Source organism: Neoarius graeffei, chromosome 12, assembly GCF_027579695.1.
Source record: "Neoarius graeffei isolate fNeoGra1 chromosome 12, fNeoGra1.pri, whole genome shotgun sequence".
Classification (NCBI taxonomy): domain Eukaryota; kingdom Metazoa; phylum Chordata; class Actinopteri; order Siluriformes; family Ariidae; genus Neoarius; species Neoarius graeffei.
The window spans coordinates 75,029,787-75,160,469 of record NC_083580.1 but is presented as its reverse complement, the minus strand read 5'-3'; the positions used below and the strand labels follow the sequence as shown (position 1 = coordinate 75,160,469).

The following is a 130,683-nucleotide window of genomic DNA, read 5'->3' as shown; positions in this document are numbered from 1 at the left end:
ATCGCTGCGTTTTTTTTTTTGTTCACGGAGAAAGACGCGCGTTGGCCGTAAGTTTGTCTTGCAACCTGAAAAAAACGTAAGCGCCTGTAGAGTTTGTTTGACATGACAAAGAACCTCTGCGGCTCGAAAATCAGCACATCACACGCGCGCTCTCGTGCTTTTCACATGCGCGCTCTCGTGCGTTTCATGCACGCTCTCTGTGTGTTTCTTGTGTTTTTTGCATGTAGACCGGCCGTAGGAGTGCGTACTGTACGGCTGGTTGTGACCGAGGCTTTACATGAAACTAGCATTGTGTTAGTTGTGTCATCATTGTGCTATCTTTCTTTCTTACGGTGTGAGTAATTTTTCAACCACAAAACGTTAAAGTATACTTTAGGACTTATTTTTGTACTTCATAATTGTGTTGGGCATACTTTGCATGGAAGGAAAATTGATGTGGTGATCTTTGTTTACATGAAAGTAGTATCGTGCTAGCTCGTAGGGGGTAGGGCTTTCCTTAATGTCATGCAAATGAGCACCATTATGTGCCCGCCCTACACCCAGAGTAGCTGAGATCGAAAACTTTGAGGGCGATTTTCTCCCTTTTCTGTTTTAAGAAGTATACACTTTCAAAAGGCCACACATTCTTCAAATATTGTCAGATCTCCACATGGAAGGCATCATTGGAAAGCTTAGAAACTGTACTTTCTGAATCTGTCAATAACTCAAAATGCCCCCGGGCAGACATGTGTCCCTGGATTCTGTGATCTGCCACATATTCCAAATTATTATGATCACTTACCGTATTACACAACTCATATGCACCTTGGGATTCTTTGAGATTGGGCGACTTCAAAATTATTGGTACAACCACAGACACAGTTTAACAGAATAATTGAATTTATTATAACAAAGATAAAAATGAATAATAGCAGTTGGAATCATTATATACAAATATGATATGGTGTGTGTGTGTGTGTGTGTGTGTGTGTGTGTGTGTGTGTGTGTGTGTGTGAGGCCTTATGACCTAAACAAAAGGGTTAGCCTAGCTTGCTAACGAGACAAAAGAATTAGCCGTGTGTGGCTAGCTAAGGCCCAAGAATCCTACCTCGTGGAGTTAAGACAAAAGGTGTGCGTGTGTGAGTGTGGAGGAGGGCCGCCACGTGTTCCCTTGAGACAATACAATTAGCCCTGGATGCTAATGAGACAAAAGAATTAGCCGTAGGCTAATTCCACGAGCTTATTACATTACTAAATCCATTGAAATCTTGATGAGGTCAAGATATGTGTAATAATGAAATTAAAGTGTTAGAAAGGAATAGAGAGCATGCAAAGCCTATCTATTAAACAATTGAGAGGACAAAATTAGAGCAATAATTAATTCAACACCCTACGTGTTTACAGTGTACACAATTAAACCGTTCCTGAGTTTAAATTCACACTACTTAATGAAACAAATTCCTAAGACTAGTCTTTATGGCCAAAAAATGCCAGTCTTACTTCAGTATTTTGCTGATATGCAAAATTATAGAGACGTTCCAAAACTTCTGAGTGAACCGGAGCACGTGAGTCGCTTCCATGAAAGCAGAGGATTTCTTGGTCTGAACGCTTCATAGTTCGTGGGAAGGAAGTCTCTGATCAAGCAATGTGCACAGCGCTTTTAGTTAGAAGGAATCCGGTCGCTTCTAACTTTAAATTAAACTGCTTTGGACGGCAGTCGTACGTACTTATAATGAACAAATGAAAAGCTGGCTGTAACTCAACTGAGTTAAATCACGCAATTCTGGATTTTTACCGTGGCCAGTGGTAAACAAAGAAAACGCGCTAAATTCTGTTTCTTGCAAGAAAGACATCTTTTCTTGGGCTTTCTGGTGCAGGGTATCTCTTTGTGTCTGGACGGGTTGGAATCCATGACGAGAGAGAGAGAATGGCAGATTTCCGGGTCACTTATGGAGTCGTTGAGGAAATGACGTAGGTGATCCTGCCCAGTTGTGACGTAGGTCAACGCAGAAGTTGGTTGATGTGATCTGTAGTTCTTAAAAGGGACTGTGGTTGTACTTACACCATTATAACTCAAAAACAGTTGCTGACAGACAAACGCTTACTATTATGAGCATATAGGAACTCCCATATGACCTTTCATTTGGCACCATGATCTTTGACCTTGAGTGACCTTGAAAGGTCAAACTCAAGGTCACAGACTTTCATAGGGCTGTAATCTGAAAACAGTTGATGGTAGACAGATATTTACCATTAGCAACTTATAGGAAGTGCCATATGGGCTTTCATTTGGCACCATGACCTTTGACGACTTTGAAAATGTCAAACTCAAGGTCGTGGATTTTCATAGAACTACAACCTGACAGCTGATGATTGAGAAATATTACCATTATCAACATATAAGTGCTGCCAGACAAGGTTTGTTTTGCCTGGCAACACTTGTTTTACTTCTTTCTAGAAACAAATGCTTAAAATCAGAAAAATTGTCTGCCAATAAAACAAGTCTATATATTATATTTAAAACATGTAATCTCTAGAAATAGGTTTAATAATTATTTATTGCATTCAGTGGCGATCCTAGAGTGATTTACTCCCCGGGCGAAACCCCCTGCTGGCACCCCCCCCCGCCTTGTTTTTTTTCGGGGGGTTTTTTGGGGGGACCTTTTTTTTGGGGGGGGGGGACTGGGTTTTTTTTCGCATCCGCGCTCGTGCCGCCCCCCCCCCCCCCCCCCCCGCGTTGGGCTCTGTATTAGCCAACAGAATGTTAACAGCTTTACATGGTTGTTTAAACATTTCTCGTCGTGTGTTGTACGTCACGGACACGGCCCATTATAAATTTGCTGTTACCAGAATGGCAATGATCAAGTCGTAATGTATTACTTAAGACTCTGTGTAATGTCATAGTAGTGTAGTACTATGGTAGTAAAGTCTTTTTGATGACTAGTATAACGTTCCGCTGGCAGGATTGTGCATATTATGGGGCTATGACAAGTTAGGCACACACACACTCTGATGACGTCACCTGCACAACTTTGGTATTGGGCTTCCCCATCCAAAATGTTTTTTCGGGGGGTTTTTTTGGGGGACTTTTTTTGGGGGGACCGTTTTTTTTTTTCGTGCCCGCGCTCGTGCCGCCCCCCCCCCCCCCCCCCCCCGCGATGCCGCCCCGGGCGGCTGCCCAGTCGGACTGCCCCCAGGACCGCCCCTGATTGCATTTACTGTAATCTTCTAATAAAACATACTCAATACATTTAACTATATTCACTTGCTAAGATACGAGTTTATAGTCATCTCAAAAGGCAGTAATATTTTTATATTACACATATACAGGTAAATAAAAAATCTTTTCGAAATCTTATACAAATATGTTTATAGACGTCTATGACTTTATAAGATTTATAAAATAAACAAAATCGGCCTGTATTAATGTCCCTGCTGTACACTGATTTATATGTAAATATTAAAGTAGTTTTGACAAACTATGTGCCACGTTGTCACAGTATAAGTGCCTGAGACATCCGGAAGAACCAGTCACTGCTGAGATAACAGCGTCACCCTCATTCATCTGCTCAGCACAAAGTATCATCGAAGAAGCTGAGGATGACGTGTGTGATATGTTGAGCATGCCTGATGGAGTTTATTCCTTCACACTGCTGTGCTGTTAGCCCAACTGGGAAATGAGTCTAAACTGAACAAGGGTCTTCCCCAACTGTTGATTGCCAGAGTGACAGACAGGACTCCAATGATGTTCATGACGATCCCTGTTTTGGCCTGAAGAAGAAATATATTGTTCGTTCAATATGCAAACATTGATTGTAAAGATAATTTAAAGGAAAGTCTGAATATTCGTGTGAAAATGATTGGTCAGTTAATGATCCTCACCATGTCTGACACTTTCAGATAACCAAAAGAGAAAATGATGGCATTTGGAGGAGTCGCCACTGGAAGCATGAAGGCAAAGGAGGTACTGAGGGTGCAGGGAATCATGACATAAAGCGGGTTTATGCCTATGGACTGGGACTGGCAAAAATTAAATAAATAAAAAGAATCAAGGTACCGTATCTGAAATATACAGATGTAACAAATATACGTAGTTTTCTTGATGTTTCAATTAAGCGAAATTACTTGTCTTTGAAACCGGAGCACCCGGAGGAAACCCACGTGGACACGGGGAGAACATGCAAACTCCGCACAGAAAGGCCCTTGTCGGCCACGGGGCTCAAACCCGGACCTTCTTGCTGTGAGGCGACAGCGCTAACCACCACACCACCGTGCCACCCTCTGAATGAATATGAAGGAAGATATTGCAAAAAAACAATTTTGACCTTGTTGGTGGCGGCACGGTGGTGTAGTGGTTAGTGCTGTCACCTCACAGCAAGAAGGTCTGGGTTCGAGCCCCGTGGCCAGCGAGGGCCTTTCTGTGCGGAGTTTGCATGTTCTCCCCATGTCTGCATGGGTTTCCTCCGGGTGCTCCGGTTTCCCCCACAGTCCAAAGACATGCAGGTTAGGTTAACTGGTGACTCTAAATTGACCGTAGGTGTGAATGTGAGTGTGAATGGTTGTCTGTGTCTATGTGTCAGCCCTGTGATGACCTGGCGACTTGTCCAGGGTGTACCCCGCCTTTCGCCCGTAGTCAGCTGGGATAGGCTCCAGCTTGCCTGCGACCCTGTAGAACAGGATAAAGCGGCTAGAGATAATGAGATGAGATGAGACCTTGTTGGTGACCTTGACCAGATGACCCTCAAAATGTTGGAGGTTCTATTTGAGACCAATGCCCATCTATCCTGAAAATTTCATGAAGATTGGTCTAGCCATTTTCCCGTAATATCATTAACAAAACAAACAAACAAACAAACCCCACCGAAAACAATACCTCACCCCCTGGTGGACTCCGTCCCGGGTGAGGCAATAAGTCAACAACATCTCCATGTTAAGTTCATTGCGACATGATTTGTAATTTTTTTTTTCTCTACACAACAGCAGCAGCTCATTTCTCATTTGAATAAAAACAGGACGACATAACAGCACCACCTCAGACAATCAATCGAGATGCTCCCACACCTGACTTATGCTTAAAGGTTCTGACTGCAAAGTCAAATTCTGGGCAAAATACTCTATTTCTACTGCTGTTGGAGTTTCGAGATGTTTCGCTGCTGCACACACACCATGTATCTTATGTGTAAATGTTTTGCCAAGTTAAAAAGCATCCTGCATTTTACGATTCTGGAGATGTCTGAAGCAAGTGAGCAACAATCACTTGCTTGTGACCACCGTGGGGCGTGACTGTTTGACTTGCTTTTAACTAAAAACAAGTCAGCATGGACAAACATGGAGGACTTGGCTCTCCCACCAGCGGAAAAGAAAAGGAAAGTCTGCCTAGTGAGTACAACTGCAAGATACAGCAAGGTTAGAGTGAGGATACGTCATCTCTCTGGACAGATGACTAAATTATTGTAGCTAGTGCTTAGCTATCTTAGCCTGAGAATGTATGGGCTTGACTCCACAGGACTGCGTATGGACCTAATGTTATACACCTAATGTTTTGATCTTACAGAGAAAGAAACGAGAACACAAAAGCAGTCACAGAGAAAAGATATATGCGTCTTTTGTTTCACAGATCTATTCAACCACAAATTACATCCCTGCGAATCAAAACTCTCTGAGGTCGATGCAGAATCATGATGTTTTCCGCACGTCAGCATCTTGGTGCGATGCAGTTCCATAGTTATGCTAATTATTTAAAGCTGCTCGTGTTCGACTGTTTCCTGTTTCCGTTGGGCCGTACTGTTTACCTCAAGAGGGAGGAAAACAGTCCCAAAACGGAGAAAAGCGAACTTCAAAACAATCATCAAAATGATCACATCTCATCCGCATGATATTGTTCTTTCAGGACATAGGAAAATGCCATGCACAATAAAAAATTTGAACATTTCAGATGACTTTGCAGTTAGTCCCTTTAAGTATTACAGTAGCTTATGAAATTTTCCCCAGCACAGGTAATTGGGACTCAACAGCATAGTCATCCAGCGTACGGTCCAGCAAAATGTCCATCCCAACCACACAAAAGCCCTGAACCTAGCCCAAAAAAAATCCCCAATTGGATAAAGGAGATAATTTTTTCTTTTTTTCTCAGCCTTTCTGTGTGAAACAAGGTCACTGTAGTGTGTACACATTTCTGATGTATAGACATTATCCTCCTTTCCTCCATAATCCTCCCTTCCTGTTGGGGTTCACCCAGTCGGAAACGGTCAACTTACTTCTCGGGACCCCCGCCCTCGTGTCACCCAGACGTCTGGGGGGGTCAGTCGCCAAGAAAGACAGGAACCCCAATGTAGTTCACATCTTTATTCGCAAGTTCCTCCAATTGGACAAGAATACAGAGGGTTATTATATACGAGTGTTATCTGTGTGTAAATGACATCACTGTTTGATATCTGTGTGTGTGTGTACATGAATGTGTCTATTGGCCCTTTTCCACTACCCTTTTTCAGCTCACTTCAGCTCGCTTCAGCTCACTTCAGCCCGACACGGCTCGCGTTTCGACTACCTCAGAACAGCATGGCTCAGCTCGCTTCAGCCCTGCTTAGCACCCAAAACTCGCATGGTTTTGGAGTGGGGCTGAAGCGAGCCAAACCGAGCTGAGTGAGGCTGGGGGCATGAGCAGACACTCCCCTGTGCACTGATTGGTGAGGAGGAGTGTCCTCACATGCCCACACACGCCCCGCGAGCACGCTGGGATCTGTAAACACCGTAAACCCGGAAGAAGAAGAATTATGAATTGCGAGAATTTCTGAAGCCTTATGCGCCTCGCCTCATCTATACGCTCTTGCCAGTATCTGTTGGCGTTGTCGGTGACAACAAGCCACAGAACCAAGACCAGCAACACTAACGATTCCATGTCCTCCATGTTTATTGTTTACTATCCGGGTCGTGAGACTGCCGCTTAAAAGGTCACTGATGTCACTGTTTGCGCCGCTTAACGACATCACGTGACGTCCACCCACTTTCGCTAACTCCACCCAATGTGTCCACCCACTTCCAGCCAGCACGGTTCAGCGCGGTTGTAGTCGAAATGCAACTCCAATAGCCCCGCTCAGCTCAACTCAGCCCAACTCAGCACGGCACGGCTCAGCCCGACTCAGCCGCGTTTGTAGTGGAAACGCGGCATATGTGAGTGAGTGACATCATTTTGATATCTGTGTCTATGTGTGTGTGTGTGTGTGTGTGTGTGTGTGTGTGTGTGTGTGTGTGAGCAGGTCACATTTTAATTACATCACTGTTCTGATGGAATGTTCAGATGTATGTGTGTGTGTTTGACTTGCGTGCAAGTGAGCAGCTTGATCTTGGGGCAGATCAAATAATCTCCATCAGTGTGTGTAAATCATAACATAATGACATATTTCTGATGATATGACATGATAGCAAGGTACAAACAGATTTTAAAGGTCTTTGCTTACATACACCCCTTTTAAACACAGATATGTTATAAGAAAGTAAACAAAAAATAAGAACAAACCTAAACAAAGACAGTCATAAGCAAAACATCTCATATCAAGAATATGTTCTTAACATTAGAATCATAAAGTCTTAACAATCCTAAATTATATTCTGTAATTATAAAACTAACTTAAAACTATAAAACTAACTTAAATCATTGAATGCACCTAACAATTAAATCTAAATCACTGCCATAGTATATGCAATAGTCCAAAATAATAAAGGATCTTAAAAATATAAAGTCTTAACTCTTTGTGCAGCTGTGGTTGTGTGTGATATCAAAGGCTATTGTGAGTGTGTGTGATATCATCGCAGACCCTGTCGCCATCTAGACACATCTCTGATCAACAATACACATTTCATATCAAAATAAACAAAATGTTCCCAAACAATGTCCAGCCGAGACATAAGGTCATTTTAACTGAGCAAAAATAATCCTTAATTTTGTCACAAATAAATTACTGCCTTCTTGGTCAAGAATAATACTTATATAAACCTAACAATCCCCCCCTTTGATAATAGTATAACTATTATCAAATCCTAGGATCATATATGATCATTATCACCTCATGATCATATATGTGATGTCAAGGGCTAGGGGTTTCCCAAGACAATACAAGAGGATGGAGGCGTATGCAATGTCTCTATACATTTATTTTAAAGTCAATAAATAAGGAGTTTCACAGAATGAGCATAAAAGAAAACAAAAAGAGCAGCAGCAGCCTGGTGTAGCAAGAGTGCCAGAGAGACCGAGCTGACATCTGAGGCGCTTCTTATAGGAGCCGGCCACGCCTGTGCACCTGGTGTTGCTGATCAGCTGTAACGAGAACACCTCAAAAGCCAAGCCTGCTCAAAAAAAATGAACATGTTATGGTTTGGCCACTAGGGCCATCACAGTGATTACATCGAGAATTAATCTTGAGTTAATCTTTGCCCTTCTTGACGTATATTGGTGCTCAGAGGGCGGGCATGCCCGATCAGCCCTCGTCCCACCTCACCGGAGCTTAGAGAAACTCAAAACCTCTTAATTCGTCCCAAATACACGCTACTTCCTTCAGAGTAATTTGTTCTAAAACAGTGAGGGAAAATGAAATTAGATTAGAAGGCATATCGACCTATAGTGAGAACAGAGTCCTGTAAGAATACAGAGTTTCAGAGCATAGAGATGTGTAATAATAGTAGAAAACGGCATCAGATGAAAGACATAACACATTCGTGTGGTGTGCGCTTGTGCAGTCCAGTTAGCAAATTGCCAGATGTTGTCCAGCTCGAGCGGGTAACCCTGCTCCGAGCAATGAAGTGGTCCAGAAGGCTCAGGCGGGTAACCCTGCTCCGAGCAATGAAGTGGTCCAGAAGGCTCAGGCGGGTAACCCTGCCCCGAGCAGAGATGAAGCAGTCACGAAGGCTCGGGCGGGTAGCCCTGCCCCGAGCAACAATGAAGTCACGAAACCCGTGATGAGAACTGTCATGGTTGTAGTGAGGACGATTGGTCCCAAACGGAGCGCACGATCTCTTCCCCTCTTTGTTCACAACGTCTTGAGGATTCTCAGTCGAATCTGTGTAGAGCTCAGAAATAGAGAGACAGAGAGAGAGAAAACTGGCCAGAGAGAGACTAGATAGGGACACAGAGAAAACGTTAGTAGCAAACTTGTCATTGTAACACAACTTTGTTATGGAGCCTTCTTCAATCGCGTGGCATGTATCCACTGTGGAAAAAGATCAGTTAAAACAGCAGTAAAAGTAATGGCGACTATGTCTGCAGGCCCACCATATCTAGGTTTTCCCAATTGTCCAAATCGTTACTTTAAAAAGTCACACCAGCACTTGTCTCCCACGTGAAAGGAGTGTGTGGTGGAGATAATATTGTATTATTGACCTTGGTACAAAGTTTATGCAACTTATCTATAAGGGCTGCAGAATACTCATCCATATGCATTTTCAAGTCAGAGGTACCCGGAGCCGGAGTTCCCTTCTTCCAGAGGAGAGGGAAAGGTCTTCCAAAAATAATTTCTTGGTGTCACACAAATTTCAGCCAGAATGAATTATGGATTACAGAGCCAAACCTGTGTCCTGCATGACCTTAATTAATTTGTCTTTCAATGTTCGATTAGTACGTTCTACGATACCAGAGGATTGAGGAATGTGAAAACACCAGTTTAGTTTAGAGATACTTACAAAGGTTTTGTGTGACTTTTGAGGTGAAACGGGTACCTTTGTCTGAGTCTATGGCATTTGAAACCCCATAATTATAACAATAATTATTATTATTGATTTCTTATTATTTTATTGTTGTTTTTTTTATTGTTCTGCTTTTATTGTTTGTTTTTCTTTTTACTGTTCAGTGTCCTTGGGTACCTTGAAAGGCACTTATAAATAAAATGTATTAGTATTATTATTATAACTAGGTATTATTTCTTTTGCCAGAGTACGAGTAACTACCTTCGTGTTCTCTCGAGAACAGGGAAAAACTTCTACCCGTATTTTTTAGGATGTTACCTTGTTGACAGTTTCGGCGAACACTTCCGCCTTCTTCAAAACAGTCACCAGATGTCGATTGGTGACGTGCCTTATCAGCTGATGTACTCTATGGAGGCGTGAACATCCCGCCCAATTTGACAGGTAGTCCACGCCTCCTGCTGTCAGGTCGCTGCCCCAGGACTGTGCTCCAGGTGTGTGACAGTGCGTATGCTCCCTCATCCCGGTTCATGGTCCTTTGCGCCCGCTTGCGTATCTCCACTGCCTCCAAAATCCAACGCTGGTATTTATTCTCTTCAGCGCGAATGACTCTGGCCTCTTCCCAATTCATAATATGATTTTGCCGTTTGCAGTGATCTGAAATGGCTGATTTTAAGTTTTCTTGGTTTGCTTTTTCTTTTCCGGATCTTGTGAGTCTTTTTGTTGTTTCTTTTTCACATTCTAATTGGTGTTCTTTCCTGCGAGTGTGGAAGCATCTGCCCGTTTCACCAATATAGACTTTATTACATGAGCGGCAAGGGATTTCATATATGACGTTGCATTTATTGTCCAGTTGTATTTTGTCTTTGGGGTGAACTAGCAGCTGTCGGAGGTTCTTGTATGGTTTGACCGGGGTGTTGATGTGGTATTTCCTCATGGATCGTTGGATGCGTTCTGTAACTCCTTTTATGTATGGTAGTGTGACAAAGCCCCGGTTTGTTTTTTCTGTGTTTTTTCTTGTTTGTTTGTTTTTTTCCTTTTTTTGTGTCTGTAATTTCCATTTTCGAATTGCTCATGGTGGATATTGGCAGTTTTTCAATGCCTGTTGGATGTGTTATTCCTCCTCCTGTTAGGGTGACCACCTGTCCCGCATAGCGCGTGCGTGTACAGCATTTGAAGCCGAATTTATGCGTCCCGCAAATTCAGAACGTGTCCCGCATAATCGATGCTTGCTGAGGGGGATGTCGCTCTCCCCAGGCCACCCAGGCAGCCAAACGAATATTACTTGACATTTCAGCACACCGCCGTCGCCACTATAGACTGTAGAACAAAACCACACACACACCCCTCACAACTGACTGGTTGTTGTCAACTTTTTGTTGTTGCCATGACACCGCACTCACGTGCACAGACAGTGACGAGGGACGCAGGTGCAATGCATGCATTGCTTTCATATTAAAAAATGGAGAAAGGTACCGGGGAGATGGCAGGTGAGGCACCGCCACCTCCAGTTAAAAAGAGAAGGTGTATGTACAGGAAAGAGTGGGAAAATGAATATTTGTGGCTGAAAGGGGTTGAGGGGGATACCAAGAGGGCTTTTTGTGACCTTTGCAAAACATCTTTCTCAATCGGACATGCATGCATGGATCTTAGTTCCATGGCGGGGAATACGATGTGAAATGACACAGGCTCGCGGAGACTCACAAGAAACGTGTGCAACAGAAAGAAACGTCTAAATCTATGGATGCTTTCCTCCGACCTAAAAACGACTCTCTAGCTGACAAAGTGACTGCGGTTGTGAGTTAAGAGACTTTTTCTACTGTTTCTGTGGTGCTGAGCCACTACAATTCCTGTTAATCCACTGAAAACTAAATGGAGACTTGTCACTATTCCTGCTGTACTGATGCACTGCAAAGCCTCAGACTCAATATTATATTATGATTGATTTAAAGTGAATAAATTGTAATGGAAAATAAATAAAATTGAGTAGCTTCAGTAAATCATAAGTGGAAGTGTGTCTGTCAAGTCATTGAATGGTCAAAATATTATGAATGTTTATAAAAAAAAAACACATTTGGTGGCCTGTTCATGACCATACATCACCAATAACAGCAGAATAGGGTATTATTGATATACCATGTAAGGTAGTATGTGCTAGAAATGGGTAAACCACTAACTGTGAGTCTTCCAGCGGCCGGCGCGGCGCATTGGGGGCGGCGTCCCACATTGTCCCTCAAAAACATACCCCTTGTCCCCCCTTGGGCTTATGAGCAGGTGGTCACCCTACCTCCTGTCTGTCTTTCTCCTCCGTGATGTTCTGTGTTTGGTCATATAATGTTCTGATTACTGACATTTTGTGTGCGATGGGATGTTCAGATGTCCAGAGAAGATATTGGTTGGTATGTGTAGGTTTTCTGTATGTTGTAATTCTGATATTACCTTCTTCTGTGTGGTGTATTTTTAGGTCCAGAAACGCTATTGTTTTGTCCGTTTCCTCTTCTTGTGTGAATTTGATGTTGCCTGTCTTGTCTATGGAGTTTAGATGATCCGTGAGTTGTTGTGTGTGACCTGTTTTGGTTATTTCCAGAATGTCATCAACGTATCTTTTCCAGAAGATAGGTTTGCATTCGTCCGGTGCTGTTTCTATGGCTCGGGTTTCCAGATCCTCCATAAAAAAGTTGCATAGAGTGGCAGATAGCAGGTCCCCCATTGCAAATCCCTCTTTTTGTCTGTAAATTGTACCTCTGAATTGGAAATATGTGGAAGTGGAAATGAAATGTAATAGTTTTGTTATGTCCTGTGCTGCAAGTTTTGTACGTTTTTTCAGGGTTCTGTCTGCTTTTAACCGGTTTTCTACTATGTTGAGAGTGTTTGTGACCAGTGTTTTTGTAAAGAGGGATATGACGTCATGTGATATTGAAAAATGCAATAATAACAATGCTTGAAGAATAAAATAAAAAAGATATGTTCTTACAATCAAATACTTTTATTATATATATATAATTTATTTTTTTTTTAATTTTTGGGGTTTTGTTTTCGAGTAGAGTTTTTATTTCATTTTCGGTTGGTTGAGCAACACGCTCTGCCATTTTGTTGTTCTCTACTCACAGTATATAACCTAATAACCTAGTAGTAGAGTAGCCAATCAGAGTGCACAATTGCTCATATCCAGTGAATGCGGATAGAATAATTACAGTTGTCTAACAACCTTATAACTGCTTTTTTACAGTTCACACAGAGGCCCTGCTTGGAATAATAATCATCATCATCATCATCATCATCTACAGTATGAAAACAGATCTGAAGGTACTGTACATTCCCAATGAGGAAACAGAATTTACAAATTGAATTGATTAATTAAAAATGTCATTACCAACAAAATTAAGAGGCAAAACTTAAAGCTCAAGTTCTATACCTATTTCAAATTTTTCAAGAAAATTTTTTTCTCTCAATTCAAATTGAGAATGAAACCTGTTTGTATTATTTCTAGTCGTCATGCTGGAGCTATGATGCATGGAACATCTTGAAATATGAAATATAAAGCTGATTGAACCATCACTAACATTAACAGCACTGATACCCTTCAGTTCTGATCTTGCGATCATCTTAGGAACACATGAACATGACTTTGGTTCGGATCTCATAAAGAGTATGGGCTCGTGGCCTTTATCGAAACCCAGGTCCCCCCCGAGTTCATAGCTCCTCCACCAGGCTGTGCTGTAATCAAAAAAGGCACACTGGATTGGTTTGTAATTCTAGTTACTTCCAAAACAACATTTACTCTGTAATGTTATTGTTGTTTCTTTCCAAAACTGAACCAGCCACTTTATTAGGAACACCCATCCACAGGCATTTAGCAGACGCTCATATCAACAAGGGGGTACATGACACAGTACTCCTAGAGTAGAGAGAGGGTTAAAGATCTTGCTCAAGGACCCAACAGTGAAAGCTTGTCAGTGCTGGGGCTTGAACCCATGACCTTCAGATCAGTAACCTAGACCCTTAACTATCAAGGCATCAGTGCATGTTTGGTAGGATCAAATGAGAGGACAAACTCTTTACATTCCTACGCTGCCAAGAATAAAGCTGCAAAGAAAATTCAGATAGTTAGCCAGGCTACTCACTAAAGCTAGGAACGGCTGAATTCTGATGATGGAAAAAAACAAAGAAAATATCCCCTCAAATTTGGAATTCCGACTTGGAAATTTAGGAATGTCTCCCTAGCCCTAATTCGACGTGTCAACATGACCAACAGTAAGTAAATAAATAAATAAATATCACTTCACTACTTTCAATGAATTTATAGCAGTATTTATATTTAATGAACAGGTCACCATTTTAGGGCGGCATGGTGGTGTAGTGCTTAGCGCTGTCGCCTCACAGCAAGGTCTGGGTTCGAGCCCCGTGGCTGGCGAGGGCCTTTCTGTGCGGAGTTTGTGGGTTTCCTCCAGGTGCTCTGGTTTCCCCCAAAGACATGCAGGTTAGGTTAACTGGTGACTCTAAATTGACCATGAGTGTGAATGGTTGTCTATGTGTCAGCCCTGTGATGACCTGGTGACTTGTCCAGGGTGTACCTCGTCTTTTGCCCGTAGTCAGCTGGGATAGGCTCCAGCTTGCCTGTGACTCTGTAGAACAGAATAAAGTGGCTAGAGGAGATGAGATCTCATCTCATCTCATTATCTCTAGCTGCTTTATCCTTCTACAGGGTCACAGGCAAGCTGGAGCCTATCCCAGCTGACTATGGGTGAAAGGCGGGGTACACCCTGGACAAGTCGCCAGGTCATCACAGGGCTGACACATAGACACAGACAACCATTCACACTCACATTCACACCTACGGTCAATTTAGAGTCACCAGTTAACCTAACCTGCATGTCTTTGGACTGTGGAGGAAACCGGAGCACCCGGAGGAAACCCATGCGGACACGGGGAGAACATGCAAACTCCACACAGAAAGGCCCTCGCCGGCCCCGGGGCTCGAACCCAGGACCTTCTTGCTGTGAGGCGACAGCACTAACCACTACACCACCGTGCCGCCCATGAGATGAGACGAGGTCACCAGTTTGCTTTGAGAAAGTAAATGCATCAAACTCATGATCACAATTTTTTCTTTCAAATTTGTAGCTCTCAGAAATTATTCATCAGCTGATAAAAGATGCGTCACCAGTAACATCCGGTGACACTCTGAGGAAGACGACAGTCGTACGTCGAAACATGTCAGGTAAACAAACCTAAAAAAATTAGATGTCTGATAAAAAAGAAAAAACTAACAATATTCAATGCCGAGTTCAGACTTTCCACTGCCGAGTTAAGTCAAACACGGCATAATGCAAGAGCCTACATGGTTAGAAATAGTGGTATAGTAGGAGTCCATTTCTGTCCCCCATGGTACAATCTACACTAATATAATAGCCCCTTTGGGTTCATTATTGAACCTCAAAGTAAGCATGTGTACCTTTTTAGGGCTAAAAAGGTACATATATGTTCCAAAGCAGTATATAAAGGGTCCAAATAAGTACCTTAGACCAGGGGTTCTCAATCTTTTCTGCTTTGAGGTCCACCTATTCATACTTATCATGAGTCGAGGCCCATTAAAAAGATCCTGTCATAGTCCGGTCCAGTCCATTCATGCCTTAGATTGTGGGACTTCCACGCCGGCTCCAGGCTGGCTCCAGGAAACACTGCCTGTTTTCTGAGTCTGCTCTTGGGTCCTCACTTCACCTCAGCTCACCACTCCTAACAGATCCCCAATTATTTTGGCTCATCTATTCTATTAGAATCTAATAATCTATTGTAAAGTGGATTAATGGGATGCGACATCATTCCATGTTACAGATGGGAGCCTAGGAATTAAATACAATAAAAACAAACTTTTTAATTGTAGGTATTGCATTTAAAACTGTATGGATGTGCCAGAAGCCAACATAAAACCATGCATGCAGGTCATTCTCAGTCCAAAGGGATTAATGATCCAAAAGTGGAGTCTGGTCTATTAACACAAGAACTTATTGCCATGTTTGTGTCCAGCAAACAAACAAGTTATTAAAACCAAGAAGTACACTCAAAAGAAGTGGATATAGAAACCACTCAATGGGATTAGATCCTTACATGCTAACAAAGAAGGATTTTTCCTATGAATTAGAAAATGATCCATCCATTGAGTTCCCCGACATCTCAAACTACCTGGTGCTGCAGACATCATTTTACACGGACACACAGATGAAACCTGGAAGAGCATGGAGGAGAACAACTTTTTATATGTGGCTGGGTTAAAGATCTGGGGATCAGGACACTACAAGACAGACAGCAGTAGACAGATCTAAGTGCAGGAAAGTGTTTATTAGCAGGCATGATATTTACAAAAACAAAACAGAAAACAGAATAATTAAACAGCGTTATAAACATGGCTAGAAACAAATATGACACTGATAATGATAATGCTTCACAAAGCCTCTGTAAAAACAGTGTCTGCATCTGTGTGTGCTGATTGCACTCAAATTGGTATCAGGGGTTTCCAATAATGACTAGGTCCCAAACACGTGCACAATGCGCTCCGTGAGCGTGCGCAGCCGCTGAAGCTGCGCCAGGCTCAAGTGTGCAAAGGCGTGACAGTCAAGTGTTCACCTCCTGTGTGACCACAAGTTTTAGCTCACATGTACAGTATATCGCCATCAAAATGTCTCATTTTCATTGATAACCCATCGCAAAGCATCGCGAGCTGTAGTGTGACCGTAGTTTAATGTGGCGGATGTGACATCAGATGCAACCCAGCAATTGTACCCAACTCTGAGTAAAAAATTAACTTCAACTTGGAAAAATGGGTGGCACAGTGGTGTAGTGGTTAGCACTGTCACCTCACAGCAAGAAGGTTCTGGGTTCGAGCCCAGCGACCGATGGGGGCCTTTCTGTGTTTGCATGTTCTGTCTGTGTGGATTTCCTCCGGTTTCCCCCACAGTCCAAAGACATGTGGTCAGGTTAATATGAGGCAGCCTTGGGCTGAAGTGCCCTTGAGCAAGGCACCTAACCCCCAACTGCTCCCCGGGCACTGTAGCATGGCATGTAGTATGTGTGTGTGCTCATTGCTCACTTGTGTGAGTGCATGTGTTCACTGCTTCAGATGGGTTAAATGCAGAGGATGAATTTCACTGTGCTTGAGTGTGCATGTGACAAAATAAAGGTTTCTTCTTCAAAAAAAATAAATAAATAAAATTGCGGTCCACGGCCCAGTGGTTGAGAAACAGTCCCTTAGAGGTTCCTGCCCCAGTGACAAGCCGCTGTACCCCTAAAGGTACAATAATATACTTTATTTACTGAGCATGTAATTAATACAACAATGTACTATACTAATAACGTCCTCAAACGTTATAGAGCCGCCTCATTCATTTTGAACATCTACACTTGCCATTTTCTACAGTGCTGGACCACACTTCTCTATATTACTAAGGACTTTGTGTCTGCACTTGAGTACATTTTGAGCAAAGCATCTCCAAGGCTGACTAATGCATAACTTGTGGGTTTAACACACACACACACACACACACACACACACACACACACACACACACACACACACACATATCTCATGTGGCTAATCTCAGTGACTGAGTTTAAATATTGATAATGGACATCACAACTGATATAAAGACATTATTCCAAGGGAAATGGTATCCCCTTCCAGCCTGACTTAAAAAAATCAGACCCATTATGGAGCTTAATGCAAGATCTGGTCCCTCGGACTGTCTGGTCTCGAGTCTGATTTATATGATCTGTCCAGAGTCAAAGTTAAATTTTGAGAATACAAGCAGTTATTTAAAAAAATGTGACAGAGAAAAATTTGGTATATTTACACACCTACAATGATACCGCAACACTCCTCTGCTGAGAAGGATCGGGCGTCAGTTACTCAATCATCAATTCAAATTTAACATCACACTTTGGATTATTTTTCCACAGTTTGGAAGTTATATAATTCTAATGGTGGTTACATTAAACAATCAATCAAACAAACAAACAAACAAACAAACAAACAAACAAACAAACAAACAAACAAACAAACAAACCCAAAAGGACTTAAATAGTTAACATCATGTCTGGCAAAGGCACATTTTTGCCATCAGCCTTTTGTTTGGCTTATTGTAGTATTGCTTTTTATTTTCATTTTCCTAAAGAGGGTCTGACCCTTGAGCCAGAAAACAAGGTAGTATTTCTGCCCTCCCTGGATCTCAAAATATTTGCGAAGAAAGGTAACATTTTGGCACGGGATTGATTGCATTGTGCTCATCTGAGGAGGCCCGTGAGAATCTTGTTTAATGTGATCCCACCGGCGAGGATTAGCATCATCAGGAAAACAGTCAGTCCTCGGCGAACAACCAGCTGCTTGGTGGTCAGAATGTCACCCACAATGACCGTTACTCCAACCTTCGCAGCACTTTCTTCATCATTTTCTCCTTTAGCCTCTACATCAGTCTGGTTTCTTTCACTGGGTTGGGCTTCCTGTTGTATATCTGTGTCTGTAGGTATTGAAATGGTTTTAAAAATAAAAATAAAAAATTTCATCTGAGAATTTTATCAACGCACATTTGAGACAAAGGTACATTACATTACCTTGATCAGCACACTTATTTTCTAAAACGTAGGATTCAGTTTTGGCCTCGGCTGCCCGTATGCCTGCTCTTTTCTGGGCCTGAAAACCACCACACCACATGTAAGGAATATATAGTGTGTCGCGCCATGGGATTTTTGTACCAGATGCTCTGTTTACAGAATGCGTAGAAATGGCATTGAAAAGCGTACGATATTTTGCACCGTTTTCGCTGGCTGGTTCAGTAACCATCAACAAATTCTTTGTTTGCACGTGACATCATAGGCTTTGAAACAGAAGTGGGCCATGTTGGAGGATATACACAAACTCATGTGGCACATATTTACTAGAGAACATATGCCTGAGAGGTTGTTACGCTCAAGAATTCCTTTTGTTTCTTCACTATGCCGACTCTTTGTGATGTAACTGGATGCGGGCACAACTCTATTCGAGACAAGAGGTCTTAAGTTCTTTAGAATTCCAGCAATTATAAATAATCAAGGAGAAAACACAAGAGTGTTGTCCACGGACCGTAGATGTCAACGGCTGTCCAACATAAACTGGGCTGATCTGAGTGATGAGAAAGCAAAAACCACACGAGTCTGCAGTGAACATTTTTATCAATGGTTAGTGCTACGAACTAGTTATTAAAGGCCCTGTCACACTTATTCAGAATTAGCAGGAATCAAGCAGAACCAGACAGAATGAAAAATTTTTCAAAATTCGTGCCACATTCAGGCGGGAATTTCAAACTGACCAACATTCTTACAGCTTTGTAAGAATGCTGTTCGAATACTTAGAATGTACTTCGAATATCCCGGAATATATGAAGAATTTTCATTCTGATGGCATTCCGGCTCATTTGAGGCACATTCGGGACATTCTGGCATTTGAAGTGGCTTGCCATTTTGATTTTTCCCTCAAACGTGATCAGAATGTTTCAAATGCTGTTGGAATGCCATAAGAATATTTAGAATGCAGTCAGAATGCAGTTAGAATAGACTTCGAATGCCATTCGATATTTCTCCTCTTCGAATGCACCTCGAATGTTTTGAGTATGAGCAAAACATTCGGGCCGGCCACAAGAATGGGCCCAAATGTTTGGAATGCACTCAGAATACAGTCATAATTTTTAGAATGCACTTAGAATATCCCGGAATATACAAAGAATTTTCATTCCGACGGCATTCCGGCTTATTCCGCCTCTAGTGTGATTACCCTATAATGAAAAATCACAATATATAAGAAATATTGAATCATTTAATAGCCTGGTCGTGCAGAAACTTGCTGTGATCATCGAGTGCGTGAGTCGACAATCAAAGGCTTCTATGATTATTTCATTTTAAAAAGAGCTGTATATAATTTTTGATGACCCTATTTTTATTTAGCTTTTTCTTTCCATTCAGGAAACCAGCTGATCTCTACAATTTTACAGATCCAGACTGGGCTCCAACACAAAATATGGGCCATGACAAAATCAAAGATAGTACTAAAGCAGTAGCTAGAAATGCGAGACTTACAGAGCGCAGAAAGAAACGCAAAATTATTGAAGAATCTTCCCAAACAATCACAAAATCAATCAAATAAGACTCATGTCAATCCACTACGTCGAATACTGCAGCCTCCTTGCCCACTGAGGGTTCTTTTAGAACTATATATGTTCTATAGTGTGTTAGATCCCTCTCTTTTGAAGCAGTCAGAATGATTGTTTTTAAAATAGATTTGAGAAATGACTACAATCTTCTAAATGTAACTCTTAATGCTGTTTATAGACGCCATATTGTTTGATTGTATATCCTCCAACATGGCGGCGGTCAATAATGCAAGCAGTTTTGGTCATGTGGTTGCAAACAAAGTATACATGTAGATCTTCCTTCTGCCATAAAAAAAACCCCCGAATGACGTTTTGATTTGTCGTGAAAATGCGTCAATCATGTGAGCGCAGTTTTCGTGCAATATTCTCTTGGCAGCGCTAATAGTTCACTACGTGTTTTCTTGACCTTCCGAGAAGCATTTTGTACCCTGTTGCTCAACAAATCTGAGAAATTCACCAATAATCTACAGTCGAGATTGTCTCCAGATGGAGTCACAAGGTTCTGTATCATCTGGAGTTAGTGCCTGGAAAATGGACCATTTTAGGTTGTGTGCACATGATGTGATGTCAGATTTACTGTAACTTCCCTTGGTCCAGTTTCACTTTGGGTTGTATTTCCTGCATACGGGGGTGTGGTAGTGTAATGCAGCAGGTAGAACTCAAAATCCATAATGTGAGCATCTGGTATGAAAATCTGGTGGACTGACACAGACAGACAAGGCATCAGAACTTACCTCTTCAGTTGTATGTTTCCAGTCAAGTTTGAAGATCAGAATGAGGAAGAAAAGAGACTGCAAGAAGACACATACAAAGAACCCACACCACAGACCTGGCCAAAGAGTTTGATGTAAACAGAAATAATTACAACATACAGTAATGACTTGCTGATTATAAAGAGGTTTAGTTTTTGAATATTATTAGTCTCTTGAACATGATGTCATGGTTAATGCATCATTCCACTTCCTGTTTACCAACTATTCCCATGTTGAGTGCAAACATGAGCGACACTCCAATCGGGAGACCCACAAAATAGTAGCCCGCTAGAATACACCCAGCACCAAGCAGCTGCTTTCCTGCACCTCGGACAATCCCGCCCGTAATAGCCTACAGGCAGAAGAAGAAACATCACCAATGATTCCTTTTTTATCAGCAATGAGAAACCCAAAGATACAACAAGCTGGCATTTGCATTCATTAGAAAAAAAATAGATGCTTTCATACGTTCATTAATTCACACTATATAGGCAATTCTTCAGCAGAGAGGCCAAAATTATGAAATCATTAACATTGCTTTAAATTGTCAGCTCAGTGATATTGCTAAAGTATGGAATCCAAGGCAAAATGTATGAAAAACCAGATTTAACAAGAGTGCTCTGAGAGCACAATATCCCCTGCTGGCAACTATGCCATAACTCTGGCAAAATGTGACTGAACTGAACAAAATTGCAATATGCGTACTACCGACATATAACAAAGAATCCTGTCAAGTTTTGTGAAATTCCTCCAAAAAACTGAGAGAGGAGTTGATTTCAGAAGGTAAGTACCCTTCTGAAAGCACGTCTTCATCAAGCACACCTTGGTGAAATTGCCAAAGTACAAGTTTGTTAATAATCAAGGACATAACTCTGGTAAAATTTGCCCAAATTAAATGAAATTTCAATATGTGTATAACTGTCATATAACAAAGCCTTCTGCCAAGTTTGGTGAAATTCCTCCACAAACTGTGAGAGGAGTTGATGTCAGAAGAACGTACACCCTCATGAAATTGTCAGAGTACAAACTATTTAATCAAGGGTCAAAACCCTGGTAAAATTTTCACAAATGAAATTAAATCGCAATATGCGTATTAACGTCATATACCAAGGCCTTTTGCCAAGCTTCAAGAAATTCATCCAAAAATTGCGAGAGGAGTTGATGTCAGAAGGCGAGCACACCTTCATGAAATTGTGAAAGTACAAGGTTGTTAATCTACTCTGGAACTCTAGTAAAATGCGACCGAATTGAACAAAATAACAATATGCGTATTACCGACATATAACAATGCCTTTTGCCAAGTTTCATGAAATTCCTCCAGAAATATGTGAGAAGAGTTGATTTCAGAAGTGTTAACCTTTCCTGATGTTTTCCCAACCATAGTCAGGAGATCAGGGGAGAGGAATCTCAGTTTACTGGTGCGTTGGGTCTCCAGGGCCGGAGTAATGACCTACTCCGGGGTTAACTTCCCTCTAGATAAACTTATATAAACTTATATACAAAGCTTCACACGACGGCTTCTTTCCGGGGATTTATTGTGTGGAACTCGCAATACAACAACTGCTCCGGTTGCCGCGCTGACTGCATTTTTTTCCTCCTTTTTTTTATTTATCTTCTTTCTGCTACCCTACTCCAGCCCCGCCCACACCCGCGCACACAGCATCCCACTGGACATGCACTAGTTTATTTTACAACACTACCCCCACTCTGGATAGCAAGTACAACTAATTCTAATCCAGTATAACAGCATAACCAAACATCTCTTTACTTCATTTTTTTTTAAATACATGGAAACAAAAGCAAAATACCCCAATAGGGAGGCATAGTCCTTGCAGGTCATTCATAATAAGCAGGGCATTACAGTTACATGAGTGCTGGCCTACAGCAACAAGGTACAGTCCCTATACTACCTGAGCAACTGGAGTATAAGAGCAAGTGAACAGTAGACATAGTTAACAGTAAACAATAACTTTTTTTTTTAGTCATCTGCCCTGTGGAACCACAGCTTTCTATCTAATTTACCCAATCCCCAAACCTGACTGGGGATCTTTGCTGACGTCTCGGCTTTTGAGAGCGATGATCAGACAGCTGTGCAGCTGCCTCGGAGTCACCTCCAGCTGCATCCAGGACCTCCTCCTGGTCTGCGCTGGAGAACAGGCTGGCAAGGTCGGGGTCCACAGGATCTGCGGTCAGGGCTGGGGAAGGCACCTCCACTGGTGCCCATGCCTGGGCTTGCACCACGACCCAGGCGTTATCCAGTGGATAACAACTCCGATAGGGCTTCAGCTGGTCATGGTGACCCACTTTCACTTTGGTCTTTGGGCTCTTCTGTATGCAATACACCAGATCATCAAGCTGTCCCAAGACGAAGAAAGGTCCCTCATATGATGGAAGGAACTTCTTGATCTTGTTCTTGACTTTCCGTGTGCCCTTGATGAGGTACCACACAGCATCTCCAACACGATATTGTGTATGACAGCAATTTTTGTCATATTGTCTCTTTGCGCGCTCCACTGACTCCCCAAGTGTGTCCCTAGCAATCTGATGAGCTAGCTCCAGTCATTCACGGAGGCACTGGACATACTCGGGAGCAGTAGGAGCATCCTCTGAGTCAGGAGGAAGGCCAGTCACCAGGTCTGCTGGCTCACACACTTCCCAGCCAAACATCATGAAATTGGGAGTGAGGCCGGTTGCACTGTGCCTGGTTGATCTGTAGGCCATAACTGCATAGGGAATCATAAGGTCCCAATCCCAGTGGCAACGCTCAGCGGTCGTGGCCAGGATCTTCTGCAAGGTAGAATTGAAACGCTCGACCTGGCCATCCGACTGCGGTCGGAATGGGGTAGTATGTGTCTTCTCGACACTGAACAGAGCGCACATCTTCTGGAACACTTCAGATTCGAAATTTCTACCTTGGTCACTGTGTAAAGTATGTGGAGCACCAAAATGGCTCACCCACTCGGAGGCAAGCACTTCTGCCACCGTCTCTGCCTTTTCGTTGGGCAGAGGAAAAGCCTCCACCCACTTCGTGAAATAGTCGTGGATCACGAGCACATAGCAGTTTCTGCGCTCGGTCTCATTCAGCGGACCCATAATGTCTAGTGCTACCTGCTCCATCGGTGCTCCAACTCGGACAGTTCCCATAGGAGCCTGGGGTGTTTTATGGGGCCTTGCCTTGGATGCACAGCTGGTGCATGTCTGACACCATAGACTAACGTCTTCTCGCATTCGATACCAGTAGTATCGTGTCTGAAGCCATGACACCATGCGCTCCGTTCCAAAGTGCCCTCCAACGGGACCTTCGTGCATCTGTCCTAAGACATCCGAACAGAACACACGTGGTAATATCACTTGGGGATAAAACTGGGCACTATCCAGGCAGTAAAACCGCCTAAACAAAATGCCATCTCGGACAAAGAGGCGCTTCCACTGGCTCCAATAGGCCTTGGTGGCTGGACTATGGGATGAGATGGTGGTCCACAAAGGCCGCTCTCCACCAGCCTCTAGCCATGCCTTGACAGGTGAAATGTCTGGGTCAGCCACCTGTGCCTGTCGCAACTCTCGGGTAGACCAACCACTGAGTGGTGGGGAGTCATGAGATGGAGCATTTACCCCCACTGAACTTGCTCTTATCATGGTTAGATGTCCGCCCACCCCCACTGGAGTTTGCACTGTCAGACTTTGAATGGGGTCCAGATCGCACTGCACGGCCTGATGGCAGACCTTCTTCGGGTAAGGAGATGGCCCTGGCAGTTGACATGGGCATGACTGTTTACAAGGCTGTCGGGAAAGGCTGTCCGCATTAGCATGCAGCCGGCCAGGACGATGGACAATGTTGAAGTTATACTCGCTGAGTCTCTCGAGCCACCTGGCCAGCTGACCCTCAGGCTCCCTCATCTTTGTCAGCCAACGGAGACTGCTGTGGTCAGTGCGGACAGTGAATGACCATCCAAGTTGGTACTGTCGGAAATGCGATGTGAACTCAACCACCGCTAACAATTCTCGCTGGGTGGTGCAATAATTCTGCTCAGTTTTGGACAGTCGGCGACTCCCATAGGCCAGCACACATTCTCTGCCTAGCTGCACTTGAGAAAGTACAGCACCAATGCCAACATCACTTGCATCCGTGTCCAGTACCATATTCCCTTCATCTAATGGGTAGCCCAGGACTGGGGCGGTAGTCAGCAGGTGTTTGAGTTGGTTGAAAGCCTGTTGACATTCCACAGTCCACTGGAACTGAGCGTATTTCTTAGTTAAAGCGTGGAGGGGTCCAGCCACTGTTGCAAAATCCTTGACAAATCTTCGGTAGTACGATGCCAACCCGATGAACTGGCGAACTTCTTGAATCGAAGTGGGCGTAGGCCAATCCCATACCTTCTGTATTTTGGCAGGATCTGAAGCCACTCCTTCCTTGGAGACAACGTGCCCCAAGTAAGCTACCTGTCATCGGAAGAGGCAACATTTCACCGGCTTCAGTTTCAAGTTTGCTTGTTGTAGCCTGTCAAATACTTGACTGAGACAGTGTAACATCTCGGACACGTCTCGGCTTAGCACTATGATGTCATCTAAATATACAAGACACGTTTCCCACTGCATACCAGCTAACACCCGGTCCATTAAACGTTGGAACATTGCTGGGGCATTGCATAACCCGAATGGCATGACATTCCATTCAAACAATCCGTTTCTGGTGCAGAAAGTGGCAGCTCGGCGGGCTCGTGGTGTCAGCTCCACTTGCCAGTATCCAGACGTGAGGTCCAGCATGCTGAACCACTTGGCAGTGGAGAGGGTGTCCAACGTGTCCTGGATACTGGGCAGTGGGTAGGCATCCTTGATAGTGCAGTCATTCAGTGCCTGATAGTCAATGCAGAGGCGGTATGTTCCATCTTTGTTACAGACCATCACGATGGGCGAGGCCCAGCTGCTGTTGCTGCGACGGGCCACTCCAGCATCCAGGCCCTGCTCTATTTGCTGGTCAGCATCCCGTTGTTTCTCCCAGGCCATGTGACGCGGTTGCTGCTTCACGGTGGCACCTGGCCGGACCATGATGTCATGTTGCACAAGGGTGGTGCGGCCGAGGTCATTAGGCCCTGTGGAGAACACCGCTCCATACCTGCATAGAAGCTGGGTGAGCTGAAGCTGCTGCTCATGTTCAAGCTCAGCAGCGCTCTGCTGGTAAAGCTCTTGCAGGTGCTGGGGGACCTCATGGTGCTCTAGTGGTTCGGCCATATCCGTGGTGCTGCTGGGTGGCAGAGCTTGCGCAGGCTGGAGGACACCTGCAATAGTGCCTCTCTTGATGGTGACAGAAGTATTGCCAGGGTTAAATACACGGAGGGGCACACCTTTAAAGGGCTGGGCTTCAAGCAGCACGCGAGCAACTAGCACTTTGTGTCTCCCTACGAAACCCCTGGTAGGAGTTAGCATCACCTCCCCTTCCAGGCACCTTTTAACAGGGACTTTGCCTCTTATGACATACTCTGCCCCAGCCTCCACCACCACCGTCCGAGAAACCCTTACAGCCTGGATCTTTGGCTGGCTCACAGTGTTAAAATAAGGCACTTCCTCACCAAACAGGATGATGTGATTGGTGCCAAAGTCAAGCCGCGCTTGGGCTTGAGTGAGGAATGGGTGGCCTAGGAGTGCCTCTTCACCAGCAATATTGGCCACCAGGAAATTCATGCTCACCTGACGGTTGTTAATCTGGACAAGGAGCTGGACCTCCCCTATCACCGGAACATCACCCGGCCTGACCCCCAACAGCATCTTCACTGTAGATGGTTGAAGTACAGGCCTAACATCGGGGTGAATGGCGTTGTAACAGCGCAGGGGAAACACACTCCGCCGTGCTCCACTGTCCAGCACAGCACAGACGTCCAACTCATAAACCATCAGATGGATGCTCATTTCATGACCGTGGGTTTTGAAATGGAGGACGGTGGGCCTGGAGCTCTCGCGAGAGGTGTTCGGGTACTGATGAACTGTCCTGTTCGTTTTCCTGGGAGAGGGGCAATTTCTCTTCATGTGCCCAATACCTGAGCAGTTGTGGCAACGAATTTCCTCCCACTTAGTGTTTTTATATGTTTTTTGGGGGACTGTTTGTTGGAATTCAGGGCTAACAGGTTTGTTGTTGACCCCCGGGATGGTGGTGAGAATATCCATTTCCCCTCCTTCAGTCCTTTCCCTCACCATAGCTGCAGTGCGGGGTTTGCGTTCAGAAAGACCCCGTGCCCCTGAGTGCATAAGGGTGGTGACATGTGACGCTGCTTACTTGGTGGTTTCGTAACGGTGAGCAATGTCATAGGCTTGAGCTAAAGTCTGCGGTCGCTTTTCTAACAGCTTTTGTACAACTTCTGCATCTCCTATGGCATGAGTGAAAACTTCAATGCCTATTGCGTCTTGCTCTTTCTCAGTCCTATCACTGTATGCCACCAACACTTTACCATATATGTCATCCCTTAATGAATGGAGAGCTTCGCCTGACTTGCGAACACGTTGTCTTAGTTCGATGGCAATGGCAGCTGCATGCTCTGATGAAGAGCCATATGCATTTTCGACTTCCTCCACTAGGCAGCTATAGTCCCACTGAGTGGACCGGGGGTTCTTATGCACGATTGCCCCTGCTGCGCCAACCAGACAAAACTTCAACTGGACGGCTTTAGTCTTTTCAGTCCAATGATTCACCTTGGCACAGCTCTCAAACCGGTGCAGGAACTTTGTCCACAGCGTGGTGCCATCATACTGGCCAGGACGGAGGGTGGGGATTCTTTCCCTAGCATCGCTATCATCCTCACTCTCTGATGAGGGTTGGTAGCGTATGGAGCAGGGGCGGCAGCTATGTCTACGAAGTTGGCGTTGCTCGCATTTTGGGGAATGAGACATTAATTGCATAACTGTATTGCCATCTTGTGATAAGCATGCTTGATAAGAGTTTTTAGATGCTTTAAGATGGGCAGAGTGGGGCAATGGCTTTGACTGAGGGGCATGACTGAAAACAGGAGTGCTATGAATAAAACTCCCTGAGTGAACAGTGGCAAAGGAATTTGTGCTGGGGGTTGCAACAGTAGCTGTGGATGGCATTTCTACCTGCCCATAACTACCAATGTTATGTATGTGAGTGCAGGGTTGTTTGCATCGCACTTCAGCTTTATAGTCTCGCTCCACATCAGTCTTAAACGGATTAGTATCGGATAATTTCAGAGATTGGATGGGTATATAGCTCGTGGCACTTGCATGTAACATCCTCTCATCACATGAAAAAGGGTTATTTTGTGTCTTGCGACCATAATGTTTGTCTACATCCATTATTATTTCTCCTTCATTCGCCGTAGTCAGCGACATGGCAGGGTTAGAGTGGCCGGTTACGTTGCCGAGTTCGTGTTTACTTTTATTCAGGTGTATCTGACTGGGGGCTGCCATCTTGTTTTTGTTGTTAAGAAAAATAAATGCCACCTTACTATTTTGCCAATATCTCTGGTCCCATAGGTATAAATATGCTCACCGGTGTTGCATGTGTAATGGTCCTGCTGGGGTCGCCAGTGTTAACCTTTCCTGATGTTTTCCCAACCATAGTCAGGAGATCAGGGGAGAAGAATCTCAGTTTACTGGTGCGTTGGGTCTCCAGGCCTGGAGTAATGACCTACTCCGGGGTTAACTTCCCTCTAGATAAACTTATATAAACTTATATACAAAGCTTCACACGACGGCTTCTTTCCAAGGATTTATTGTGTGGAACTCGCAATACAACAACTGTTCCGGTTGCCACGCTGACTACATTTTTTTCCTCCTTTTTTTATTTATCTTCCTTCCGCTACCCTACTCCGCCCTGCCCACACCCGCGCACACAGCATCCCACTGGACATGCACTAGTTTATTTTACAACAGAAGGAAAACACACTCATGAAATTGTCAAAATATAATTTTGTTAATCAAGGGTTGTAACTCTGGTAAAATGCGACTGAATTGAACAAAATTACAATATACGTATTAGCGACATATAACAAAGAATCCTGCCAAGTTTCATGAAATTGCTCCAAAAACTGTGTTTCAGAAGGTGAGCACCCTTCCCGGGCTGGATGGACGGACGGACATCGCCACAACATAATTCCCCTTCAGGCCTTTCAGCCAGCAGGGGATAAAAATCATCACCATGCCAATTATAGCAATGTCGCTTCAGAGAAATCTTGGTTTGAATTTTAAGAAATGAAAGTTCATTTTTTTCTGATGTAATTCCATTACTGACTTTTCTTTCCTCATGAAATATTTTGTGTACAGAGTTAAACATGGCTAATTTTTCGATGCTTTTTTTTTAGGGTCAGAAGATACCCCATACAGTGTGAAATTTTTATTTAATTCCATTATCTTGTGTACTGCAACTAAAAACAAAACAAAAAGTTATCACATTTTGCTGTGAATGTAATACTGTTACTGAAGATTAGATTAGATTCACTTTATTCATCCCACATTGGGGAAATTCACGTGTTACAGTAGCAAGAAAAAGTCAAACAGATAACAAATAAAACTGAAATAAAAATTAGACAAACGAAGGATTAAATACAAAGGGCTATTTGCATTATCTATCGTCCCAAAAAACAACTAACACTCCGCAGTATTAAAATGACCTCCTTTACTGAATATTAACATTCAGCAAAATAAAACTGATTGATATTTAAGAATTATAAATAAATAAATAAATAAATAAATAAATGGTTATGTAAAACTTACTGTAGTGGCATCAAGCAGATGGAAAATGCCATAAAAAGCCATGATTTGTGAAACTTTTTGGACAATTTCTCTGCAAGGAAAAACAACAAAACATAGTAGATGAGTAAATGGAACCATGATACAAGGTTCTGATTCAGTCCAAATAGCTTAAAAAAAAAAAAGCCATTCTTTTTATGTCCAAACCGTGATCCATGATCATTTTTTTTTTTTTATCTCAGATTTAAGTGCAACAAGAAGAAACCACCATCAACTAGTCAGCTCAAATACACTTAAAATATATTTCAACCAGGATGAATGCCATTTCAGATACAGTGGTATGCAAAAGTTTGGGCACCCCTGGTCAAAATTGCTGTTACTGTGTACAGTTAAGCAAGTTGAAGATGAAATGATCTCCAAAAGGCATAAAGTTAAAGATCACTCATTCCCTTTATATTTTAAGCAAAAACAAATTTTTATTTTCATCTTTTACATTTTCAAAATGACAAAAAAGGAAAAGGGCCCAAAGCAAAAGTTTGGGCACCCTGCATGGTCAGTACTTAGTAACACCCCCTTTGGCAAGTATCACAGCTTGTAAACACTTTTTGTAGCCAGCTAATAATCTTTCAGTTCTTACCTGGGGGATTTTCACACATTCGTCCTTGTAAAAGGCTTCCAGTTCTACAAGTTTCTTGGGCTGTCTTGCATGCACTGCTCTTTTGAGATCTAGCCACAGATTTTCAATGATGTTTAGGTCAGGAGACTGTGAAGGCCAGGGCAAAACCTTCAGCTTGTGCCTCTTGAGGTATTCCACTGTAGATTTTGAGGTGTGTTTTGGATCATCGTCTTATTGTAGGACCCATCCTCTTTTTAACTTCGATTTTTTTTTACAGATGGTGTGATGTTTGCTTCCAGAATTTGCTGGTATTTATTCAAATCCATGCTTCCCTCGACCAATGAAATGTGCCCTGTGCCACTGGCTGCAACACAACCCCAAAGCATGATCAATCCACACCCATGCTTCAGAGTTGGAGAGGTGTTCTTTTCCTGGAATTTGGCACCCTTTTCCTCCAAACATACCTTTGCACATTGTAGCCAAAAATTTTTGTTTCCAAAATGCATCAGGCTTATTTAGATGTTCATTTGCAAACTTCAGACGCTGAATTTTGTGGCTAGGATGCAGGAAAGGTTTTCTTCTGATGACTCTTCCATGAAGGTCATATTTGTTCAGGCGTCGCTGCATAGTAGAACAGTGCACCACCACTCCAGGGTCTGCTAAATCTTTCTGAAGGTCTTTTGCAGTCAAACAGGGGTTTTTATTTGCCTTTCTAACAATCCAACGAGCAGTTCTTTCAGAAAGTTTTCTTCATCTTTCAGACCTCACCTTGGTCTCCACTGTTTCTGTTAACTGCCATTTCTTAATAACATTACGATCTGAGGAAACAGCTACCTGAAAACACTTTGCTACGTTCTTGTAGCCTTCTCCTGCCGTGTGAGCGTCAATTATTTTATTATTCAGAATGCAAGGGAGTTGCTTAGAGAAGCCCATGGCTGTTGATTTTAGGGACAAGTTTGAGAAGTCAGAGAATTTATACAGCTTTGAAATCTGCATCATCTGACCTTTCCTAACAAAGAATTTGAACAAGCTCAATAAGCTCATTAAGGTCTGGAATCTTGGTAAAAGTTACCTGAGAACTCAAATGTATTCACTCACTCACTATCCGGAAATTAGCGTCCGTGTATCCACTTCAGAGTGGGTCGGACATCGCATGGAGAACAGCAGCATGCCATCGAGCTCTGTCTTGGGTGTCGCTGGCAGACAGACCAGCAGCCTTCAGATCATTTTTCACGCATTCCTGCCAGGACTTCTGGGGCCTGCCAGGACGTTTACGCCCGGCAACTTCGAGGTGGCATGCGCGATTGATGATAGAGTTGCTACGCTGCACATGGCCAAACCAGCAAAGTCGCCGACGCCTGAGGGTAGACTCCAGGTCTGTCAGACCAAGCCTCCTTCTCAAGATAGATGTGCTCGATCTATCGTCAGGCTTGGTATGCAAAATCCAATGCAGCATGGCCCTCTCGTTTCTTTCTAATCTTCTGAGCTCACAACTTTTCAGGGGCCAACACTCGCTAGCATAAAGCATAGCACTCCTTACGCAGCTTTTGTACACTTTCCCACATGTTGATAGAGACAAACACCTGCATGTCAGGACTGGGAGGAGTTCTCTGAACTTGCCCCATGCACATCTAGTTCTTGTAATAGTAGCAGCCTCACAGCCACCACCCGATGTGATGGTGTCACCCAGATAGCAAAAGGAGTCAACGACTCCAAGCGTCTGACCATCAACAGTGACATGTTCGCATGGCCTGTTGTCAATTGGGCGGGCTGTTCCTAGACACCTTCTACATCTGAAGCATGGGTCAGCAGTGAGCCTTCCTTTGATGTCGCTACACCTTTTATGGATCCAATGAGAACAGCCTGTGCAGAAGATAGAGTTGCTACCCACGCCACTCCGGCAAACACCACACGGGAACTTTCCCAAGTCTTTTAGGGGGTTTAGATTGGGGCCAAGAAACATCACCTTTGTCTTGTCCACATTCACTCGCAGGCCCTTGGACTCGAGCCCTGCCTTCCAACGTTGGAATTTATTGAGCACATCCTCAAGAGATTCAGATATCAGAACCAGGTCGTCTGCATAGAGTAGCTCCCAGGGGCAGCCCGTACGGAAGTCTCTTGAAAGAGCCTCAAGGACGATGATGAACAGAAGAGGACTGAGGACAGAGCCTTGGTGAACTCCAACCCGAACATTAAACTCCTCGCTGTACGAGTTGTTAATACGTACTCTACTTCTGGCATGAGCATACATGGCCTGCACTGTTCCAACTAACCATTCAGGCAGTCCTAGCCGCCTCATGGCCCACCACAATACCTCACGGGGGACACGGTCGAATGTCTTCTCAAGATCCACAAAGATGAGGTAAAGCCTTCGGTCTCTCGCAAGATATTTCTCTTGTAGCTGACAAACGACGAAAACAGCATCAGTTGTACTTCTGCCACTCACAAAACCTAACTGCATTTCACTGATGTCAACAATGCCACGGCATATTTCCTCAATGACTCTTTCGATGACTTTAAGACAGTGTTCGGTGAGTTTAAGAACTCTATAACTACCTCTCTCTGCAGCATCACCTTTCCCCTTATACAAGTTGACAATATAGCTATCATCCCAGTCAGCTGGTATTTTCCTTTCTGCTATGATCGAGTTGGCAAGATTATTTAACACTTGGCATGTAACTTCAGAAAAAGATTTTAGCATTTCAGTGGCAATGCCAGAAGGTCCGGGGGCTTTGCCAGTTTTCATCTTTGTCAGGCTCTCAGCTATCATTACAGCTGTCACCTGTACTGGAGGTCCTGCAACAGGCTCAGCAGTTGGTAAATCCTCTACAGACCATGGAAATTCTATGTTAAGGAGACGCTCGTAGTGCTCCTTCCAGGCTTCCTTCTTAGCATCGTCATCTACTGCCAGACAGCCAAGGTCGTTTCTCACAGCACTTTCACCAACAATATCCCGATTCACTCTTCTCATTTGCTTAGCAATGCGGTAGATGTCCATCTCATTTTTCTCCACATTCTGAAACCTTTGATTCTCGGCACGTTTCTTAGCGTCAAAGACCACACGCCTAGCGTTACGCTTAGCTGCAAGATATTCCTCTTTACTGCCACCCTCTTTATGCCATCTTTTCCATAACCACCTCTTTTCGTCCACTGCAGAGCTCACTGTCTCGTCCCATCACCATGTTTCCTTTCTCCAGCCACTGGCTTTCTTGGTCGAACCACATAGAGTTTCCGCTACCTTCAACAGGCCACTTTTTAGGGCATGCCACGTTCCTTCCACTGACGGGGCCTCTGCAGATGAATTTAGTAATTCATGCAGCTCCTTCTCAACCTCCTCTTGATATTTCGCCTGGGTTTCAGGGTCACGAAGCTTCCAAACACGGAGCTTGGGTTTAAAGGTTGATCTTTTGCACTTAATTGGACTAACTGCCAAGTCACATAACAGAAGTCTGTGTTGTGGGGCACATTCCTCATTAGGTAGTATCTTTACATTAGTCACAAATCTGCGGTGACTATGCCTAGTCAAGATGTAATCCACCTGGGTAGAACACTCGCTAGACTTGTAGGTGACCAAATGAGTGCTTCTCTTCTTGAAAAGAGAGTTGCAGATAATAAGCTCATTAGCCACAGAGAACTCTAAGATCCTTTCACCTTCAAGATTGCGCTCCCCATAACCAAAACCACCATGTATCCCCTCGTACCCGGAGGATGAGGCCTCAATGTGACCGTTGAAGTCACCACAGATGAGGAGGGTTTTATTTGTGCCAATTTTGATGACTAAATTCTGAAGTTCGTCATAGAAGGAACAGCTTCGCACAGCCCAACTTGGGGAGCATAGATTGTAAATATTGATAAGATATTTGACCCCACAATGATCTTAATAAGACAGATTCTGTCAGAGATCCGGTTGATATCCAACACATGCTCAACCCACTTTTCAGCCAGGAGAATACCTACTCCTCCTGTACCCTTATCATTGCCGACCCAAAAGAATTTATATTTTGAGTCCTTGCCCGTAATCATTCGAGCTGATCCACCTCGCCACCTTGTCTCTTGCAGACAACATAAATCAATCTTCCTTCTCGAAACAGTCTCTACAACCTCACTTCCTCTACCTCTCATAGTGCCCACATTCAAAGTCGCAAGTCGAAATTTCTGACATTTCTTGCATTTCTTGCGTGGTCGCAGGATGTCGATCTGGTGTTGCCCACGCATAACACCCACCCTACCGTTCACGACACTCCTGGTACATCCAGGAGTCCCGTCTACTTCTAAACTACTACTGTGAACCTCCATGACTTGAATTGAAGCAAAATTTTTATGGCTGGATGCCCTTCCTACCACCAACCTGGATCTACAGCAACCAGGAACTGGGTTCTAAGGGTTATCTGGAAATTAGGTGTTATAGGAGATGAGTAGATGACATTAAACTCTAAAGGAACAGGAACAACTGGTTTTAAGGCGCCAGTGACCCGCCTTGCGCCCCTTCTCCTGTTGGTTTTAACAGTTCAGCCACGTGAAGGCCAGGAGCTGGACTTTGGTTGTCAGAGGCTATATTTTGTGCTAAGCCATTGGGGCATTTTATAGGCTGAGAAGGCAAAACCATGAGAACCACCCCAGCGATAACAACCTTAGAACCCATATTGGGGTGCCCAAACTTTCGCATGTTGTTCCTTTTCTTTTTTCACTCTGCAATTGTACAAAACAAAAATAATACACAAATCTTGCAGAAAATGCTGAAAAGAAATGTCTCGTCTTTATCTTTATGCCTTTTGGTGATCAGTTCATCTTCTGCTCACTTAACTATTCACAGTCACAGACATTTTCAGTAAGGGTGCCCAAACTTTTGCATGCCACGGTATTTGACCTTGATGATGTTTGGATCAACTCCTAAATTTAAAATCAGTTGATCTGTTAGTCACAATGATAATTCCATCTAAAGCCTAAAAACGTTCATCCACTCGTTCTTAAGATACAGAGGATATTGTGCGAAGATATGAAGTTATTCTCTGAGTGGTGAATGTATATCTCTCTCACGAGTGATATATTTTTCAACATGAGAAGATAAACTTCATATCTTCATACCACCATGTCATGTTCTTTATATTATATGGATACATCCACAAAAAAAAGTAAGTTAATCAATAGAATTTTGAACCGGTTCGCCATTTTGACAATGCATGTCTAGTCAGTGGAAAAACACTGGGAGTGACATCATTGGAGTGAAATATCGGGAAATATTCTCTCCACATTCACTGGATATAAGCAATCGCACGCTTTGATTGGCTCCTCTACTACTAGGATATCAGCTCATATACCGTGGGTAGAGAAAAACAAAATGATGGAGTGTGTTGCTGAACCAACCAAGGGCAAAATAAAATCTCTACTCGAAAACAGAACCCCCAAAAATAAAAAAGGCAACAAAATATGGGATAAAAGTACTTGATGGTAGTAACGTATCTTTTTTATTTTTCAAGAATTATCATCATCATTGCATTTTTTTTCACAAATTGCTCCTGTCATTTCACTGGTTTGTTTACATTCTAAGCGGAAATGATTTTGTCGGATGGTTTGTATAAAGTTTTTATTTATCAAATATGCAAAACATAAAAATAAAAATGCTCCGTTTCTCAAAATCCAGTGAATGTGGATAGAATAAAACAGTTATTCCACTCAATCTCGTGGAATATGGATTATAGCCAACTTGGTGCTACGTGCCTCGTCGGCCATCAGCTATCAGCTCATGTACGACTCGATTTCGTGGAATAACTGTTAAATATGTCACTCAGATCCGTGATGAATTTCGTCTGAAAAATGCAAGTTTTTCAACATGAGAAGATAAACTTCATATCTTCAAGCCAATGTGATTTTCTTTTTATTATATCGACACATTCACAGACAAAAAGTACCCAAATTTATCAAAACAAAATTTATCGTTGATTTCCTCATGAGTGACATCTAGAGATTTGTGTCATGGTTTGGGTTCTCCATGTCCCGGATGGAGCTTGTATGAAAAATATGAGTGGTGTATTTCCCACTAAAACACTCATGTCTGTGTAATATATCATGCTATGGAATCTCAAACAGACAGACAACTTGAAAACAAAGGCATGAACATCTACAAGCTTGTCAAAGCCAATAATACAATGTGTGTACTCATGGTCATTGTTTAAAAAAACAAAACAAAACAAAAAAACAGAGCAGCAGATACTTCAGTCTCCTTACAGTTCAGTGGTAAAGATGTAAGCAATGACGTCCTTGCTTCCAGTTAGTACAGCAGCAAGCAGAAGAGAGACTGAGACTACAAAACAAACAAACAAACAAACAAACAAACAAACAAAAAAGAGACATGGGTCCATACATGCATGACATGCAACCGCTGTGTGACAATGTGACATCACACTGACTGGCCATTTTATTAGGAACCCCTGTACACCTGAGGAATTTGAGGTGACTGTGAACACCAAAACTGGACCACGAGACATTTTTCCAAACTTCAACTGCCCAGGTTCTGCCCCAGATTCGTGTTCTTGACTGACAAAATGAGAACATCAAGGTTCAACTCATTGTGTGTTCTGGTTCTGAGATGCTTTTCTTCTTATCATACTGGTAAAGAGTGGTGATTTTAGTTACTGTATCCTTCATGTCAGCTCAAATCAGTCCAGCCTTTCTCCTCGGACCTCTCGCAATCACTGTAGATGTGCTGCTCGCTGAATGTTTGATTTGTTTTTGTTTTTTTTCAAAATTCTCTGTAAACACTAGATCTGTATGTTAGGACTGGGGACTGTCTTGGCCTCTAGAGGCCGCTGTTATTTCTTTATCTTGTCATGTTTGTTTTGGCCTCTAGAGGCCGCCACTGTTTCTGTGTTTTTTGTTTGTTTTGACAGCCTTTGTTTTCATGTGCTTTTTGCCTCACCTGTTCTTTATTTCCTGCCCCACCTAGTTTCTTAATTACCCTGTGTATATATACTTCCTCAATTTAGCCCCTTGTCACGGAGTCTTTGTGCTGCTTATGGCTAGTAACCTCTGTCTCGTGTACCTTGCTTATGTCCTTGTGTTTTTTGGTATTTTGCTTTCTTTTTGGACTTTGTACTTGACATTTTGGATCTTCTGAGCGTTTGCATTTTTGCCTTTTCTTTTCTGATTTTTGGACTTTGAACTTTTGGATATTTTATTTTTCCTTATATCTTCTGAGCATTTGGATTTTACTTTTTGCTTTGGATTTTGATCTTCTGTGCTTTTGACAATAAACTGTTTTTGTACTCTACCTTCACCTCACTCCTCTGCACTTGAGTCATTCCCCTGGTGGCCTCGTGGGGGTTTGCTGGATTACTACACCAGCAACGCGGGTTCGATTCCCAGCAAAACCCTAACAGAAAGACTCCGTCATGACTGACTCAGCAGAGGCTGCTTCAACTGTCTACCTGGCCAACCTTCAGGGAATTATGGCAGCTTTAACACGCCTTGAAGCGACCATGGACACTCATGGACGAACACTCGCAAGCCAACGTGAGGCCCTTGCTCGCCACGAGGTACTGCTTCAGCAAATTGGGAAGGCCCTGGCACAGCTGACTCCTATGCCCACATCTCCCTCTCCTGATTTTGCTCCTGCTCCACCATCTGCTCCCATTCCAGTGCCTCTGGCCACGTTGCCTCCATCACCTCGCGAACCCTGCCTTCCTGCACCACAGAGGTATGGTGGCAAGCACGGTGAGTACCGGGAGTTCCTTACCCAGTGCCAACTCACCTTTGAGCTCCAGCCTTCCACCTACACTACGGATCGCCGCAAGATTGCATATGTGATAACCTTGTTAGCTGATAAGGCACGAGCATGGGCAACAGCCGTCTGGCAAAGACAGGGACCCGAGTGTTCTGACTTCAAGCTGTTTACGGAGGAGATGCTTCGGGTCTTCGATCAGGCAGACATCAGTAAAGATGCAGCCAGGAAGCTCATGTCCGTCCGACAGGAGGGAAGCGTTGCAGACTACGCCATCTCGTTCCGGACGCTCGCAGCAGTCAGTGGGTGGAATGAGATGGCCCTAGTTTCAGCCTTCCACCATGGTCTGTCTGACCCCATCAAAGACAGCCTGGCCTCTATCGGATGCCCAAGTGACCTCGAAACCCTGATCTCACATGCCATTCGTCTTGACAACAGGATTAGAGAGCGCCGCCGAGTCCTGAGCTTCCCCGGCCTCACTGCCTTGACCTGGAGCCCCTCTACCTCCTCCAGTGACTGTCCGGAGCCCATGCAAGTGGGCCGTACCCGTCTCTCCGCATCTGAGAGGGAGCGCAGAAGGAGGGACAAGTGCTGCATCTACTGTGGCAAGCCTGGCCACTTCCGAGCATCATGTCCTGAGCTCTCGGGAAAAGCACCGCCCCGTCCAGCCGAGGGAGGGTTGTGACAGGGCCTACCCTCTCTCCTGAACTTCCTGGCCAAGGAGTCTACATCCTGGTCTCCATCTCCTGGGGTGAGTCCGTCCACTTTTGCCAGGCCTTGCTAGACTCCAGGGCGGCTGGAAACTTTATGGATGTCCACTTTGCCAGAACAATCAATGTCCCGACTGCACCTCTTGAAGTCCCGCTGTCTGTGTCTGCCCTGGATGGTCAAGCTTTAGGTGATGGAAGAGTCACCCAAGTAATTTCTCCAGTCTTTCTCCAGTCTCAAGCTCACAAAGAAGAAATATCCCTGCACCTGATTCATTCACCAGAGTTCCCAGTCATTCTAGGCCTTCCTTGGCTTACCCGCCACAACCCGCGCATAGACTGGGTAACTAGCCAGGTTGTGGAATGGGGCCCTGCATGCCATGCCTCTTGTCTGCTCTCTAGCTCTCCTGTGTCTCCTGCCAAGCCTCCTGATCTCACCGAGTTATCTCAAGTTCCCGCAGAGTACTGGGATCTTAAAGAAGTCTTCAGCAAGAGTAGGGCCGCCATTCTTCCTCCGCACCGCGCCTACGACTGTGCCATCGACTTGCTTCCTGGGACTACCCCTCCTCGGGGCAGACTGTTCTCTCTCTGTCAGAACGCAAGGCCATGGAGGAATACATCAAGGATGCCCTGGTCTCTGGGTTCATTCGACCCTCCACCTCACCTGCTGGTGCTGGCTTCTTCTTTGGATGGGGGTCTCCGACCGTGTATTGACTACAGGGGCCTGAACAAGATCACTGTGCGCAACCGCTATCCCCTTCCGCTGATGTCCACAGCGTTCGACCTGCTCCAAGGTGCCACCGTCTTCACCAAGTTGGACTTATGGAACGCATACCACCTCATCCGTATCCAACAGGGAGACGAGTGGAAGGCAAGGCAAGTTTATTTATATAACACATTTCATACACAGTGGCAGTTCAATGTGCTTTACAGAAGTAAAAGCAAAACAGTAAACAATAGAAAATAAAATTACATAAAATAAATGGGGAAGAAAAATAATAAAAATTAAACAAAAGTAGAAATAAAATAATAAAATGAAATAAAAGTTCAATTATAAATAAAACAGCAGAATAAAATAGAATAAAAGTTAAGTAAAATTTAAACCATGGAGAGACTGTAAAAGTAAAGAGTTTAAAACATGTAGAGATGACAATATTAATAATTTAGCAGAAAGCATCTGAAAACAGCTTGGTCTTTAACCTAGATTTGAAGCTGCCAACAGCAGGAGCATTTTTGATGTCCTCTGGCAGTTGGTTCCATAGCTGTACTGCATAGTAGCTAAAAGCTGCTTCACCACACTTTGTTTTAACAACAGGTTTTAACAGTAAATTTTTCTGCTGCGATCTGGTAGATCTGATTGGGTTAGGCCGTTGCAACATATCAGAGAGGTAATTGGGCCCTGTACCATTTAGAGATTTGTACACCAGCAGCAATGCTTTAAAGTCAATTCTGTAGCTTACTGGAAGCCAGTGAAGGGACCTTAGAATTGGAGTAATGTGCTCTGTTCTTTTTGTTTGTGTGAGAACCCTAGCTGCTGCATTTTGAACCAGCTGAAGTCGTTTGATGGTCTTTTTTGGCAGGCCTGTGAAAAGGCCATTGCAGTAATCAACCCTACTAGAGATGAAGGCATGTATAAGTTTTTCCAGATCATTTTTTGACATAAGTCCTCTTAGTTTGGAAATGTTTTTTAGGTGATAAAATGCCGTTTTAGTGATTGCTTTCATGTGACTGTCAAAGTTTAGCTCGCTGTCAATGAAAACACCAAGATTTTTAACCATTTCTTTTGTTTTAATCCCCTTTGTGTCAAGAATAGTACTATTCCTGAGTCTTTCATCTTTTTTCCAAATAGAATTACTTCTATTTTATCTGTGTTCAGCTGAAGAAAATTTTGTGACATCCAGTTGTTGATTTGATCGATACACTGGTGGAGACATTCAAGGGGGGCATAATCATTAGGTGATAGAGCAAGATAAATTTGGGTGTCATCTGCATAGCAGTGATATAAAATTGAATTGTTCTTGATAATTTGCCCAAGTGGGAGCATATAAAGGTTGAATAGTAATGGTCCAAGAATCGACCCCTGGGGGACACCACAGGTCAAGGACATTGATGTTGAGGTACATGGTAACAAAGAAGCTTCTATCTTTTAAGTATGATTTTAACCAATTGATAACTTTACCAGTCAACCCAACCCAGTGTTCAAGTCGATATAGCAGTATGTTGTGATCAACAGTATCAAAAGCTGCACTGAGGTCCAGTAATACCAGGACCGATGTTTTGCCTGCATCAGTATTAAGACGTATGTCATTTATAACTTTAATCAGCGCTGTTTCAGTGCTATGATTGGCACGAAATCCTGATTGAAAGTTATCAAAACAGCTGTTTGAGATCAAGAAGGCAGTTAATTGATTGAAGACAATTTTTTCAAGGATTTTCCCGATGAATAGTAGATTTGATATTGGCCTGTAGTTATTTAATACTGAAGCATCCAGATTATTCTTTTTAAGTAGGGGCTTTACAACGGCTTTTTTCAGGGACACAGTAACAATGCCAGTCTCTAGGGATGTATTTATGATTTGAAGCACATCTGTAATTATAAGATGAAGAACAGACTTAAAAAAGTTGGTGGGCAGAATGTCCAATTCAGATGTTGAGGAACTGAGATTTTGTACAGTTTTTTCAAGAGTCTCATAATCAATTAAACAAAATTCTGACATTGTGTTGAAGTTATCTATCTGTGTCACTGGTGATTGCAGTTTTTCAATTATTTGCAACTGAGATATATTATGAGCAATATTCTGCCATATTTTATCAATTTTACCTTTGAAAAAGGATGCAAACTCATTGCATTTATTAACTGAGAGAAGTTCAGGTGCTAATTGTGGTGGGGGATTTGTTAGCTTCTCTACTGTTGAAAATAGCACACGGGCATTGTTCATATTCCTGTTGATGATGTTGGAGAAGAAAGACTGTCTTGCTTTATGAATTTCATAATTATATTTACAAAGCATCTCTTTATGGATTTGATAATGGATGTGAAGTTTAGATTTGCGCCATTTTTCTTTCAGTCTTTCTACATTCTCTCTTTAACAGTTTAACAGAAGACTGCCTTTAACACCCCATCAGGGCACTACGAGTACCAGGTGATGCCCTTCGGACTCACCAATGCACCAGCTGTTTTTCAGGCCCTTATCAACAACGTCTTGAGGGATATGATCAATCAGTACGTTTTCGTCTACCTCGACGACATCCTAATCTTTTCCAAGACCGTGCAGGAGCACCGCCACCATGTCCGCCAGGTTCTCCAGAGGCTGCTACAGAACAATCTGTTCGCTAAGGCCCAGAAATGCGAGTTTCATGTTCCCGAGGTCTCCTTTCTGGGTTTTATTGTACGGACAGGCCAACTCCAGATGGATCCAGCCAAGACCCTGGCCGTCCGGGACTGGCCCACCCCCAAGTCCGTCAAAGAGGTTCAGCAGTTCTTAGGATTTGCTAACTTCTACCACAAGTTTGTCAGGAACTTCAGTTCTGTAGCAGCGCCCATATCGGACCTCACTAAAAGGACAGGTAGATTGTATGTCTGGTCTCCTCAGGCAGAAAAGGCGTTCAAAGACCTCAAGCACCGCTTCTGCACGGCACCCATTCTGGTCCTCCCAGACCCTTCGCAACCCTTCATCGTCGAGGTGGACGCCTCGGACAGCGGCGTCGGCGTGGTCCTCTCTCAATGCTCGGATGGAAGGTTGCACCCCTGCGCATACTTCTCCCACCGCCTGAGTCCTGCGGAGGCCTGGTATGACGTGGGGGATCGAGAACTGCTAGCAGTTAAACTGGCCCTTGAGGAGTGGAGGCACTGGCTGGAGGGAGTGCAACATCCATTTCTGGTCTGGACAGACCACAAGAACCTGGAGTACCTCTAGCAAGCCAAGAGACTCAATCCATGACAGGCTAGGTAGGCCTTGTTTTTCAGTCAGTTTGACTTCACCCTATCATACCGCCCCGGCTCTAAGAACACCAAACCTGACGCGCTTTCCAGGCTGTTCGCTCCCACCAACAGGGAGAGTGAAGTTGGGCCTATTATCCCTGTGTCCCGGATTGTGGCCCCTGTCCGCTGGGGTGTTGAGGAGGTCGTCCGACGAGCCCAACGCCAGGACCCTGGGATGGGGCCACCGGGCCTCTTGTATGTCCCACGTCAAGCCCAGGCCAAGGTCCTCTATTGGGGTCACTCGTCCCCTCTCACCGCCCACCCGGGAGCTCGGAGGACCCTGGACTTCTTGAAAAGACGCTTCTGGTGGCCAAGCATGGAGAAGGAAGTAAGGTCATTCATCCTGTCTTGTGATGTGTGCACCAGAAGCAAGAACCCATGACAGCATCCCCAGGGCCTCCTGCATCCTCTGCCTATTCCCCGGCATCCCTGGTCCCACGTGGCGGTCGACTTCATCACGGGCCTTCCAGACTCTCAAGGTAACACGGTCATTTTGGTCATAGTCGACAGATTCTCCAAGGCCTGCCGCTTTATACCACTGTGCAAGCTCCCTTCTGCACTTGAAACAGCCAAACTAATATTTACGCATGTCTTCTGAGTCTTTGGTCTCCCATAGGACATCGTCTCAGACCGGGGGCCCCAGTTCTCCTCCCGAGTGTGGCAGGGGTTCTGCAAGCTCATCGGGGCCACCGCCAGCCTCTCCTCTGGGTTCCACCCCCAGTCCAATGGCCAGATGGAGAGGCTCAACCAGGACCTGGAAACCACCCTGCGAGGCCTGGTGATGGATAACCCGACATCATGGAGCACCTGGCTGCCATGGGCGGAGTACACCCACAACACTCTGCAGTCATTGGCCACCAGGTTGTCGCCGTTCCATTGCCAATTCGGGTTCCAGCCACCTTTGTTTCCAGAACAGGAGGAGGACGCTGGGGTGCCCTCGGTCAACCAGTACGTGAGACGGTGTCGCAAGACCTGGAGCAAGGTCAGGAGGACCCTCATCCAGACTTCCAGGGCCAACCAGACTCAGGCCAATCGCCATAGAAGGTCTGCCCACATTTTCCGCCCTGGGCAGCGGGTTTGGCTGGCCGCCAAGGACCTTCCGCTGTGGGTGGAGAACCGCAAGCTTGCTCCTCGTTACGTTGGCCCCTTCAAGGTTGTGTGCAGGGTGAACCATGTCGCCTACCGGCTCCAGTTGCCCCGGACTCTTAGGATCAACCCCACATTCCATGTATCCCTGTTGCGGCCCGTACTGTCATCCTCGTATGCTCCTGCCCCTAGGAATCCCCCGCCCCCCCGCATCCTCCAGGGTCAGACCGTATTCACTGTGCGCTGCCTGCTCGACTCCCGCCGGGTCCACAGTGGGCTTCAATATCTAGTGGACTGGGAAGGCTATGGCCCTGAGGAGCGCTGTTGGGTCCCCGCTCGGGAAGTGTTAGACAAAGAACTTTGTCGGGACTTCCATTTGGCCCATCCGGATCACCCTGGGAACGTCAGGAGACGCTCCTTGGGGGGGGGGTCCTGTTAGGACTGGGGACTGTCTTGGCCTCTAGAGGCCGCTGTTATTTCTTTATCTTGTCATGTTTGTTTTGGCCTCTAGAGGCCGCCACTGTTTCTGTGTTTTGTGTTTGTTTTGACAGCCTTTGTTTTCATGTGCTTTTTGCCTCACCTGTTCTTCATTTCCTGCCCTGCCTAGTTTCTTAATTACCCTGTGTATATATACTTCCTCAGTTTAGCCCCTTGTCCCGGAGTCTTTGTGCTGCTTATGGCTAGTAACCTCTGTCTCGTGTACCTTGCTTATGTCCTTGTGTTTTTTGCTTTCTTTTTGGACTTTGGACTTGACATTTTGGATCTTCTGAGCGTTTGCATTTTTGCCTTTTCTTTTCTGATTTTTGGACTTTGAACTTTTGGATATTTTATTTTTCCTTATATCTTCTGAGCGTGGGGCGGCACGGTGGTGTAGTGGTTAGCGCTGTCGCCTCACAGCAAGAAGGTCCTGGGTTCGGACCCCGGGTCCGGCGAGGGCCTTTCTGTGTGGAGTTTGCATGTTCTCCCCGTGTCCGCGTGGGTTTCCTCCGGGTGCTCCGGTTTCCCCCACAGTCCAAAGACATGCAGGTTAGGTTAACTGGTGACTCTAAATTGACCATAGGTGTGAATGTGAGTGTGAATGGTTGTCTGTGTCAATGTGTCAGCCCTGTGATGACCTGCCGACTTGTCCAGGGTGTACCCCGCCTTTTGCCCGTAGTCAGCTGGGATAGGCTCCAGCTTGCCTGCGACCCTGTAGAAGGATAAAGCGGCTAGAGATAATGAGATGAGATGAGATCTTCTGAGCGTTTGAATTTTACTTTTTGCTTTGGATTTTGATCTGTGCTTTTGACAAACTGTTTTTGTACTCTACCTTCACCTCACTCCTCTGCACTTGAGTCATTCCCCTGGTGGCCTAGTGGGGGTTTGCTGGATTACTACACCAGCGACCCAGGTTTGCTTCCCAGCAAAACCCTAACACTGTAGGCTCATCAGATTTTTTGAGAAGAAGTAGTAGTAATGGTGAGGGATTAAGGCTGTAAGCCTACGTCCTGCTTTAGAGAGATCCATAGCTGCTAACTCATGGAGTACCTGCCGTGTCCACTTACTTCCACAGAACAGAGAGACTCTGGAGGAAAGTTTTGCTTGTTGTGTGTTTCCTGCTCCGAGAGCATTTCCAACTCTCACGGTGGCTGCCACGCCAAAGCCGAAAGGAACCTAATAAGGAATCAAAAGAAAGAATTAGAATAACTGTGACATGCATAGAAAATTACAGTGGTGCTTGAAAGTTTGTGAACCCTTTAAAATTTTCCATATTTCTGCATAAATATGACCTAAAACATCATCAGATTTTCACACAAGTCCTAAAAGTAGATAAAGAGAACCCAGTTAAACAGATAAGACAAAAATATTATACTTGGTCATTTATTTATTGAGAAAAATGATCCAATATTACATATCTGTGAGTGGCAAAAGTATGTGAACCTCGAGGGTTAGCAGTTAATTTGAAGGTGAAATTAGAGTCAGGTGTTTTCAATCAATGGGATGACAATCAGGTGTGAGTGGGCACCCTGTTTTATTTAAAGAACAGGGATCTATCAAAGTCTGATCTTCACAACACATGTTTGTGGAAGTGTATCATGGAACAAACAAAGGAGATTTCTGAGGACCTCAGAAAAAGCATTGTTGATGCTCATCAGGCTGGAAAAGTTTACAAAACCATCTCTAAAGAGTTTGGACTCCACCAATCCAGTCAGACAGATTGTGTACAAATGGAGGAAATTCAAGACCATTTTTACCCTCCCCAGGAGTGGTCGACCAACAAAGATCACTCCAAGAGCAAGGTGTGTAATAGTCGGCAAGGTCACAAAGGACACCAGGGTAACTTCTGAGCAACTGAAGGCCTCTCTCAAATTGGCTAATGTTAATGTTCATGAGTTCACCATGAGGAGAACACTGCACAACAATGGTGTGCATGGCAGGGTTGCAAGGAGAAAGCCACTGCTCTCCAAAAAGAACATTGCTGCTTGTCTGCAGCTTACTAAAGATTATGTGGATGAGCCAGAAGGCTATTGGAAAAATGTTTTTGTCATGCTCTGCCCCGGACTTCCACTCCGGAGATTTATTATCTCCCAGTTCAGCGCTAATCTGGATCCGGGACGGGACTTTCATCTTGCTGGCATTCACATCCTGGTTTGCTCTGCTGTGTATTAAAAGGCCGTTCTCAGAAGCAGACTTTGCCAGAACATTTCATTGGTTTCTTCACGTCGTCTCTGCGCCCTTACTGCTTCTTGGATTTTTGCTCTCTGTTTTGCCTGTTCCTTGTCACAGTTTTTGCACTACTTTTTTTTGTCTTTTTTCCTGTTTGTTGTGCTACATTTTTGTCTCAAGTTTTTTGTCCAGGCTATTTTTTATGCTAGCGTTTTTTGTCCTTGCCTGCCTCTTTTTTTTGTCCCTAGTTTATTCTGGATTATTTTTGGTTTATTTTTACTCCTATTCAATCTTTTTTATTATTGGATTTACTGGTCTGTATTCTGCTCTTGGTTTCTACTCACCACATCTCACCTCCCATAAGTTTTGTGGACAGATGAGACCAAAATAGAACTTTTTGGTTTAAATGAGAAGTGCTGTGTTTGGAGAAAGGAAAACACTGCATTCCAGCATAAGAACCTTATCCCATCTGTGAAACATGGTGGTGGTAGTATCATGGTTTGGGCCTGTTTTGCTGCATCTGGGCCAGGACGGCTTGCCATCATTGATGAAACAATGAATTCTGAATTATACCAGCGAATTCTAAAGGAAAATGTCAGGACATCTGTCCATGAACTGAATTTCAAGAGAAGGTGGGTCATGCAGCAAGACAACGACCCTAAGCACACAAGTCATTCTACCAAAGAATGGTTAAAGAAGAATAAAGTTAATGTTTTGGAATGGCCAAGTCAAAGTCCTGACCTTAATCCAATGGAAATGTTGTGGAAGGACCTGAAGCGAGCAGTTCATGTGAGGAAACCCACCAACATCCCAGAGTTGAAGCTGTTCTGTACGGAGGAATGGACTAAAATTCCTCCAAGCCGGTGTGCAGGACTGATCACCAGTTACCGGAAACGTTTAGTTGCAGTTATTGCTGCACAAGGGGGTCACACCAGATACTGAAAGCAAAGGTTCACATACTTTTGCCACTCACAGATATGTAATATTGGATCATTTTCCTCAATAAATAAATGACCAAGTATAATATTTTTGTCTCATTTGTTTAACTGGGTTCTCTTTATCTACTTTTAGGGCTTGTGTGAAAATCTGATGATGTTTTAGGTCATATTTATGCAGAAATATAGAAAATTCTAAAGGGTTCACAAACTTTCAAGCACCACTGTGCATCAGGAATCTGAGTGACACATTTAAATAACATACCACTTTCTCTTTCAAAATTCTCTCAAAATCTTCCGTATTTAACGAAGCAAACCTGGCGGCCATGTCTGTTTACAAATTGTCCCAGTCGCTCGCTAGCATGGAAGTTTTATGTCTCCTACATGTGACATCATGTTGTCTTGACAACCATGCAATATCGTAAACCATATTCAACGCTCATTCTCCACTGGGTAGAGTGACGTAATACATGTAGGATAAGCGATATGCTAACAATACTGCATGCTATCGAACCAAATGAATGAAACCTGCTAGAAGGGAATAGAACACATGCTTTTATTCCATCGAAAAAGTGTCCTGTATGGATAATAATTCCTGATATTTCACTCTGATGACGTCACTCCCAGTGTTTTCCCAGTGACTGAACGTGCATTGTCAAAATGGCAAATTGGTTCAAAATGAAATTTTTTTTTGATCAACTTGCGTATATTCTTTTGTGGATGTGTCCATATAATATAAAGAACATTACCCGGTGGTGTGAAGATATGAAGTTTATCTTCTTGTATTGAAAAATATATCACTCATTCACCACTTGAAGATAAACTTTATATCTTCACGCAACCGTGTAATATCCTCTATATACGATAAAATATGAAACAATACAATATGATAAAGACACAGTATAGTAGGATACGATATGCAATATGCAATACTATTTCATTTAAATTAGATTATTTAAAGTATCTGAGTTATGGGTAAAATCGATTAACAATTATATAACAATTCATTTCAGTCATTGCCTTTTAAACTGACATCATTCCAAAATCATTTGATTGTTAAAACCCTAATTATTGCCAGTTGGGAAGTCGTTATGACTACTATAAATTATATATAATAAATAATATACAAATATACAGTCATTATTTTCATTCAACAAAACTGGATGCTTTAGTGTTGTAAATTAAATAGGCTCTCTTTTTTATTTAATGAATTATTTTCCATGAGAAAATCTTGACTAATCTTAAATCATGAAATAGAGTGGATGCTGTACACATCAGTGTGTCAAACTTTGTTTTTCTTAAGTAACAGGATCATCTTATTTGTCGTAACATTGCTTAACTAAACAGAAAAATGATTTCATGGATGGTAAAGGAAAAACAATAACGCTGCACCTTTCTGTGTCCTAATGTCAAAGAAAAAAAGTACTGTATTATATTTCTATTTTTGTGTTTTTACAGAACATGCTCTATGTAATATTTAACCCTTTGGCTGGTGGATAGTTTGCACAGGAAGTACAGTCCAACTCGATCACAGAGAGGTGCAAGATCATAATTAACACAAATAACCCTCAGTTTAATTTTATAGAGTATGTATAGATGAAGTATAGATGAGTATATCATCTATAAGCAAGCTTTTGAAAGTCGCTTGCTCTTTAGCCTCAAGTTTCTTACCATGTACACAACAATGGCCAGCTCATGCAAAACAGACTGGGCCCCTAACTCAGCTTCGCTGATCAGACCTGTAATGGAAGGCATCAAATGACTTGAAAGCAGATTACAGGGATTTGATTTAGGCGAAAAGAAAGACAATGGTTTCAGACCTGCCAGGAATCCTCCAATCTCATAAGTCCACCACTCCACACAGTGCATTAGCATGCTAGGTAAGGCCAAGCGAAAGAAAGGACCCCACTCCTGCAGGCAGTCACAAGACCAACCTGGTAGAACGACAGTGTGCGAGGAAGAAAGTTTAAAAGAGAGGCAGGACTTGAGAAGGAAACAAGATCAACTGCTCACTTATGTATCCCCTGCTCCCGCTTATATCAGAATGCAAGCAATCAAAGGAATAGGACACTTATTATGAATGTTGACTTCAACAAATAATGAACCCTGAAACAAGTAAATAAAGAGCAGTGTCTCTTCCCAGGGATTTCAAATAGCATCCTGGTAAACTGTCATTTTGAAATCGCATTTTGCTTCTTGAAATAGCATCAAAATCCACGGTACATGTGTCATAAATACATTCAGTTGGTAAACAGGAAGTCGATGTGGGACAGACCTGAAAACGGTATACATGGTATAGAACCCCAAGCTGAAGCTTGGTACCAAATATCAAGCAGTTGTGATTTGTAGTTGCTGAGAAAAATGTTACAAAAATTTTGTAAATCCACGCTATATGTTTCGTAAATACATTCAGTCGGTAAACAGGAAGTCGATGTGCGACAGACCTGAAAAAAGGTATACACGATATAGAACCCCAAGCTGAAGTTTGGTACCAAGAACCAAGTGGCTATGGTTTGTAATTGTTGAGAAAAAGCGTGTTTCAGATGTACGGAGATACGGATGGACAGAGGTAAAAAAAAAAAACCAGTATCTTTTGGAGCGGGGGTATAATGAGCTTTAGGTTACTGTCAGACACTGGAATTGTCTCATTCATTACTTCAAAGCAACATACAAGTCATAGAAATATTGCCTAACCAGGTGAGGCTTAAATAATGTCATAATATCTTAGTCATGATAAGTCTGACACAAGCCAAATGAACTCTTCTCTATATTGTGTTAAAAAGTTACAAAATGGATCAACCTGAGGTAAATCTTAAAACTGGACATGTCTAACTGTCTGCCAGAAGAGCGTATCATTACAGATTTGCAGTGGCTTGAAAAAGTATTCATACCCCTTGAACTTTTTCACATTTTTCCACCTTACAACCACAAACTTAAAAGTTTTTTATTGAGATTTTATGCGATAGACCAACACAGAGTAACACATAATTGTGAAGTGAAACGAAAATGATAAATGGTCTTCAAAATTTTAAACAAATAAAAATCTGAAAAATGTGGTGTGCATTAGTATTCAGCCCCCTGTACTCTGATAACTCTAAATACAATCCAGTGCAATCAATTGCCTTCAGAAGTCATCTAATTAGTTAATAGAGTCCTACTGTGTGTAATTTACTCTCAGCATAAATACACTTGTTCTGTGAAGGCCTCAGTGGTTTGTTAGAGAACACTGAAGAACTAACAGAATCATGAAGACCAAAGAACTCACCAGGGATAAAGTGCGACAATTATGTGCTACTCTGTGTTGGTCTATCACATAAAATCTCAATAAAAAACTTTTAAGTTTGTGGTTGTAAGGTGGAAAAAATGTGAAAAAGTTCAAGGGGTGTGAATACTTTTGCAAGGCACTGTATATAAAGTATTGCAGCATGGCGTTAGAGACTGATCTTAAGCAAAACATGATCAAACTACTAAACCTAGTAAAGTGGTTGAAGCCAGTCTAACACACTGGTGCAAGGTCTTTAAAAATGGCCTCCACATTGTGATTTATAATTTGCAGCTATGTCCAAGAAGAGAAGGGCGTACGATTTTCCTGACTCACCATCCCACGTGGCCTTGTGCAGACCTTTCCAACAAATGTAGACATAAAGAAACACGGCCAAGGAATACTGAGAAATGGAGTTTGCTATCGCAGAACCACTGTACACAAAGTGATAACAACAACATCACAGAAAGTATAATATCATCTCATCTCATTATCTCTAGCCACTTTATTCTCTTCTACAGGGTCGCAGGCAAGCTGGAGCCTATCCCAGCTGACTACGGGCGAAAGGCGGGGTACACCCTGGACAAGTTGCCAGGTCATCACAGGGCTGACACATAGACACAGACAACCATTCACACTCACATTCACACCTACGGTCAATTTAGAGTTACCAGTTAACCTAACCTGCATGTCTTTGGACTGTGGGGGAAACCGGAGCACCCGGAGGAAACCCACGCGGACAGGGGGAGAACATGCAAACTCCACACAGAAAGGCCCTTGTCGGCCACGGGGCTCAAACCTGGACCTTCTTGCTGTGAGGCAACAGCGCTAACCACTACACCACCATGCCGCCCCAGTATAATATCAAAAATTATAATAAATATACTTTGTACTGTAATATATATATATATATATATATATATATATATATATATATATATATATATATATATATTTGTTACTTCCATAACAAAATAAATATAGCATACGTTTCAAATATGACGTGTACAATAGAATACCGTAGTTATGAGGATGCATTATGACTTTTTTTAATAAAACCAAACATGGAAATAAGATCAGGAAAATGACTTACGCTACGCCCAGATGAAGCAAATGAAGAAAGATGTAGTTTATTAAAGCGTTCAGGATGTTCCCAGCAGCCCCTGTGATCACCTGAGGCCATATTATACCCTAAAAGAGAACGTCTTTATTATTATCATCCCAAGAACAAAGAATATTTAACAGTTATTCCACAAAATCGAGTCGTACATGAGCTGAGAGCCGATGAGGCACGTTGCACCAAGTCATTTATCAACTCATGTACGACGAGATTAAGTGGAATAGCTGTTTTATTCTAGTCACATTCACTGGATTTTGAGAAATGGACCATTTTTATCTTTATTTTTTGCAAAATCGATAAACAAAAACTTTATACTAAACGTCCGACAAAATAACTTCTACTTTGAACGTAAACAAGCCAGTGAAACGACCGGAGCAATTTGTGAAAAATGCGATAATAATAATTCTTGAATTTTTATTTATTAAAAAAGATACGTTATTACCATTAAATACTTTAATTTCATATTTTGTTGCCTTTTTTTGTATTTTGGGGGGTTTTGTTTTCAAGTACAGTTTTTATTTCGTCCTCGGTTGGTTCAGCAACACACTCCGCCATTTTGTTTTTCTCTACTCACGGTATATAAGTTAATAGCCTCCTAATAGTACAGTAGCCAATCAGAGCGCAGGATTGCTCATATCCAGGGAATGTGGAGAGAATAATATCTGATATATTTTCTCCAATCTCAAATCTTGTGACTTTTTATTGCATATTCTGTCCAGCTTGGTCATTGAAATCCATTGCACATACTCTTTTAAATATGTTCATTTCTTCTCTAACTGTATATTTTAGATTTCATCATATTGTTATTCTATTTATATTTCTACTTTTGTCTCTTTACTTTTTTATCTTAATTGTTCATGCACCAAACACCACAGCAAATTTCTTGTATGTGAGAACATACTTGGGCGGGGGGACGGGACAGGGGGGACTGATTCTGATATAAAAATGAAGTCCTCTCTGAGGCCACTTTAATAGGAACACCTGCCCTCTTGCTCATTCCTGCAATTATCCAATCAGATATGGAATTTTATTCCTAGCTTTAATTAAGAGTGTGGTCTTACAATTTGAGAGCATCATTTATTCATTTCATGTTCTGATTTTGCAATGTTACCGCCTCCCCCGGTTCTCTCTCAAACAGCCCTTCTCCTTGCTCGCATGCAAATTTGCTTTGCTGTGTTCTTGCTCAATAAAAGCTGCTTGTGTGTAATTTTGCTCTGTTCACACTCGCACTGCTTTGGTCACTCCTTACGTTCTATTAGTTGGTGAATTTTGATAGGGTCATATCGCCAAAATCAGAGAAAGAGAGGCCAGAAGTCTCTGAGTAGAAGATTTGCGAGGGCACAGAAGCAGTACTGAACAAAAGTAGAGAGCAGGGGCTATTTGAGAGAGAGAGAGAGAGAGAGAGAGAGAGAGAATGGGGGGGAGATCTCTATGACTTGCCATGGTTGTTGGTGTCAAACGGGCTGGCTTAATGATTTTAAAAAACAGCTGATCACCTGATTTTCATGCACAGTCTCTACAGTTTATGCAGAATTGTGTGGTTGCAGTTTCTGAAATACTTTAAACCGGGCCATCTGGCACAGCACCCATGTCACGGACAAAGTCAATGAGATCACATTTTTTCCCCCATTCTGATATGTGATGTAAACATTGACTGAAACTCTTGCCCTGTTGTCTGCATGATTTTACACATTATGCTCCTGCTACATGATTGGCTGACTGGATAACTGTATGAATGTACAGGGGTTCCTAATAAAGTGGCCAGTCAATGTGGTGCACCGATCAGCCATAAAATTAAAACCACTGATAGGTGAAGAAGTGAATAACATTGATTATCTCATTACAGTGGCACCTGTCACGGGGTGGGATATATTAGGCAGCAAGAAAGAGAAAAGTCAGTTCTTGAAGTTGATGTGTTGGAAGCAGGAAAAATGGGCAAGTGTAAGGAGCGACTTTGACAAAGGTCAAATTGTGATGGTGAGATGACTGTGTCTGAGCATTCTTCAAAATGGCACATCTTGTGGAGTGTTCCCGGTACGCAGTGGTTAGTACTGAACAAAAGTGGTCCAAGGATCCAAAGGACAACCGGTGAACCGGCGACAGGGTCATGGTGTCAAAGGCTCGTTGATTCGCATGAGGCACGAAGGCTAGAACATATGAACCAATCCTACAGAAGAGCTAAGACAAAAAGGTGTCAAGATTAACTTTTTCAGCAGTTTGTGCTGCAGTCGCTCTTCTGTTCTTCTGGATTGGACCACATGTTCTAGCTTTCGTGCCCCATGCAAATCAATGAGCCTTCGACACCCATGACCCTATCGCCGGTTCACCGGTTGTCCTTTGGATCCTTGGACCACTTTTGTTTGGTACTAACCACTGCATACCATGAACACCCCACAAGATGTGCCATTTTGGAGATGCTCAGACCCAGTCATCTCACTATCACAGTTTGGCCCTTGTCAAAGTCATTCCTTACGCTTGCCCATTTTTCCTGTTTCCAACACATCAACTTTAAGAACTGACTGTTCTCTTTCTTACTGTCTAATATATCCCACCCCATGACAGGTGCCATTGTAATGAGATAATCAATGTTATTCACTTCTTCACCTGTCAGTGGTTTTAATTTTATGGCTGATTGGTGTGTACCAAAATCTTAATAGAATTATTTTTTACCTGATTCTGCAAATATTTTGATTGCAACTGGTACATAAAAGCAGCCTGAATGAAAGAAGAAAAAAATCAGGAACATAACATTTAAGAACATTAAAAAAAACAAAGCTCAACCTCATGGGAAAAACATGGAAGTGCACAGATGGGAAAAACTCACAGGCAGAGCAGGCATGTATATCTTTACATACAGCTGTGAGAGACTGCAGAGAAAAAGAAAGCGGTGTATCATCGCATTTGAAAACTGCACATCATGTCTTTTAAGTGAAGTTACAGAATCTTAGAGTTTCACTGATTGTTCATATGAACATCAGGTCAAACAGACTGGACATACCTGGCTACTCTGGGGCTTTGTCGAACAGCCAGCAGGATGGACTCGGTGTTGATCAGGATGGCCCAGCAGGGGAAGCAGGCCAGCAGAAGGATGAGGATGCCCCTCTGCAGGATCACTCCAACACGCTTCAGGTTATTGCTCCCAAACGTCTGCAGAGAAAGGTGACAAAGTTAAATTATCATCCCCAAGATTTTCAGTTAATCAGGATGTTCAGTTCTTGAACTGTTTAATAGCGACATGTTACGGGTAAGATGACCAATGTCTACACTGTCAGAAAAAGGGGTACAGTAGGAGTTCATTTCTGTCCCCCAAGGTACAGTTTGCAATAATGTATCCCCAAGGGCTCATTACTGGACCTCAAGGTAACTGTGTACCTTTTTAGGGCCAAAAAGGTACTTATGTTCCCAAGTAGTATATGAAGAGTCTGGTTCCAAAACGCTATATATCCAATTCCATTGTTTCAAGAAAAATCACTTTTTCTGATTACGGGAAGTGATAAAAGGAAAACCACTGTATCCTGTTTTAAAATGTATTAACTAACTCCTTAATGATAATAAACTTCAAAAATTAAATCCAGAACTAATTAACAGCTTTTAACTGAACCAAGTAATTATTTTTTTTGTCAAGTCGCTACATATCCACGCCATGGCATTTTCCCCCAAAATGCTACATATCCCTTTCTATTTAAAGTGCATTTAACCATGTTCTTTCATGACAGATTATTTTATTTTATAGATTATTTTTTAATATTATTTTATCAAAATTATTCATAATTCAGCATGAAATTGTCCAATAAATGCGAGAAGTGATGAAGTGATTTCCTATTTCATGGGCACAGCCATCTTCGAAGACTTCACGCCAGTGGTGGCCTTGTATTGGCCAAATGGATATGTCTGGTTTTGAGAAAAATTGGTGATGGCACTTATTGCGTTTTGGAATGAAAGGCTGTAATGCAGTGTGTAAATCAATGGCAGATATCTCATTTTGGTGAAAACTGAATATGGTACAAGTGAGATGATAATTGCTGGTGGTTTGGTGGCGGGAATTTCAGTTTTTCAAATTTGGCGTTTATCGCATTTTGGAACTAAACTCTTCATATAAAGAGTACATATAATAACGTACACATTTTAGGCCCTGTTTACATTATTTCGAATCAGCGGATCATCAGATTAACGTTTTTAAAATGATTCGCGTGCACACAGCAACGCCAATACACGGATACGCTAATCACATGACTAATTAGATGGCACGTAAGTTGAAATGTGTAGTGCGGCTCAGCACTTCCTCCTCAGCGGCTCGGATCCGCACAGGCATCCTGCGCTCCAAATCACTCTGCCCTGAACAGCGAGTGCCCTCTGGAGGGTGCGCACTCCGGCCCTGCGCAGCTCACAGAGCGCGCGAGTGAAGCACACGAGCAGTGATTCGGGACTGAGCCGCTGTGTGTGTGATCCCAGTGCATATCGGGCATGCGCAAGTCACTTACCACTTGCAAGTGGAAGGATGGCAAGCCTAAAGACAGTCATAACTACACAATGGGCAGTATTTGCATCTTACCATGAACAACATTAAGAATGACAAAGCAAAGCATTATATTCATGACCAACGCCAGCGAATCAGGAAGGTGGATGTCACAGTGACGTTGTCCAATGACGACGTCAGCTAGAGCTCAGCACAGCGTATCCTCGTTCCTCAATGTTTACACAGCACCGGATCAGATACGTAATGGGTTGAATACGTGGGCCCTGGCGGATTCAAGTTGTTCCGCCTGTGGAGTCGTTTCCCAGCATTTTAATGTGCACGGACAGTGCATCCGCGACGAAAACGAGACAGATACGGTCTAATGTAAACACCACCTTAGCCAGAGAGGATCGTTGGTATGAGCGAGGAGTTAAAGAAGCCATTTTTGTCAACCTGGAACGGCCATCACTGAACAGAGGTGGGGGTCTAAGGCCCTGTCCACACGGCAACGGATTCAGGTGACTCCGATACAATTGCTTATCATTTAGGCCTGGCGTCCACACGGCACCGGCGTTTTGGGTGCCCAAAACGCAATCTTTTTGAGAACGGGTTCCAGAGTGGAAAGATCTGGCAACGTTGCCGTTGCGAAGTCGTCTGGATGAGTAGAACGGATTTGTTTACGATGACGTCACAACCACATGACTGTGAGTGCTTCACGCCGGGTAGAAGTGTAATGAACTCGATGTGAGTTGTCAACAAATCCTATAACTTGGTTCATGAAACGCGCTTACAAAATATTTTCACTGTGAATATTTATTGTGTAATGGTGCAAAGTGAGAGCGAGAGAGAAAATAGCCCTTAGGGCAGAGTCAATCCCGCCAGCAAAAATAGGGAAAAAAAGGAGCGATCTCACCTCTTCAGATGTTGGTTTAAGTCCTACAATACATTCCTCAAAAAGGGCGTAGAACAACAAATTAATCCATCAACGTGTAGCATTCAATTTATTCCGGACCATTAAAGACGCCGCCTTCCGCTTAGGATCATACGTCATCCTTGCCGCCATATTGGATGGGTCAAAGCGGAGAATAAAGATGCCTCATTCATGTGCTGCGTTTAACTGTACCAACAGGTTTACTGTCCAAACGAGATCACATGGGATTACCTTTCACAGGTGAGACTGGAAAAATACTTTTCATTGTATTTGGTCACTATAATGTAATTTTACGAATAGGTTTTCCTGACTTTGTGGCTAATGTGAAGTCTCGCACATAATAGTTTATGCGCATGCGTCCTTACTTCTTCTATTGTTCTGGGGTCTCCGAAGGGACCGTCTTACAGCGCCCCTAGAGGTGTGGCATGTGTATTGCATCGTTTTCAGCAAGCGTTGCGTTGCCATATGGACCTGATATTTTACTGATCGTTGCCCATTTGGACGCGATATATTTCTAAATAACATCTCGTTGCCGTTGTCGTGTGGAGGTACATTTTCCAGTCTCACCTGTGAAAGGTAATCCCATGTGATCTCGTTTGGACGGCAAACCTGTTGGTACAGTTGAACGCAGCTAATCTTTATTCTCCGCTTTGACCTATCCAATATGGCGGCGAGGATGACATATGATTCTACGCGGAAGGCGGCGTCTTTAATGGTCCGGAATAAATTGAATGCTACACGTTGATGGATTAATTTGTTGTTTCTCACCTGTGAAAGGTAATCCCATGTGATCTCGTTTGGACGGTAAACCTGTTGGTACAGTTAAACGCAGCACATGAATCTTTATTCTCCGCTTTGACCTATCCAATATGGTGGCGAGGATGACGTATGATTCTACGCGGAAGGCGGCGTCTTTAATGGTCCGGAATAAATTGAATGAAACACGTTGATGGATTACTTTGTTCTTGTACGCCCTTTTTGAGGAATGTATTGTCGGACTTAAACCAACATCTGAAGAGGTGAGATCGCTCCTTTTTTTCCCTATTTTTGCTGGCGGGATTGACTCTGCCCTAAGGTCAGAGTCTCTCTCTCTCTCTCTCTCTCTCTCTTTGCACCATTACACAATAAATATTCACAGTAAAAATATTTTGTAAGCGCGTTTCATGAACCAAGTTATAGGATTTGTTGACAACTCGCATCGAGTTCGTTACACTTCTACCCGGCATGAAGCACTCACAGTCATGTGGTTGTGACGTCATCGTAAACAAATCCGTTCTACTCATCCAGACGACTTCACAACGGCAACGTTGCCAGATCTTTCCACTCTGGAACCCGTTCTCAAAAAGATTGCATTTTGGGCACCCAAAACGCCGGTGCCGTGTGGACGCCAGGCCTAAACGATAAGCAATTGTATCGGAGTCACCTGAATCCGTTGCCGTGTGGACAGGGCCTAAGACATCATTTATCAGCCACCTACAATGCAGTCCTTGGCACACTTCCCAGACAACTGAATGCACACCAAAACCCAGCTGTTTTCAGTGACTCACAAGAGGATAGAGAGAATCAGCATTCCATTGATCACCTTAACAGGCAATCCATTGATCACCCTAACGACTCTCGAGGCCGTTCACATCCAGCACCCAGTGACCCACACCAACAGGATGACTCAACGACACCTTAGATGAGCTTTTCATTTATGAGAGGATAAATACCTGATACTCCCTACTAGTCAGACAGAACTGAAGAAGCCTTTCGGATGAGAGGTGAAACGTCTTCAAGAATCTTCAAGCAAGTCCAGTTGCTCTCTTTTACCACCCACAGTTACTATGACCTGGATGACTGAGAATCTTCACAGACATATTAACCCAGACTTTAGTGACACTGGCTGTTGACCAAATGTTATACAAGCCAAGAACAAAAAAATGGATGACAGATTAACTACATGCTTTTGTATGAAAGAGCAAGTCAATGCTGTGCAGCTTTTATTATTAAACCATATTAGTAATCAAATTGTTGTGGCATAGCAGGTCACACTGCCTTACAGCTCCAGGGTCCTTAGTTTGATCCTGAAATCAGGATCCTTTTGTACAGTATATTCTCTGTGTCCTCATGTTCTCTGGTTTCCTTCCACTGTCCAAAAAATGTCAGTAAGTAGCCAGTAGGCTATGAGAAATTGCCACTATGGGTGAAAATGTGCACATTGGAAGAGCACTTACTGAAAGTGAGAAATCTGAGCAAGTATAAATTCATATCAGCTGCATCAGTGGCGAACTGTTACTATTAAACCTGGGACTTGAGCTCAGCCAAAACTTAGCCAGACATCAAAAAAGCAACAGGGCAAAAGATTTTCCAAGGGATTAGTGGCAGGCTGCCAGGTCGCTCCGTTGTGTGTAGCCGTCAATGTTGGTTTTAAAAGTAACTAAGTAAATTACTCAGGGAAATGAATACTTAAGTCTGAGTGAAAAATACTGTAGCGAGCGTGCAGCATGGAAGAAGAGTCTGGAGACAGAAATCTTAGTTTCTCAGTCATTAGTCTGTGCTACTTGCTCTCGATAGATAGCACTGGCTTGACTGCTTTATTAGCATTTGCTAACACTACTGATGAACGCTACACTGGCTGGAAGGTGACTTCACTGCTGCACTGATTCACGATTAAGCTCACGTTGGCCTTTGAGAAGGCCGAGGGTGATACATTTTTGGTCCCTCCCACTATAAATCAAAATCTGATTGGTTAAATTATCTGTCACTTCCGACATAAACATATACTGCCATGGCCTTCTGTCCCAGCAATGAAGTCCTAACCAATGAGTGAGCAGCTCTAAACTCTTCTCAGCCTAGATACAACAAACAAAAAAAATCTCACTAGATAACTCAATTTTAATGTTTTCAGGACAGTAAATGCTCTTTCATTTCTGAAGCACATTTGACAGAAAACAAGGCCAAATTAGAATTAGAAGAGAATAATTACAATGAAATTATGAAGGAAATTAAATATAACATTTGAAACGCTGATATGTTTGGGCTTTCTCTGAAGACCTAGAAGGTCCTGACGGTTCCTCTCCAAGCTGCATTCAACCCCATCATATATTTACTTGCCTTATGTTTCATGCAGAGAGTCGACAGCTTTGCATGGTGAACTACAGCTTTGTTAAAACTGAATGTTAATTTCAGACGCCACCAGATGTGTGTACATCTGGCTATGAGCAGCTTGATAATTAAACTTGGTTGGTTATTATGTTATTCCAAACACCTGAAAGAGTTGTTGGCTCATTTATGAATTATAGTTGTCTAAGCTGCGAGTTTTACTTATATTCTGTCTCTCTCTCTCTCTCTCTCTCTCTCTCTCTCTCTCTCTCTTTCTGAGTTTGACGAGGATCATTGGTATACATTTCATTTATTGGTATAGAATTTTCTTTTGATATTTTTTGGATTATTTGCTTTATTACATTATCTCAGGATCAGGGACAGTTTAGGATATTTCAGATTTTTAGGATTATTCATTTGCACTAGCAGTGGTAGCGCAAATTGTTACTCTCACTCATGACCTTTCTACTTTATTATTATTATTATTCTCATAATGCTTTTTAGGATGCTATTTCTCCCTCAGTTTTCAACCAATCATCACCAAATTTCACATGAAGAATACCTCTGGGCTGAATTATGTTGCTGACTTTTGGTGCTAATCTGGATCACTGAACTGCAATGAACCATGAAAAATGAGCTTTTTTCCCCTCACTAAACATCATTCTCTATCTCTTACCATTCCAGATCTACAGGGTACAGTGACCAGACGTCCCGGTTTGTAAGAGCTAGCGCAAACCACCATGATTTTAGTCACAGTGTCTGTCTAGTTTTATTTGGATTTTGAACTATTATTTGAATTAGGATTATTATATTAGTATTATTTGATTAACAGGAGTATCATGGGCGGCACGGTGGTGTAGTGGTTAGCGCTGTTGCCTCACAGCAAGAAGGTCCAGGTTCGAGCCCTGTGGCCGGCGAGGGCCTTTCTGTGTGGAGTTTGCATGTTCTGTCCGCGTGGGTTTCCTCCAGGTGCTCTGGTTTCCCCCACAGTCCAAAGACATGCAGGTTAGGTTAACTGGTGACTCTAAATTGACTGTAGGTGTGAGTGTGAATGGTTGTCTGTGTCTATGTGTCAGCCCTGTGATGACCTGGCGACTTGTCCAGGGTGTACCCCGCCTTTCACCTGTAGTCAGCTGGGATAGGCTCCAGCTTGCCTGCGACCCTGTAGGACAGGATAAAGCGGCTAGAGATGAGGAGTATCATGAGATTATTATTGGAACAGGTTTATTATGTTAGTGCAATTTTTCTCTTGTAAATAGTTGTTTGTTTTTTATTGCATTGTAAATTGGTATTGAATGTCCCTTTTGGGAAATACTAATAAAATTGTACTGATAAAAAAAAAAAGACAGACTTCCAATGGCAAAAGAAAATCATTTAGGTTTTTTTCTTTTTATAATTCAAATGACTCTTATTTTAAACAAACAAACAAACAAACAGTAAAATGTTCTGTCTCCATGACAGAATTCAGACAGAAAATGACAGAAAGCTCACCTGAGAGATAAGTGTGTCACATGCCGATGCCAAACCTATCCCAACACACAGGCCTGTGACATTAATAACCTGACAAAAGAAACACACACACACACATCATTAACTGAACAGTTTCAATACGACATACAGAACATTCTGTACGACACCTTGGTGGATTTCATGTGCATTCACTTACAGTTATAGCCAGACCAACACTGGCTAACTCGGTTTTCCCCAGGTGTCCACAAAACATGGTGCTGATGAAACTGATCATGAAGATCATCAACTGTGAAACAAACTGTGCATGGAGAGAAACACGGATATCACGGTCCCTAATGATACAATTTTGGGGTTTATCAGTAGCAGACAACTTGATACAAACTTATGTTCTGTGTCCATGACAGAATTCAGACAGAAAATGACAGAAAGCTCACCTCTATCTCTTACATTATCTTGAAGTACAGTGGCATGTAAAAGTTTGGGCACCCTTGCTGAAAATGTCTGTTACTGTGAATTGTTAAGTAAGCAGAAGATGAACTCATCACCAAAAGGCATAAAGGTAAAGACGACACATTTCTTTAATATTTTCCACAATATTACATTTTTATTTCCATCATTTACAGGCGTAAAATACCAAAAAATGAAAAGGACCTGAAGCAAAAGTTTGGGCACCTGACATGGTCCGTACTTAGTAACACCCCCTTTGGCAAGTATCACAGCTTGTAAACACTTTTTGTAGCCAGCTAATAAGCTTTCAGTTCTTACCTGGGGGATATTTGCGCATTCGACCTTGCAAAAGGCTTCCAGTTCTACAAGTTTCCTGGGCTGTCTTGCATGCGCTGCTCTTTTGAGATCTATCCACATATTTTTAATGATGTTTAGGTCAGGGGACTGTGAGGGCCAGGGCAAAACCTTCAGCTTATGCCTCTTGAGGTATTCCATTGTAGATTTTGTGGTGTGTTTTGGATCATCGTCTTATTGTAGGACCCATCCTCTTTTTAACTTCAACTTTTTTACAGATGGTGTGATGTTTGCGTCCAGAGTTTGCTGGTATTTATTCGAATCCATGCTTCCCTCGACCAATGAAATGTGCCCTGTGCCACTGGCTGCAACACAACCCGAAAGCATAATCAATCCACACCCATGCTTCAGAGTTGGAGAGGTGTTCTTTTCCTGGAATTTGGCACCCTTTTTGCCTTTCTAGCAATCCAACGAGCAGTTCTTTCAGAAAGTTTTCTTCATCTTCCAGACCTCACCTTGATTTCCACTGTTTCTGTTAACTGCCATTTCTTAATAACATTACAATCTGAGGAAGCAGCTACCTGAAAACACTTAGAATTTATACAGCTTTGAAATCTGCATCATCTGACCTTTCTGAACGAAGAATTTGAACAAGCCACAGCTCAATAAGCTGGAACCTTGGTAAAAGTTACCTGAGAACTCAAATGTTTTGGGGTGCCCAAACTTTCGCATGGTGTTCTTTTTCTTTTTTCACTCTCCAATTGTACAAAACAAAAATAATACACAAATCTTACATAAAACGCTGAAAAGAAATGTCTCGTCTTTACCTTTATGCCTTTTGGTGATCAGTTCATCTTCTGCTCACTTAACTGTTCACAGTCACAGACATTTTCAGTAAGGGTGCCCAAACTTTTGCATGCCACTGTAGGTCTGGAAGTAATGTGCAAGATGTCTCAAAAAATCTCCATACACAGGGCACAATTTCATACTGTACTTTTTTCAAGCAACTTTTAAAAATGCCTGAGAAAAGAACGTCATACTGATATCATCTCATGGCTACAGCAGAAATATCAGTGGATTTTAAAGGAACGCATTTCAAGTGCGACTGCATGCACAACACAAGACGTGTTAACACCAATATGGAGACGACTCCGTGTGTGTGTGTTTGTAAAGAAATGTGAAGTTACATTTTGCTTAAAAAAATGTTAATTTCCTCTATGTATGCACCGTCAGAAATAGGGGTACAGTAGGAGTCCATTTCTGTCCCAGGCTACACTAATGTACCTCCTAGAGCTCATTATTGGACCTCAAAGTAACCATGTGGACCTTTTAAGGGCCAAAAAGGTGCATACATGTTCCCTAGCAGTATTTAAAGGGTACAAATAAGTACCTTAGAAGGTCCTGCATCAGTGACAAACCACTGTAGCAGTAAAGGTACAATAATGTAATAGACTTTATTTTCTGAGAGTGTAGAGAGTTTTGGGACATCCTGTATATACGGTATGTAGGAACATGCAATAATTTTGATTGTTATTGATATAGAAATAAGAGTTAATATATGAATGTATATAGATAGATAGATAGATAGATAGATAGATAGATAGATAGATAGATAGATAGATAGATAGATAGATAGATAGAATTTATTCAGGTAAAAATCCCATGCAAATCAGAAATAGAGTAAACAAATACAATACAATTGATAAACACGAAACTAAACTAAGGATGACACAATAAAGTGTAAAAGCACTTATTTCTATTGTGGTCCCAATTAAATGAATTGGGAAACAACAACAAGGATAACAATGATAAAACTACTACTACTACTAATAATAATAATAATAATAATGCTTTGACTTAACCCTAGGCTACTCATGGTGAAACAGAACAGGTGGCAAAGCAGAGCCAAAATAACTAAGCTATAATTATTAACCTTACTTACATGCAAATTATCAAATACAAAATACAGAAAAACTATAAGCTCTTTATTCCCTGTTGCCGTCTTTATAACAACACAGCAAACTCTCCAATGTTAAATTAACCCTTTCAGTGTCCATATGCACATCCAGTTGGAGACAAAAATACTGTAGGTCTTAATTTAACACTGTTTGGTTTTGCTGCGAAGGGAAACTTATTCATGAATTCATTTATTATGAGCAATTTATACATTTATGTTAATAATAAAGCATGCATTTATATAATATGCTGTACATCTCTGACTAAATTCATCACTGCAGCCATTCGACTGGAATCTCAGTAGTTATTGTCAGTAGTTCACTGAACATGGCATGTAGTGGTCTTTGCTTGCGCTTACCACAGGTCCAGCTAATTTCAGTATCTCTATGATCTCCGTTTTGAAGTTGCCAGGGATGTAGCTCCTCATTTTCCTCCCAAATCCTCCACACACAGAGCTGGAGTCTGATGGAGCATCTGATGCTTCACAAGTTGGACCTCCATTCAGCTGTGAGTTACCTTCTCTATTCATTGTCCAAGCTAATAACAATAATAATAATAATAATAATAATAATAATACTCTGTGACAGTGCACTTGGTTGAGCTCAAAAATGATCAGTGTACAGAAACTTACCTTCCAGCCTCAATTCAGATCCACAGAACTGATCCAGTGGAAGGGGGAAACCTTCAGGTGGAGGAAAAAAAAAATGAAACAGGAGAAGAGAAACAGCTATAAATAAAACCCCACCGCTCAGACACGCTCTCTGATCAGTGGCCAAATTCTGAAAAGTTCAGCTTGACTTAACAAGCTGCTCTTTCTCCTGGTGGACCTGAGTTCTGCCCCAGAGCACCAGGATCCGACACTCTACACACAGCTTTTCTACAAGAAACAGTTGCATGTGACATGATTAGATCAGGTTGCATTAAATGGAAACAGGGGAAGGGCTGAAGGAGGGGCAGCTGCGTGCTGGCTGCTGCCCCCAGTGAGCATGTGGGATTCGGAAATGTGATACTGGTTCACACGTGTTTACGTGTCACCTACATGTCAACTTATATGGTTTCCCTATATTTTCATCTCATCTCATTATCTCTAGCCGCTTTATCCTGTTCTACAGGGTCGCAGGCAAGCTGGAGCCTATCCCAGCTGACTACGGGCGAAAGGCGGGGTACACCCTGGACAAGTCGCCAGGTCATCACAGGGCTGACACATAGACACAGACAACCATTCATACTCAGATTCACACCTACGGTCAATTTAGAGTCACCAGTTAACCTAACCTGCATGTCTTTGGACTGTGGGGGAAACCGGAGCACCCGGAGGAAACCCACGCGGACACAGGGAGAACATGCAAACTCCACACAGAAAGGCCCTCACCGGCCACGGGGCTCAAACCCGTACCTTCTTGCTGTGAGACGACAGCGCTAACCACTACACCACCGTGCCACCCAAATTTTGTATCATCTGAGAATTTTTCCGTTAGTCCGTGAAAATTTTCTTAGCATCCCCCATTTATTTTTTCAAACACGCATGCCCAGTGAAGCGGAACTATTTTCGATTTATGGTTTTTTAGTTGCACGTGGTTTTCTCGGTCATTGATTTGTGGTTGAGCAGTCCTAACATGTCTGTGAAGATTCTCAGTCATCCAGGTCATAGTAAACTGTGGGTGGTAAAAGAGAGCAACTGGATTGGTGTAACAGAGTTAAAAATGTATAATAGTGTTCGTATGTGATTTTTGCCATTAATTGAGCAGCCTAATGCTGTATTGGGGATTTGGAGCCTCCTTTGGAGGTAAGGTGTACTTCAGTTCTGCTGGGTTGTCCCTGAGCGCTTGCAATGCCATACCCGATCAGAAAAGCTTTGCACTGCACCTGGTAGGTTCACTGTATAAAGCACTCCACATTATATTTTAATTTCTTTATAGTAAAACATGATTTAAGTCTGTAACTTTGACATATTACATGTGTGATGTTATTTTACATGAATTGTGAGGGTTTGAGTGAAATTCGTGTCACAGATATAAAGTTTATTGTTTTTGGTTCTGCCACGGGTTTATGCAGACTGAGATTAACGTGGCTAGCTCTAAACTCTGCTAGCAAGTTCTCATTCATTCCGTGGATAGTTTAGTTTAGTGTGCATGGAAGATACAGCTTAGTTTAACATATATTAAATGCAGAGGCTCCAACTTGGGAAATTGCAAAGAGGGACATTCTTTTCTCCGAGCAGGTGAGAAATGCAGATGCAAAAAAACAAACAAAATGGTTGAGTGTCGCTCATTCTCTCGCGCGTAGTGCCATCTGTATGCTTTATCGGTAACTGCTAAGACATTGGGTGGCTCAGTGTGACCCCGCGGCGGACTGAATTTCGCTCGATTCATATGCGCACTTGATCTGCACGCGCATGTCTCCGCCATTCACTCCAATCCCCCCGTTACGCCGATTGGTGTACCGACCGGGGAATCAGCATATACCGCGTGGTACATACTTGAGTCCACCCATACAAAGTCAGACACACAAAAAGCGGAAAGTCAACTATTAATTTTCGTCAACATAAACGTATCAAGTTATATATTTTTTTAACTAAATCATGTTTATTTTTTTCACGGTCCAAATCCTGCACTCTGATTGGCTGGCAAGCAGGTCCGTATCCTACGATACGGACCCCAGTTACGGACCTCTGGCGACTCGCTCGTTCACAACAACAACAAACATAGTAGCATTTTTTGTCAACATTTATTTTCGCATTTCTCAGGAGAATAGCATTAATTTTACAGCATGGATAGCGATAATGACAGTGTTCACAGCGAAAGCGAGTTTTACTACCCTGAGGAAAAAGAAATAAAAGAAAATGTTGCAGGAGAAAGCTAAAAACCTGTAACTGTTGCTAACGCTGAGCAAAAACATGGCTGAATCCTGAATGACTCTTATTTGTATAAATAGGAGACTACATAGGCAGCAAAATGTTAATTTTTTCCTGCCGTGGAAGTGCACTTGCATACCGAGGAGGAAGCAATTTGTATTACAGCCGTGAATGAGGATTCAAAATAGCATTAATTTTACAGCATGGACAGCAATAACAACAGTGTTCACAGCGAAAGTGAGTTTTACTACCCTGAGGAAGAAGAAATAAAAGAAAACATTGCAGGAGAAAGCTAAAAACCTGTAACTTGCTAACGCCGAGCAAAAAACATGGCTGAATCCTGAATGGCTCAATTTTGTATAAATAGGGGACTACATAGGCGGCAAAATGTAGTTGTTTTCCTGCCATGGAAGTGCACTTGTATACCGAAGAGAAAGCAATTTGCATTACAGCTGTGAATGAGGATTCAAAATGGTGGCTCGGCTCGGTTTTCCCTTTCGGGCGCTCTCGTTTTCTGTTAGAATTTGGTAAAGAAAAAACTAAATATATTATTTACCAGCTTGGTCGGTCCGTATGGTGAAATACCGTGACCTCAGCCTTGAATACTGACCTCGGCCCAGAGGGCCTCGGTTAGTACTTTCAAGACCTCAGTCACGGTATTTCACGATACAGACCGACCTTAAGCTGGTAAATAACATGTATGTAGTAAGGGCGGGTGGGAGATTTTTATGTTGTCAGCAGGAGGTCGGGAAGATTTTCTAAATGTTCCCTAAAGCAGGAGATCTCCCACCCACGGCGGGAGAGTTGGAGCCTCTGTAAATGTATAGTTAGTCTGACATGCTTTGTATGTGTGCATTGCCTTTGTTTATCTATGTCTGTATGTGATAAGATTGCGAATGTTCACTGAGTGTTCTCGAACAGTAATTAGGAGACACTCCATGCCTCCGAACATTCCACTCTGTCTAGCCTGCTAGCACTGCGCAGTGTTGCCAACTCCTCAGTAAGGAAAGTTGCTATTGGCTGCCCTTAAAGTCGCTAGAAGTCGCTAAATGACGTCATCGCCTAATTTGCATAATTGACAATTTGCAAGTAATTGTAATGGATGCTGTAGGAGAGAGGAATAACGTCCTGGGAGAGATAAAAAGTGAGTAACAAACACCCTAAATATGTTTAGAACTGCAAATGAACTTTCTTCTTCTTTTTTTTTTATTTTGCCATTGAAATAGGCCATCACTTCTCAAAATAACTTCATGACTTTAGTCAATTTTTTTTTAGATATATATAGCACCAAATCATAATACAATGATCTCAAGGCACTTTCCACGTTACATAAATCAATTTTGTCCTGTATTGTTAAATGTTAGAATATCAAATAGAATCAAAAGACTGTTATGTGGGGCGGAATTGTTAGCTCTACATCCAACCCTCCTCCTTTATCCAGGCTTGGGACTGGCAAAGTGACCCAAAAGAGACACACTGGCAGATTTACTTAGGTTTTTTTTTTTTTAGTTTTCTTTTTTTTTTTTAGGTTTTTTTAGGTTTTTTTTGTTTGTTTGTTTGTTTGTTTGTTTGTTTTATTAAGTTTATGCTCCACTTAGGAGCCTACAACAAGTCATAACATAACATTTTAACATTTTTTTTCTATTTTAACATGACAACATTAACAATCTTACTGGACCAAAAAGAGACAATAGAAAAAAAAACTGTCAATGGCAATGTAAGTAAATGATGCTAACTAGTCTGGCCCTAATTCATATTCATTGGGTTTTTTTTCAGACCCTCCCTCCACACACACAAGCTGTGCTGGCTCACAGAAAGAGTAGGTCATCCTCATTATGGTCAAGGCTTCCTATGGCAGGTTCAGCAACTGAGGAAGCTGACTTAAATGAGTAAGCAGCTGATGTGCCAAAGAGCTGCAAAACATCATCAGGCAGCTTGTGCTCATAGCAAGCCTCACCAGACAGCTTCAGACCAAATCGGACATACAAGATGGAATTAAGGGTTTGCAAGGACATTTGATTTCTAAGTTTGCTTTTTACCACACTCATCTGGCTGAATAATCTCTTGACTTCAGCATTCGAGTGTGGCAAAGACAACACAGACACAGCAGCCTTGGCAAGTTCCTGAAACGGGTTGATATCAGCTGCATCCCTGAACTTCCAAATCTCACTCCAGAAGCCCACTGTGTTTTTTGTTTCATTCCACTTACTAAGACGGATGACATGCCATTGCTGGACAATCTTGTCTATCTGTGCAGGAGAGTAGCCAAGGAGCTTGGCTATTTTTTCTATTTCTCCCAGGCTCTTATTATGCTTCAGAGTTTCCTCTACATTGAAAAGTGACGTACTGCAATGCTTCGATGTTGTCCGGCAGTCTCACCCTCAACTCATTAGTGAGGGAGATGGTGAAGGCTACACGCCGCTTTTGGACATTGTCCTTCTCCTCAGGCGCAAGATAGAGCTCAGCTGCCTTTGACTCAAAAAGGTAACCAAGGTACGTGTAGGACTTTGAGCGGGTGGGTGGAGCACAGAAGTACGGCAGGCCAGAACTGAGTTCCAAAAAAACTCTTTATTTGCAGCTTTTCAGCTTTACAATCTCCCAGTCACACAGACCCGCACACACCCCCATCAGTCATCTGGTTGGGGAGCGAGCTCCCTTCCTCTGCTCTCTCTCTCCTTATATAGGGCGCAGTCACTGGGGAAGACACACAAACACAAGTTAATTGACATCAGGTGCAGTGATTCTGCCACTTACCTTCCCTGACTCTGCCCTCTGGTCACAGACCAACATTTGACCACGCCCCCGCTGCCACAGTACAGTTTGGGACTGATGTATCCATCAATTGGCTCTTTGAGTACATCAATATTTGCCAGTGGATTCAGCACCCTGTTACTCACAGACTTTATCAGGCTAACCAAGCTGTCAAGAAGTTTAAGAGGATCTACCTGCTCTCCCTCAAAAGCCTTGATGGCCAACTGTACCTCACCCAGCACTGATTTCAGAAAAGTCAGATACAAGATGTTTTGAGGATCATTGTACATGGAGTATAAAACCTCAGCCATGTAGCAGTGTTCACTGGACTTGGTGACTGTGAAATGCAGTTTAAGCGCCTCCCACTGGTCCAAAATGCATGAAACTGCTGGTTCAATGGAGAGCCAACGTGTAGCACACACCTTGGTTATTTGTAAGCGTTTCTCCCCACAGTTGATGGTCTCATATAGTGCTTTGTAGGCCTCCTGCATTTTGGAGACACTGAAAACCAGTTATAAGTCTCCTGTACCAAGTACTCCACACTATGGGGGATGGTGTCATTGGAAGCATGGCTCACAGCAAGCTGCAGAGAGTGACATACACAGCGAATAAGAACCAGATCTTTAAGGCCATACTCCTCCTTCAGGACTTTATGAACCCCATTGTTAATCCCCGTCATAATGGAGGCATTGTCAGTCCCTCTCCCCAGGAGTTTCTCTTTTTTAAGACAAGACTTCTCCAGGAAAGCCACAACAGCTCGGGCTATTGAGGTTTTTCACCCACATGACCAAGTCATGTGAGGCTGCCATTTTGGACGTCACGGCTCGAATCAGTTTGAATGCGAGGAAGGCGACAAACGAAAAACATAAAAGAAAAAGGAGCGAGATGCAGAAAACACCTTCACTATCCAGTGACGTAGGGCATTTACAGGGCGAGCAGAGGGAGAGGTATTTGCAAAAATTGAGGTTAGCAGGCTCAGAGAACGACGCTTACCTGCTTCCACCAGGATTGTTCACTGACGTACGGAAGTACACGAAGCCCTCGTCTTTACCTGACTTCGGCCCACATGATCTGTATACCTATGTCGTTAAAAACCCATCGCCATACACAGGTATTGATCTGAAAGCGTATAAGAGTTTGGATACTTACAAATATTTTGTGTCAGGCTGGGTAATATGCCTACATCAGTGGGTCGTCCCTGGAGCCGGTGGTCGCCATCTTATTACAGCTAAGGTTTGTTCACATTTTCATTTACTTTCGGTCCTCAGGATAAACAAAATGTTATTAAATGTCATTGAAATAACTTCTTAGTCTGTTGAGACATGGCCCGTTATAAATTTGCTGTTACCAGGCAATGACCAAGAACTGTATTATTAGGGTTGGTGTCTGTGTTGTAGCAGTGCACTAGCAGCTAGCTGTTAGCAATAGCTAATGTCAACAACATCATAGCTGGTATGTTACTGTAGCAATGTTTACGTTCAGTCATTTGGATGACTGTTAAAACCTTTCAGTCTCAAGTTTTTCCTTTACTGTATTTACTAGTTGTGGCAGCAGGGGTGTGGTCAAGTGCCGGTCTGTGACAGGAGGGCGGAGCCAGGGAAGGTGAGTGGCAGAATCACTACACCTGACGGTAATTAACCTGTGTTTGTGTGTCTTCCCAGTAACCGCGCCCTATTTAAGGAGACAGAGGGAGAGCAGAGGGAACGCTCTTCCCTGGACGAGAACACAGAGTGTGTGTGTGTTTCTCTCCAGTGGTTATTGTTAGACTAAAGTGTGGCAATAAAGCCTTCTAATCACCTGAATCTCTGTCCTGCCGTCCTCTGTGCTCCACCCACACCTAAGGGACTTTCTACAGTGGTGCTGAAACCTGGAAGAAAGGTGGAGCACCAACCCAGCAGCCCCATGGAATCCTCACCGTTCGCCGACCTGGTCCACGCCCTCGCCACGGCTCAGCAAAGCCAGCACCAGGCGCTCATCACGCTCCGAAAGGAACAAGAGCGGCGCTTCGAAGCCCTGGTGCTGGCCCAGCAGGAAGATCGCGAGGCGTTCCGGCATCTCCTCGCGTCGGCGGGGTCCACCAGCGCCCTGGCCGCGGGCCCGTCCACCCTCACTGTCACCAAGATGGGCCCGCAGGACAACCCCGAGGCATTCCTCACATTGTTTGAACAGGTTGCCGAAGCCTCGGGGTGGCCAATGGAGCAGCGTGCGGCGCGCCTCCTCCCCCTCCTGACGGGAGAGGCGCAGCTGGCCGCGCTACAGCTCCCTGCCGACCGCCGGCTGGCCTACGCGGACCTCCGCCGGGCCATCCTCCAGCGCGTGGGGCGCACACCAGAACAACAGCGCCAGCGCTTCCGCGCGCTGCGATTGGAGGAAGTCGGCCAGCCGTTCGCGTTCGGCCAGCAGCTCCGGGACGCCTGCTGGCGGTGGCTGAGGGCCGACGATCGCGACGCCGAGGGAATCGTCGATCAGGTGGTGCTGGAACAGTTCATCGCCCGCTTACCAGCAGGAACCGCGGAGTGGGTCCAGTGCCACTGCCCGGCGTCGCTGGATCAGGCAGTCGGACTGGCGGAGGATCATTTGGCGGCTGTTCCGGCGGCAGGACAGCCGACGACGTCTTCTCTTCTCTCCTCTTCTCTCTCTCTTTCTCCCCTCCCTTCTGTGTCCTGTTCTCGCCCCATTCTCCCACCACGGAGACAGGGGCCAGCTCCACCCCAGCCGGCCTGCCGCACCCGTGGTGCCCTCCCGTTTCTCCCTTCTGTGTCTATCTCTCCCCCCCCCTCAGGTGGGTGAGCCCCAGAGCACCGGTGCAGAGGGAAAGCCCGGGCCGGTTTGCTGGCGCTGCGGGGAGCCGGGCCACCTGCAACAACAGTGCACAGCAATGGAGGTGGGCGCGGTGGTATGGATCCCCGACGCGCCAGAGGCTGCCCTCGATCGGGCCGGAGCGTATCGCATACCGGTGAGTGTCCAAGGGGCTACATAACAGGCGTTGGTGGATTCTGGTTGCAATCAGACCTCAATCCGCCAAAGCCTGGTGCAAGACGAGGCATTGGGGGGAGCACAGGGGGTGAAGGTGTTGTGTGTGCATGGGGATGTTCACAGCTATCCTTTGGTGTCGGTCCACATATTTTTCAGAGGGGAAAAATCTATAGTGAAGGCGGCGGTTAATCCTCGCCTTACCCACTCTTTAATTTTGGGGACTGATTGGCCGGGATTTCGGGGTTTAATGACGCGCCTAGTAAAGAGTGGGTCCTGCCATTTGACGGGGGGGGGGGGGTCCCGGTGTCGCTTTGGCTGGAGCTGCTGTCGCAGAGCCGTCTACGTCATCTCCGCGACAGAGTGAGGAGCCGCCGGCTCCTCCTCTTTCTGTTGGGGAATCCCTCGCGGATTTCCCCTTAGAACAATCGCGAGACGAGACTCTGCGGCATGCGTTTGACCAAGTGAGAGTAATCGATGGTCAAACGCTCCAGCCGAACGCCACCCCGTCCTTCCCCTATTTCTCTATTATGAAGGATAGATTATACCGAGTGACGCAGGACACTCAGACGAAAGAGCGAGTCATGCAGCTTTTAATTCCAAAGAGCTCACTTTAATCCCATGGCTGGACACCTAGGGCAGGATAAGACACTAGCCCAAATAATGGCCCGATTCTATTGGCTGGGGATTCACGGCGATGTCCGTAGGTGGTGTACGGCGTGCCGCAAATGCCAATTAGTGAATCCAGCGGCCATTCCAAAAGCGCTTTTGCGCCCTCTACCTCTAATCGAGACCCGTTCGAAAGAATTGGGATGGATCTCGTCGGGCCATTAGATCGGTCAGCATGAGGGTACCGCTTTATATTAGTCCTGGTGGACTATGCAAAGCGATACCCGGAAGCCGTGCCTCTGCGCAATATCTCCGCACGCAGTATTGTGGAGGCACTCTTCCGCGTCATCTCCCGAGTTGGAATCCCGAAAGAGATTCTGACTGATCAAGGCACTACATTTATGTCACGGACACTGCACGAACTGTATGGGTTATTGGGGATTAAGCCGATCCGCAGCAGTGTGTATCACCCACAAATGGACGGTTTAGTAGAACGGTTCAACCGCACTCTCAAGAATATTATTAAAAAATTCGTAAGTGAGGACGCACGTAATTGGGATAAGTGGCTCGAACCCTTGCTGTTCTCAGTGTGAGAGGTTCTCCCCGTTCGAATTGTTATATGGGCGTAAGCTGCGCGGCATCCTAGACGTGCTGCGGGAAAATTGGGAGGAGGGACCTTCACAAAGCAAAAACGAAATCCAATACGTTATGGACCTGCGCGCAAAACTCCACACTCTCACCCACCTAACTCAGGAGAATTTGCGGCAGGCCCAGGAACAGCAAGCCCGCCTGTACAACAAGGGTACGCGCCTTAGAGAGTTCACTCCGGGAGATAAGGTACTCGTACTGTTGCCCACGTCGAGCTCCAAATTGATCGCCAAGTGGCAAGGACCCTTTGAGGTCACACGGCGAGTTGGGGACATCGACTATGAGGTGAGGCGAACGGATAGGGGTGGGGTGCTACAGATTTACCACCTCAATCTGCTTAAACTCTAGAATGAGGAGGTCCCCGTGGCGTTGGTGTCGGTAGTTCCGGAGAAGGCGGAGCTGGGGCTGGAGGTTCAAAAAGGGATATTGGCATCACGTACCTCTCCGGTCCCCTGTGGAGACCACCTCTCCCCGACCCAACTCACGGAGGTCGCCCAGTTGCAGGCCGAGTTTTCGGATGTGTTCTCGCCCCTGCCCGGTCGCACTAACCTCATAGAGCACCACATAGAGACGCCCCCGGGGGTGGTAGTGCGTAGCTGCCCTTACAGGCTACCCGAACACAAAAAAAAGGTGGTTCGGGAAGAACTTCAGACCATGCTCGAAATGGGCATCGTCGAGGAGTCCCACAGTGACTGGAGCAGCCCAGTGGTCTTGGTCCCCAAGGCCGACGAGTCGGTCCGGTTCTGTGTGGACTATAGAAAAGTCAACGTGGTGTCTAAATTCGACGCGTACCCAATGCCTCGTATTGACGAGCTGCTCGATCGACTAGACACGGCTCGCTTTTATTCGACACTGGATTTGACGAAGGGATATTGGCAGATCCCCTTGACTCCACTATCCCGGGAAAAAACGGCCTTTTCCACTCCGTTCGGCTTACACCAATTCATCACACTTCCTTTTGGGCTGTTTGGGGCGCCTGCTACGTTTCAGTGGCTGATGGACAGGGTCCTCCGGCCCCACGCCACCTACGCGGCCGCATATCTGGACGATATAATTGTTTATAGTAATGACTGGCAGCGGCACTTGCAACACCTGAGGGCCGTCCTTAGGTCGCTGAGGTGGGCGGTTCTCACTGCCAACCCGAAGAAGTGTGCGATTGGGCGGGTGGAAGTACGGTATCTGGGCTTCCACTTGGGCAACGGGCAGGTGCGTCCCCAAATTAATAAGACAGCAGCGATTGCGGCCTGCCCGAGGCCCAAGACCAAAAAGGGGGTGAGACAGTTCCTGGGGCTGGCTGGCTACTATCGTAGGTTTATACCTAATTATTCGGACGTCACCAGCCCGCTGACTGACCTCACTAAAAAGGGGGCACCAGATCCGGTCCAGTGGACGGAGCAGTGCCAGCGGGCTTTCTCTGAGGTAAAGGCTGCACTGTGTGGGGGGCCACTATTACACTCCCCTGACTTTTCTCTCCCTTTTGTGTTGCAGACCGACGCATCGGACAGAGGGCTGGGGGCGGTGTTGTCCCAGGAGGTGGAGGGGGAGGACCGCCCCATCCTGTACATTAGCAGGAAGCTGTCGGTGCATGAGGGGCGCTACAGCACTATTGAAAAAGAATGTCTAGCGATCAAGTGGGCGGTCCTCGCCCTCCGTTACTACCTGCTGGGGCGCCCTTTCACCCTCTGTTTGGACCACGCGCCCCTCCAGTGGCTCCACCGCATGAAAGATGCCAACGCGCGGATCACCCGTTGGTATCTGGCACTCCAACCCTTCAATTTCAAGGTGGTCCACAGGCCGGGGGCGCAGATGGTCGTGGCGGACTTCCTCTCCCGCCAAGGGGGGGGGGGGGGGGAGTCGGCTGCAGGCCGGCCTGCCGCCCGGCCTGAGTCAGGCGGTGGGGGTATGTGGCAGCGGGGGTGTGGTCAAGCACCGGTCTGTGACAGGAGGGCATTGCCAGGGAAGGTGAGTGGCAGAATCACTACACCTGACGGTAATTAACCTGTGTTTGTGTGTCTTCCCAGTAACCGCGCCCTATTTAAGGAGACAGAGGGAGAGCAGAGGGAACGCTCTTCCCCAGACGAGAACACAGAGTGTATGTGTGTGTGTGTGTGTGTGTGTTTCTCTCCAGTGGTTATTGTTAGACTGAAAAGTGTGGCAATAAAGCCTTCTAATCACCTGAATCTCTGTCCTGCCGACCTCTGTGCTCCACCCACACCTAAGGGACTTTCTGCACTAGTTTACTGTAATTATGATCCGGCAGCTATTTACACCGGATCCAGTGTAAATAGCTGCCGGAGCGCGCTCCGGCTTGCTCCCCCTCAAATTAAGCAGCGCGCTCCGGCTTGCTCCCAGAGCGCGCTGCTTAATTTGAGGGGGAGCAAGCCGGAGCGCGCTCCGGAACCTCGGCCGGAGCACTCCGGGAGCAAGCCGGAGCGCGCTCCGGAACCTTGGCCGGAGCACTCCGGGAGCAAGCCGGAGCGCGCTCCGGAACCTCGGCCGGAGCACTCCGGGAGCAAGCCGGAGTGCGCTCCGGAACCTCGGCCGGAGCACTCCGGGAGCAAGCCGGAGCACGCTGCTTAATTTGAGGGGGAGCAAGCCGGAGCGCGCTCCGGCAGCTATTTACACTGGATCCGGTGTAAATAGCTGCCGGATCATAATTACAGTAAACTAGTAAATACAGTAAAGGAAAAACTTGAGACTGAAAGGTTTTAACAGTCATCCAAATGACTGAACGTAAACATTGCTACAGTAACATACCAGCTATGATGTTGTTGACATTAGCTAGCTTGACCTTCAAAATGGCGGACACCGGGGCGTCACGTGACCCTGTGACGTCAGGTGAAAAACCTCAATAGATCTGACATCTCCTCCCTCCAACTCAACTAGCCCCAGAAATGTTGAGACAATTGTATGTTTGGTGTCACTGAAGTACCTTATCACAACCCCCAAGTACTTAGAAACACTTACATCCATGGACTCATCGAGGAGGAGGCTGAAACGCTAGTCACCCACATCTGCAACCAACTTTTTTAGAAAGTATGGTGCTAGAACACCATTAATCATTTCTGTGCACTTTGTCCTGTGCATTTTGAAGTAAGTAGCAGCAGTGGAGTCTGAGAAAGCAGCTTTACATGCTTCCCCAATGTGATCACATGCCAGCAGGGAAAAGTGTTCAGCAAGAGCTAATGCCATGGTGGCTTCAGCCTTTTTTGCAGAGTCAGTTTTTTTACACATTAATGGCAGCTTGCTTTGGGTGGAACTGTTATAAGGCTTTGCCTTTTGAGTATGTTTTTGAGTTGCCATGTGTTTTTTGTTTTTTTTATGTCACAAAGTTTGGCGTAGAAATCAGCCTTACAATACAGGCAGTGTGCCTGTGTATCATCCCCAATAAACTGTTTCAACCAGCCTTTGAATTCAGGGTTTGATTCTCACTCCTTTCTGTATTTCTGAGTGTACAGTTTAGACTGAGACATGATGAGCTAGCTAGCTAGATGTTTAGCTTATGTCAGAGGCACACACACAGTGGACGAGGTGAGTAAGTGACTGAGGCTGTGTGAGTAAAATGCAGTGATTTATTTTAGTGTGACAGTGAAGAAACATTTACATTTACATCCCGCTCTGTAAGCCAGGGCGGGAATAGCGGCGGCTTTGCACATCATTAGAAGTCTGGAGCAGAGAGGAGTGCCCCCACCACTCCTCTCCGGTCTGACTGCAGCTGGGACTGCTGCACGGGGCCGCTGTGACACTGACTGCCTGTGAGTGCTGTGGGACGGCAAAGGGGCTCACGGCAGCACCTGCTGCTTGTTGAGGACAGTACCTGCAGAAATATACATGCCTTCACGTCAGAGTCTCCAAAACACCAGAAAAGTCGCTAGATTTGTCACTAGTCGCTTTTGACAAAGAAAGTCGCCAAGAGGATTTGTAAAGTCGCCAGATTTAGCAAGAAAGTCGCCAAGTTGGCAACACTGGTGCTGCGTGAATGATGAATGCATGTAATTAGCCCATGTAACGTGGTGCAATTCTGTTATTTTGTTTGCGCAGATGCTGTACATTCAATGTACACGGGAGCCTGAAGGCTTACTTGTTTTATATTTCTAAAGGTATGCTGCTCCAGTCCAAATGTGAATGTATATAGTATGTGAATGTGTAAAATGAATAAGTTTTGGTATTGCAGTTACAATGCATTCATTCTTTTATATGAATATAGCTTTGCTATTATGAAAAAGAGAGGAAAAGCTTTGCACTGCATCGGATGCTGCACATTCAATGTACACCAGAGCCTGAAGGCTTATTTGTTTTATTTTTCTAAAGGGAAATAAATGTACAAAAAAAAACCAGTCCATCTCATGTCCCCTGACTGCCTGACCTCCATTACACTTGCTTGAAGACTCTTGAAGACGTTTCACCTCTCATCCGAAAGGCTTCTTCGGTTCTGTCTGACTAATAGGGAGTATCAGGTATTTATCCTCTCATGGATGAAAAGCAATCCTAAGGTGTCATTGAGTCATCCTGTTGGTGTGGGTCACTGGGGGCTGGGTGTGAACAGCCAAGAGAGTCGTTGGGGTGATCAATGGATTGTTGGTTCTCTCTATCCTCCTGTGAGTCACTGAAAACAGCTGGGTTTTGGTGTGCATTCAGTTGTCTGGGAAGTGCGCCAAGGACTGCATTGTAGGTGGCTGATAAATGATGTCTTAGACCACCAACTCTGTTCAGTGATGGCCGTTCCAGGTTGACAAAAATGGCTTCTTTAACTCCTCGCTCATACCAACAATCCTCTCTGGCTAAAATGCGTACGTTGCAATCCTGAAATGAGTGTCCTTTGTTGTTAAGATGAAGATAGACAGCAGAGTCCTGGCCTGAGGAACTGGCTCTCCTGTGTTGAGCCATGCGCCTGTGAAGCGGTTGTTTTGGTTCCCCAATATATGAGTCCGTGCATTCCTCACTGCATTGAATTGCATACACTACGTTGTCCTGTTTGTGTCTGGCTATTCTGTCCTTAGGGTTTCTGCTTCAGGGCGTTACTGGGTCTGAAATGTACTGGAATGTTGTGTTTATAGAAGATCCTCCTGGGTTTCTCAGATAGACCAGAAATGCAGGGAATGACAATGTTCTTGCATTTGTTCCTGTTATCCTCCTTGTCCTTGTCCTATGTTCCTTTTTCTGATCATGAAGAAAGCCCAGTTGGGATACCCACAGTTCTGAAGTGCTTTCTTGATGTGATTCTGCTCCTTTTTTCCCTCTACCATTGTAGGAATGTTCTGAGCCCTGTGTTGCAAGGTCCTAATGACCCCCAATTTGTGTTCTAGTGGGTGGTATGAGTTGAAGAGTAGGTACTGGTCTGTGTGTGTGTGGGTTTCCAGTAGACCTCGATGCTAAGGCTTCTGTCTTGTCTAATGTGTACATCACAATCCAAGAAGGCTAGATTATTCCCACTGATGTCCTCCCAGGTGAAATTGATGATATCCACTGCATTGATGTACTTAGAGAAGCAGTCCTAACATGCATGCCCAATGAAATGGAACTATTTTCGATTTGTGGACCATTTTTCGGAGCTAGCAAAAAAAATGTTTCCCGATTCAAAGACTGCACAGGTAAGCATTTGTGGGGTTTTTTAATTTATTTTTTATTTTTAAAAAGTTTTACTGTTTGCATGCAGGAAAGCTTCCTCCATTATCATGATAATTTAGGGAGGCGATACTGGGAGGCACCGTTTATACAACGGCAACTGTAGTTACCCGGCAATTTCGCTTCCCTAAACATTTTAATTGCTGATAGATATTTTATCCTTCTGAGAACCAACCCATAGACTTGTGTCCTCTGTAGTTGACATTTGTTTTACGTGCACACCCTCTTACTCTTTCTTTCAAGCTGTTCACTTGAATCCTGGTACATGGGCGTCACCACCATTGAATGTGAAGGGGACGTGTTCTTCGTTTGGATCCCCCCCCACACACAGTTAACATAAAATATTAGTTCACCCAGCACCGTTTCTATTGTTTCATGAAAGAATCCATTCCACTTGATCGATAAGGGAACACACATACCACTGAAAATCCACTCCGGGTTTTCCGAGCGTTACCTACAACCATGGACGTCACCACCATTGAATGTGAAGGGGACATGTCCCCTTCACATTTCATAATTCTTCGTTTGGACCCCCCCCCACATTTAACATAAAATATTAGTTCACCCAGCGCCATTTCTATTGCTTTGTGAAAGAATCCATTCCACTTGATCGATAAGTAGGGTGACCAGATTTCCCGAGTCTAAACCCGGGACACTTTGTGCGTGACCGTGATACTCGTGCACGCACACGTGTTTTGATGTAAACATGCACTGGCTCAAACCATGGCTCAGACAGGTGCTTTTATCATTTTGTAGAAGCTCACTTTTATCAATATTTCAGAGAATAATCAAGTATTTTCTTGTTATCTACATGTACTTCTATCACAATTCAGTTAAAGTAAGGAAATCAGATGACAGATGTGATGATAAGGAATAGGCCAATAGCCTAAATTTCAACTGATTTATTTCACCTTTGTGAAAACGCCAAGAAAATGCATTGCTTCTATATTAACATCAATATTTTATGCGATTAACTTTTTTTTTAAACAATAGACTATGCATTGTAACAGGAATGAGCGCATGAGCCTAATCGTTGTCACCTCCGAACCTTTACCCAAAATGCCTCTATTTAATCTTAACCAGTGTAGGCTATTAACTATTTTGAAAATGTGAACCCTGAGTTGACAGCAGCATGAAACAAGTCAAGACAATCTGTGATACAGATTAAAGACAGATGAAACCGATGAAAGACAACAGAAAATGTTTCAGAAACACAGCCTCCCACCCTAAAGAAGATGCCATTTTATTGCATATATTTACATGAGTGAATTTGCTCCAGTAACGCTTTATTGCCCGAGAGCCTGCTGTGAAACTGCGAGCAAGTATCGTCGAAATTGGCCCGGGTAATGAGCAAGGCTTTGAGAGTAGGCACGGTCATGCGATTCCCCTCGTCAGTCCAGGCGTTGCTCAGGAGTGAAAATATTCGCTCAACTGGAGCATTGGTGCCAGGTAGGCACATGGCAAACTGGAAAAGCTAGCTGACATTGCTGTAAGGAATCTCCCTACTCTTGAAGTGCGCGAACATCTCCGCCCAGCGCTCATCCGTTCGGCATTGTCACGCAGTAGTTGACAGCCGCTAGCGAAAAAAAAAACGTTATAACACGGCCTCTATATTGCAACATTGTACAAATAGATACATTTGTAAGGTTGACTGCGCACACACGCACATTGATGCTGAATTGCTAGAAGCTTTATTGACATCTCGTTGGCTATGTATGATTGCTGTAACCGGGACAATTTGTTAGTGTTTGGTGTGAACCGGGACATTTCAGCGTCCCGACAGACCTTTGTTGGAACTGGGGACACGCAACTCAAAATCAGGACTGTCCCAGTCAAACCGGGACGTCTGGTCACGTTATCGATAAGAGAATACACATACCACTGAAAATCCACTCTGGGTTTTTTGGGCGTTACCTGCAACAACTCACCGCACGCAAGCGAAGTGAAAGTGCAAGCAGAGAAATTTTGGTGCAAGGTGCAGGCTGCTCAAAAGTGGAGGAGGTGACGTCAGCCCCATTGCCACCTCACAATGTCTAGTTTTTGCTAAAACCTTATTCTTTTGTTATATGCCCTCAAAATTAACCCAAGGCCATGTTAAATTAATGTTCAACTAAACAATGAAATAAGCTTAGCCTAATGGGGTATTATTGGTTGATGATGAATTGTTTGCAATATTTGCTCCCTCCCCAGACACAATGGATATAAGGAAATTCTTTACAAAGAAGCGGAAAGTCAGTCTAAATTTCCCTACAGGACAGGGGTGTTTTTGTTTTTTTTTTGTCCCAATGGAAATGTTAGTGAAGTTAGCTGGCTAGTCAATGTTAGGAGATGTATCAACTAGCTTAATGTTAGCTATCATTTAATTCAAACCCAGTAGGCCTGCCTTATTGTAATGTCAAGAATGAGGTCAAGTCTACTCTGATGATATTTATTGATTCCCTGTTGTGATTTGAAGAACTTGTTTTGTCTGGTCTTTGCCAGTTTTCTGGAAGGTAACATGGGAAATCAGTGTATGGGGAAGGAATAGTAGAAAGGAAAGCAATGGAGAGAGATGGATGTTATTCCAGGTGGATTGTGAAGGAAAGGGGGATAAAAGTTATGAAGTGGTAGAAATTGTGGTGGCACCAATGTAAGAAGGAGTTATATCTATAAATCTATTTGTTATACTAATCTGTAAATGTTACTGTAGTACCACCATTGCATGTAAGTTGACAAAACTGCACTTGCTCATTGTGTGAAGTTCTCTTTTATGTGTCATTGCTTGACACAGTGTAATTTTGTGTTATGAAGACTGCATGATGCTATGTCATGTTTGTTATGAGTGTCACTAAATCGGAAAAAAGTAAAATGCACCCACTAAAGTCACTGTTGGTGGTTAACAAAATTGCACCTGTTCATTGTGTGAAGTTATTTTTTATGTGTCACCGTTGCTTGACACAGTGTGATTTTGTGTTATGAAGTTTGCATGATGCCATGTCATGCCTGTTCATTGTGTGAAATTATGAATATTCTTATTTTTAAACATACTGTTGAGTGTCACTATTGCTTGGCACAGTGGCATGTTGTGTTACATCTAAAAGTAAATAAAAAAGGAAACACAAAATAAAAAGTAAAATGCACCCATAAAGTCATTATTGGTGATGAATGTGACACAATTTATCTCATTATCTTAGGCGTAGCAGTGGGTTTAAAAACAGGCTGATGAATATATGGACTAGTTGAATGAGGACTTATTGTTGAGTCTCTAAAATAGTCATTGAATTAAGTGACTTTTGTAGGTAAAATTAGATGTTTAACAACCTGTTAAAAATACACAGAATGGCATCTAATTAATTAAAAAATTTCTGGGGGAGGACACCCAGACCCCCCGCCAGTGTGTCCCCCCCACATTAAAAATGCTTCTGACGCCCCTGTCCTGGTGTCTTATAAAGAGTGCATCCTTTTTTTTTTTTTAATCTAAATTGTAAGGGTTTTTTTTAACCTTACCTAGTAAGGAAATCACAAAAGAGAAATTGAGAGACACATTTTTTCTTGGTTCCCAGGAGGATATGTAGACACAGATGATCAACACTCATTACTACCATCAGTCGTCAGTAAACTAGAAAAGTATTGAATGAAGAGTAATGGTGATAATGACCGTTGGTAACCTGTCTCTTAAATGTGTAGTAGGAGATGGAAGCAATTTAACACCACCTACATGTTTGCCGTGCTCTGATTTTCTTTTATTGACCAGGAAAATAATCTGTACTTGCCAGTTATGTACGTACGTAGACCTAACCTTTTATTCATTGGTTGTTCACCCAGGATTTTGCATGCAAACGAACGAAGACGACCATGGTCGTCAAAGGAAGTTTAGCCCCTGCTTATACAAATCTTGTTGTCGAAAAAATACGCCAGCAGCTGTTTAGCCTTATGATAGATGAGAGCAATGACGGAAACAGCACCAAGCGCTTGGTCATTCTGGCACGCATTTTTGAAGATGTCTGTGTAAAAACCAGAATGCTGGATTTATCAGAACTTGCTTCTGGTAAAGCTTCAGTGATCTTTGAAGCTGTTGACAGCTTCATGAGGTAAGAATTTATTCTTTAAATTGTAAAACGGTGTGCCAGTTTGCTGAATCTGTATACCTGTTTAACAGTCTTGACTGGAAGTGTGTAGTAATATGTATAATATTATAAATACACTCAACTCGGCAGTTCATCTGGCTCTGGCAGATGTTTTTTTTTGTCAACTCGACAGTTCATCTGGCTTATTATGCAACAGTCTATTCTTCACAGCTGTCTCAGCTCTGCTTTGCCACTGGCCAAGTAAGAATTTTCTGCCAAGGATCACTGTTCTTGCCCCAAACAGTGATGTCATCACGGGGTAGCCTTACAGAAACGAAATGATACGATATGAGAATGTTAATGTTACTGCTACTGCATCCGAGGAAACCGATGCGCCACCTGTCACGGTGGTGGTGGAAAATCAGCGAAATCCGTGTAAAGTCAAAGTGCAAAAAATTAAACTTGGTGCCTGGAATGTATGCACCACAAATGACAGCTTCACCTCCAACAGACCAGAAAAGATAATGGCTATTATTTCTAAAGAACTGTGCAAAGCTCACATCGATATTTGTGCCCTCAGTGAAATGAGAAGGGAAGGATCAGGAAACATCATTGAACGAGACTACACCATATACTGGAGTGGAGGGTCGAAAAAGGAAGCTGGAGTAGGTTTTGCCATCTCAAACCGACTCTCAGACGTAGCCATAACTCCCATCCCCATATCGGACAGGCTCATGGTACTTCGAATTAAACTTCAGTCGGGGAATTACTTGAAACTCATTAGTACTTACAGACCAACTATGCAGCGATCGCAAGAGGAAAAAGAACACTTCTATGAAAGCCTAACTCAAGCTATAAGCATCAACAGGGATGACCGTACAGTCATTCTTGGCGATTTTAATGTGCGAGTTGGCGCTGACTGGAAACTCTGGCCAGAGACACTAGGAAAACACGGGATTGGTCGAATGAACTCAAACGGTCTCATGCTGCTTGACTTCTGCACGCAAAATAAATTCGCTGTCATGGGAACAATGTTCCAATTACGAAACCATCTGAAAACGGCTTGGCAACATTTGAGATCCAAGCATTGGCATCAGCTTGACCATGTCCTTGCCAATAAATCTGCCAAACAAAGTATAACAGTAACCAAAGTTGACCTTAAAGCTGACTGTTTTACGGATCACAAATTACTTGTTTGCAAATGTTCCTTTCAGTTCAAGCGGAAAAAGAAATGTGTTAAACCACCTCTTAAACCGACAATCAGCATCGATGATGAGAAAGTGGACATTTTGAACCGCTTCCTTGATGACAAGCTTACTGATTGTTCGTATGAATGGACAGATTTTAAGAAAGTCCTTCAAGAAGCAGCTTTGAACACCTTTGGCAGGAAAGAGAAATGGAATGCAGACTGGTTTTACGAGAACGACAATGAGATACAGTTGCTCCTCATGGATAAAACCCTTACTCGAAATGAACTTCAAAGATGCATAAGGGTGATAAAGAATGACTGGTTTATAAAGAAAGCCAATGATGCTGAAAGATTTCATCATGAACATAATTACCGTGAATTCTACTCAACCATGCGCGAAATTTACGGGCCATCATCAAAAAATTCACACCCGATACGAGATAAGGATGGGAAATTACTCACTGTACAAGACGACATAAAGGACGAATGGGTTGAGCATTTTTCAGATTTATTAAATATGTCAACAATTACTGACGAAACCATACTGGACGAAGTAAGTCAACTACCCATCGACGGATACCTCGACCAACCAATTACAGAAAAAGAAATCGACACTGCCTTGAAAAACACTAAACTTGGGAAAAGCCCAGGCCCTGATGGCATTATTCCTGAAACTATTGTCTATGGAGGTCAAACTCTCAAAAGATTCTTCGTGACATTATTCACAATATTCTGGGCAACTGAACAACTCCCAGCTGATTTAGTCAATCCAAACATCTCAATTCTTTATAAAAAAAAAGGCGATCGCAGTGTTTGTGGCAATTATTGGGGAATTTCACTTTTAAGTACCGTTGGAAAGGTCATCGCAGACATTGTACTTCAAAGACTGAAAAGAATTGTTAACGTAGTTTATCCTGAGTCACAACACGGTTATCGGACTGGTCGTGGTACTATCGATGGAATATTCACAGTGAGACAACTCATGGAAAAGTCAAGGGAACAACATTGCCATCTTTACATAGCCTTTATAGACTTCACCAAAGCCTTTGACACCGTCAACCGCACCCTCCTCTTTAAAATTCTTGCTAAAATTGGCTGTCCTCCGAAATTGCTGAAACTCATTGAACTGCTGTATACGAATGTAAAAGCTCAGCTTCAGTGGTGTGCACAGATAGACACGAGGTGGTGCTCAAGCACCTGCCCCTCTGTCCAAAAAAGTGCCCTTTTGAATTTTTTTTTTTACAGTTTACTGAGGCCAATGTCGACATGATCTTTTAGAAAAGCTGAGGCATTAAAAGCGTGTGTGAAAATAATGTCCCAATGTGTGCCCCCTCCGCACGCACACCGGACCTCTGTCTCTCTTGCTCTGTCACGTGAACAAGCGGCCAGTGCATTCAATGTGAGGTTGCAGCAGCATAGCGTCCTGGAAGCCACGGCCTTGTTGTAGTGCAGACAACACATCGGGCAGTCAGTCAGCTCTTCCCCTGCCCCACCAGCCAGGTAACACATGAATCGAGTGAAAATGTATTGTTTGCCCTCTAAGCCCAAGCTGTAATTATTTTGTCGTGAAGTAGCCCGTCGCATACAGAAACAACTGCACATAAGTATTATATTTTTTGCTAGACCATTTTCAGATTTAGGAAAACAAAAATTTATTTTTCTATTTTGTTCAACTAGAGATTCCTGGCAAAGTCAAAAAGCCTTGATGTAATAAATTAACATTAAGTGGTTGTTTTACACCTTTAAAAACTAAAATGGGTCAGTGGCGACCCGAACACAAGAGGAGGGTTAAATCTCAGACTTTTATAATAAGGTGTTCCACATGCGCAAAAAAGTGCCCTTTTTTCCCCCCAGAGCACTTGCCCCCTAAAATGTCTGTGCACGCCACTGCTCAGCTTATTATAGATGGCGAACTTTCGAAACCTTTTGACTACAACAGTGGCGTTAAACAGGGATGTAAACTTGCCCCTACACTTTATGGAATATACGCAGCTATATTGTTATGGGTAGCCTTTAAAGATATCAAACACGACCACTCAATCTTGATCCGTTTCCATACAGACAGTAACCTGTTTGATTTAAGGAGACTCAAAGCAAAATCTAAGGTATTTTACGAATTCCTCAGGGAAGCCCAATATGCCGATGACATCGCACTGTTTAGTGATACTGCCTTTGGTCTGCAAAACCTATTGAACACATATAACAACACCGCGAAGCGTTTTGGTTTAAAAATCAACGCAAAGAAGACTGAAATCATGTGCCTCGGCCCAGATACAGACTTTTTCATTGATGATGAAAAACTGGTCAACGTCAATCACTTCAAATACCTGGGCAGTTATGTTTCGAAAGACTGCACTCTGAAGCAGGAGTTGATCACACGTATACAGAACACATCAAGTGCTTATGGGCGATTGAAACAACGAGTTTTCAACAACCACAATCTAACCATAAGAACAAAAGTAAATGTTTACTTTCAGTGTCTATTACTGATCCTTCTATATGGAAGTGAATCTTGGTCATTGTACGCCCATGAAATAAAACAGCTACGCACTATCCAACAACGACACCTCAGATCAATCATGAATATCAAATGGGATGACTTCATTAGCAACGAAGAAGTTTTGAAAAGAGCCGGAGCAGAGGATATCGAAGTCTTCCTCGCCAAAAATCGTCTACATTGGCTTGGACATGTTGCTCGGATGGAGGACACTTGAATGGTCAAAATGCTAATGTTCGGTGAATTAGCAGAAGGTGCAAGAATGGTCGGGCGTCCAAGATTACGTTTTAAAGACAATTGCAAAAGTTTATTAAAAGTTGGTGGTTTGCTCAATACATGGTCTGACTTTGTTGCTGATCGTGTTAAATGGCAAAAGAGCATCAAAACTACATGCAACAAATTGAATGAACATCGTATAAACAAATACGAAAAACGAAAAGAAAAAAGGAGATAATATTTAATCATTAATTTATTTTATATGTTTAGCATTCTCTAATTGTTTAGCTGTTTCTGTATTTTGCTCACTTGCGAGACTAGGCTATATATATTATAAATACCTTTGTAACTTTTATAATTACAAAATGAGCACTAATGTATAATGCATATTTTCAGTGAAAATGACATCCCCTGGGCCAACATGGTTGGGTTTGCAAGTGACAATTGCAACACCATGATTGGCAGGAAAGATTCTGTTTTGACCAGATCTCCAAGCAAAAAGTCCCAAGATTTTTAGGTATGTTTCATGTGTCATAAGTTGATATATTTTATATATATATATATATATATATATATATATATATATATGTGTGTATATATATATATATATATATATATATATATATATATATATATATATATATATGTGTGTATATATATATATATATATATATATATATATATATATATGCACCAAAATTTTATCAGAATAGTACTCCAGTACTATACTTATTCTACTGTTATTTCAGTTTCAGCATTGACTGCATTTGCCACTTGGCAAATCTTTGTGTTAAGGCCGGTGTGAAGGCGCTGCCATTTAAAGTAAATGACCCTCTGGTGGATGTGTTCTACTTTTTCCACCATGGCTCAAAGTGCATTCAGGACTTCAAAGAATTTCAGCAGTTTACAGAGGTTAGCTAACAGACCTATTGTATCACTAAAACATAAGGAGTCTTTGAGATTCTCTTCTGGTAGTCTTCCAGCTTTTCCTCAATTAATTGTTCTACATTAAATTCTAGGTAGAGGAGCAGCAGATCTTGAAGCACTGTCCTACCCATTGGCTGTCCTTAGAGAAAGTCTGCAACTGCCTGCTGAGCCAACTGCCGGCCTTGCGAAACTACTTTGTCAGTCATAAAGATGTTGAGAAACCGGGCAAAGTCAAGTTGATAAATGACAGGCTACAGGAACCCCTGACTGAGCTGATACTGTTGTTCCTGCAGTACATTATGCCAGTGCTCAATCAGTTTAACATCCTTTTTCAAGGGGAGGATTGCATGGTTGCCAGTCTCCTCCCCGAGATGTACAGGCTCCTACAGAAGTTTGCTGTGAAGTTCTTGGAGCTGAAGCATGTCGAGTCCTGCAGGAACCTTAGGGAATTTGATGTGGGCAACCAGGAGCTGCAGCAGTCCAATGACAAGCTGGCAGTGGGCCCTGCAGTCAGATCTCACCTGGTGGAGCTAGAGGAACACCTGGACGCAAAAACTGTCCAGGTCGTCTTCTCCTCGGTCAGAAGATTTTATGAGGCTGCTGCCAGGAAGGTGATGGATAAATTTCCATTTGACAATGAAGTGTTGGTCAATCTTGCAGTGTTAGATCCATCTAAAAAGGATGACCTGGACTATAGTGGTGCTGTCAATTTAACTTCCTCGTTTGGCTTTCACCTGGCCCTGGAGCAGTTGAAGGAGGAGTGGGAGGACTTTCAGCTTATGCCAGATGATGATGTGCCATGCAGGGCAAATGATGGCAAAAAAGTATCAATAGATGTACAGGTAGTCATCGACTTACGACTGTGTTTAGTTACGACTGACCGGTCGTAAACCGATCTGGTCGTAAGTCGGCCTATGTTAAATGAACGTAAGTATATTGTGATGTGTGTAATGGCACTCCGTTAGCTCTTCCTTGGTTACTGTACCATTTCTAGAGTCAGTCGAAAAAACACTCTTTTTCCATGCGAGCGACGAGACATGACAACTTCCCTTGTCTTTCTAAAATGTTTACTTAAAAACAACAAAGTAAATCACAAAGTCTGGCGCACAGTCAAAAGACTGTGTTGCTTCCACCGTGTTCTGACTCGAAACTATACACAGTCAGTGATGTCACATCATAAGATTTTGAACATGGAACTCTTTTCTATGTTCTTTTTCTATGTCCTAAACTCTTTTCTATGTTCTTAAATTATCATCATTCATTTTTAACTGTTTTTAACTTAAATTGTTATTGCTTAACTGGCCCTTACATTACCCAGCCCCTAATTGGTTAGGCAGGAAAACTAAGCAATTACAAACTTAAACATTCAAATTACTTTCAATATTTCTGAACAGTCCAACTGGCTTCTTATGATTTTTCCTTTTTTCACATCTTCTCACTCAATCGTCTCTTCTGATGCTGCTTCTTCCAACAAGCACAGTTTGTTGACAGGTCTTTCCAAGATGTTGATCTTGGTTTTTATCTTCACTCTTTGCACCATTCCGCTGGAATCCGGTAATGTTTCGACTACTCTTCCCATGAGCCAGGAATTGCGAGGAGAAGAGCTGTCCACTAGTGACATGACATCTCCAGAAATAAAGTTTCTCCTTGGTCTTGACCATTTCTGGTGTTCTTGGAAGAGAGGAAGATACTCATGCGTCCATCTAGTCCAAAATAAATCTGCAAGATATTGGACTTGCTTCCATCTCTTTCTTGTATATGTGTCATCTTTGTTGAAGATGCCTGGTGGCACGCTGGGTTGAGACTTCACCCCTTCTGCTTACAAAACGTCGAATGGCATTAATACAGGAGTCTGTATCGAGGCTGTCTGCAACTTCAATATGCACAGCTCTGAGGGTGAGGCAGGTAAACATCACGCCATATCTCTTGACTGTACTCCGGCCCCGCTTGACATCAAACGGCCCAAAGTAATCAACACCTGTGTTCATAAAAGGTGGTTTGCGGGCATAAGGCAGTCCTCAGGTAGGTTCGCCATCTTTTGCTCTCCGACCTTTCCATTAGTCCTGCGGCACACTGTGCACTTATTGATTATCTTTCGGATGGCAGAATTGGCTTGTGGGATCCAATACTTGCATCTTAGTTGTGACAAAACATAACTCCGTCCGCAGTGTCCTGTTCTTTGGTGTACTGTATGTCTCTCAAAATCAGTGTAGCGACTCTACTGTGCTTGGAGAGTATCGCTGGATGTTTGACATATTCTGGCATAGCCGACTTGTTAAGTCTTCCTCCGACTCTCAAAATGCCATCTTGAAGGTTTGGGTCTAGTTTGAACAGCCGACTGTTGCAACTGACTTGTTTGCCTTTTTGCAGAGCTTTGATTTCTTCTCCAAATTTCTGTCTTTGGCTAAACATAATTATCTCCTTTTCTGCGGCAGCCAGATCATCCAAGGTAAGTGATTTCCGTTCTATTGTTGTTTTGCATTTTTCCATATGCTGTCCTAACTTTGACCTTTGCCTTTCAGGGTCCTTTTCAGTTTGACTGATTGTTCTTGTGAACTCTTTTCATTCATCCTTCAGTTGCTGCAAAGTTTTCTTTACCTTTAAAATCCAGGCAACCGACCTTTTTAGCTTATGCCAGTCAGAGTAGTAGTAGATCAAATTGTTAATTGGTTCCATGTTATCTTTGACTTTGATTGTGTTGACTGTAACTGTGCTTTTGACTTCTGGACCGTCTTGAAGGCTTTCTTTCCTTTCCATAGGTTGTGTTGGCCAATCGCATTCATTGTTCAGCAGGAAGTTTGGTCCATTAATCCATGTTCCTCCTTGCATCAAACTCTTGGCCTTCAAGCCCCTGCTAGCTTGATCTGCAGGATTTTCTGCTGTTCCAATGTAGTTCCATTGAGAAGGCTTGGTGGCTTCTCGAATCAGCGTGACTCTGTTTGCAACGAAAGTTTTGAATCGAGCAGTTTCACTGTCAATATATCTGAGCACTGTTGTGCTGTCTGTCCAGAAGATAGATGGTTGCAGTGGAACTTGAAGTTCTTGACGTAACATCTTGTCTATCTTCACTGCGACGACTGCTGCCGTCAGCTCGAGTCGGGGAATTGTGACCTGTTTGAGTGGAGCCACTCTTGCTTTCCCCATCAGGAAGGAACAATGCTTTTTGCCTTGCTTGTTCTCTAGCAGTAGATAAGACACAGTGTCATATGCATACTCTGAGGCATCTGAGAAATGATGCAAACGTGCTGCAGCGATGTATCCGAAGTCTGATGGTTTCAAACATCTGTCCACATGGAACTTGGAGAGGTGAGTAACAACTTGTTTCCATTTTTTCCACTCCTCAGCATCTTTTTCAGTGATGTTCTCATCCCAACCACGTTGCTCTTTACAAAGCCTTTTCAACAGGAGTTTAGCAGGCAAGATGACCGGAGCCAGGAACACGAGGGGGTTGTAGATCGAATTGATGATTGATAAAATGCCCCTTCTTGTTATCGGTTTGTCTTGCAGCTTCATACTGTAGGTGAAAATATTTGTTTCTGTATTCCACTGTATGCCGAGAGCCCTCTCGACTGGTAGAGTGTCGTGGCTTAGATCCAGATCCTTTACTTCACTGGCTCGGTGTGCTTCTGGGATGGACATTAACACCTTTCTGCTATGGCTCATCCATTTTGTTAGAGTGAAGCCTCCACTGGCACACAAAGTGCAAAGATCACGAGCCAAGGTCACTGCATCATCTTCTGTAGCTACACTTTTCAGACAGCCATTTACGTAAAAGTTATGCGGGACTGTTTGCACAGCTTTGGGGGATGCAGTGGCTTTGTGGTCCTCAGCAGTTCTTCTCAGTGCATATGAAGTGACACTTGGCGATGAGGTGGCCACGAAGAGGTGCACTGACATCCTAAATTCCTCCATAGGCCCATCCAAATTGCCTTTGGGCCACCATAGAAAGCGTAGGAGATCTGTGTCCTCTTCTGGGACCTTGACTTGGTAGAACATAGACTCGATGTCTGCCATCATGGCTATTGGCTCCTCACGAAATCTTAAGAGGATGCCAACCAGTGTGTTGGTCATGTCGGGTCCCTGAAATAACTCATCATTCAAGGACCGGCCCTGAAACAAGGCTGTGCAGTTGAAGACCACTCTTAACTTTCCTTTTTTAGGGTGGTACACCCCGTGATGTGGTATATAAAACACCCTGTTGTCAACACGGTTCAGCTGATGTGCTGGAACTTGAACAGCATAGCCTTTGTCAGTAATGGTGTCCATGAAGGCTTTGTGCTCTTCATAGAACCCAGGATTCTTCTTGAACTTTCTGAGTAGAGTGGGTATGCGCTGTTCTGCCACACAACGATTATTAGGCATTTGAAGCCTTCTGTTCCTGAGTGGCAATCCAATGCTGTAATGTCCATTCTCTAAAGTTGCTGTTTCCTGCACAGACTGCCTGAATTGTTTGTCTTCTTGTGACAACTCTTCTTTGTCGTCATAGTTATGCTCTGGGAAGTCAGCATTGTATTGTTGGACCAGCAACTTCTCAATTTCCATCACAGAGATCCTGTTCACTGAACATTGAGGTGGTTTATTCTCTGTGTCGTCCAGCTCTTTTCTTATGGGCCCATTCACGACCCAGCCAACAGCAGTCTTCACCGCATAAGGTCCTCCATCTCTACTGTTGATGATGCGCCATGGCTCCATTGCCTTTGGACAGTTTGCTCCAATAAATAGGCCTACATCTGCTTCTATTTCTGGCAAGCATACTTCTTTGAGGTAAGGCCACTTCTATATATCTGATTGCTTTGGTATGTTATCAGTGTGAACAGGTATGTTGTTGTGAGTGTACACCTTGGGTAACTGAATATACTTGTTGTCTTCCAGTCCGCACACTTCCAGGTCCGATATCACATAACTGTTCATGAGTTTCTGTTCCCCAGGTTTGTTTTGACCCATGGTGCTGAGAAGTATTTGCGTTGGTTTCCCTTTAACGTTCAGTTTTCTTTGCAGGTCTCTAGTGCAGAATGTTGCTGTACTTCCTGGATCCATGAAAGCAAACGTTTCCACATACTTGTCACCCTTTTTTGACTTAATCTTCACTGGTACTATTGACAGCACACATTCAGGTTCTCCGGCCCCTGTGAGGCTGCAAGATTCTTGAGCGATAGAAACTTGAGCACATGATACTTCTTCTTTGTGAGCACCACAAGCCTTCTCAGATGAAACAAAACTTACTTTATTTCCGTGGCCACCATCACTCTTGTCAGGTGAGACAGAAACGTCCCTTTTTGGTGTGTGTAGAATGTCTGGGTGCTTTAATGCACATTCTTTACACTCAATTCTTCTTTTGCAGAACTTGCTGAGATGGCCAAGAGTTAAGCATCCAAAACACAGGCCCTTTAGCTTCAAGAACTCCACGCGTTCTTTGTGTGGCTGCATTATGATTTGGCTACATGTAGCTAGGGTGTGAGATTGCTGGCAGTACAAACATGGCTTCTCAAAGGCAATCCCTGTCTTGCTTGAGTTTGCTGGTTTCACATGTGATCCTGGAGACTGTTGGTTTTCAGCTGAAACGTTTGTGGCAAAACTGCTTCCACAGATCTCTCTCTTTGCAGGATACCTTTCTTTGTGCTCAGTTTTTCCAGTTGTGACTGAGCGGCTGTCTGGTATATTACCGAAGAGGGGATCAAGCATTATTTTAGCTTGGCGGTCTATGTAACTCACTAAATCAGCAAACCTTGCTCTTATGCCTCTTCGCTCTTTGATATCAAAAGCTTCAGCATGCCAGCGTTCTTTCATTTTGTAAGGTAGTTTGGATACCACTGTTCGTAGGTTAGTAGGATTGTCCATCTCGTCTAAGAAGTCTATGTCCTCCATAGAGTTGCGACATCCAACCAAAAACATCGCATAAGCACTCAATGCCTTTCCATCATCTGACTTGATCTGCGGCCATTTTAATGCCTTATCGATATATGCACTGGCGATCTGTAGCTCATCCCCATAGTGTTTATGAAGCAGACGCTTTGCTTCGTAGTAGCCTTTGCTGGGTGGCATGTGTGCACAGCTGCGGACTAACTCTTGGGGTTCACCGGCTGTAAACTGTTCTAAAAAGTACAATTTGTCTTGATCATTGTCTGTCCTTTGTTCTACTGAGTGCTCAAATGCTCTTTTCAACGATTTGTATTGCAGTGCATCACCTCTGAAGACAGGAATATCCTTCACGGTTAGCTGAGATTGCTTCTGTTGTTTAACTAGCAGTTCAGTAATTACATTCTGATTTTGCATGACCTTTATTACGTCCTCATCTCTGTTGGTTGGCGCATTATAGTTCAAATCTTGTGGAACCACATTGTGCCGCGTTTGTGGTGGTGCATGAAAGTTCATGCTGCCTGGTTGAAGAGGAAAGCTGGTTCTTTCTAGCTTCACGTTCCCACCTCGTAGCTTTTGTGCTTGTCTGTGGCTACTCAAACCATCTTCTGAGTTCTTATATTCTTTGAGCACCTTTATTTTTGCACTACTTTCAGCTAATGCAGTCTCCAGCTCAAGTTCTTCCTTTGCGACTTTAAGTCTGGTCATTTCAGTCTCCTTTGGAGCTTGAAATACAGCCATTTCAAGCTCAAGCTGCTGCCTTTTCTTCTGCGCAGCCGCACGTTCAAGCAGGGCTGCATGTTCCGCTTCTTGTTTAATGCGTGTTGCTGAGACTCATGTTGTGGATGACTTGCGACTAACTTGAGATCCACATGGGCGGGTGTGCAAAACCTCTCATCTGCAAAACCTGGTGAGAGACACCAGCTTAATAGAATTGAGGAATGTGTAAAGGACATTAGACACTGGATGCTTATTAACTTCCTTCTGCTTAACTCTGACAAGACAGAAGTACTTGTACTAGGACCACATGCAGCAAGAAGCAAGTTTTCTGATTACATAGTAACTCTGGATGGCCTTTCTGTTTCTTCATATGCAGCAGTAAAAGACCTCGGAGTGATTATTGACCCCAGTCTTTCATTTGAAACTCACATTGATAACATTACCCAGATAGCTTTCTTTCATCTCAGAAATATTGCTAAGATAAGAAATTTAATGTCACTACATGACGCAGAAAAACTAGTTCATGCTTTCGTTACCTCCAGGTTGAATTATTGTAATGCCTTACTGTCTGGATGTTCCAATAAGTGCATAAACAAGCTCCAGTTAGTTCAAAATGCAGCAGCAAGAGTCCTTACTAGAACTAGAAAATATAACCACATCACCCCTGTCTTATCCACACTGCATTGGCTCCCAATCAAATTTCGTATTGATTATAAAATACTACTATTGACCTTCAAAGCACTGAATGGTCTTGCACCACAGTACCTGAGCGAACTTCTGGTCCTTTATGACCCACCATGCCTACTTAGATCAAAAGGTGCAGGCCATCTGCTGGTACCTCGTATAGTGAAGACTACATCAGGGGGCAGAGCCTTTTCTTACAAAGCCCTACAGTTATGGAACAGCCTTCCAAGTAGTGTTCAGGAATCAGACACAGTCTCAGCCTTTAAGTCTAGACTGAAAACATATCTGTTTAGTCAAGCCTTTTGTTAATGGTACTTATGAGGTAAAGGTGTTGATCTGGAGGGTCCTCAGACATAGAGTGTTTTGGTAAATTGGGATGTATGGATGCTGTCAGTCCCCCACTCGCTTGCTCACTCGAGTTTGTTGACGGTGTAGTGGTTGGCTGCTTTATGTCCCGGGGCTCCCTCATGCCTGTGTTACCTTCTGGCTCTCTCCTTTTAGTTATGCTGTCATAGTTAGTTTTGCCGGAGTCCCTGCTTGTACTCCACACAAAATGTATACTGTACCTACTTATTCAGGTGACAATGGGCATACCTAACAACCTGTGTTTTCTCTCTCTTCTCCCCCCCCCAATCTGTCCCTCTGAGTTACATGTCAATCCTGGGATCGAGGTGCTGACCTCTTCTGCTCCTCGGACCTGCCTGATCCATCCTGATGCCCTATGTCTGGTTGGAGTCTCATCACATCGCTCCTATGGAGGATGACCCCATATGGACAGTTGAAAGTCACACTTGGAAGACACTCTGGACACTTACAGTAATGCTTTTGTTGCTGAGGACTACAGTTGGCTTGCTAACTTTGGGACTGCGGTTGTCATGAACAGTTTTGCACTCAAGTTTCCATTAATGGAGAGTTATAACATCAACGAAGCTGACTTCATGTTAAAACTGTTAATGTTATAGTCATGTTGTCTGTTGTTCTCCAGGTGAGGATGGGTTCCCTTTTGAGTCTGGTTCCTCTTGAGGTTTCTTCCTCGTGTTGTCTGGGAGAGTTTTTCCTTGCCACCATTGTCACGGGCTTGCTCATTGGGGATAGATTAGGGATAAAATTGGCTCATGTCTTGGGTCATTCAGATTCTGTAAAGCTGCTTTGGGACAATGTCTATTGTTAAAAGTGCTATACAAACTTACTTGATTTAATAATAATAACAATACTACTACTACTACTACTACTCTCTTGGTTGTCCATTGTTTTCGATAATGACGCTTTGTGTTTGTACAGTTCATCTGTTGTGGATTTTCATGTGGCTGTGGAGTCCAATTCTTGAGCAGCATGAATGTTCAGTGTGGGCAAGTGAACTGCCCTGGCTCAGCTGGCGTGGCAGCAGCAGCCTTCCGTCGTGCTCGAGCATCAACAAGGCTTGTTCGCCGGGCTTCCTCAAGGCTGTGGTGGGCTTGTCTTGTCAGTGCACACCAACCAACTCTGTCTTTTGCACACTGCTCCAGTTGCTTACTACTACTACTACTACTAATTATTATTATTATTATTATTATTATAATAACACTGGGAGGCACGGTGGTGTAGTGGTTAGCGCTGTCGCCTCACAGCAAGAAGGTCCAGGTTCGAGCCCCATGGCCGATGAGGGCCTTTCTGTGCGGAGTTTGCATGTTCTCCCCGTGTCCGCGTGGGTTTCCTCCGGGTGCTCCGGTTTCCCCCACAGTCCAAAGACATGCAGGTTAGGTTAACTGCTGACTCTAAATTGACCGTAGGTGTGAGTGTGAATGGTTGTCTGTGTCTATGTGTCAGCCCTGTGATGACCTGGCGACTTGTCCAGGGTGTACCCCGCCTTTCGCCCATAGTCAGCTGGGATAGGCTCCAGCTTGCCTGCGACCCTGTAGAACAGGATAAAGCGGCTAGAGATAATGAGATGAGATTATAACACCACCACCACCACCACTACTACTACCTAGGTATCCTTCAGTCTCGAGTTGCGCTCTGGGCGTTGATTCTGGTACAGCGCCGGGTGTGGCTGGACTGACCGATGTGGGAGTGAGTCTCTCCCACACAGAGCACACATGAAGTCTGACTCTGATCTGTCAGACTGGGCTCTGGCTTTCCTTCTCTTTGTCTCTGATTCTTGGGCAAGTGTCTTTTCGAATGTGGAGAGGCCTTTCTGGACAGTCTGTCTCCAGACTTCCGTCATGCTCGAGCATCAGCAAGGCTTGTTCACCAGGCTTCCTCAAGGCTATCGTGGGCTTGTCTTGTCAGTGCTGAGGCTGCCGCTTCCCAGGTGTTTAGATCGATGCCCAAGGCCTTGATGTCCCTCTTGCAGGTGTCCTTGTAACACAGTTGTGGTCTGCCTGTGCGGCGTTTTCCCTGCACTAACTCACCGTACAGGAGATCCTTGGGGATCCAACCATCGTCCATATGCACGACGTGGCCGAGCCAGCGCATGCGTCTCTGCTTCAGCAGTGTGAACATGCTGGGGATTCCAGCTCTCTCTAGTACAGCATTGTTTGTGACTTTGTCCTGCCAGGTGATCTTCAAGATGCGTCATAAGCAGTGCATGTGGAAGGTGTTGAGTTTTTGCTCCTGCTATACGTGCAGAGTCCAGGACTTGCTGCCATAAAGGAGGGCGCTCACAACACATGCACTGTAGATATGGATCTTGGTGTGCTCGGTCATCATGTTGTTGTTCCATGCTCTCTTTGTCAGTCTGAACATAGTGGTAGCTGCCTTGCCAATCTGCTTGTTGAGCTCACTGTTAAGCAAGAGGGAGTCTGAGATTGTGGAGCCAAGGTAAGTAAAGTCATGGACAACTTCCAGTTCGTGATCAGAGATACTGATGGTGGGCGGCAGTTCAGCATCCTGAGCCATGACCTGAGTTTTCTTCAGGCTAATGATGAGCCTGAAGTCTCGACAAGCTTTGCCAAGGCGGTTCATGAGCTGCTGAAGGTCATCAGTTGAGTGGACAGTGACTGCTGCATCATCTGCAAAGAGGAAGTCACATAAGCATTTCAGCTGGTCTTTGGTCTGGGCTCTTGGTCAGGGTTGTGTGCAAACACACAGCCCTGTTTCACTCAGCTCAGGATGTTAAAGGTGTCCAAAGTTGAGCTGTCAAAGACCACTGTACCCTTCATGTCTTCATGGAAAGACTTGATGATGCTCAGCAGCCTGGGTGGACATCCAATCTTGGGGAGGATCTTGAAGAGGCCATCCCTGCTGACTAGGTCAAAAGCCTTTGTGAGATCAATAAAGGCTATGAAGAGTGGCTGCCTTTGCTGTCTGCATTTCTCCCGCAACTGTCTGATGGAGATGATCATGTCAATGGTGGAGCTGTTGGTTCGGAAACTGCACTGTGATTCTGGGTAGACTCTTTCTGCAAGAACTTGGATCCTTTTCAATACAACCTGAGCAAAGACCTTCCTGACAATGTTGAGAAGGGAGATACCGCGGTAGTTATTGCAGTCACTCCTGTCACCTTTGTTTTTGTACAATGTGACAATACTGGCATCCCTCGTGTCTTGTGAAACAACACCTTCTCTCCAACAAAGGTAGAGGATTTTGTGCAGCTCACTAATGAGGGTTCCTTTGCAGCATTTCAAGATGTCAGCTGGTATTCCATCTTTCCCAGGAGCTTTTCCAGAGGCAGTGGAGTCCAGGGCTTCGCTGAGTTCTGTGTTGGTCCCAGTGCCTGTTTGATACCATCATCTGTATATGTATCTGGTCTGTGATCTGTATCTGGGTCCACAGCTGAAGTCAATAGTCATTGGCACAATGCCTGGTGCTCTGCTGGACTTTGCTGTGTGCGGCCTGGAGGGCCTGCAGGTTACGTTCACTAGGACAGGCTTGTATGCTGCCAGGGCATTTCTCTTCTCCTCAATGACTGGTGTCATTTCTATGGAGTGAGCCTCAAACCAATCAGTCGACTTGCTGGTCTTCTTGCCAAAGGTGGACATGGTGGCATTGTACACAGCATCTTGGAAGTGCTCCCATCTTTCTCATGCAGTTGCACTGGTCGGGCCAGGGAGAGATTCTTCTAGAGTGCCTACAAACTCCTCCACTTTCCCCTTGTCTCGCATCTTGGTGGTGTCAATCCTAGGTCTGCCCTCCTTTTGTGTGTGGTACAATTTCTTTGCGTGCAGTTTCACCTTGCTACACACTAGGGAGTGGTCAGTGTCGCAGTCAGCGCTCTGGTAGCTTTGTGTCAGTGTAACCCTGTTAAAAAATCACTATCCATAAAGAGATAATAAATAATAAATAGTTTAATATGTTCATCAGTTGGTTAAAAATGTGATTAAAAGTGTGGAAAGGATATTTCATAAAGGTTAAAATAGTTGATAAAAGAGTAGAGTGTAATACAAATGCTAAAAAGGTTTAAAAAGACACAAATGTGCAAATTTTAAGTATTTCCTTTTATTTTGAAGAATCTCATGGGTAAATTTTTGTGGGAGGGAGCTTGACAGAAGCACCACGAGGGGAGAGAGAGAGGATGGAGATGCATGACGGCGAGTGTGAACTTTTTGTTTCAGAGACAAAGTATGTAGTTTTGTATCTATGAGACTGTCTGCTCGGCATTTTTGACCTGGATATCGGAGCTACGCCTGTTTGGTGTGCAGCCAGAGACTTTCTGCTCAGAGGTTTCTGTTTGTAGCTGCAGTTCTAGTTTAGCATAGCTGCTAAGCTAATCCAGAGTGTGTTATTAGCATTCGCTAGCACAGTGAATACACTTAGCCGAGAGCAGCTAACCCAGCTACTATCGACTGCCTCGTGGTCTCAACGCGGGACACACGGATTCATCTTGACCGCTGATGATTCATCTTGACCACTGCTGATCTGTGTGTGACTCCTCTTGTCTGGACGTGTTCACGGGCTGCCTGTAAGAGACTCCACCGCCTTCTCACCTGGTTACCTCCATTTTGGGTGCCTGTGCTGTATCATCGCCTGTCTTCGGAGACAGGGACCGGGTAAACTGCTGCTCTTTGCAGTTGAGCTGCACTGGAGGTAACACTTGTCTTTTCACTGTTCCTGGATTAAAGTTGTGGATTTCATCGCACTCAAGCAACACAATATCAGGCCTGCAACAGGGGTTATTTTTTTTGTTCTGCCGGGTGTGTGTGTGTGGGCCCACTGAGTGTTTGAGTTATTTGTTATACTTAAAGGGGTATTTTCTAACTTTTAAAGGCACTAGTGATAAGTTAAAAATATTTCTTCAATTTAAAAGAGTATTTGTTGTACTTAAAAGGTATTCACTAATTTAAGAGTATTCATGGTACTTAAAGGTATTTTCCAACTTAAAGGGTATTTGATCATTTCATTGAAACTTAAAGGAGTATAATTTTGTTGACTGAAAGGTTTTATTTGAATAGAAGGGGTAATAACTTTCTGTCATTGGAAGTAATCATTTTGGTGAATTTGCATTATTGAAAGGAGATCCTTGTGATTTGATTTTAATGATTTAAATAGAGAAAAAAGACAAGTTTATTTAATTTTTATTTTCTTGTCAGATAGGGTTGTTATTTTGTGAAATTATATTGAAAGCTAAATAAATAATTGACGGGTTATTTCCTTAAAAACAGTTTGCATATTTCTTAGACACCCTAAGGTTGTTGTAAAACTATGATTACAAGGGGTTTATTTTAAGTTAAAATAGTTGCTTTACGAACCCAGGGCCCCTCTCTGTGGTAATTGTGAGAAGTGGGCTACATCAGCTTGACACTCGGTAAACTGGAACATCTTGTGAAGATCAGGTTAAGTTGGTGCCAGCATTTGGACTGCAGGTGTCTCCAGGAAACTCAGTGTTGGGGCTTGGTGTTGAAGAACATGTTGCTGACACATAGACCATGATGACAGCATAGCTCCAGCACTCGTTGACCATTTTCATTTGTCTTCCTGGTGCCGAACCTTCCCAAACATGTGGGCCAGGAGTCGTGGTCAGCACCCACTCTGGTGTTGAAGTCACCTAGGATGAACAGTAGCTCTCTTTCAGGGATTCTGCTAATGGTGGTACTAGGATCGTTGTAGAACCTGTCATTATCTTCTGCTGAGGATATCAAAGTTGGAGCATAGACACTGATTAGTCTGGCTGGTCCAGCTGGGGTGTTGAGCTACAATGACAAGATTCGCTCTGTTGGTGGGACGATGGCTCCTAACAGGTTGTTTCTAATGGCAAACTCAACTCCGTGCTCCCTGGTCTCATCTGCTGGTTTCCCCTGCCAGAAAAAGGTAAAGTCTTTCTCCCTCACTGATCCTGACCCTGAAAGCCTGGTCTCTTGCAGGGCTACAATGTCCATCTGCAGTCTGCTCAGTTCCATGTCGATGACTGGTGTCCTGCGATCATCACTTATTTCCTCTAGGTCATCAGAGAAACTTGGTGTCATTGTTCGCACATTCCAGGTGCCCAATTTAAGGGCAGGTGTTTTCTTCTTTTTGTTGTTGCCTGGTGCACTGTTGTTGATCTGCTTGTCGGTTTTCACCCTAGACCCCACACACCCAGTGAGGTTAATGGACCATGGCAGGGCAGCACCCTATTGGCTGGGGATTGCCCAGCTTGAGGCGGGTGGTAGCTGCCCAATGAGGCACGATGACCTCTCCCACCATCGGAAGCAGCCCCTGGCACCTAGCTCTACACCAATCGAGCTGCAAGACTTCTAACTGGTAGACTGCTGCTTCCCATGTTTTGTCGACGCTGCATAGCGAAACTGGAGTGTCCTCTCCAGTGCGCAAAGCCTGGGTAGGTTGATATGGAGGACAAGCTGTTACCCATGCAGCAGGTCCCCCCTCTCCATGTCACTGAAATACTCCAATGGAAAGGCGAACGCCAATACACATGGTTCCAGCGCCGTCGCAGGAGTTGCCAGAACGTTACTGTACACAGCCACGGACTGCCTTAGGGACTCCGGCTCCAGATTTTTCCTCAGGGTTGATTCCCAAAGCTTTTCCCATGAGAGTGTATGGCCGCAAGGCAGCGGAGATTTGGGATCAGGGTTTTCCTTCCCCGAGACGGATTGCCTTCCAAGGCTGACGAGCCCCATCTACCCAATACTACTACTACTACTACTAATAATAATAATAATAATTATAAAACTAATAATAATAATAATAATAATTTTCTTGCTTTGACTTAAAGTGCACCGCTCATCTGTCAGGAATGCAGGCAACAGATGAACATAAAAGCTCAAAGAGAGTTTATTCAGGCAAACTGACCTTTGTAGAGGAAAATCTAATTTTTTTTATTTATTCTTATGCTTTTAGTGATCTTTAGGAAGGTAAGTTTTGAAAGACACAGCCACGGACTGCCTTAGGGGAAGAATATAATTTTTTAGAGAACTTGTGTCTCTTAGATGCTTAGAAGGTCAGACACTGTGTCTCTTGTTTAAGAATGTTGTTTATGTTCTATTTTCTAGGTTAGTAAAACCTACGTCCGTGCAGAGACAGTGTTTTGTGATAGAGAGGGTGCCGAGGCTGGACACCCTGACATTAAGAAGATATCAGTTGTACTGTTATTTTGACAAGTATAATATATAGATTTAGGCACTGCGGAGCAGTGCTAAGCGGAGCTCCCATCTGTTTCTGGGTTGTAGAATTTTCTTATATCATAGCCAGTCTCTTATGTTTTATTTCTTTACTGGCTAGCACTGGCCACTAGGCGGTGTGTATGACTGGTAATTACTAACACTGGCCACTAGGCGGTGTGTATGACTGGTAATTACTAACACTGGCCACTAGGCGGTGTGTATGACTGGTGGTACACGTACAAACCACAAAAAATCGACTCGATGGGTTTACCATTTTTTCTTAGGTATGGTGCTCCACTGGAGCTCCGCTATAATGATGGGTGTGGAAAGACAAGGGGCGCTTCTCATCTCATCTCATTATCTCTAGCCGCTTTATCCTTCTACAGGGTCGCAGGCAAGCTGGAGCCTATCCCAGCTGACTACGGGCGAAAAGCGGGGTACACCCTGGACAAGTCGCCAGGTCATCACAGGGCTGACACATAGACACAGACAACCATTCACACTCACATTCACACCTACGGTCAATTTAGAGTCACCAGTTAACCTAACCTGCATGTCTTTGGACTGTGGGGGAAACCAGAGCACCCGGAGGAAACCCACGCAGACACGGGGAGAACATGCAAACTCCGCACAGAAGGGCCCTCGCCGGCCCCGGGGCTCGAACCCAGGACCTTCTTGCTGTGAGGCGACAGTGCTAACCACTACACCACCGTGCCGCCCAATAAGTTTATATTTTTCTGTTTATTTCTCCTTAACAGCCTGGAGTTTTATTACATTTTTCCATCAAACCTTCTAATCCAAATCATAAGGCAGAACAAAAAATAAAAAAAAACAAGCAATGATCAGGTGAGGCACAAACAGGGTATTAGAGGCAAAAAGAGCAAAATCCAAAGTACATACAAACAAGATCCAACCAGATAAGCAATGCAATCAGACACAACAGGTTGAGTGTTTACTGTACTTCACCACGACACACTGTGAGCACAGTCCTTCAACAGGTGAGCTGTGATGATTGTGAACAGGTGAGTGCAATTCGTAATCAGAGGACTGGGAGTGGTGAAGTGCAAGATGGATGTTGTAGTCCATGGCAGCCAGATTTTGAAGGTCACAGTGAATTCTGGGAAGTGGAGTCTTGAGTGCAAGCAGGCGCAGATGTGACATCATCAAGAAACAGAACAGGGGTGGGTTTCCCAAAAGCTTCTTAATGCAAAGAGCATCTTAACTAGGAGAGAGAAGAGGTGGACAAAGTACCCAACTTCGTTACTTAAGTCAAAGTGCAGATCCCACTGGTCAAATGTTACTCCGATACAAGTGTACAGTTGTACAGTCAAATTTTTACTTAAGTACTGGCTTTTAAAAATACTTAAGGATTACAAGTACATTTTCTGTCAACACATCATTGTATTATTGCCACAGCACTTACAAAACCTAATGTCGTTACCAAAGACAGAAATGTGAATTCACAAAATGAACGCACGCTGTGCCATCATGGTGGTTTAATGTTAAGCTAGCTAGTCAGTGAAGCTCCACTTGACATGCTAGCAAACTCTTTTCAAACTCGAAATCATATTGGGTAGTTAACGCTACTAGAAAAGAAAATTTCTACATTGTTTATTTGGCAAGATTATGCTAAAACATATTTCTGAAAGTACTTCAGATAAGTTAACGTTATTCATGTTAGTGTAACTCCATTTTTACTGTACATGCTAACAGCGTCCAAGTTAACTAGCTATGTGTAAACGTTAGCCATGGACAAGGCTACGGTGACTTGGCAGGCAAATCCATAGGAAGTCATTTGACTAACCAGACTGCATAGCTATGTTTGCAACATTAGCGCTAGCTCTAAAAGCATAGACAGCTTTGTTGCAAGTTTTCTCTTGGAATAAAACATTTATATACCTCAAGATGCTTCTGCAGGTTGGATGGCAAACAAAGCAAACATTTAAAACGAAACGAATCTTTAATCCTTTCAGAAAACTGAAACATGGGTTTGAGGCCATGGGTGTGCATGCATTCCCCAGAAGAACCGCCTCCTTCCATTCTGCCATCAACTGATCGTGGGCGCTGTGTGGGGCTGCCCACTGCTCTGGGTGTGTGTGCACGTGTTCACTGCTTCAAATGGATTAAATGCAGAGGATGAATTTCACTGTGCTTGAAGTGTGCATGTGACAAATAAAGATTTCTTCTTCTTAAATAAAGCTGCTGAGAAATCACTGAACTTGATTTTATACCAGTCTATGGATGTGATGCCAATCCTTTTTGATGCTCAAACTTGGCCACACCTACTTCAATTCAATAAAATAACGTTCTCATTTGTGTTTTAATCTCTTATTCCATATAACATCTTGCATCCTAATACATCTTATATCATTAAATATTTATTTATTATGGATTGTTTTATTCAGTGCTGAGTTTGAGTATTATTTTTTACCTAAAAATATTTTTAATTTAAAATGAAAGCTAGTATTATATAAAGAAGTTACAAATAAAGGCAAAATACAGCAGTGGTGTAAACCTCAACCCAGTTGAGTGCAGGAGCTTTCTGGTTATTTGCGTTCATGCAACATCATGCTTTTAACCATTAACTAATCTAACGGATCATGAATTTGTTGAGTTTTACTGAAAATGAGTCATGGTTTAGGCAAGAGGTTGTTGAGTTACTCGCTCACTCGCAGTCAGGGACACCGTGGATCCGGAGCTGATTCCAGGAACAGCATGTGGAGGTGAGACAGAGCGAGAATTTCAATCAATCACTTTTTGTCATTGTCATAAATAACAATGAAATTCCGTTGGAGCAACCCAGCCATACATAGTAGGTGTAAAAGTGCATAATGTAAAAAGTGCATAGTAGTGCAAAGTCCCATAATACCCATTATAAATAGAGTCCAGTGCAGGCACGAAATGTAAACCATCATAGTCAAAGCAGCAAGAGGTATATCAGAAAACAGATCAAGAACAGGGGCACCAGAAACAGAGAGCATGGTCAGATGTGGAGTTAATGTAATGTTACAGCAATGCAGAGTCCAGTTCACAGTTATTGTAGGGTGAGGTGTGGTTTACTGTGGAGGGGAGAGGGGCACTGTTCAGCAGCCTCACTGCCTGAGGGTACTGGCTTTGGGCCATTCTGGTTGTTCTGACTGGTAAGGCCCTGTACCTTCTGCCTGAGGGCAGCAGGTGGAACAGGTGAAGGGCCGGGTGGTGTTGGTCACTCAGGATGTTACGCACTCTCTTCAGACAGCGGGAGGTATAGATGGTACTGATCTCTGGTAGAGTGGTCCCCATGATTTTCCCTGCTGTTTTACCACCCACTGGAGTGCCTGCTGTTTGGCATTAGTGTAGCTAGAGAACCACACAAGGAAACCATACGTCAGAACACTGCTGATGGCACAGTTGTAGAAGTTCGCCATCAGCCGTTTCTGGATCCTGGCATTCTTCAGTTGCCTCAGGTAGAAGAGCCATTGCTGGGCCTTTCCTACCACTGAGGTGGTGTTGATACCCCAGGACAGGTCCTCAGTGATAGTCACTCCCAAGAATTTGAAGTACATCACCGCCTCATTGCCGATAGAGAGTGGAGGGTGGTTGTTTTGTCTTTTCTTGTGGGGGTCCACAATCATCTCCTTGGTCTTCTTGATGTTCAGTATGAGATTATTACCCACACACCATGACGCTAGATGTTGCACTTCAGCCCTGTAATCCATCTCATTATTGTTGTTAAGTCCAAGCACTGTGGTGTCGTCAGCGAATTTAACAATGAGATTGGAAAGAGAAGAAGGACAGCAGTCATGTGTGAACAGGGTGTAGAGCAGAGGTCTAAGCACACACCCTTGGGGGGGCCCCAATATTGATTGACAGGGTGGAGGAAGTGTGCTTGTCTACTCTCACACTCTGTGTTCGGTTTGTCAGAAAGTCCACAATCCAATTGCACAGTGAGATGTTCAATCCAAGATGGTGTAGTTTGGCTTGGAGCTTGAAGGGCCGGATTGTATTAAAGGCCGAGCTAAAATCGACAAAGGGGAGCCTCACATAGGTGTTCTTCTGCTCGAGATGCTCCAATAGTGAATGGAGCATGATGGCAATAGCATCCTCAGTCGACCTGTTCTGTTTGTACACAAATTGGTATGGGTCAAGTGTTGGTGGTATTGCGCCTTTAATGTGTTTGATGACCAGTCTCTCAAGGCATTTGGCGGGAATGGAGGTGAGTGCCACAGGTCTGTAGTCATTCAGACATGTGACATTTGACTGCTTGGGGATGGGAACTATTGTGGCTGCCTTAAAGCAGGTGGGGACCCATGATGTGGACAGCGATGTATTGTAAATGGAGGTGAAGACATCTGTTAGCTCCGCAGCACAATCTTTCAGCACGTGGCCCAGCACACCATCCGGTCTGGCTGCTTTTCTGGTGTTGATGCTGCGGAGGACACATCTCACCTCATGAGAGCTCAAGACTGGAGCAGGGTCAGAGGAAGGGAGGGGGGCAGCACCAGGTCTATGTTTTCCCTGTCAAAGCGGGCATAAAAATAGTTTAAACACTCAGCTAAGGTGGCATCAGCTGAGGAAGATGTTACTGTTGCTTTGCTCTTGTAGTCCGTGATGGCCCTGATGCTCTCCCATACCTGCCTGGGGTTTATAGAGTTGTTGAAACAGGCTTCAATACGCCTCCTATGTTGTTGTTTGGCAGTATTGATACCTTTCCTCAGTGCAGCCCTGGCTCTGCTGTATGCCCCAGGGTCCCCAGAGCTAAGTGCCAAGTCCCTAGCTCGGATCAGCTGTTCTACACTGCGTGTCATCCAAGGTTTCCTGTTCAGATACACACGAAAATGTTTCCAAGATGTAACGTTATCCACACAGAAGTTGATGTAACATAGGACAGTGGAGGTGTATTCATCCATGGATTCATGAGTGTCCGTGCCCTGCCCTTTGAATACATCCCAATCCGTGTGATGGAAACAGTCCTGCAGCATTGGGATGGCGCCCTCCGGCCATGTTCTCATAGCTTTGGTTATAGACCCAGCACTTTTGATCTTAGGTGTGGTACCATGGATGTAACAGCAGAGAAAGGTGGTCCGACAGACCCAGGTGGGGGCAGGCCTGAGCCCTGTATGCATCTGCTGTATTAGTATACACTTGGTCCAGCGTTTTATTTCCCCTAGTAGCACATTTCACATTACGATGGAACTTGTGAAGAACTGTTTTCAAGTCAGCATGGTTAAAGTCCCCAGCTGCTATAAAAACACTGTTCAGATGAGCTACTAAACTGTTGTTTATGCTGTCGTGAACCTGTGCTAGCGCTAGCTTAGCATTAGCATCTGGTGGAATGTAAACAGCACAGATGTGAACAGCAGTGAACTCCCTCGGTAAGTAAAACGGTCTGCACTTTAGCAACATGAGTTCTACCTCTGGACTGCACAGTTTACTCACTACGGTTACGTTGGTGCACCAAGAGTTGTTAATATAGATGCATAGTCCCCCGCCAGTCTTTTTGCCAGAGTCCACAGTCCTGTCGGCTCTGTAGGTGGTACGTCCCACTAGCTCGATAGCAGCGTCTGGAGTGGTGCTGTCCAGCCAGGTTTCGGTGAAAATCATGGAGCAACAGTTATAAATAGTCCTCTTTGTTGCCATATGTAGCTGTATCTCATCCATCTTGCCATGGATCAACCGGGCATTAGAGAGAAAGACGGTAGGAAGCGGTGGTTTGAATGGATTAGCCTTTAGCCTGGTCCATACGCCAGCCCGCTTACCCCTCTTCTGCTGCAGCTCACAGCGCCTCCTTCGCCGGCCTGCCACTGCAGGGTCCCCGGGAGATGGTCTGGCGATCTCAGGAGGATAATACTTGGCTAACAGGTGGTGTGCTCCAGTGTTTAATTGAAGGAGTTCAGAGCGGCTGTATTGGAGTGCCACTGCCCCGAAAACGTGTAGAGTAATACACAGTACCACCAATAAAGTGCAAAAACTATGCCAGCTGTAGTAGCTCCTAGCCGCTGCGTCTGTGTGCGCCGCCATTTGTCCTGGATGTGAAGCGAATCCATCACAGAGGGTTGCTGAATCCCAGTTCACAAGGGCACAAATGGATCACACTTACCTTGTTTGAGTTATTAATTAAAAGGTGCCATGTGTAATTTTTAGAGCCAGAGAGGTGAAAGGCAAATATCCTTAAATTGTTATAAAATCATTTTAAAGTCTTCCCTTTTCATCCACTGAAACATGAAATCCTTGCAAGGTGCCTTGAATGAGTAGAGCACAACTGAGCTGTGAGGTGACAAAGCCAATTCAGGGCCTGAAAAGCATACCAAAAAAAAAAAAAAATGGGGGGGAGAAGAAAAAAAGCCAAAACCTACTCGACTGGTCTATTTCAAATCAGTGTTCCAGGTCATCTTTGTTATTATAGGCTTGGAAACACCGTCAGAAACTACACATCGCACCTTTAAATTCCTTTCTGAAATTAATATACTCACCAGCCACTTTATTAGGAACACCCATCCACCTGCTGTTCTGTTGTTAATGGCGTAACTACAGATACATTTTGTAATACATAGCTGCGTTTGAGTTGTTAGCGGACTAGCACATCTTTTCATAAATACTATACTCGCTGGCCACTTTATTATGAACACCCCTACGTCTACGTGCTGTTTTGTTTTATGGAGTTATCTAATCAGCCGATTCCCTGACAGCAGCAGCACAATGTGTTTAAAAAAAATCATGCAGATACAAATCAAGAGCTTCAGTTAATTAATGTTCACAGTATCCAAACATCGGCAAGGGAAAAATTGTGATCTGAAAGTGTGACTTTCTTTCACTGTAGCATGGGTGCTGGTTTGAGTATTTCAGAAACTGCTGATCTCCTTCCTGGGGTTTTCACACACAACAGTCTGTAGGGTTTACACAGACAGAATGGTGCCAAAACAAACACACTGAGTGAGTGAGTGAGTGAGTGGGCATCAGTTCTGTGGATGGAAACAAACACCTTGTTGATATGAGAGCTCAGACAAAAATGGACAGATTTGAGGTGGTTCAAGCTTTCTTGCCAGGTAGGATATAGTAACTCATAAAAGTCACTCTTTACAACCATGGTGAGCAGAAAAGCATCTCAGCATGCAACAGAAAATAAAAGACCACATTGGGTTCCACTCCTGCAAAGAACAGGAGTCTTATGCCACTTTTCCACTACAAACGCGGCTGAGCCGTGCCGTGCCGAGTCGAGCTGAGTCGAGCTGAGCGGGGCTGTTGGAGTTGCATTTCAACTACAACCGCGCTGGCTGGAAGTGGGTGGACACATTGGGTGGAGTTAGGGAAAGTGGGTGGACGTCACGTGATGTCGTTAAGCAGCGCAAACAGTGACATCAGTGACAGTGGCGGAACAAGTCAGAGCCGGGCCGGGGGCGGGGCAAATGACCGGGCACTTTATTAAAGCTTATCATAACATCATTTTAGGCTACAAAATGTCCGCAACTGCGGTGTTTACCAATTTCAACACTACCGGGTGCAACTATGTTATTTAGTACATCAAGTCCTTCAAACGAACATGTAACTCAGAAACAAAAAACATTAGGATACTGTACATGGCTCATAATAAAACATCAATAGCCTATACTGCGCACATTATTTGAAGGGCATACGAATGAGCGCTCAGAGGTTGCAACGGTGACAGGAAGAGTCAGAAATAAAAGGAGGGCGGTGCAAACCTCACTGAATGCACTGTGTTTACCAATTTCAACACTACGGGGTGCAACTATGTTATTTTGTACATTAAGTCCTTCAAACGAACATGTAACTCAAACAAAAAAACAGGTGACATACTGTACATGGCTCATAATAAAACATCAATAGCCTACTGCGCGCATTATTTGAAGGGCATACGACGAGCCTTGCGCTCCGCGAACTCGTCCACAATGCTCTGTATGTCACTGATTCAGTGAGCTTTTAAGCGGTAGTCTCACGACCCGGATAGTAAACAATAAACATGGAGGACATGGAGTCGTTAGTCTCTCTCGTCTCTCGTCTTCTTCCGCTTATCCAGGACCGGGTCGCGGAGGCAGCAGTCTAAGCATGGAAGCCCAAACTTCCCTTTCCCCAGACACCTCGGCCAGCTCCTCGGGAAGAACACCGAGGCGTTCCCAGGCCAGCCGAGAGACATAGTCCCTCCAGCGTGTCCTGGGTCTTCCCCGGGGCCTCCTCCCGGGGGGACATGCCTGGAACACCTCCCCAGGGAGGCGTCCAGGAGGCATCCGAAAAAGATGCCCGAGCCACCTCAGCTGGTTCCTCTCGATGTGAAGGAGCAGCGGCTCTACTCCGAGCTCCTCCCGAGTGACTGTGCTTCTCACCCTATCTCTAAGGGAGCGCCCAGCCACCCTGCGAAGGAAACTCATTTCAGCCGCTTGTATCCGCGATCTTGTTCTTTCTGTCATTACCCAAAGCTCATGACCATAGGTGAGAGTCGGAACGTAGATCGACCGGTAAATTGAGAGCTTCGCCTTTTGGCTCAGCTCCTTCTTCACCACGACGGACCGGTAAAGCGACCGCATCACTGCGGAGGCTGCACCGATCCGCCTGTCGATCTCACGCTCCATCCTTCCCTCACTCGTGAACAAGATCCCGAGATACTTAAACTCCTCCACTTGAGGCAGGACTTCTCCACCAACCTGGAGAGGGCAAGCCACCCTTTTCCGGTCGAGAACCATGGCCTCGGACTTGGAGGTGCTGATTCTCATCCCAGCCGCTTCACACTCGACTGCAAACCGCCCCAGTGCATGCTGAAGGTCCTGGTTTGAAGAAGCCAACAGGACAACATCATCCGCAAAAAGCAGAGATGAAATCCTGTGGTTCCCAAACAGGATTCCTTCCGGCCCCTGGCTGCGCCTAGAAATTCTGTCCATAAAAATTATGAACAGAACCGGTGACAAAGGGCAGCCCTGACGGAGTCCAACATGCACTGGGAACAGGTCTGACTTACTGCCGGCAATGCGAACCAGACTCCTGCTCCGTTCGTACAGGGACTGGACAGCCCTTAGCAAAGAGCCCCGAACCCCATACTCCCGAAGCACCCCCCACAGAATACCACGGGGGACACGGTCGAATGCCTTCTCCAGATCCACAAAGCACATGTGGACTGGTTGGGCAAACTCCCATGAACCCTCGAGCACCCTATAAAGGGTATAGAGCTGGTCCAGTGTTCCGCGACCAGGACGAAAACCGCATTGTTCCTCCTGGATCCGAGGTTCGACTATTGGTCGAATTCTCCTCTCCAGTACCCTGGAGTAAACTTTCCCTGGGAGGCTGAGAAGTGTGATTCCCCTATAATTGGAGCACACTCTCCGGTCCCCTTTCTTAAAAAGAGGGACCACCACCCCAGTCTGCCACTCCAGAGGCACTGTCCCCGACCGCCACGCGATGTTGCAGAGGCGTGTCAACCAAGACAGCCCCACAACATCCAGAGACTTGAGATACTCAGGGCGGATCTCATCCACCCCCGGTGCCTTGCCACCGAGGAGCTTGCAAACCACCTCAGGAGTCGTTAGTGTTGCTGGTTTTGGTGCTGTGGCTTGTTGTCACCGACAACGCCAACAGATACTGGCAAGAGCGTATAGATGAGGCGAGGCGCATAAGGCTTCAGAAATTCTCGTAATTCGTAATTATTCTCCTTCCGGGTTTACGGTGTTTACAGATCCCAGCGCGCTCGCGGGGCGTGTGTGGGCATGTGAGGACACTCCTCCTCACCAATCAGTGCACAGGGGAGTGTCTGCTCACGCCCCCAACCTCACTCGGCACGGCTTGGCTCGCTTCAGCCCCACTCCAAAACGGTGCGAGTTTTAGGGGCTAAGCAGGGCTGAAACGAGCTGAGTCGTGCCGGTTTTTGGTAGTCGAAACGCGAGCCGTGTCGGGCTGAAGCGAGCTGAAGTGAGCTGAAAAAGGGTAGTGGAAAAGGGCCATTAGAATCAAGAACAAGTTCCTATTAAAGTGGCCAGCAGTGAGTGTAAAAAGACCCGAATTTAAGACGAAACATCATACGAAAGTCTTTATTTTATATAACGAACAAGATAAACAAACAGAAATAATGACACCTACACTTTCATGTCCATTACCAAATCTGACATCAGTTATAAACTTGACATTAGACGATTAAAGAAGTGACTCGAGTGATAATATCTGAGCTGATCTTAATTGAAGTAAAAAAAAAAAAAAAAAAGGGAGGAAAAAACAAAAAAAGAAAGAAGCTTCACCAGAATTTGGTGTCATGTCATCAGACTTTCTGGCACTGATGAAATATTCATTCGTGACCACAGTGGGGTTAGAAAATAATTAATTCAACGGAAACTCAACATGTATCAGCGTCTAACTTCTCATCGTCATCATGATGTCACTGGATTACTCTGAGGTTTGTGATTAAGAGTATCACGCTGGAACACTGTAATCCCATGACGTCGCGATGACAATGAGAAAAGTTAAACGCTTATACATTACATTGTTAACTTTTCATTGAAAGAAAACTAAATGGATGAAATTGTCAGTGTGTTCCAGTCTGATATTCCTAATCACAAAACTCAACAGTCCAACTTTCAGTGTTACCACACAGGGGGGATTGTACAATATTTACACTCGTTTCTTGATACTGTGACTTGAGGTATCGTGCACATGCTGTACGCCTCACTAGCTGGTGTGTATCAACTCGGGCTTCATTTTGTGGCAGTGTTATTGCCGTGTGGCGCCGTCTGCTGCTGCTGCTGCTGTTGCTGCTCGGCAAGGGCCTGCTGAAGACGCGTGCGCTTGCGTGAGTAATGTTGCCAGTGCAGGATCTGCTGCTCGTCTATGAATTTGGCACACTGGGCGTTCACCAGCTCCTTCCGGAAATGCTCGTACTGTAACAGCTCCAACATGTGCAGGCAATGAGGATATCTATGTGTAAAAGACACAGCAGATTGGGATACTTTCATACTAGTTTCACAGATAAAAAAGTTTGCTGGAAATGACACACTAAATGTTATTTTCATTACAAAATAAATGAAACACTTATGATAAGCAGCTAGTGTAAGCAATGTGACACTTACTTGAGGAATTTGGCATATTCTGGTTCTTTCCAGTAAAGCAAATACTTCAGGTAATTTACAAAATGTTTTTCGCGCAGGTAGCCTCTTTGAGCCAAAACTACAAGGAGAAGGAAAAGTTTGGAGGTCGGCAGGGTGATACAGAGGGATCAAAATTGTGATATACACTTTTCGGAGCATACAGTTATCAGTTCTTTACACCTCCATTGTTACAAAGCCCTGAAAGCACCTGAGAGACAGAGACAGAGAGGGAGGGAGAGAGAGGGGGAGAGATAGAGAGGGAGGGGGAGTTAAAATCTAAATATCAGGCTCCATGTTGACATGGAGCATCACATAAGTGCTGTAGGTTTGTCATCTGTAACTTCTGAACATGCTGCAAATCTTCTGTTCAACTAAATCCCCAAACATGTCCTACTGGATTCAGGTCTGATGACTGTAGAGGTCACTGACTGACACACACGGGGAAACCATGGCCTAATGGTTAGAGAAGAAGCTTTGGGACCAAAAGGTCACCGGTTCGATTCCCTGGACCAGCAGGAATCAGCAGCTGAAGTGTCATTGAATAAAGCAACTAACCCCCAACTGCTCCCCGGGCTGCTCTGGGTGTGCTATATGCTCTGGATAAGAGCTAAACATCTGCTAAATGTAATGTAATGCTTGGTAAATTCAGTAAGGCTGTGGCATTTAAACAGTGCTCTATCAGACATTTAGAGGGCCAGTGTGTGTTACAAAACACATAAAAAGTTTTTATTAAGCTTGTATAGACCACATACATTGAAATATACACTCAGTGTTCTTTTTTTTTTACATTACAAAACAACATTGCAGAGTGCCTATGGCACAAGATTCTTTATATAAAAATAATAAATAAGGCACAATGGTAATGTCAAACAAGACACAAAGGAAAAGGAACCAAACAAACAACAGGAGGACAACGTATAAACATAAAATGGGTTGACCAGTGTCAAGATCCCACCCCTCCCACTCCCAGGGTATCTGCACATTTTTCAAGTACAAATTTAAAGACTTTTAAGACCTTTAAGACCTCTAAATGGAAAAATTAAGACTGTACCATGACAAAGAAAATGATAAATACGACGACTTAAAACTTTTCTGCAGTAGTTTTTTTACGAACCTTAAGAAGAATGCACACAATTGGTGAACAACAGGGTGCATCAAAGGCAACTGTTAGACATGCAAACAGCTGAAGCAAAGACGTGTGTTTTGGGCCTGCAGAACTACTGTAGCAGCAAGGAGAAGACTGGTGTTTACTGGAGAAAACACCATGAATCATTTAAAAAAACGAAAACAATAAACGGCAAGTAGAACCAGCTGAACAACCTTAGCCGGCATTATTTCAATCCCCAAAGATTATCTTTGATGTGTGATTTTGTGTCCGACAGCAAAATCAGTCTGAGTGTCGTACAGTATACAGCTGGCTGAGGAAGTTCGAGTATCTTCTGCATTATAGCAGGGTCATTCCGTGCCAACTCACCTAAGGGTCCCCACATCACCGTCTCAGATTTTGCTCAAAAAATTCTATAATCAAGAATCATATGTTTGTACCACACATGCAAAATATTAGCTCCCAATTCATTGTAGTTTTGGAACTACAGGCCTTTGAAATTTTGATGTCAAAATACCACATGACGAAATGGCTCTTTCCCCAACTTCAGAGACCCATAACTTTTTATTGCAGCTATCTAGACAGTTGTGTTTGCAGATTCTTACTGAATGATACCCACTCTTTTCAAATCTGTTGCCACAAAGCCTCTGAAGGACATACGTTTTGCATAATGGGAAGCCAAAAATGACGTTTTGGCCAAAATCACTTAAAATTCATTAAAACTCTAGGGGGCATAGTAGAAATATGAAGCTAGTTAGATTTTTTTCCTCATTACATAGTAATTGTAGGGTTGTTATCTGTTCACAGAAACATATTTTGCCATGAAATTTCAATTCCTGAATTGAAATTTTTTTTTTTAACATCTTACGTCCTTTCCGAGGGGGCTAAAATAGGGCATTTTTGCCATCTTATTTGGTCATGTGGCTAGGGGTTTAGGATCTTCTAATTTTTTGTGAAGATGCTCTCATATAAGATGTAACTACTCCCTGATTTTTTTTAACAAACACCCCTTGCTTCATATTTTAATAATTTGTTTTGTACATGGACAGTTTCATCATTTTTCACTTTTTTCCACATTCAGAACTCTGTAACTCTAAATTGGAAGATTCCTACTAGCAGCTATTTCAGATTTACATACACTGACACACAAATTTTCATATTTTAGTAGTAGTATGCCCAAGAAATTCATATTTTTCTTTCTATTGGGACCTAAAAACAGCTATTTGGCCAAAAATGACAAAAACGCTGGGCAGCTTTTAATAAACAAGGGAATAATGAAGGGGTGTTTTGCACACAAATTAAGGCTTATAAGAACCTAATCTAGGCATACACATTTCCTGAACAACTTTTACTGTATTGTATAGTATTTTTTGCAATTAGAAAATTTTAGGTATAATTGCAATTTTTGTTGAATATCCTTGGAAAATATAGAAAAATAACAAAATTCTGGAGTAGTATTTTTAATATACTTCAAGGTTGTGTAAGCACAAAACATTTAGCAATGAGGTTTTATTTACATATTAACACATTCAATGATCCATGATCATGATGTTGAAAAACATCACAAGATTTGTACATAATTTAAAGTCAAATATGGGCATCCGTGATAATGGGTAATTCATTCACAGGCAGTACAGTTTCATGTGATGTGCTAAGACACTCATAAACTGTCATCTAGTAGTACATAAGTTAAAACTTAAGTCTTTCACAAGTTTGAAGTCATCCTCTGTTAGTTGGTATTGGCGTCCCCCACTTTTTATGTTTGGGGCCTCTACCACACAAAGGACATGAAGCAAAGGCACCCAACATTCATCTTTCCTGCTTTGTGGTGGCCATGAGAATGTGTTGCCTCGTCCTTGTCTCATGAAATTGACATACACATCATTTTCTTCTTCATTTCTGGTGACAATATTTCCAATGTACCATTTTCTGTCATAAACACAGGCAATATATATTGCTGCCTCTTGTGGTTAACTGTGGAGACCGATCAGTGCTCCATCTGGTGGAGCAAGTCGTAACTATTATGATTTCAAATAACAGGAATGTAAGACACATTTTTCAATTAAAAATCAACATTTGCTAAGGATATCATTGCTAATATATATATATATATATATATATATATATATATATATATATATATATATATGGATAGAAAAAGTCACCACATCTTTAATTTATGAGGAAAATAGCCCATTCCCTCCAGAACTTGAAAAATATAAAGTCAACATTTTTGTCATTTTTGGCCAAATAGCTGTTTTTAGGTCCCAATAGAAAGAAAAATATGAATTTCTTGGGCATACTACTACTAAAATATGAAAATTTGTATGTCAGTGTATGTAAATCTGAAATAGCTGCTAGTAGGAATTTTCCAATGTAGAGTTACAGAGTTCTGAATGTGGAAAAAAGTGAAAAATGATGAAACTGTCCATGTACAAAACAAATTATTAAAATATGAAGCAAGGGGCGTTTGTTAAAAAAAAAAATCAGGGAGTAGTTACATCTTATATGAGAGCATCTTCACAAAAAATTAGAAGATCCTAAACCCCTAGCCACATTACCAAATAAGATGGCAAAAATGCCCTATTTTAGCCCCCTCGGAAAGGACGTAAGATGTTAAAAAAAATTTTAAAAATTCAGGAATATAATTTTCATCGCAAAATATGTTTCTGTGAACAGATAACAACCCTACAATTACTATGTAATGAGGAAAAAAATCTAACTAGTTTCATATTTCTACTAGGCCCCTTAGAGTTTTAATGAATTTTAAGCGATTTTGGCCAAAATGCCATTTTTGGCTTCCTATTATGCAAAAAGTATGTCCTTCAGAGGCTTTCTGGCAACAGATTTGAAAAGAGTGGGTATCATTCAGTAAGAATCTGCACACACAACTTTCTAGATAGCTGCAATAAAAAGTTATGGGTCTCTGAAGTTGGGGAAAGAGCCAATTTCGACATGTGGTGTTTTGACATCAATATTTCAAAGGCCTGTAGTTCCAAAACTACAACATAATTGGGGGCTAATATTTTGCATGTGTGGTACAAACATATGATTCTTGATTAGAGAATTTTTTGAGTAAAATCTGAGACGGTGATGTGGGGGAGTTCCTGAAATTTAGGTGAGTTGGCACGGAATGACCCAGCAGGTAACAGCGTAAACCTGTTTATGCAGTCATACAATCATCAGAGCGTTACATTAAACACAGAAAAACAACTGTCACCTTTCATAACCATTATCAATATTAATCAATGTGTTGTAATAACTGTAAACTAATTATCATCAGTGCAATCGTTATATCACTGTTCATTATTCAAAAATAATTAATTATTATCTATAATCCATGAATAACTTTGTATTACTACTACAACTAATAATAATAACTTTTTTAATAATATTTTTTAAAAATTAACTCAATTTTATAACATTTTAATAATCACTACTTATTAGCTATATTAATTAATAACAGTAGCAATTATTATAATTCAGTATTATTAATTACTACTTAATAAGCTGTGATTATCAAAATGTAATTTAATAATAAGTAGTAATTATTATTATCAACTACTAAATTATACTAATAAATAATAAGTAGTGATTATTAAAATGCTATAAAATTGAGTTATAAGATTAGTTAAAATTATTATTAAAAAAGTAGTAATTATTATTATTAGTAGTGATACAATTATTCATGGATTACAGATAATTTGTTTTTAATAGTGAACATTGATATAACAATTGAACTGATAATAATAACATTAACAACAAGTATTACTAGTAATACTGTTTTTTATTATTATTATTATTATTAGTAGTAGTAGTAGTAGTAGTAGTATAGTTATTTTATATCAATGTTCACTATTTAAAAAAATTATCCATAATCCATGAGTATTTGTTTGTATTCTACCAATTACTACGTTTTAGTACCGTATTTTCTGGACTATAAGCCGCTACTTTTTTCCTAGGTTTTGAACCATGCGGCTTATACAAAGGTGCGGCTATTCTGTGGATTTTTCTTCCACCGCTAGGGGCGCCCTAACCGGAAGTAGAATCAAAAATAAGATAGACGAAAAATCAATGCAAAGAAGAATTAGCAGATCTTTAGCAGATAGAACACGCACGACAAATTATTAACTGGTAATTATTTTCAAATCCAGCGAAGATGATTAAAGTGACTTGTGGTTTCAAACACAGGAGAAATGAAGGTAAATAAATACCGGTTATTTTCTCTTGGTTCTGTTCCGTTTTAATCAGCAAAGTTGCTGCCGTGTTAAAAGGCACTGTTCGGAAAGAATCTGTTCAGGTACATACATGTACATTTACAGTACAAAATCGTTCTGTACATGCAGTAAATATCTAATTTTTCAACATAGATATCTGCGGCTTATAGCCCGGTGCGGCTTGTATATCTTTTTTTTTTTTTTTTAAATAGAGCGGATGCGGCTTATATACGGGTGCGCTCTATAGTCCAGACGGTAATTATTTTTAATAACTTAATTTTATAACATTTAATAATCCCTAGTACTTATTAATCACTAATTCATAAGTAGTAATGATTAATAATCAATAATAATTACTACTACTACTAATTATTATTAGTGGTTAATATTATTCTTATTATATTAAAAACACTGATGTAGATGATAAGTAATAAAAACTTTTTGTACAAATTATTTATATTGTACTATATTTAGAATTATTGTATTTTCTGGAGTTCTTTTTAATTGAGATTTGAAATAAAGGTTGTTTATATATTTATATTAAACAATGCTAATTATCTCATCTCATTATCTCTAGCCGCTTTATCCTTCTACAGGGTCGCAGGCAAGCTGGAGCCTATCCCAGCTGACTATGGGCGAAAGGCGGGGTACACCCTGGACAAGTCGCCAGGTCATCACAGGGCTGACACATAGACACAGACAACCATTCACACTCACATTCACACCTACGCTCAATTTAGAGTCACCAGTTAACCTAACCTGCATGTCTTTGGACTGTGGGGGAAACCGGAGCACCCGGAGGAAACCCACGCGGACACGGGGAGAACATGCAAACTCTGCACAGAAAGGCCCTCGCCGGCCCCGGGGCTCGAACCCAGGACCTTCTTGCTGTGAGGCGACAGCGCTAACCACTACACCACCGTGCCGCCCCAATGCTAATTATGTAAAAAAAAAATGTTAATCATTAGTAGTAGTAGTAGTATTATGTCCTATAAGTCCCATTTTCCACCTGACTCTTGTGCGCATGCGCAAACCCCCCTGCGTTTCACTCCGGAGCGCTTGACCTCGAACACGCGCGCGCTTCGTGTCCGTGAAAAGCCAGTTTCCCAGTGGGCGTGTCCCCAGCGCTGTGGTACCGGCTTTAAACACATTCGTGCGTTTCAGCGCTTTTTATCGCAAACGATTCTTCTCCTTATTTTGGGGGTATCCGTCATCCCCCAACCACTTGTCGTTAAACAGACATCTTCCCATAATTATCAACGCTTTCTAACGCCCGCGTAAGCTACCTGCGTATCTCTCACTCTTCATCACTACCACCACACCACACTTCCTCCAGTAACCTCTTAACGTTAGCTCTTGATCTACGGAATGCACAGAACGCACAGAACCAATGCTGCCCCCAAAAGGTACGCTGGTCACTTTTAAAATTACGGTTAAAAAAAAAAATACCCCAAACCGGATGGAGACATTTCACTCGTTCGGTCCGATGTTAAATTTAATACCTCCCTTTCGAAAATTCCAGTCATTCCAAACAATTTAAGACGTTTTTAGTCCTTGAAAACCGAAAGTTGTATTTAAGACTTTTTAAGGACCCGTGGGAACCCTGTATGAATATTCTCCAGACTTTCTTCCCACAGGTCATCTGGAATCAATTCACCAAGCTCCTCCTCCCACTTGCAGGGATTCATTTTTGTTCATTTATCTTCATCTATCCAATGTTGGTAACTCTGTTCCCACTGTAGCCTCTACAGTTCCTGGCTGAAAAGTGGAATCCAGTATGGTTTTTTGTTTTTGTAGCCCATCCACCTCAAGTTCTGACGTGGTCAGTGTTGCTTGTCTGCTCACCATGGTTGTAACAAGTAATTTTCCTCTGCCCTCTTTCATCAACAAAGCGATTTTGATACAGAACTGCCACATACTGGGTTTTCTGGTTTGTTATACTAGTCTGTATAAAAGCTAGAGTCTGCTTTGTGTGAAATCCAAACACGACATCAGTTTCTGAAATACTCAAATCAGCCCGTCGGGCAATAACAACTATGCCATGGTCAAAATCACTGAGATTATGTTCTCCTTTCTGATGTTTGACGTAAATATTAGCTGAAGCTCTTGACGTGCATCTGCAGAATTTTATGCATTGTGGTGCTGCTGCCGCTGCACATAAAAGGGTTGCACGGTGGTGCAGTGATTAGCACTATTGTATCATGGCAAGAAGGATCCAGGTTCAAACCTCATGGCTGACAGGAGCCTTTCTGTGCGGGTGCACAAGCCAGTGTATAATTAGTGCCAGTCCCAAGCCCAGATAAACTGGGGAGGGTTGCATCAGGAATGGCATCCGGCGTAAAAACCTATGCTAAATATGCATTATCATCATCCATCAGCATCAAATATGCGGAACAGAGCTGCTGTGGCGACCCCTGACGGGAGCAGCTGGAAGTGCAGGTGTAGAGGTATTCCTAATAAAGTGGACAGTGAGGGTATATACAGGTAGTTGTCGACTTACGACCTATGCGACTTACGACCGATCGAGTTTACGACCGTCTGGTTATGACTGGCAAGTGTTTCCCAGCTGAGTTAGCCAAGTGTACGACAGTTTCCGCCCCAGCTCCCGGCAGCGCCCAGCATCCAGCCAGTGTTGCCAGATACTGCTGACGGTTTCCAGCCCAAAATATGTTCAAAACCCGCCAAAATGCACTTAAAACCACCCAATCTGGCAACACTGCATCCAGCCTCTTCTATTGTGTGTGCAGTGTTTCGCTGGACAAACAACGAGCGGGCTACAGCGCGCGTACGGCTTAACCAGATCTTGTGCTATAATGTGCGCAGCTGGTAATCAAAGTAACTTTCACTTTTTTGTTGTTACACTGTTCTGTGTCCAATGTCCAAAATGAAAAGTTAGTTTTCAACTGTTCAGCTAAAAAAAATGTAATTAAAACGATTGTGTTGTTGAAATGATGTGTTTGCAATTTATTTATAATCAAAAACTGATACAGGTGGATGAAAGAGTGATAGTGTGATAAAAAAGTAGGTACTATACTAGTACTACTGAGTGATAAGTCCTAGTGAATGCTTGATAAGTAGACAATAATAAATAATTAGGTGTATTTTTCGGCGCGCACACTATGGCTCAAAATAATATACCAGCAAAAAATAAGTTACTTTCACCCCTGAGTATGCAGTGTTTGACTTAAACCAAATAATGAGCCACGGTAATGAAATAAGAAAATGTTGATTAAATAAGACTTTAAGATGATTACAATATCATTACACATCACAATATACTTACGTTCATTTAACATAGGCCGACTTACGACCAGATCGGTTTACGACCGGTCAGTCGTAACCAAACGCAGTCGTAAGTCGACGACTGCCTGTACACTCTCACAGGCAATAACTAAGCTATGAATGCATAAATACTTCTCCCCAGTGACAACTCTAGTGGAATTATATATTCAGCAAGCATTAAAAATACACTCCTGCTGGACCCCCTGCAGTTTGCCTACTGGGCAAACAGGTCAGCAGATGATGCAATCAATATGGGACTGCACTACATCCTGCAACACCTTGACTCTGCAGGGACGTACGCCAGGATCCTGTTCGTGGACTTCAGTTTGGCGTTCCTGTGCCCTCCTCCACCTGTCAGTTGATTATAAACTTCCTGACTGACAGGAAGCAGCAGGTGAGGCTGGGGAGCGTCACATCCAGCACCCGGACTATCAGCACTGGCGCCCCCCAGGGGTGTGCACTCTCCCCACTGCTATTCTCCCTTTACACCAACAACTGCACCTCAAGAGACCCGTCTGTTAAACTCCTGAAATTTGCAGACGATTCGTGGGTCTCATCCGAGACGGTGACGAGTCTGCATACAGACGGGAGGTTGAACGGCTGGTTTGTTGGTGCTGTCAGAACAATCTGGAGCTGAACACGCTCAAAACTGTGATGACGACAGTGGACTTTAGGAGGAGCCCCCCACCCTGCCGCCCATCACCATCAACACTGTGACTGCTGTTGAAACCTTCAGGTTTCTGGGTTCCACAATCTCCCGGGACCTGAAGTGGGAGACCAACACAGTCACCATCATCAAAAAGGCCCAGCAGAGGTTGTACTTTCTGCGCCAGCTCAGGAAGCTCAACCTGTCTAAGGAGCTGCTGACACAATTCTACTCTGCCATCATTCAGTCTGTTCTCCGCTCTTCCATCATTTGGATCGGTCACCAAGCAGGACAAGAACAGACTGCAATGGACAATAAGGTCTGCAGAGAAAATTATTGGTGTCAGCCTGCCCTCCATCCAAGACCTGTACCTGTCCAGAGTCAGGAAACGGGCAGGTAACATCTCTGCAGACCCATCACACCCTGGTCACAAACTGTTTAAACTTGTCTCTGTGATGAACAGCTAAAACCGGACTCAAATATCAGTAACATCAACTGTGAAATATCTGCACACTCATACCGTCATTCTGTACACACTGTATATTTATATTTACTAATTCATCCTTGCACTATGCTGTCTATATTTACCCTTCTATATTTAACCGTCACCAAGGACATTACAGTGAGAGCAAACGAAAAACCCTGGTTCACCAGGGAGGTACGTGAGCTCCTAAGGGCACGCAACGTTGCTTTCAGGTCTGGGGACAAGGAGGCCCTAAAGTCTGCCAGGGCCAACTTGCACCGCGGCGTGAGAGCAGCCAAGCGTGCATATGGACAAAAAATCAATTCGCACTTCACTGATACGAAGGACCCAAGACGCCTGTGGCAAGGCATCCAGTCAGTCACAGACTACAAACCATCCCCCCCACTGTGTGAGGACAACACAGACTTCCTCAACTCACTGAACACTTTCTTCAGCCGGTTTGAAGAAAATAACACTACAACACCTACAAAAACCCCCGTCAACCCAGACAGCACAACACTTCAACTGGACTCAGCAGACGTGAGGAGGACCCTACTCAAGGTGAACCCCAGGAAAGCTGCAGGCCCAGACAACATACCCGGGCGCTTGCTCAGAGACTGTGCGAACTCACTCACGGAAGTCCTCACAGATATCTACAACATCTCTCTGAATCAAGCCATCATACCAGCAAGTTTTAAAGCCACCACTATTGTACCACTACCCAAGAAGTCACCAGCATCATCACTGAACGACTATAGACCCATAGCACTCACTCCCATCACGATGAAGTGCTTTGAGAGACTGGTTAAAGCCCACTTAACATCCACCCTCCCCACTACTCTGGATCCATACCAATTTGCCTACCGCCCCAAGCGCTCCACTGATGACGCCATAGCAATAGCACTCCACCTCTGCCTGGCTCATCTGGAGAACAAAAACAGTCACGTGCGGATGCTGTTCATTGACTTCAGCTCTGCGTTCAACACTGTCATCCCCCAATATCTGGTGAACAAGCTGAGTGAAATAGGCATCAGCACTTCACTGTGCAACTGGCTGCTGGACTTTCTAACAAACAGACCGCAGACAGTCAGAGTTGGAAACAACTCCTCAGCGACCACCATCATAAACACCGGGGTGCCGCAAGGATGTGTGCTGTCCCCCCTGCTGTTCACACTGATGACTCACGACTGCTGTGCCAGATTTGAAACGAATCACATCATCAAATTTGCAGATGACACAACAGTGGTGGGCCTCATCAAAGACAACGATGACTCAGCATACAGAGAGGAGGTACAGCTACTCATCAACTGGTGTGAGAGGAACAATCTGCGTCTCAACGTCAACAAAACAAAAGAAATTACTGTGGACTTCAGGAAAAAACAACCAACACACATCCCACTGATCATCAATGGCAGTGCAGTGGAGTCTGTGAAAAGCACAAAGTTTCTAGGAGTGCACATCACAGATGACCTCTCATGGACTACCAACACCACCGCCCTGGTCAAGAAGGCGCAGACACGACTCCACTTCCTGCGGAGGATGAGAAGAGCCGACCTCCCCACATCTGCACTCACCACATTCTACAGGGGTGCCATTGAGAGCATCCTGACCAGCAGCGTCTCTGTCTGGCATGGCAGCTGTCTAGCTGCAGACAAGAAGGCGCTGCAGAGGGTGGTGAGGACAGCAGAAAAGATTATCAGGTCACCCTTACCAGCCATTCAGGACCTGTACACTTCACACTGTTCCAAGAGAGCGATGAACATTATCAAAGACCCCACTCACCCAGCACATAAACTGTTCTCCTTACTGCAGTCAGGGAAGCGCTACCGCAGCGTGCGGTGCCGCACAAGCAGACTGGGAAACAGCTTCTTTCCACAAGCTGTCAGACTCCTTAACTCACTGAGGAAAACTACATGAACATTCCAAAGATACCAAGAACATTCCATGAACATTTATTCACCATGCCCTTGCACCTTATCCTTCGCACCTTATATACTGCATCTATACTGCAGGACTCTACCTTTACGACGACTGATTGTACTCTCTGCTGCTGCTGCTGTGTGTGTGTGTATTTATTGTCCATCAGTATGTCTTATTATTGCACAGTGTGTGTGTGTTTTACTGCAGTGTGTGTGTGTGTGTGTGTATTTATTGTCCATCAGTATGTCTTATTATTGCACAGTGTGTGTGTGTTTTCACTGCAGTGTGTGTGTGTTTTACTGCAGTGTGTGTGTGTATTTATTGTCCATCAGTATGTCTTATTATTGCACAGTGTGTGTGTGTGTGTTTTCACTGCAGTGTGTGTGTGTGTGTGTGGGTGTGTGTGTGGGTGGGTGGGTGGGTGGGTGATTTTTATCAATAGTATATGTATGCTTAGTTAAACTTGCACATTGGAGACTGGTCAAACGCAATTTCAAACTTCTGTGCTAACCCTGTTACATAGATTTTTGACAATAAAGTACACTTGAACTTGAACTTCTACATGTACATAGTTTGTTTGTTTTTTTCTATGCATTTTATGTTTGTACTAAGAGAGCTAAGTGAAACCGGAGTCAAATTCCTCGTGTGTGTTCACATACCTGACAAAGTTTATTATTATTATTATTATAAGCTGCCCAAAGGGTCACAATTGCGAACATACAACATTGTGACACAATATCGTCGTCGTTGTTGTTACCAAGATTGTAATAAGCTATATTGATCATACAGACACATTAGCAGTGAAAGGGGAATATTTAGGTAAAGAGGTGTAACTGGTTCTATACTTACAGTTCAGATAATTCGGGTTAGCCAGACACTGAACAAACTCCAGTTCCGACTGGAAACGATTCCTCGCCTGCTCCTCTGTGTAAACAAGAACAAAATAAAATGTAATAAGGATCAATACGGTTGCTTAAAAAATAAAATAAACATTAGGCATCTAGCTATCAGCCTGTTCCAAAGCAACATTAAACAGCACTGTGTTAGTTTAGCTTAGCTGCTGCCAGAAAATATAAACAACTTTTATATGTTACAAACCCGTTTCCATGACGCCCGCCATTGCACACAACTGGATATGAAGAATATCGATCGAACCGAGTTTTAAAATGTGTAATACAACGCGTATTTTATTTACATTTTTATTATAACAGCGTTGTTTTGTTCAAGTAGTACACTGCTGTCGATACCGGCGCCATCTTTATCACCAACCAATTTTCACTGACGTAAATGACAACTACCAACAACCCACGTCGTACGTTTTTACGACAGTTTACTGTTAGTCGAGTACGAAGGAAAACTTAAAAAAAAAAAAGTAGTTCAGTAATGTCTCGTTGCTTGACGTGAAAATGTCATCTTGTTTATCTGTGTTTGTACATAATAATCAAAGCTGAGTGCATGAACATCTCCGCAAATCGTCATTTCCGGCTGAATGTTCTGGTTCAGCAATAAAATGTCCCTTATCTGTTTTATTTGGTTCAAACTGATTCTTCTTTTCTGTTCTGTTTTGTCCTGTTCTCTCCCCTCCTTTTTCATCCCAAAGGTGTTCAGTGGGGTGAAGTCATGTCCCTGTGCAGGACACTCGAGACCTTCCACAATAAACTTGCAAATCATGGAGCTCACATAACCACATGTTAGTCCTTATGGCCTTATAATGTAGTTTGTAATTAAACACATGCTTTAAAATATAGAGGTTTTAACACTCAGTCATCATGTGGATCATCTTGCTAATTATACATAACCTTCTCCCTGTCTTTTGGTGCAGATATAAATATATTACACAGCTCAGTAATGTTGTTTTAGGTGGCTTATCTCAGTTACACTAGACTTTAGCTTTACTCTGAGAACAAGCGCACATAGAAAAGTGTTTTCTCTGGAGTACATTGCATGTCTTTCCTGCTCTTAAAGTATTAATGGATCTAGTTTACAGCGTCATCCATTTGGTATTCTTACAAACTGGACCACAGGGACAACAGGATTAACACGGTGCTGTTGGAAAAGAGGTTTCGAACCCATATACTACAAGTGAAATGGCTTTGAAATATACAACTCCAACTGTCCAGCTTCTGTGAGCCTGTACTGAGTGTAGCGTCAGATTCCTGTTTTTGGTTTACAGGAGTGGAAACTGATGTGGTCTTCTGCTGTTGTAGCCCATTGGCCTTAAAGGTTGATATGTGTTCCGAGATGCTTTTCCGCTCTCCACGGTCGTAAAGAGTGGCTGACCGCTCTCATCCCTCATGTAAACTCTAATCTTGTTACTGTCCCTTGTTCTTAGACTAATCCATTACATGCAGCACTCACTACTGATTGTATTTTGATTATGGTCGGTCACTGACTTGCTGTGGATAAAACCCTGGCTCGGTTTGTCTTGTCTTGTCAATCCAGATGGTTTTCATTCCTCTGCCACATCCAAAATACTTTAATTTGGAGAAAGGTGAGGAATTTTGTTGTAAAAATTGCTGCATATACAGTTGTGGCAGTGGGGGCGTGGTCAAGTGTCGGTCTGTGACAGGAGAGCGGAATCAGGGAAGGTAAGTGGCAGAATCACTACACCTGATGTTAGTTAACCTGTGTTTGTGTGTCTTCCCCAGTGACCGTGCCCTATATAAGGAGACAGAGAGAGCAGAGGAAGAGAGCTTACATTGTTGGAGCTTAAAAATGCTTTGGAGAGGTGTAGGAATTCAGCCCCTGGGCAGGACGGAATCTGCTATCGAATGTTATCTCATTTGAGTGACACGAGTTTGCTGACAGTTTTGAATCTGTACAATAGGGTGTGGGAGGAGGGACATATTCCAGCAGGATGGAAAGAGGCTGTCATTGTGCCTATAAAAAAAAACAGGGAAGGATGCTAGTAACCCTGTCAATTACCGGCCTATAGCTTTGACCTCACAGTTAGGTAAGTTGATGGAAAGACTGGTCAATGGACGGTTAAGGCATTTTGTTGAGGAAAAGGGGTTGTTGACAAGGTATCAAAGTGGTTTCAGGAAGAGGCGGAACACAATTGACTCTATTATATGTCTTGAAGATGAAATCAGAAAAGCTCAGACAAATAGAGAAACTGTAGTGGCAGTGTTTTTGGATGTTGAAAAAGCGTATGATATGCTTTGGGTGGAGGGTCTTTTGATTAAGTTGCACCTGTTGGGTATTGGGGGGAATATTTTTAACTGGGTGATGGATTTTTTGAGAAACAGAAGCATTCAGGTCAAGATAGGGACGGACATATCAAGTCGATGTTTGGTTGAGAATGGAACTCCACAAGGAAGTGTGATCAGTCCTCTATTGTTTAATATAATGATCAATGATATTTTTTCTGATGTTCAGCCTGATATTGGACAATCCCTGTTTGCAGATGATGGTGGGTTGTGGAAGAGGGGGAAAAATGTGCGACATACTTTGAAGAAGGTCCAGGAGTCTCTGACTCTTGTAGAGGACTGGGGTAGGAAGTGGGGTTTTAGATTCTCAGTCGAGAAAACAAAAAAAAAGTTTTTTACAAGGAAGAGGGTCTGTGACAGCCTAAAACTATATCTTTACAACCGTCCTGTGGAAAGGGTTTCTTGTTTTAAATTTCTAGGAGTGTTCTTTGACACTAGACTTACTTGGAGAGTGCATATCTCAAGAGTGGCGGATAAATGTAAAAACGTATTGAACCTGATGAGATGTCTTGCTGGAAGGAACTGGGGAGCAGATTTGGCCTCTTTAAAACTGATTTATGTTTACCTGATCAGAGCAAGGATTGATTATGGGTGCTTGGTTTATGCATCTGCAGCAGCTAGGCTGGATGTAATCCAAGCTGCTGCGTTGAGATTATGTACTGGAGCGGTGCGATCTTCCCCAGTTTGTTCTCTACAGGTTGTGACAGGAGAAATGCCTCTTGGTCTGAGGAGAAAACAGCTGCAGGCCAATTATTGGGTTAATTTGATGGGACAGAGTCCCGGTCACCCTGTTAGAAGAGTGATTGAGCCAAGCTGGGAGAGGGAGGTGGCGAATCTGCACAGTTTTGGGTGGACTGTAGAATCTGTTGCTCAGGAATTGAATATTCTTCAGAGGACCTTTTGCCCAGGAGTATTGTGGCAGCTGGAGGTCCCAGACATTGACCTAATATTGCTTAAAATTAAGGAGTGAGATCCTGAAGCAGAGTTGGTTCATAGCTTTCATTGCCATGTAGAAGACAAGTATTGTGATTATGTATTAATATTTACTGATGGATCAAAGGATCAGGATACAGGGGCAGCTTTTGTAGTCCAAGGAATGAATGTGCAGGCCTCAAAGAGGACTTCTGATCTGCTGAGTGTGTTTACAGTGGAGTTGTATGCTATCCTGATGGCTGTGCAGTGGGCTGGACAACTTCAGAATAGGTAGGTGCTGATATGCAGCGACTCTGTGTCGGCTATCAGGAGTCTTGGGAAGGGAATCATGTCCAAGGGGCGACAAGATATAGTACATGACATCCTTTTGGCAATTAGAGATGTGGCAAGATATGGAGTGACAGTGGCATTTTTATGGATACCTGCCCATGTGGGAATCAAGTTTAATGAAAAGGTGGATAAGCTGGCTAAGGAGGCGACTCGACGGGAAACCGTAGATGTTAATCTGTCCTTATCAAAGTCCGAAGGCAAATCTATTGTGTGGCAGCAATCTCTTTTGAGATGGCAACATCTTTGGGAGCGAGATATAAAGGGCAGGCATCTATTCTCAATAACTAGTAGTGTTGCTGATTCAGTTAATGTTTGCAGAAGTGGTAAACATAAGGAAGATGTCATTATTACTAGATTGAGAATAGGTCATACGTGTCTGAATGGCTCATTATTTATTTTAGGGAAACATCTGGATGGGTTATGTT

The 130,683-nt window shown here is 43.5% G+C and overlaps 2 protein-coding genes across 2 annotated transcripts; both read right to left on the bottom strand.

The window, feature by feature from the left end:
- Nucleotides 1–15,989: 15,989 nt before the first annotated feature.
- LOC132895633 (multidrug and toxin extrusion protein 1-like) lies at nt 15,990–64,683 on the bottom strand. The gene is made up of 18 exons (XM_060936414.1): nt 64,616–64,683; nt 64,343–64,521; nt 61,484–61,585; nt 61,309–61,377; nt 54,345–54,493; nt 54,171–54,213; nt 54,017–54,061; nt 51,320–51,417; nt 50,563–50,660; nt 48,785–48,898; nt 48,636–48,703; nt 44,928–45,036; nt 36,117–36,192; nt 29,300–29,369; nt 20,798–20,930; nt 20,561–20,655; nt 18,256–18,334; nt 15,990–18,161 (listed from the first exon to the last, which is right to left on the bottom strand). The coding sequence occupies exons 2-18, from the start codon at nt 64,511–64,513 to the stop codon at nt 17,929–17,931; spliced, it is 1,752 nt and encodes a 583-aa protein (XP_060792397.1). The 5' UTR covers nt 64,514–64,521; nt 64,616–64,683; the 3' UTR covers nt 15,990–17,928.
- A 48,445-nt stretch (nt 64,684–113,128) lies between these two features.
- LOC132895053 (mediator of RNA polymerase II transcription subunit 31) lies at nt 113,129–127,044 on the bottom strand. The gene is made up of 4 exons (XM_060935231.1): nt 126,885–127,044; nt 126,636–126,710; nt 114,136–114,232; nt 113,129–113,983 (listed from the first exon to the last, which is right to left on the bottom strand). Exons 1-4 carry the CDS (start codon nt 126,904–126,906, stop codon nt 113,764–113,766), a joined length of 414 nt encoding a protein of 137 aa, XP_060791214.1. The 5' UTR covers nt 126,907–127,044; the 3' UTR covers nt 113,129–113,763.
- Between the last annotated feature and the right edge of the window lie 3,639 nt (nt 127,045–130,683).

Bases quoted from the DNA above. Each gene is read 5' to 3' on its own strand.
- LOC132895053 (XM_060935231.1), bottom strand. From the start codon at position 126,906: ATGGCGGGCGTCATGGAAACGG. The intron at 126,711-126,884 runs GTTTGTAACATA...TTGTTTACACAG, and splicing joins GGCGGGCGTCATGGAAACGG to AGGAGCAGGCGAGGAATCGT. The intron at 114,233-126,635 runs GTAAGTATAGAA...TTCTCCTTGTAG, and splicing joins TAACCCGAATTATCTGAACT to TTTTGGCTCAAAGAGGCTAC.
- LOC132895633 (XM_060936414.1), bottom strand. From the start codon at position 64,513: ATGAATAGAGAAGGTAACTCACAGCTGAATGGAGGTCCAACTTGTGAA. The intron at 54,214-54,344 runs GTATGTCCAGTC...TTTTCTCTGCAG, and splicing joins CAAAGCCCCAGAGTAGCCAG to TCTCTCACAGCTGTATGTAA. The intron at 51,418-54,016 runs GTAAAAAATAAT...GTTCTCTTTTAG, and splicing joins CAAAATATTTGCAGAATCAG to GGTATAATATGGCCTCAGGT.